The 134,129-nt window shown below is 48.8% G+C and overlaps 2 protein-coding genes across 3 annotated transcripts; both read left to right on the top strand.

Annotated features, from left to right (window-relative positions):
• The first annotated feature begins 20,658 nt into the window (after positions 1-20,658).
• Positions 20,659-60,713, top strand: RAB22A (RAB22A, member RAS oncogene family). Its single transcript, XM_024559166.4, has 7 exons — positions 20,659-20,722; positions 21,686-21,765; positions 45,603-45,684; positions 54,381-54,452; positions 54,540-54,646; positions 55,194-55,303; positions 59,636-60,713. Exons 1-7 carry the CDS (start codon positions 20,687-20,689, stop codon positions 59,731-59,733), a joined length of 585 nt encoding a protein of 194 aa, XP_024414934.1. The 5' UTR covers positions 20,659-20,686; the 3' UTR covers positions 59,734-60,713.
• An 18,292-nt stretch (positions 60,714-79,005) lies between these two features.
• On the top strand, positions 79,006-129,225 carry VAPB (VAMP associated protein B and C). Of its 2 annotated transcripts, XM_053926576.1 has the most exons (7): positions 79,088-79,168; positions 79,281-79,387; positions 108,388-108,540; positions 120,978-121,081; positions 124,075-124,155; positions 125,868-126,044; positions 128,764-129,225. In XM_053926576.1, the coding sequence occupies exons 2-7, from the start codon at positions 79,330-79,332 to the stop codon at positions 128,920-128,922; spliced, it is 732 nt and encodes a 243-aa protein (XP_053782551.1). In that variant the 5' UTR covers positions 79,088-79,168; positions 79,281-79,329; the 3' UTR covers positions 128,923-129,225. The 2 variants fall into 2 exon arrangements, with proteins under 2 accessions (XP_024415162.1, XP_053782551.1); XM_024559394.3 differs by having other exon boundaries at positions 79,006-79,387.
• The last annotated feature ends 4,904 nt before the right edge of the window (positions 129,226-134,129 follow it).

Below are 134,129 nucleotides of genomic sequence, written 5' to 3'. Positions count from 1 at the left end.
CCCCCGCAGCTGGCTGCCAGTGGGAGGAAGAGGCTCGGCCTCCCTCCCCACTGTGCTGCTTGGAGGTGGGGCACAGAACCTCCCAGGGCCCCGATGAGCGATGGGTGTGGAGAGGGAGCTCCCGGGGTCTGGGCCCTGCGGCAGCCTTACACCCACGCCTCGGGCACAGCATGAAACAGCACCAGTCACCTGCTGGCACGACAGCAGAGGACCCACCGGGCGGGTGGATAGGAGAACCACGACCCAGGCAAGGCCGTCAGCGTGAGGCTCACGCGAGACAGGCCTTAGTGCATGGGGCCGGCGTTTCTTCGGGCACCGACCAGTTTTTCTCAGAGGACTCTTGTAGGTCAGTAACGGCACCTACTGAAAGTTCACGTTTGTGCAACGGCCACTCACAGAAGGTTCAGGAAGGAGGGCGCATTTGTAGGAAGAGTGTGTGACACTCAAACGCGCTGTTTCTCCACAGGGAAAAACGCCCGTGGGGGTGGACAGGCCCCACCGGCCACAGCCAACCTGACCTCAGTCTCACCAGCAAGCCCGTCTGGACGCCTCGGGTGGGCCCGGGGGTGGGGTGACGTGCACCCTCTGCCTCAAGGGTGCTGCTGGGCACCGCAGACGCGCGTGGGAGGGGCTTTGAACCCTTAAGTGTTCCTGCGGCAGTTTCTGAACTCCGGGGTCGCGCGGAGCTGCGGGAGCGCAGGGTGTCCACCCACGGCCACCCAACTCCTCACTCAGCACCAGGGGCCTCAAAGGGTCCTGAAGCCAACCCACATCCATCACCGGTCAGCCCACCTGTGCACGTCCCAGGTTAAGAACTGCTGTTTTAATGTAACAGGAAACAGGCAGGCACTCTAAAAACTGTTTATCAGAGAACTAAAGAACTTACCAATTAGTCCCACAGAAGAGCAACTGTTATTGGAGAATATTAATGATTCTGCTACGTTAACTGTATAAAACTACACTAACTGTGTACACGGAAATAAGCCATAAAACGGCATAATCACTGCTCTTTATTGGCTGTGTCCTACATGGCAGGAGTTGCAGAGCTGTCTGAACAGCAGCGGCTCAGGGAACCCCGACAACAGCCCCGTAGCTCCCCATTTCTGCTGTGGGGGTTCAAGCCTCCGAAAGTGGTGGTGGGTTGCATAGCAACGCGAGAGTGGAGGTCAGAGCTGAGCTCGGAAAGACTCCAGGCGCTGCACTGCCCTGTGCCACGGAGAGGACGCCCTCGTTGTGAATTTTCCTCCAAGTCCTTCCCGCCGCCCGATGGAGCACCACGCCCAGTGGCCGCCTCGGCTCCTCACAGGCCCACAGCCCTTCCTTCGTGTCCATGTTTGTGCGCGGGCCATCCCACCACCCGGAGCGCAGATGACCCCTCCACTGCCCTGCCCTGCTCTCTCCCCCAGCTTGGGTGTCATGTCCAAAAGAGCCCCCAGGGCCCCGACCCTCGGGAGAGGGCTAGTCTCCGGCCCCAGCCCTCCTGGGGCCATGGGCTCTTCTGTCCCCACACTGCCCACTCAGGGGCTGGCACCAGCATCGCAGCCACTTCCCGTCCGTCCTCTGGCCGCTCTGTGAGCTCCACGAGGGTGCTGTGGCCCCAGCGCCCAGTATGGTGCATGACGTACAGTGCGTAGGTGCCCAGCAAAAAGCAGTGATGTGAGGGAATGATACCATGGACAGAAACTTAAATGAATGGAAACGAGTATCCAAAAAACTGAGTGTAAGAAGCAGGAAGGAGCCTGAAGACGGACCTCCGCAGCCCCTCCTTTCCCAGCCGGGGGAGCAGATGGGCCCCAAAGCCCCCGCAGAGCTGGGGCTCTGAGAACGTCACTGTCCTGCACTCCAGCCTGGTGTTCCTTCAAGGGCTGCGCGGGAAACTCCGCTAACATGAAGGCTAATAGAACAAAGAGCCGAAGGGAAGGGCTGCCATCCCAAGATGGCAGAAGACCCTCACGGTTCCCACAGCCAGGAAACCAGACAGGCCATCGGTGTGACCACACTTTCCAGGCAGGGAGGCCTGGCGGCACAGGCCTACCCGAGACAGGACACAAACAGGCAGGGGTCTGGGAGTGCGGCCCTGGCCCAACCACCAGGGGATCTCCAGCCACAGAGAAGGAAGGGTGAGCAGGCCGAGGGGACTGGGTTTGTGGGGAGGGAGCCGCAGGGCAGGCAGGGCAGCCCCGAAGCTGTTTCTGAGGACCCATCTGTACACCTGGGAGAAAAAACCCCAAGGCCAAGGCCAGAGAGGGAGCCAGCGGACAGGGGTGTCAGGCCCCTCCCAGGCTCCAGGCTGCCATGCAGGGCACGGAAAGCCTGCTCTGACCTGCCCCACAGGTGTCAATCAAGCCTCAGCAGAATCCAGCCCAATACGAGAGTGTTTTCTACACGTCTAACAAAATCCAACACCACCGGGTTTATACAATTTGCGCAGTAAAATCTAACATCCCCAAATTCTTAATGCCTGGCACCTACCCAATATTACCACACCTTAAAAGAAGCCAAGTAATACAATATAACCATAAGCAGGAAAAATGAATAAACAGAAATATTCCAAAAAATGTCAGACAGAAGGGAATTAACAGAAAATGATCCTCAAACAGCAATTAAAAGAATGCTCCATATATTCCAGAAAGGCATGCTGGTGTCCAGGAGAGGACAGAGATAAAAAGCACCTGAATGGTGCTGACAAGGCGCTGTCGAGTCCTCGCTCCCGACCAGCGGTCCCCAACCTTTTTGGCACCAGGGCCCAGTTTCGCTGAAGTCCATTTTCCCATGGACAGGGGATGGGGTGGTTTCAGGTGATTCAGGTACACACATTCAAGCAAGCTCACCCCCTGCTGTGCTGCCCCAGGGTCCCAACAGGCCGGACCGGTGCTGCTCCACCAGCCGGAGGTTGGGGCCCCTGCTCTAGACTTTGTCCGGTGGAAAGCCACGGACCTACCAACCTGGACAGCTTAGCCTTCTAGGCAAACAGGCACCCATAAGAACAAATAAACCGCCATTCCGATTCCTGCTCTAACGCCAGACCCCCTCTCCATCCCCATTACTCCTTCCCTGGCCCGGAGCAGGTTCCCAGAGGAGCAAGTGCTTCGTGCAACTATGTCTAACCTCCCCTGTCACTAGGGTTTCCAACAACTTATGGTGGGGCTGCAGGGGGAGGAAGCCCCTCCCAGCAAAACAACAAAACTCACCTAAATTTAGGTAAAATATTTTAGCCCTGACCAGCGTGGCTCAGTGGGTTGGGTGTTATCCCGCGAATCAGTAAAGGTCTCCAGTTCGACTCTGGTCAGGGCGCACGCCTGGGCTGCAGGCCAGGGCCCCAGTTAGGGGTGTGTAGGAGGCAGCTGATTGATGTTTCTGTCTCACATCTGTGTTTCTCTCCCTCTCTTTCTCCCTCTCTTCCCCTCACTCTAAAAATAAATAAAATCATTTAAAAACAGGCAAAACCTTTAAAATAAATGAATAAAATAAAGTATAATGTGTTAAAATAGAGGAAGGCAAAATGCCACCTCTGATGCGACAGACAGGCAGCTTGAGACCAAAGCGAAGGCGCTCCGCCGAAGCGCACACTCTATCATCAGTCTCTGAGGTCTCGGGCACCCGGCTTCTGAAGCGCACAAAGGATAAAGGGCATGAACTTGGAACGAGTCCCCAAGACAAAACAGTCGTGGGAAGGGGCCTTCTGTCATGATGGGAGTGGGGGGAGGGGGAGCCACTCCTGAAAAATCAAAATCCCAGGCCCGTGCGGCCTGCAACCGTAGCGTCCAGACTTACAGCACTGCCAAGTGCAGGACCCTCGCTGCGCCAGAGAGGGTCACCGTCTGGGTCCGCTCCCATTCCAGGCATGCCAGAAGAAGCAGAAAAGACGCTGTTCTCAGGAGACTGTCGCAACCCAATACGCATGCGATTTCATGAAACAATCCCTGCTGAAGATAATTAGGCAATAAAAATTTTCGCACTATACATGGTTACAAACCATCAAGAAGAGGAAGACTCAGCAGACACAACGAATGAGAATTTGCACCCCAAGACTGGAAATATTAGCAAATCTTAAATGGACTATCAAATAATTAATGCATAGAATGAGCAGGATACAAAAATAGACATCATAAAGAAAAAAGAGGAGAGTGAGGGGTGGGAGGAACAGGCACACTTGAGAAAGAACCAAGTAGAAATGAAAACTAGAGACAATTTAATTAAAAATTCAGTAGCTGGCTTAAATACCAGTTTAGATACAGCTCAAGAGGGAGTCGGTGAGCTGGAAGGCTGGTTTGACAACTCCCCCACAACACTGCTGGGAGAAGTACAGAGCTGGAAAACGCTCGACAGCAAGTCAGGCACGTGAAGAAGGGAGAGCTGAGGTCTCAAATAAACACAACAGGAATTACAGAGGAAGGATTAGCAAAAACAGAAGGAGGCAATAGGCAAAGAGATAATGGCTGACAATTTTCCTGGATGGAAAAAAAAAAGGATGAATATTCGGTTTGAAGAATTACAAATCCTGAACTGAATGATTAGCAATAAATTCATACTTGATTGTAGAACACCAATGACAAAAAAAAAGCATCTAAAGAAAACAGGAAAATGAAGGATTATATCCCAGATCTCCCACTAAAAAGACATTAGAGGCGGGACATCTAGTCAGCAGGCGTGTGGGATCTTGAGTCAGACACCTGATTGTGAACTCCAGCCCTGCCTCTAGGAAGGTATGCAAATTCCAGGTACGTACCTGCCCTCTCTGATGCTGTTTCCTCACCCTAAAACGGGTGCCCACCTCAGAGGACTGTAGAATACATAAAGTGACATTAGATAGACGGGCAGTCGCACAGACACAGTTACGCAGCACGTGGCACCCATAAGCCCTCTGCAAACGTCAGCTGCCAGTATTATCATTAAATCACTCACACGTTCTATTATTTCCAGTTCTCGGGCTTCTATCTCTAGTGTTCAGAGCAACCACAGATTCTAGAAAGTGTGAATGTATGGGGAAGGGAGAAGAAGGGGGACTTCTGGAAAGAAAAACGTCAGTAAGAGGGTGCCTCTCTATTAAACTGAGCCCAAACTCTGTCTTGCCCTAAACCATGATTCGGAGGCAAACTCCATGGCACAGCTCAGGCTAAGAGGACCGGACTGACATTTGGGATATTACCCACTAGAGGACAGACAGAGTGACAATTTAACCTCAATTTAGGGCCCGAATAAAACAAAGCAAATCAAGGCAATCAAAACTTTTTGAATGTATATAGCAGAATTCAGAGATTTCACAGCCCATAACGTTTCCGATATCCAGGTTACAATCGAAAATTACTCAAGAAATAAAGAACAAGAAAACAGGAACTAGTTAAAACAGAAAAAAATCCGGACACATTGAGTCTAAAAGATTTGAACCCAAATGTTGGAATAACAGAAAAGGATTTTAAATCAATTATTATAAAATGCTTATGGATGTAAAGGAAAATATGCCTATAATGAGTGAAAAGACAAGGACTCTCAGCAAAGAAATGCTAAAGACATTTCCATAAAAAGACACCAAATGAGAATTCTACAATTGAAACAATATCTGAAACTTAAAAATTAATTGCATGAGCTTAACAGAATGGAGATGACAAAATAATGGCCCCAAAGTCCCCAAATTTGGTGAAAGAAAGAAATGTGCAGAATCAAGGATCTCAGCAAACCCCAAGAAGGTAAACACACAGAAAAATCACACCTAGACACACCCTAGTCAAACTGCAGGAGGCCGCAGACGCTCATCTCGGAAGCAGTGGGGACAGGCGACCGCCACACTCGAGGAGCAATGACACGAAGGGCCTCCCACCCCTCCTGGCAGCGGTGGAGGCAGAAGGCCTTGGAAACACGTCTTCAAAAGATCGATCTGCAACTTCATAACGTGTGAAATATCCTTCTGGAATGAAGATGAAATAAAAACATGGTGAGAGCTAAAAAAAAAACCAAAACAAAACCCTAAGAATTTATTTTCACTACACCCTTTAAACACAGCCGGCCAACGGAGACTACAGAAATGCTAAAAGAAGCACTGCAGGCTGAAAAGGAACGTTACCATTTGGAAATGTTGTCTTCAAAAGGAACTGAGAGCATTGGCCATGCCAAATATGTGGGTAAATATTTTTTAAACTATTTTTGCTCTTAATTTCCTGAAAACACATACGCTGGTTTAAAGCAATACAAAGCAAAAATGATAACTTGGTACTGTGGAATTTACAACCTATGCAGATGAGCTATATGATAAAAACTGTACCACCAAGTAGGAGAGGAATGATTGGAACTACACAGTTGTCAGGTTTCAACGTTTTACATAAAGCGGCGCATTATTAACTCTGAGTAGACTGTTTCTATCTCCGCAGCTAAACCCGCCGGCCCTTTATACCCTGGGACTGTGTCATATAAAGACATTGATTTCTATAGAAATCAGTCTCCCGAGACTTTGATTACCAGGATTCAATTCATGAGAGTCTAGCAGCCCCTGAGAAAGCTGAGAAAATCTAGTTTCCACAAAAATGAGGTGCAGCAAGTGAGTAGCTTAAAGCTGCCTGGAGCTGCACCCACGTGAGTCAGAAAGCAACCAGGACATTAATTCATTCACTTCTGCTTGAAAAAATGAGAGCTCTTAGCTACAGAAAAGAGAGAAGGCAAGTCAAAAGCTATAATATCACTGCTAAAATAAAATAATGAATTCTAATAATCAATATAAAGTACATGACTTAATCAAAAATACTCAATCATCCCAAAGATGAATACAGTAGAATTAAATTTTGGTAATACATATTATGTATGGAAGGAGGAGGGGATAGAGGAAAGAGGTGGAAAATTCATCTGAAATAGCAAGAAATGTGAATTCTCGGGATTTGTTTTCTTTAGAGATGGAATTGCAGCTTTAGTCTCATCCAGAACAAAGAACCAGGCTATCTGACTGCTTCCGCCCCGGAGAGCTCTGCGGTGCCAGCCTGCGGGGGGCCACCCAGAGCCCAGGAGCCCCAGCCTCCATGCTGCCCCTGGTGGGCTCCACACATTCCGACCACAGCCCGGACCAGCCAGCCAGGCTGCGAATCCACATCCCGTCATCTGGCCTCCGAAGATGGGCAGCTGGGGACCGCACGTCCCCAAGGGTGACACATGGATGGCCCACTCGAGGTTGCTAAAGCACACAGCGGGAACATGACACCTGGCCTGGCCCCTGGCCAGGGCAGAGGAGGCCCCCTCCCGGGCCGCTGCATGGGCACTGCCTGCCGCTGGTGGCCGCCCCTTCCCTACGCAGCACAGCCGGGCCGGGCTAGATGGTGACTGTGCTCTTTTATTCATATTACGTCAAATGACTGGTACAAGTCTTCTTCAATGAGTTTAAATTAAAAAAGGTTATCTGAGATAAGGAAAAATCCAGGTGGTGTACCGATAAGGCAGAAACAGGAAATAGGAACCAGGGCACAAGCCACCAGCCTCTGAACCACCCCAGGAAGTGTTCCCATTAACCACATCACATCCACTGTGACCACAGTGCCTGTAGGCCAGGACCCAAGTCAATTTGGTTTTTTCTAATATGCAGGTGATATACGTGAATCACCATCCTAGCCCCTTTCAAAATTAGAAAACCCTACCTGAGTCCCATGAATAAGATTATCCGTAGGATTATTCCTACCTGCCTGTGTATGACACATGAGATTGTTTTGACTACTCGGTAAAAGCATCCATGTACTAACATGGGCACACAAGCAAGATCTGGGTCTCCTCCCCCGCTAAGCACACTCAGCAGCAGCGTCTATAAGTCAGTTCACCCTGGGCGCCGCGACCGACACCCTCTTCCCAAGACGTCGTCATGTTTCTCTTCTATGAAGCCTTCAAAGGCACAAAAAACCGGTCGGATGAACTGTGTAACAGCAGAGCAGGATGTCAGCCTCAGCACTACTGATGTGCCCACTTTCTGCGGCGGGGGCTGTGCACCGTGGGGTGTTGGGCTCCCTAGATGCCAAGGGCACCCACCCTCTCCCCAAGTGATGACGATTAAAAATGCTTTTAGAGAATTGCTGTGAAAGAGAAAGGTAGAACAGGTGTGGATACCTGAGCAAGCCCTGGGGAGTGGGTGGGCCCATCAGGGGACCGGTCTGACCACCTTGCCTCTCTGACCTCAGACCCCATGCCCCCTCCTCCAGCCAGGACCTCCAGTCACTTCCTTGGCTGAGGGCTGTTGAGCACCTGGCCCTCGCTGATAACTCCCTTCTCCTCTTGCAAATCTTCACCCACCCATTCTCTCAGTGAGACTGCCCCTGCCCCGCTTAGAGAGACACTGCAAGCCTCCCACCGACACCCCACCTGACCCCGACCGACCGTCTGTTTTTCCAGGGAGCTCCTCACCCTCTAACACACGCACATTTACTGCTGATGTTCACTGCTCACCGGCGGGTGGTTCCATGCCCTCTGCCCCTGCACCTGTGCCCAGGGCAGACCTCTGTGGCTGGCTCAGTGACAGGCCTGGCACACAACAGGCACTCCACCAAAGCTGCTGCCTGAATGAACGCATCAGTGAACGGGGAGCATCTGCCAAGCAAGCGTGTCGTGCCTCCTGATGGTGGCAGTAGCACATAAAATGACTCTGGCTCTCATAAAGAATTTTCTAGAATATACATTTGTAGCCACTAAGAGGGCATGTCATCTGACAACTCTTCACAAGAACCACGGCAATATCACAAGCAGTCGACTACTCACAGGCCCAGCAAGTCCAGGTCACCCAGAGGCATAGGAATCTTAAGTGTTCCCGTTAAAACGAAATATAAAGTAGCACATAAATAACTCCTCGTTCAAGGTTTTTCATTGTATTTCCTCACCTTAGAAAAAAAATAAGTTACTTACTCTGTTCATAAAAGCTTAACATCATGCAGAAAAGCAAAGCTGTCTTAAAAAAATAGTTTCTAATAATGCCTTCAAGCCCTCTTGGTCCCGTTTCAAATGCAACAACAGCAACACCGGCCGCATGGCTTCCAGCACTTCCTACACAGTGATGGACTTCTGTGCAGAAACTGCTAAGTTCCTGCCCCTGTTAGGTTCATTGGCAAGTTCACATAGGACAGCACTAACCCTTTTCCAAAAACGATGAATAATTTATAGCTACCAAAGACCAGCAGGAGAAGGGCTTGGAAGAACAGCCAGGCTGATGCACAGGGGGGAGGGGCGTCTCCCATCATACCTTGTGCTCAGCACCTGGTCCCCTGCCACACCCCCACATGCCACCACATCTCCCTGAACTGTATGGCCAACGTCCTGGCGACTCTGTTGCATCCCACTCAGCAGCTACGGCTGCCACCTGCCCTCCAGGGGACAGTCCAAGGTTAGAAACCCAGCTCACAAGCTAAGAGATACACAGCTCCCCTCCACCATCCAACCAAACACAGAGCAGCCCTGCAGCAGGCGCCTGGAGCTCGCACAGCCAGCCAAGACCAAACCCTCTTTGGGGACATCGCGGTCAGTGTGCAAAGAACAACGGGGTCTAGTGTCCTTTGACCGTGATGTGAGGTGACTAAGGAAAAACAAAAGGGACTGTTCCTTGATTAGAATTCTCTCCAGAAAACCAACTTCCGGAACCTACCTACAACTCGGGGGGGAAAAAATTGACCCTACTCCATGCTAACTAGTTACTCAAGGGTTATCTACTAAAAATAATGAACGGAATAAAATAGAAGTAATGAGCATTGTCAGTGTCTCCACCATTGAAAGCAGGCCGGGATGTAAAATAAACTGGACGAGGATGCTCCAGCGAAAACACGCAGCAGACCCGTGGGCCCTTGCCAGTGTGTCTACGGTTGTCACAAAGCACCAATCTGTCTCCAAACAGGCGAATATACACCTGCGTTAATGTTTTCAGTACAGGAATGTGTTTACAGCTTCACAGTACAGTAGATATAATCTCGTAAAAAGAGAGAAAGAAATGAAATTGTAGAGGGCATTTTGCATCAAGAAAAGGACTACAGGATCCAGTACTGGGTTGGCCAAAAAGTTCATTTGGTTTTTCCATACGATGGCTCTCGTGGTGCTTAGTTGTCTTTAACTGCATTCGAAACAATTTTGTTAGACTGCATTGTGACAGCTGTCCTATCAGCATGCATTTGAAAAACTTATTGAAATTGGTGGATTTGGGGGCAGCCATTTTAATATTGAAGATGGAAGAAGGTATGCAACATTTTTGGCGTATTATGCTTTGTTATTTCAAGGAAGGTGAAAATGCAACTGAAACACACAAAAAAGATTTGTGCAGTGCATGGAGAAGGTGCCGTGACTGATGGAACATGTCAAAAGTGGTTTGTTAAGTTTCTTGGCACTATTGACATTTTGGCCAAGTGTAATTCTTTGCTGTGGGGCTGTCTCCTGCACTGGACGATGTTTAGCAGCACCCCTGGCCTTGACTCACTAGAAGCCAGTTGCGGAAGACAGCTGAGATATTTAGAATATCCAAATCAATGAAGTTATTGGTGAAAATGAAAAATTGGTTGTTTATTTTTTTAAAGATTTTATTTATTTTTAGAAAGAGAGGAAGGGAGGGAAAAAGAGGGAAAGAAACATCAATGTGTGGTTGCCTCTCATGTCCCCCTCACTGGGGACCTGGCCTGCAACCCAGGCATGTGCCCTGACTGGGAATTGAACCAGCGACCTCTTGCTTCATAGGCCAGCGCTCAATCCACTGAACCACACCAGCCAGGGCTAGTTTACAGAAAAACCGTAATGGACTTTTTGGCCAACCCAACACAAAAACGGAAGGCTTGCCTATAGCAACCCCACCTCCAGCTCACTCTTCCCCCGACGTGGCTCAGTGCGGGGACAACAGTAAACCTCAGTCCAAAGCCAGCAGAGTGCTGCTGGTCAGAGATGAGAAGCACACAGTCCCTCGGCTCCAAAAGCCCCCAAGGGAACAAGGTCATCGTACACGCGACAACCCCTCCATCTCCAGCAGTGAGAGCCACCGTGTAAACAAGCTGGGAGGCCCCAGCTCCACTTGGGGAAGGAAGCAGGAGGTGGGAGATGGTTCCATGGAACAGAAGTGACATTTGAGTTGGGTTCTAAAGACCAAGTAGGAACCCACCACGTGGGAAGAGAGAGGATCTGGGACGAGGAGAAAGAACATTCTAGATGAAGGAGAGAACATGCAGGGGAAAGTGCACTGAGTGCCCACCTCCTTTCAGTGATACCAGGAAGTCAGAGGGTTCCCCTGAAGTCACCAAGCCCTGATTGAGCAGCCTCGCTAGAATCGGTTTTAAGTCAAAAGGGGAAAGAAAAGAAACACAATAAAACACACCCCATGAGAGAGGCTCATCGGCCCAGACACAAGCAGAGGTGGAGACAGAGGCAGACCATCACGGCGTGTCGCTCCCAGCAGCACGGTCCCTGAGAGCCCCTTCTCCAGGCGCTCCCATTCGGCATGCCCTGCTGTCATGGTAACTCCGAGTAAGGCATGCTGCCCTGCGCCAGCCCAGTTACCCACTCGCTCCGATGCTCTGTGTCTGACACAGCAAGAGGGACACTGGTTGGGAGAACATGACAGATGTGGCCCACTCCATCTAGGTGTCTCGAAGTGTTAGAAGGTGAGTGGGTCACCATGCAGAAGGAGGTTATTTAACCTATGTACCAAATTTGTACTTAAAGAAAAAAGGACATTTAATATAGAACTTACATAACTGATCGTTTTTTAGAGCTTCTCATTAGCCGTTCTTCAATGGACAACAACCAAGTCTGTTTGGCACAGGTGACAAACACAAGGCCCGCGGGCCGAATCCGGCCCTCTGCCTTGTTTTATCCGGCCGGGTGCCTTCTTTCTACGTGGCAGCAGCGCGGAGCTCTCGCTTAACAGTTTAGGAGTAGTTACATTTACACAGTCCTAACATTACATTTGGCCCTTTGAAGGTCACCGTGAGGCTGATGCAGCCCCCGGTGACGATGAGTCTGACACCCCTGCTGTACAGTCCTAAATGGCTTGGGGACAACTGGACTAAATCACCCATGAACCCATGAACGTGTTATTTACAGCGGTTTCATCGTCTTGCTGACGGGCTTATAGCTACAACTGCAGGGTCCTGCACTGGACTCTCCTGATAGCCAGAGCAGACGAGCCTGAGCCGTCTCAAAGAGGGGGACCACTCCAGACTGCTCACTGGCTGGTTTGTCCTCTTTTCTATCTGGCTCCTTTGACTCGTCGTGACGGTTGTGACGTTCGCCAGTGTCACCCCCTAGAGCTGTAGATCGTTCTCTCTTCCAGCTGCAGTTCCCCGTTGCGGAAGCAAGCCCACAGTGAACCATCCACTGTACTCAGGGTGAATGTCTGGGTGGGGTCCAGGTTTTGACTCTCAACAACAATGCTCCTCTGACTGTGCCTTTTTGGGAACCTATGTTCATGTTTTGTTGGACATAGAACCGGGGGTGGAACTACTGGGCCATTCTAATCCTTTTTTTTTTTTTTAAGATTCTCAGAGTAGGTATAAATAATGAAAACGTGTTCTGGGCTCTTTTATCCAAGAAGAAAAGCAGCTGCCACCCTTCCAGCCCCTCCAGTTGCTGCTTCTTGAGAAGCTGTTTCCCCACCAGGCCGTCAGCTCACCCCCTGTAGCAAACCCCAGGCCAGCCGGCGCCTGGAGCACAGGGGGTGGACGGAGCTCCTGGACGACAGGGGATGTTGCTCCGCCTCACAGTGCCCTCCCCACTCACTCAAGTCTGCCTTCCGGTCCTGGCTGCACCAGGGAAGTGCTCACTGAGGTCACCACCAAAGCCCAGGGACGCCCTTCAGCCCTCACCTTACCTGATCCCTCTGTCACAAGGGGAGTGCACAATCACCCCTGCCTCACGCTGCTGCCTCAGGACCTTTGCCCCTGCTATCCACTATGCCTGGATGCTTTCTCTGGCTCTTCATGGGAATAGCTCCACTCCGTAATTCAAATGTTGGCTCGAGAGCACTTCTCAAAACTCCAGAGAGGCCTTCTCTGGCCACTCCAGGTAAAGCAGCACCTCCATCCATCCAACAGCCCTGTTCTGGCACTTCTGTTCACACTCAGCTGTTATAGCATCCGTCACCACCCCTGCCACCCCTGCCACACCTGCCGCCCCTGCCGCACCCGAAGGGACCTCCCTCCTTATTGTGGCCTTTTTCGTGGCTGTCTCTGTTACTGAACCGAAAGCTCCGGTGGAGCAGCAATCAGGCGGTTTTTATTCACCGGGGTCCACAAGGCCTGGCGCAGGTGCCTCGGACTCGGTAAGCATTAACAAGCATTAGTCAGATGGATGGACGGACTGATGGCTGGCAACTCCTCCCAAGTACAGTGGCTAAGAGTGTAAATTCTGCAGCCAGGCTCCCTGGTTTGAGCTCCACCTCTGCCGCTCACTAGCTGTGTTGTTTGGGGCAAGTTACTTAGCCTTTCTGTACCCCACGTAGCCTTGCTTGGCAATAAAATGGGGTTAAAAATACCTGCCTCATTGGGTGTTCGTAGTTAAGTTAAAATACTAGAGGCCCTCACAACAGTGTTTGGCGCATTAATGTCAAATACATGGTAGTTTTTGTACCACTGCCTGGGTTGCTTCCTAAGACAGAAATCCCAGAAAAACATCCCAGGATGCCCTACTACCTCTCAGGTCAAGTACAAACCCAGTGGCTGCTGAGGTATTCTTCCCTGATGGTCCCTACCCCCACCTCCTCAGCCTCCGCCCACTCTTCCCCTCCAAGACCCGCCTTGCTCCCCAGTCTATGACCTTCTCCCTGTGGCCCTACCTCCCCTTGCCTAGAATGCCCATTGTCTTCCTTGGCCTCACCCCACTCAAAGGGCACCTGCCCTCCTACCCCTGGTGGAGGGCGTCACTGCTTTCTCAGTGCCCAGCTCTGCTGCCTGCACCATCTCTACACAGGCATGGCCCCTCCGGCCAGGAGCTCCACTGGATAGAGCCCAAGGTGCAGTCACCCTTCTACCCCCAGAGCTGGCACCTCGGAGCACCTGGGGAGCCACGCATCACCCAGATGACTCACTCTCCACGTGGAAAGCAGCCACCTGCCCTCATCTCTTGTCTTCCCCCATCATGGTTCAGACTAAGTGGCATGCTGAAGGTCTTTCATTAGCTGGGTTTTGCCGTAAATTTTCCGTTTAAAGATCTTAATTTGTGATGTAGAAAGCCGTTTTAAACTCTTTCCAAACAGAGACAATTTCAGGGAACGTCTGATCATGTTAGCCTCACAGGAAATGGAAAACACAGACAACCAAAGCAGACACATCAGGATTTACGGGAAGGGAAGCCAAAGTTGATTCTGCTTCTGCCACTCTGACTCTTCTGTCCCCCACCTCCCTCCTCCTGCTGGGAGCAAACAGGGCCACGTTTTTTATCCTCAGCACAGCATCGGGAAAAGTGAGACGTTAAGTCTGAGCGACTGGTCGAGGGTTATTCAACAAAGCAGAGGTTGCACTGGCAAAAAGCTCAGCTCATCCAACTGAATCTAGTGAGAGAGGCAGCCTGTTAGGCTAGCTCGGCTAATCGACAGACTTATGGGCTCTGTTAGGATGAAATCAGCTTGATTTAGAACAGTGGTTGGCAAACTACACCCCGTGGGCCATATCCAAGCCCCTTGCCTGTGCTTGTGAATAAAGTTTTATTAGGAAACAGCCAGGCCCATTTGTTTATATTATGGCAGTGGGGGCCTCCAGGCTATCTCGGCTTCAGTGGTGATGTCAGAACTTATGGCTCGAAAGGCCTAAAAATACAAGGGACAACCCCAAAAAAACCGGAATTTAGTTATTGGGCTAGCCAAAATGTCTGTTTCATTTTTTCCATAAAATAAAAGACACATTTTTCATTTTCACCAATAACTTCATTGATTTGGATATCCTATATATCTCACCTGTCTCCCGCTATTGGCTTCTAGTGAGTCAAGGCCAGGGGTGCTGCTAAACATCGTCCAGTGCAGGAGACAGCCCCACAGCAAAGAATTACACTTGGCCAAAATGTCAATAGTGCCAAGAAACTTAACAAACCACTTTTGACATGTTCCATCAGTCACGGCACCTTCTCCATGCACTGCACAAATCTTTTTTGTGTGTTTCAGTTGCATTTTCACCTTCCTTGAAATAACAAAGCATAATACGCCAAAAATGTTGCATACCTTCTTCCATCTTCAATATTAAAATGGCTGCCCCAAAATTCACCAATTTTGATGTTTTTTTTAATTAATGCATGCTGATAGGACAGCTGTCACAATGCAGTCTAACAAAATTGTTTCGAATGCAGTTAAAGACAACTAAGCACACTAGAACCATCGCACAGAAAAAATGTAAGGCACATTTTGCCCAACCCAATAGAAAAAATTGTGTATTTATTCTTACATGTTTGAACTTCAGTCACCTTCAACATACTCTGCATTTGATGCGATGCACTCATCGAGATGTTTATTCCACTGCTCAAAGCAGTTTTTGAACTTGTTGATTTCGATGCCTTTTAGCACTTCTGTTTTTTGTTTCACTTCTTCCACATCGGCAAAATGTTTCCCTTTGAGGACTTTTTTCATCCGGGGAAACAGAAAGTCTCTGGATGAGGTGGGATGAATAGAGAGGATGGGGCGTGGGGGTCATGCTGTTTTTGGTAAAAACTGCTGAACACTCCGTGCGGTGTGGGCAGCTGCGCTCATCAATCACCCATCACGGGAGGGGCAAACGCACTGAGTCTTCAACAAAAATTCACTGAAGCCGAACGCAGCCTCTCACAACAACGCTGACACAGGTGGGTTCCTAGGACACTCACGGGGGGGGGGGGGGGGGGGCGGGGAGCGTGTACTACAAGGGTCCACCCTTCAGAATATAACTGCACTTTTTTGAGGGCCCCCCCTTGTATTTACTATATCACCCTTTACAGGAAAAAAATTTGACCATCTTTGATTTAGAAAATAGTTTGATGTCTGGATTTTGTTCTATTTCCCAAGATTAACATACTTAAGTTCCTGTTCCTATTCAAACTATTTCACTTAACAGGGAGGTCTTTTTTTAAAAACTGACAATCTTTGATTCAAGTTTATAGGAGAGGAAAAGTTCAGTGGTTTGGTTTTAAGCTCAAATTAGTGTGGTTTCTCTGCTTTGGGGGCACCTGGCTTGGTCGGGGTCCTTGAGCAGAACATTTTTACAAACCTGGAAAAAAGTGGGGAGCTGAAATGGACCTCTTTTTGCTCTGGAGGTGTCTCCCATTAAAGCACGAACAAACACCGCTCCTTGCAGCATTAAGACTCAAAGGGTCTATTGACAGTCCTCTGACTTAGCTAGCCCTGTGGTCCACCAAGGTCCAGAGAACCTTGTTCGCACCTACTTCCAACTCTTTCACAGTAGCTCTTAAAATACAAAACATTTGAAAAGAAGCACAGTGGTCCCCAAAGAGTAATGCATTCCGAGTCTGTCTTCTGAAGCGGAATGCTTCTGACAACAACTTCGCAGCCAACTCCAGAATTGCTATCCAGCTTTCCAACTCTTTGTGCAGGTGTTTAACCCTACACCAGACTTTCATATCATGGTTTAATACTTTGTATTATGGAAATGTTCAAATGTATACAAAAACAGAACAGTACAATAAACCCCATATGTTCAGTAACCAGCCGCAAAATATCAGTTATTTGGCTATTTCCCCCCATTTATCCTTCCGACTTTTTGTTTAGTGTTTGTTGCCATATTTCAAGGCAGACCTCACACCCGTAAATGCGTGTTTGTTTCTGTTAGATAAGCCCTTTCTCCTTTGAACAAAACTGCAACGCCACAATCACATTCAATGAAATTTCTTAATGTAATCTAACACCCAGTCCAGGGAAGCTCAGTTTCCCTCAACTGGTTTGTTCAACTGCGGATCCAAATGTGACCACGTGCTGCGTTTTGTTGTCCGGTCTCTCAGGTCTCTTTGTATCTGTGATAGGTTCCCCTCATTTTCTGTCACCCGCCACTGACACACACTTAATTCTAACTGGCCAAGCAAACCTTATCAAGAGTAATACCGCTTCAGGCTCCACGTGCCAAGACTACCCAGTCATTCACAGGCCTTTAAACCCCTTGGGCAAAGATGCACACAGCTCACCTTCCATGTGCGATCCGCCAGCGGGACGGATGCACCAGGCCATCCACACACTTTCTGCTCTCGAGAGGAGGAAGTTAGATTGCTTCAGCAAGCTAATTCTCTAAAATTAAATCTTTTCTATGTGGCAATGGCCTGAAGACTTGGAATGATTTAAAGAAATAAGGCATTCATTCGTTAAGGCTTCTTTTTGAAGTTACCCAAATTTAATCAAGAATCACAAAGTAAATCAGGCAAGCCTTCTTCTAATCAGTTGTCACCAATAACAACATTAATTGAACACCTAGATCATGTAAACCATTGGGTTATAAAGAGGATGACCTGGGTCCCGGCCCAAAGCCACTAGTAGCCTAGATGGAGCATTTAGCACATCGTTTAGACAAAAAAATACACCCAAGGATGACAACAGCCTTAGAACAACCCAAACTAACACCCATGCCCCTGCCACTAGGTTAAAAATACCTTTGAGGTCTGCGTGGTGGATTGAAACAGAGTCAGAACAGCAGAATTCGCTGGCCAGTTCTATCATGTATGAATCGTGCCACACAGGACAACTTACTTAAAACCCGTCCCTCAGTTTCACCGCTGGTAGCATAGGAGTGACCCCACCCACTCCTGAGTAGCAGCTGCTGTCACAGAATCAGCAAATCTTATGCGGCAGCCCAGCAGTAATGATGATGATTAAAATAATAATAACAAAATCACTGAATATAATACTCATTATGCCAATCCCTGGGCTAAAATGTTTTATGTGTACTATCTCATCTACTCCTCCCATCAGCCTATGAGTCACCTCCGGTTCTCAGGTCACTTTCCAGAGGAAGAAACTGAACAGACTGAGTGAGTGATCTCCCCAAGCTCACACAGCTAAAGGCAGGAAGTGGGTCACAGCACCTCAGGGCTCCACTGTCAATCATGGCAAGACAATGCCTCCTAACACCACCACAGTAGAGTGTAAAGGTAGGCCAAGGGCAGCATAAATAACTGATGGCTGTTAGAGCAATTATGCTGTGTAAGGTCAGAAGGTACAGCACCCCACAGCCTCCACTCTGGAAGCTCCCAAAGCTGCCCTACCTGAGGCCTAGGTACGTTCAGAGCCACAGTGGAGGTTTCCTTCCTTACGGGTGGCAAGTCTTCAGCTGCCTGCTAAAGAGGCCATCTTTAAATACTCTTTAAAGTATTACAAGCCTCAAAACCCCACTATTTGCTGAAATAGGGCCAAAGTAAAATCATCATAATTTTTCCTATGAAATCTCTTACTTCCTTTTTGTATACACACTGTGTACAGAAAAGACTGAAGGAAGTTAGCTGCCAGGAAAGAGGTCCAATTGCCTGCCGCCTCCCCACCCTGAAAAGCACCCCCCCCACACACACACCCAGCTCAGTGAAAGAGGCCGGATGCCTGGCAGGTCTGCTGGACCACAGCCAGGGGAGTGCAGCCAGTGCAGAGCTTCTCACCTCCTCAGAGTTTACCTGGAACACATGAAGCTTCTGTATCACCCAGTCAACCGCTGCATGTTAGAATAATAAAATGCTTTTGGTTTAAGACACTACGTTTCAGGGTGGCTTGGTAGATAACAAAACGGCCAGAAATTGGCTTTTCCTGCCATAGATCTGACATTTATCAGATCTGTGAGTGAGAGGGGCCTTAACAGCAGCTCTCTGTCGTTTATCAATAGAAATGCTACATTCCGTCCATTCAAGGATGTCCATTGGCTGAAACATTCAGCTCCGTAAACCTGGGGCCTACACTGCACCTGGGTCACCAGTGTTAAGTAAATACGAGTAACAATCACATTAATAACAGTAATTATAGCAGGTAATATTTACCTAGTATTTCTTACGTGTAAGGCTTTGCACTAAACTGTTTATTAATTTAACCTTCACAAAAGTCTTTCTGGACCACTATTATACCCATTTTACAGATGAGGCCAGTGAGGCTCAGAGTGGAACAGGACTTCACCCTCTGACTCCGGGACCGTCATCGCCTGAGCTCCCAGCCATCGCCTTCAGCGATGGTCCTGAAGATGGGGGACCCTTTGGGGACCATTCTTTTACAAAAAGTTGCCTCCCCCTAAAAGAGATACCATCCATAAACAGTTTGAAACTATGCCTGGCCTGTTATGAGTTTTCAATAAACACCAACTCTTATGATTAGGAAACTTGTAGGTGGGGAAGGGAAGCGCACAGGGAGACGTCCATTCATGTGAGTTGGTTTGGTATTTTGTACAGGCGCCCTGCATTAGCGAGCATCCGGAATTAGGTAACTTTCTGCCTACAAGTCGGCCCTCCGCCTGGGTACTGAGCTCCCCGAGAGCTCGCCCTGATTCTGGTTCATCTGGGTGGGTCCAGAACAAATAGGTGTTCAAGAAACGTCCGTGGAATGGAAAGGAAAGCTTCATTCGCCACAAATGCGAATTTGCGCTCACAGGATGACATCTCCCTAAGCCATCCGCCCTTAAAGGGATTCCAAATGACAGGAAAGACCAGGTAAGGACATGTGAAGGAGACCCACTGAGAAATGTGGGCGCCAGTGAGCAGACTGGGACAAGAGAAGGCGTTGGGCTTGTGCCAGGGCACTGGGGAAGTCTGTGCTACTCTGTGGCCGGCCACACGGACAGCGGGACCTCTCCAACTCCCCAGCACTCGGAAAAGTGCAGACCCTGGGGGTCCCGACCCCGCCCCTCCCGGGCCGCCGCCGCTGGAGGAGAAGAGAAAGTGACAGCAAGTCATAAGTTTCACAGCAACCAAACTCCTAACCCCGGGAGGGGAGGGCTCCCCATCCTCCGCCGCCCCGCCCAGTGAGGAGGGACCGCCACCACCGCTTCAAGACAGTCGAGGGTCCCGCTCCTCTAGTTTTTAGATGGTTTTCATTCTTCCTGAAAAGCAGGAGAATGGGTCCCAAACCCTTCTCACACCCGTAGCACTCCACCCCGCGTTCCGTGCACCCCGGATTCTGAAAGACGCTCCCAGAGAGGGGCGGGGACGCCCCAACTGTTACTTACAATCCTCTAAGTCATCCTGCAAGTCCACAAAGTACAAGGAGATCTCTGAAAACCGAGAGACACAGGAGTTACGAGGGGGCTGCCGCAGTTGGGCTCGGCGGCGGGCGGGGGTCCCCGGGACTCGCTGGGCGGTCGCTGTTAAGAAGGAGGGGGCCGCAAGCGCGCCCCCGGAGCCGGACCCCACTTACCCGCCATCTTGGGACGGGCTTTGGGGCGTGGTCTGCGGCGGGGGGCGTGACATTGGGCTCCTAGCCCCGCCCACGGGCCCGCGCCTCCCCTGGTGCCGCGCGGCGCGGGCCGGCCCCGCCCTCGCCGCGAATGTGGCTGCCGAGGTGGGCGGGGAGGTCAGGTGACCCGGCCGGCGTCCCAAGATGGCGGCGGCGGAGGCGCTCAGGGGGCCGCGGCACCGTCCCGGGTGCTGAGACGGTCCCCGCGCGGCTGGCGGCTGACGGGCCGGGCCGAGAGCCGGCGAACAGGCGGTCGCCGCCTCTGCGCTCCCCGCGGCCGGGGCTGGGCCGTGCGGCGGCGGCATCGGGGAATGCCCGTACTGGGCCTGGCCTGTCCCTCCTCAACTTAGGGCGGCGGCGGGCCCGCGCCCAGGCTCCCGGGCCATGGCGCTAAGGGAGCTCAAAGTGTGTCTGCTGGGGGTGAGTGGCGGCGGGCCGGCCGGGAGGGCCGCGGGAGGCCGGGTGGGCCGGGATCCAGGCGTGTCCACGTCCCATCCGCCCCTGCCCCCAGCCGCTCGCTGGACGCCGCTTACCTGCCCGGGACCCGCCTTGCTGCCGTGGTGCTCAGGGTCCTGCGGGCCAGGGCGGGGGACCCTCTCCCTGTCTCTCCTGGAGCCGGAGGTCTCTTCCCACCCCCGAAGGGTAGCGAGCCCGCCCTGCCTCTCCCTTCCATCTGGGTTCAGAGCAGCTGTTACCGTAAGTTTCCTACCTGGGCACTACGTAGAGTTGGCCAAGTCTCCCAGAGTAGAACCCATAGCAGGTCCTTCGCTTCTTCAAGCAGCATGCATCTCCGTCCCCATCTGTTTGGTGTTTTTGAAGTTGTAAGTCTACCCTAACACTTCTGGCAGTTACTTTCCTGGGAGCGGAGGGAGGGAGGGGGGTGATTAAGTGAGGAAACCCCAAGACTGTGAAGCTGCCGCTTCCTGTCTGGTTCGGGCAGCGATGCCAGTGCAGAGCCTGCGTCCTGGGTTGCCCCCCTGCCCGCGATGCTGCACAGGGACCCAAGGGATCCTTATAACTAGTCTGTCCCCTTCCCAAGCAGGGTGGGGATGGAATCTGCCCGGGACTACCCAGAAGGAAATCAAGAGTCCATAGTTTACTTCATACAATTAAGAAGTAAATGAGTTTGTCGCTGTTCACGCAAAGCAGAGACTTTGAGTCTTTGGAAAGACTCAAACGTTTCTTAAAAATTTTGAAACCCCTCTCCCATACTACGTTCAAAATCTCATGACTCCCACTGAATCTTTATGGAAACCTCCTTTGTATCCCTTAACTTCTAAAATGTATCCAAGGTGAGTTTTCTAAAGTCCTGAACTTGTGGCAGGAGGTAGTTTTCAGGTCTGCAGGCAGATAAACCTCACTCACCACCTCATTCTCTTTCAGGATACAGGTGTGGGTAAATCAAGTATTGTGTGGCGGTTCGTGGAAGACAGTTTTGACCCGAACATCAACCCAACTATAGGGTAAGAGATTGTTTAATGGATATACGTCTCACGGTGTATTGAAAGGCCTTCCAAATAAAGAGTGTGTTACAGGGGTAGGCCTTGTGGTTGTGCACGACAGTGAATTCAGAGACACTGGTCCCCTTCCTTTCCGGAAGGTCTTGGAAGAGCAAGATGAGGATTGCTGTGTTTTAAGAAAATTCTCTTTTGATTTGTGAGGCCTGAAAACTTCAAAAGGAAAATACGAATTAAAATCCAAAACATACGAAGAACCTTCCATCTATACATCAATAGCAGTTACACGTGAAATAAGGCAAGTGAAATCAGGTCTGTGTTTTCAGGCATGTCAGCCAAAAGATGCTTAGATGGTTTTCGTTCTTCCTGAAAAGTGGCGGAATGGGCCCCAAGCCCTTCTCATGCTTTCCCGCTGCAGTAGTAATAATGAATTAATAAGTGAATGCTGAAATGTAAGATTTTTAGGGTGTCTGGTTCTTTGGATAAGTGACATTGACTGGTAGTAGGTTTCTGGTACACAAAAAAAACTTTTCAAGGTATTTGAATATCATAATATTAATACTTTCTCTGTGAGTTGTGTTTTAGAGGTTTTAATACTATGTTAGGCTGATAAAACCAAAGAGCTGTGATGGGATTTCTGTTGCACACCGCCAGTCGAGTGGTTTCTTCCATTTAAAGAGAAAGTCTGTTCCGCCTTAGAAGTGTCTCCCTGCACACACACACACAGTGGAAGGCCTGCAGATGACACCACCACTCACTTCCCAAAATGGAAGTGCCTGTCACTATCCTTCAAAAGAGAACTGAGTATGTTCACGTGTTTAAAGGGTGATCTCATCCTCTTCGGGGCCTACCTGTTGCTACCTGCTTGGGAAAGTGAAGGGACAGGAAGTGATAGCAGGTAGTGCCTGTGACTCAGTGAGTGACACACCAGACACCGTGTCAGAGCTGAAACCGCAGCTCCGAAGCCCCCAAGCGCTCCCTCAAAGAAGGGGAGAGAGACGGAGGTGTGTTTCCGGCACCCATGTGCCCGAAGCCCTGCCCTGGCGTCCACCCCCACGACCCCCCCCCCCCCCCGTTTGCCAGCCCTCCCAGTTTCCTGCATGCTGGGTTCCTGACCTTCTAAGTCTCGTCTCCTCGCCAGACGGTCTTGGCTCCCACTTCACAGGAAAGAGGAATTCAAAGCTCGCCCTTCATTTCCTTCCACCTTTCCTTATTCCCTCAGCCTCAGCCAGGTCTTCCTCCTTCATGGCCGATCCCCTCCCCCCACACCTGACCCCTGCAGCTCCCCTCTCATCAGCTCTCTGCTCTGTCCCCGGCCCTGCCTCTCTGTCGCAATGTGCAAAGGTGCTCCTGCTGCACCCACTCCGGGGAGACAGTACTGCTCCCCAAACCTGCCACCCACATTGTGGAGCCCTTGGAAGAGAAGTGACTACTTCCTCAACTGCTGCTCAGTCCTCAGACCCCCCGCCGTCCACTAAAACCAGCTTCCCTAAGCACCGGTTTCCCTCTAACTACCAAGACCAATGGCTTTTCTTCTCTTTCTTCATTCATTGCGTGCCTGCCACATATGCCAGATGCTCGACTGGCTGCCGGTGATTTAGACCCAGGGTGAACAAGCCATGGCCCTTGGGCCCACTTCCTATTTTTGTAAATAAAGCTTTATTGAAACGCAGTCACACCCGTTCGTTCACATATTGTCTCCACAGCTTTGGGGCTACGGTGAGTGGGAGAGTCCAAGAGTCATGACCGAGGCCTGCAAAGCTGAAAACATTTACTGTTTGGCCCTTTTCGGGAAAATGTGCCAACCCCTGATTTAGATAAACTCAGTTCCTGCCTTCATGGAGGAGAGACATAGTCTGTAACCTGTGTACAGGAAGTGATTTACGGGACCATTTTCTGTGCTAGAGAGAAGTGTAGAGAGCGTCTAAGGGTCCTTACCTAGGCTCCAGGGAATGACCGATTCTTAAGGGGAACATTAAAGGTATTGGGCACTTGAAAACCCGGCATTTAAATACTGAAAAATGAGTGGATTATACTTCAATAAAAAGTTTTAGGGGACGAAGTTCTTGAAGAACGGAAGTTGACTAGGTGGTGGTGTTGAGGGCGATGATGAGTGGTGGAGAGCAGAGCATGTTGGGGGTTGGCCAGGAGGCTGGAGAGGCAGCAGGCCCGGGCCCTAGAGGTCAGAGAATGCCCCTGGGACACAGGATGTCTGGGAATGGAACCCGTCTCTTCCCTAGTCCTCCTCTGCGTCGGTGGTCCTGCCTCCTCACCCTTTTCTCCTGCCTTTCCACCCATGCACTCCGGACTCGGCGGTCTCCCCCAGGCTGGTCTGCTCTCTCGCCCTCCCACAGCCCGTTTCCACCCATGTAGCCAGACTCCAGGTCACCTTTTCCAGCCTTTGTTCTTAGGGCGAGGCCCATATTTGCAACCCATGACCTGGACCTCGCTCCTCCCTCCTCCCCGTACTCATGGCCTTCCCTAATGGGCCCAGTGTGTCATGGGGGGAGGGCCCTGAAGAACCATCCTGCCAGGGCTTAAATCTGGGTATCGACCATGTGCCAGCCGGGAGAACTTCCAGGTGATTGAGCCTCCCTATTGCAGGTAGGGCGGTGGTAGTCGTGCCCACCTCCTGGGGCAGTTGGGAGAATTTGGTGGCACTGGGTCTGTACAGGAGGTGTGCAGTAAGTGTTGGTGGTTGTTAGCAGCAGTGTGACCAGGTGCCATTTGTCCTCACTCCTCTCCAGCCTCCCAGTCCACTTCCACAGGCCAGTTCTGCCCCCACCCCTCAGCCTGAAGCCCTCCTCCCGCCTTGCCCAGACCCTTGTGCCACCCACACACGTACTCCAGTCCGCGCTCACCTCTGTTTTCTGAGCGTCTTCAAAAACCAGTCTGATCTCCCTGCTTAGGACCAGGGCGGAGAGACCTGTCCCAGTGTGGGCCCCCCTCAGCTCACCTGCTGCCTCTGTGTTCTCCACCTCCACGCTCACAGCAGGTGATACCCTTCCTGCACCAGTGTGCTCCTCCTGTGCTGTTGAACCTGGAGGGCGGGGCGTTTCTCTGTCCCTTCCGTGAGCACTGTTTATTTGTTAAGATTCAAGTACTGCTTTTAGCCCCTCTAAAAGTTGGAAAATCCAGTGCCAACAGGTGCCTGACAGGGATGTAAATGAGGGAGGTGGCCCAGATGGAAGAGTTGGGGTTCTCAGGTGCAAACTGCCCCGATTTCCTACCTGCCCTGCACCAGACTCCCCTTATCTTCTCTCCTCCATGGGGACTTCCTTCAGCCGCCTCTGCTTCCTCACCCCATGGCCCTCCCTTTCTCTGTATACAGTCTCAGCTGGACCCCTCTGGCTTTATACTCTTGCTCGAGGCCCTTAGTCATTTGGCGGCCACAGGGTGCACCCACAGCAGGGATTTTCAAAGCCGAAGCCGTGTTCAGTGGTATATATGCCCATGGCCCCTCTCCCACAATACACACACGCCAGGCAGGACGCGGCCCCTGAAAGTCACCGCGGTGGTGAGCCACAGCCTCCCGTGGGGGCATGTCGGGTTCCTCGGGCTGCTGGGATGAAGCAGCATTTGAGGATCATTGAAAGTTTTACTTCCTCCTTTGCAGTGTGTATGCCTTTTATTTCTTCAACTTGTCTTATTACATTAGCCGGGACCTCTAGTACTTTGTTGAGAAGTGGGAAGAGAAGATACCTTACCGCATTTCCCATCTCAAGAGGGGAAGCACTCAGTCCAGTGTCACTGAGCAGGATGGCCAGGCTCTGGGTTTTCTATCGGCACCTACTGTTCGCTGGTGGGCGTACTTGTCTGGCCCTAAAACAACCAGATTTTTATCGTGAATTGTGTTGAATTCTGTTAGGTGGGTTTTTAAATGTCTTTTGAATTGTTCTTATGTTTTCTCTATTTTAGTCTTAAAATAATGAATTACAATAATCAGTATTAAAATAATGAATGAATGTTGTGTTCCTAGGATAAATCCCACTTGGTTATCATTATTTTAATACATTATTGGATTCAATGTGCTAAATTTTATGAAGGATTTTTGCCTTCGTATTCACGATGTATATGGAGCTGTAGTTTTCTGTATCTTCCTCTCGGTTTGGTGTCAGGGCCTCATGAAAGGTGGGAGGTGTTTCCTCCTCTCCTACTTTTTTGGAAGAGTTTATGTAGAATCAGTATCATTTCTCCCTTAAAGATTTGGTATAATTCACTAATGAAGCCATCTGAGCAAGGAGTTTTCTTGTCAGAAAAATTGTAACTACAGATTCAGTTTCTTCCATGGATACAGGCCTGTTCATTTCTTCCCAAGTGTGCTCTGGTAGTTTGTGTCTTTAAGAAATGTGCCCTTCGTATCTATTTTTTTAAATTATTGGAATAAAGCTGTTTATAATATTACTTTATTATCCTTTTAATGTCTTTAGCAACAGTTCAGCTATAAATATATTGATTTTAATGGTCTTCTCAGAGAGCCAGCTTTTTAATTTTATTAATATTTCTGTTTTCTACTTGGCTCAATTTGTTCTTTTTTTTTAAGCTGGAAATTTAGAATATTGATTTTTAAGGGCTTTTTTTTTCTTATGTGAGCATTTAGAACTATAAATTTCCCTTTAAGTACTGGTTTAAGTGAATTCCACAGATTTTCATATGTTGTGTTTTTATTTTCATTTAGTTCAAAGTATTTATTTCCCTTGTGACATGTTTGACTTGTGTTTTTAAAAATGTATTTTCTAACTTCCAGTTATTTGGGGATTTTCCAGAAATTTTTCAATTACTGGTTTCTAGTTTAAATCCGTTGTGGCCAGAAAATGTACTCACTCTTATTTCAGACCTCTTGCATTTGACACTTGTGTCCTAGAATGTGGTTTTGTAGACGTCTTGTGCACACCAGGGGCGAAGATGCCCTGCTGCCGTCCTGGGGCGTGTCTCTGAGTCTGAGCAAGCCCTCTCCACCGATGCAGCTTCAGCGTCTCTGTCCTTACAAAACCCTCTCGCTTGCGGTGAAAGAAGTGTATGAAATTCAGCCCTAATTGAGGATTTGTCTGTTTTTCTTTTGGGTTTAATAGATTTTGGCTCACGTGTTTTGACGCTGTTTTTGTGGAGTGTCTGCACACAGCTGGTGGTGGTGTTTTTCCTGGTAAGCGACCCCTCCCATCTCAGGGTGTCGCTTTCCCTCACAGTCCTGACTCTGAACTCTGCCTCGTGCCCACAGCAGTGCGGGCATCTTCGGCTCTCCGTTGACTGGTGGTTGCGCATCTGCCCGTCCATTTACATTTACCCTATTTGTATCTGTGTATTTAAAGCGGGTTCTATATAGACAGCATTAGGGGTCCTGCTTTGATACAATCTGACATCTCTGCCTTTTAATTGGAGTGTTTAGAAGACCGCTGCTCAGGTCGGTTGCTGACAGACACTTGTGGCTTCATGAAGTTTCAGTTAAAATTTAATGTTCATTCCTTCAGTCTCACTAGCTGCTTTTCAGAAAAGTGCTCATTGTGGAAAGCTCTGTTGTATAGTACTGGTTTAGGTCATTTTTGTTCATCATGACTATTGCTGTGGTTTGATTGACATCTGCCATCTTGCCGTATTTTTGATCGCTCCACATTACTGCTTCCATTTTGTCTCCACTGTCGGCTTGCTGGCACCGCGCCCTTGTCCTGCCGGGCTAGTGCCACACCAGAGCGTGCAGCGTGCTCCTTCACCAGTCTGCGTTCAGGTGCGCACAGAGGGCACGTGCGCTCTGATCCCCTGCTCTCCTCCTTCGTGCTGCCATTGTCCCGTTTTATTTCTGCATCTTGTAAAATCCGCAGAACACTCTCTGTTCCTCAGTCGGCGATCTTTTAGAGAGACTGTTCGTGGCTTTTCTCTGTCCTTGTAGCAGTGTCACGGCTTCCCGAGTTCTGTGTCTTCGTAATAAACCCTGACGACCCATGATGCGAGTCCCCCGTGCTATTCTTCAAGAAGGTCTTCACTGTTCTTGGTCCGTAACATTCCCCCCCACACACTTAAAATCCTCTCTGGTTGCCCACACACCAGCCACTCTTCCCCACTGAACGTTTGCTTGGCATTCCATGGAACCTACAGATTGGTTCCGACAGAAGTGACATCTTTATTACTGAGTCTCCTGTGTGCTCTCATTCATCAGACTGCTTCATTTTCTCTCGGTGCTGTTTTCTACTCTGTGTAGTGGACCTGCACATCTCTTGTTAGATTTACTCCAAGGGGTTTGACGTTTGTGCCGTATTTTTTACCTCTTACTTTATTGACTTTTTAAACTTTTTATTTCGTGTTTTATTGAATTGGGTATGATCTCCAGTACAGGGTTGAATAGAAATGGTGGCACTGGGTATTCTTACCTTAGTCTGCTCTTAGCAGGAACGCTTTCACTCTCATACCGTTAAATATGCGCGTTGTAGGTTTTTGTACCTACCCTTTACCATGCATGGTACAGGAAGTGCTCTTTTCATCATTTGCTGGAATATTTTTTACATGAGTAACGGTTTTATCAAAACAATTTTCTCCATCTATTGGGTTGAACACATCATTATTCTTTTTCATGCTGTTAATTTGGTAAATTACATTGTTGAATTTTCATGGGATAAATCCAGTGAGATCATGACATGTATTCCTTTTACATCGCTGGCTTCAGTTTGCTGTGATTTTTAGGGGTTTGGGGTATGTTGATGAGTGAGATTGTCGTGTACTACTCCTTTCCGTGATGTACACGGCAGGTCTCCTCTCTAAGTTCTGCTTGCCCCGTCACACCAGTCGGGAAGAGTTCGTGTAAAGCTGCGCCGACGTCCTCCGTCAGTGAGCAGTGGCGGAGGCAGCAGTGACGCCATCTGGGCGGTGAGCTGTCCGTGTGGTCGGGTTTATGCCGTCAGTTTCTTCGAGGGAGTTGTAGAGTATTCAAATTCAGATGTTCTCTTCTTGGACTGGTTTTGATTGTGGGCTTTTGTTTGTTTTTTAAGGAATTGTGACTTTCATATACATTTTCCTATTTATTGGCATAAAGATGTTGAGATTCCATACTGATAACCCTTTTACATTTCTTTTTTTAAAATATGTTTTGTTGATTATGCTATTACAAGTTGTCTTGGTTTTTTTTCTCCCTTTTTTCCCCTCTGCCCTTCCCCCCCCGCCCCCACCAGCAGTCCCCCACCTCAGTTCATGTCCATGGGTCACACATAAATTGTTTGGCTTCTCCATTTCCCTCACTATTCTTACCCTCCCGTCTGTTTTGTACCTACCATTTATGTATGCTTCTTATTCCCTGTACCTTTCCCCCCAGTCTCCCGCCTCCCCCCAGTAACCCTCCGTGTAATTCTGTGTAACCCGTGTAACCCTCCATTTCGTAATTCTGTTCCTGTTCTCATTGTTTGCTTAGTTTGTTTTTGTTTTTGTTTAGCTTCTGTTGTTGATAGTTGAGAGTTTGTTGTCATTTTACTGTTTATATTTTTGATCATCTTCTTTTTCTTAGATAGGTCCCTTTAACATTTCCTATAAGAAGGGCTGGGTGATGATGAACTCCTTTAACTTGACCTTATGCGAAGCACTTTATCTTCCCTTCCATTCTAAATGATAGCTTTGCTGGATAGAGTCATCCTGGATGTAGGTCCCTGCCTTTCATGACTTGGAATACTTCTTTCCAGCCCCTTCTTGCCTATAAGGTTTCTTTTGAGAAATCAGCTGACAGTCTTATGGGAACTCCTTTGTAGGTAACTGTGTCCTTTTCTCTTGCTGCTTTTAAGATTCTCTCCTTATCTTTAGTCTTGGGTAATGTAATTATGATGTGCCTTGGTACGTGCTTCCCTGAGTCCAACTTCTTTGGGACTCTCTGAGCTTCCTGGACTTGGAGGAAGTCTATTTCCTTCTCCAGATTAGGGAAGTTCTCTTCATTATGTTTCAAGTAAGTTTTCAATCTCTAGCTCTTCCTATTCTCCTTCTGGCACCCCTATGATTCGGATGTTGGAGTGTTTAAAGTTGTCCCAGAGGTTCCTAAGCTTCTCTTCAATTTTTTGAATGTTTGTCTCTTCATTCTGTTCAGCTTGAAAGCTTATTTCTTCCTTCTGCTCCAAATCGTTGATTTGAGTCCTGGTTTCCTTCCCATCACTGTTGGTTCCCTGTATATTTTCCTTTATAGCCTTCAGTTTTTCCTGTATTTTGTGACCATAGTCAACCATTTCTGTGAGCATCCTGATTACCAGTGTTTTGAACTCTGCATCTGATAGGTTGGCTAACTTTTCATTGCTTAATTGTATTTTTTCTGGAGCTTTGTTCTGTTCTTTCATTTGGGCCATATTTTTTTTGTCCCAGCATGCCTGTTATGTAGTAAGGGGTGGGGCCTTAGGTATTTATCTGGGCGGGGCAACCCACCTCACTGCTTTGTGGTGCGGTCTGGATGAATATTTCTTTTTTAGCTCCTTGGTTGTCAGACTTCCATATAGTTCAATTTTCTGGCAGTTCTGCTTGTTTTTTGTTTTTATGTTTGTTGTCCTTCTTTCGGTTGTGCGAGAAGGCAAAGTGTGTCTACCTACGCCTCCATCTTGGCCAGCAGTCCCTTCATTTCTGACACTAGTTTTGCCTCTGATCAACTGCAGGGCACATCCGCCCTCTATTTCACTAGTGTCTGCTCTGATTTACTGTTTTCTGTCCTGTTCTTTTTCTGACTTACTGATATACACGATTATGTCGTTGATTTTCGGTCTTTATTCTTTTCCGTTGTATGCCTTATATTTTAAAACTTTAACCATGGCTTTTGCTGGACCCAACAAGTTCTTATACATCATAGTTTCATTATCATTTAGTTCAGAATACTTTGTTTTCTAATGTGGTTTCATCTTTGATCCAAGTGTCATTTAGATGTTTGTTTCTCAAGTTTCAAATGTAGGGAAATTTTCTAGTTAACTTTGTTAATGATTATTGGCATAATATATTGACGTAGAGAACATAGTGATATGATTTAAATGCCTTAAAACTCGGCATTTATGTGGCCCAGCATATGCTGATTTTGGTAAATGTTCCATACGTGTTTTGGAAAGATTGTTTACTCGGCAACAATTAGGTGCCGTGTTCTATGAATGGAATTAAGTCAAGTTTGTTAAACATGTTGTTTACTTTTTCTGTTATCCTTGCTGGGGGTTTTTTGGTCTACCAGAATCCATCAGTTGCTAAGAGAAGTGGGTTAAAATCTCCCACTGTGGTTGTGTATTCGTCTGTTTATCCCTTTCATTCTCAGTTTTGCTTTGTTGATTTTGCAGCTACATTAAGTATCTACAACGTTAGAATTTTCTGTCTTCCTGACAATGCAAACCTTCTAACATTCTGGCATGTACCCTTCAGCGCTAGGGCCGCATTGTGCCTCGAAGCCTGATTTGTCGTGAATATAAAGTCATTGTTAACGTTGGTTGGTATTTGAGTGGTGCACCTTTTTCTCATCCTTTTATCCTTAACCTTTCTGTGTCTTCGTAATTTAGGTGGCTCTTGTAAGCAACCTAGGATCTGGTTTTGATAAAGTGTACTCCATCGAACCACTTCTAGAAACTTCGTCACCTCAGCAAGTTCCTTATGTGACCCCCCCCTCCCCATAAGCAGCTGCTGCGGTGACCTCGGTCCCAACAGATTAATTTGTTCTTGAATTTCACATAAATGAAATATTACAGAATGTACTCCTGGGTGTTCGGTTTCTTCTCCATAAAACAGTGTTTTGGCAATTCAGCCATGTGGTTGCAGTAGTATGGGCCTTTTAAAAGCAATTGGCGAATAATACTCTCCTCTATGAATAGGTAACAATTGGTTCAGCCATTCTCCTGGTTGTAGACATCCAGGTCATTTTCAGCTTTTGGCTGTTACAAATGTGGATACAGTGAAAATCGTTTTGCAACTCTTTCTGTAGACAGAGGCATTCATTTCATTAGAGTAAACGACTAGGAGTAGAATTTCTCGTTCATGGGGAAGGTGAATATATAAATAATTTAATAAGAAGTTGCCAAACAGTGCCCCAGTGGTCGTATCATTGTATACTCCGTCCCACCTTCAACCTATGGAATTCCAGTCGTTCTACGTCCTCACCCAAATCCGCCTGTCTTTCTCACTTTTGTTGTCCTGTTGGGTAGAAAGTAGTATCTCACTGGACTTTTAATCTGCGTTTCCCAGATGACTAATAATGTGAAGCATCTTTGCATGGGCCTGTTTGTCACTCACATATCTTTTGTGACGTCACTATTCAAGTCTTTTGCCCACTTGTATTTGGGGGTTTTGTCTTATATCTTACAGATTTGTAGAAATTCTTTATAACAAATACAACTCCTTTACCAGGTGCATTTATTGCAGATATTTTTGCAGGTATATTGCGTGTGAGCGTCTTCTTCTGCTCTACGTCTTGCCTTTTCTTTTTCTGAATGACACCTCCTGTTGAAGAGAAGCTTTCACTGTAACAAAATCCATGTTATCCATTCTGTCCTTTTTGATTTATACCTTTTTGGTCCTCTCTAAGCAAGTTCTGCCTGCCTTAAGGTCTCAGGGGTGTTCTACATGTTCTTCATAGTTTTAGCTTTGTGTTTCATTCTTTGAGCCGTCTCAAATTAATTTTTCTCTGCTGTGGTTTCCATGAGTAGCTGTCATCATCCTTAGTGTATGTGTAATGCATCTTTTTATTGTCTGGCTGCTTTTAAGATCCACTTTTTATCTTTGGTTTTCAGCGATTTACTGTAATACTGTAGGTGCATGATATACTCTTGGTTCGCCAAGTTTCTGTGATCAGAAATTATTATTTGAGGCATTGTCAGTTACTCTTTCTTAAAATAGCTTGTCTACCCCATTCTCTTGTTCCTCCTATGGGATTCCAATTTCACACTTGTTAGACTGTTAGATACCATCTCACAGGTGACTGAGACCTGGGCGCTGGGGTTTTCCATCTTTTTTCTCAGTTCTCTGGATCACATGATTTCTGTCGCTCTGTCTTCAGGCTCGGTTGCTCCCTTGTTCTGTCTGTTCCGCACATCTAGTGTGTTTTTCTCCTTCAGATGTTGTCTTTAATTCTAGCATTTACATTTGGTTCTTTTTTATATTTTATGCTTAGATTCCCCATCTGTTCACTCAATATGGCTCTTTTGCTGTAAGTCCTAATTATATTTATAAGAGGCACTTTTAAAGTACATTTCTGCCGATGCCAACATCTGGATCAGCTCCGGATCTGTTGCTATATACTCTTTTTTTTCTCTTGACCTTGGGTCACTTTTTTTGCATATTAGTAATTTTTTATTTATACAGTACAGTGTACTGCAGACAATACATTGCAGAGGTTAGATTCTCTTCTGCTGAAGAGTGTAGGGTTTTGTTTTAGTAGGAAGTCAAATTGTGGCTAGGCCAGTCACCTTGCAGTTGTGGAAGCTGGCTTTTACACTTTGTTAGGGTGGCTCTGTTGGAGCGTTGCCTTTAGCCTTTGGGTAAATCCTTGTTCTTGTCTTTATGTCTAAGGTAAGACCTATCGGTTTTCAGTCAATGGGCTCACTGGGGCCTTGTGAGCAGGGAGGATTCAAACCCCCCACTCTTCCTTTGCTGCCAGGGCAGCAGCTTAAATCTCCACCCAGCTCTTGTCAGCCTTCAGCTGTTGCCGTCCTTGGGGTCTGCCCGTTGTGTGTGGTTTAGGGGTGGCCGTGGGTCTGGAGGGAGTCTGGGGGGAGGTTTGCAGCCCCTCCTGTGCAGCACTGACCCTCCCAGGACCCCTCGCCAGCCCCGCTGGTGGCCCCAGGCCTCGTCCTGCAGCCAGGAGCGCTGGTTTCTCCTCAGAACGTCGACAAGGCTTCCACCACCATTACGGACTCATCCCCCCCCAGCTTTGACTTCTAATTTGAGATTGTAATTATTTTACTTTCAGTGTAGTGATGTATTTGTGTCTTAACCTGCCGTTTTCCACTTTGCTTTTTAATTGCCCGGTCTGTTCTGTGTTCTTTTGGATTGCACTTTGCTTTTTTAATCCCGTGTTTGCAAACCCCTTCATTACCTTGGTAATTATACATTCTTTTTTTTTTTAAGTGTTTACTCTAGAAATTGTCCTTTGTGTCCTTGACTTACTCAAGTCTAATAAAAGGTATCACTCTTACCGTGTTCCAACAATGGGAGGGTCTTACATCCAATACCTCCGCCTCCTGCCTTCTGTGCTGTTTCGGTGTATTGTAATTTTGTAACTTAGACCTCCCAGGACATTTGTTATTGTTATGCAGTCAACATTCTTGTCAATTTCCTCCGCATGTTTACTCTTCCTGTTGCTTTATATTCTGCCTGCATTTCTGACTTTTCATCTGGGATTATTTACTGTGTTTTGGAGAACACTGTTTTGTTTTTCTTTTAATATACTCTTCTGGTACTCAGTTATCTGTTTGAAAATGTCTTAATATCATCTTTTTTAATTCAGCTTTTATTTGCATATAATAAAAAGTTAGTTCAATGAATTTTCACCTTGTACTTGTTTAAGTATCTTCACAATAAAGAACATTTCCATTACTACTGAAAGTTCCCTTCCTAGTATACCCACCCTCACCTCCCCAACACACCCACCTTTCTGTAATTTTAAGCTTGATATAAATGAAACCATATGTACTCATTTATGCTGCTGCCTTTTCCTCAAAACACTGTTTTCGGGATTCAGCCACGTTTTGCATATATAGTCTGTCCCTTTTGATTGATGGGTGGTATTCTATTGTGTGCATATACCAGTTTGTTTCTCCAGTCTCCTATTGATGGACGTTTAAATGGAGTCCAGTTCTGACTGTCATGAATAAAGCTGCTATAAATATTTGTATACAGTTCTTTCTGTGGACACATATACATGTTACTCTTGAATATGTAGGGTGGAAATTCTGGTTAATAGGCATATTTAATTGTCTAACAGATCACCTTAAAACCGTGCAAACACGGATTATCTCACCCAGTTTTTGTAGGTCAGGAACTCAGGAGCAGCTCACCTGGGGTAAGGCTCTTGAGCGTCCTCTCAACCTGGGAGCCGTGTTCCTCCTACCGGGTAATCCAAGGGTGCCCCAGATGTAAGCTCAGCATCTTTATGACCACATTGGTCACTTCCCTTCTAGCCTGTTGGTTACAGCGGTCAGCCCGTCCACGGTGGCGGGGGAGACTGCACAAGGCCTCGAATACCAGGAGTGAGGACCCTTAGGGTCATCTTGGATGCTGGCTGCCACCGTAGGTTTAAAGGCGTGTTTAACTTTATAAGGAACTGGTTTCCAGAGTGGTTGTATGTACGTGTTTTTTATTCCCGCCAGCAGTACGTGAAAGGGCCATCCGTTCCACATCTGCACCAGCAGTTTTTAATTTTTGCTGTTCCGGCAGGTCATCATCGTTTTTGAGGTCTATTTCATTGGATATGGCATCCTTAATTTTCGGAGTTGTCTTTCAGACCTTTGAAACAGGTATCCCATTTCCTCCTGTCTCCATCTGTTTTTATTGAAGTCCTGTGTCAGCCATGTTGCTCTCCTAATATCGATGCCATTTTTTCCACTAAGTGCCTCGGAGCTCTCTTTGTCTTCGGATTCCGGCCTTCTCCGGTGTGTGCGGGCGAGGTTTTCGTCGGGTTTGTGCCGTTGGGCTCACAGCACTCCTTGAACCTGTGGTGCGATGTCTTTCGGGTTGGACAGTTCTCAGCCATCATCTCGTCGGCGTTGCCTCTGCTCCGGTTCTCCTCCTATTCTCAGTCTGTTAGTGCTTGCACTTCCGAATGGTTTCATTTCCTTGCCTGTCTCTCACGCTCTTTCCTGTATTTCCATCGTTCTTTCCCCATGCTTCAGTCTAGGTACTGTGTTCCAGCCCTTCATTTTTCCCAACTAATTTCCATCTGAGTGTAAACCTATCCATTAAGTTTTTGATTTCAGTTATTACTATTTTTCTAAAGTTCTAGAATACCCAATAGGTTTTATTTGCTTTGGTTTCTTTTTCTCTGCTGAAATTGTTAATATTAGTTTTTATTTTCTTAAACTTATTAGGCATAATTATTTTAAAGTTCACTTCTAATGACAAAAACAGAGTGGAAAGTGGATGATTATTGGAGTTGGATAATAGAGACTACGTTGTGTATAAGTGAAAAATTTCATAACAAAAGTTAGAAACAGCCCGGGCTGATGTGGCTCAGTGGAATGAGTGCCAGCCTGCGAACCGAGAGGTCGCCGGTTCAGTTCCCACCTGCACAATTCCCAGTGTACATGCCTGGGTTGCGGTGAGATCCCCGGGTGGGGGTGTGCGAGAAGCAGCCGATGGTGTGTCTCTTGCACATTAGTGTTTCTCTCTCTTTCTCCTTCCCCATCCCTCTCTCTAAAAAATAAAATGAAATATTTAAAAAGTAAAAATACCCATCTGAGAAATAATCCATTCCTTGGGTGACCTGTGTTTTTCTGCATTGTCTGTCTTGTGGCTTGACGGTCACATTGCCTGTTCCTTCGTCTGCATAGTTGGCGGTTGCTGTAGTCCACGTGTTTTTTATTGAAGCGTGTCACAAGTGACGGGCGGGAGGCTCTGGGTCAGGGCCAGAAAACCTGCAGCCCCAGGCCAGAGTTGGCCGTTCCAGCTGATTTACACGCTGCCTGTGGCCCTCGCGCTGCAGCAGCAAAGGTGACAGAGGCCAACCCCCACTCCACATGTGTTCCCAGACACACAGATCCAGCCCCACTACCACAGGCTCCTCCGTCGTGAGACAAAGCCTGAATTTCTCCTTAGTTTAGGTTTGTGTTCACCCCGGCGGTCTCTGCTGACACCTCTTGCTGCCTTTACCCCAAACCAGTGTTTACCATGTTTTTGCCTTTTTTTTTTTCCTTATTGTATTGGCTAGACCCTCCAGTACAGGGTGGAATAGAGTGGACATCCATACCTTGTTCTTAGAACATGGCTAAAATGAAATAATGACAACCAGAATGTTGGTGAGAATAGCACTTGATACATTTCCAGGGGCAGTATAAAATGGTGGACTGCTTCAGAGGCCTCTTCAAATCAAGTTAAACAGACATCTCTTCTGTGACCCAGCAATCCCTCCCTTAGGTGTTTGCCCAAGAGAGATGAAAATACATGTTTACAAGAAGACTTACGAAGAAGTGTGTACTCCAGCCTTATGCGTAATAACCAGAACTTAAAGCCAATCAGATACCCTCGCCAGAAGAACGGACGAAGTGTACAGTCACACAGTGGACTGCCACGCAGTCCCAAAAGAGAATTAACTGCCCAATGCCGGGGTGGGCAGAAGTGGTCTACAGTAGTGAGTATACAGAATGGCTTATTCCTGTGTCACTATTTATTATGGTATTATTTTCCATACAGACAACTGTAAACTTACTTTTGTCCACCCATGTATTCCTGGATTTCAAAAACATAGTTCAGTGGAAGAAGCTAGACACAATGGAATATATATTTTGTGATTTCACTTACATGAAATCCAGAGATAATGAAAACTGATCCATGAAGTAGAAGTCCAAAAGGTACACCCTGGCCAGTGTGGCTCAGTTGGTTGGAGCGCCACCTTGTAGACTGAAAGGTTGCAGGTTCAATTCCTGGTCAAGGCACATACCCAAGTTACAGGTTCGGTCTCCAGTCGGGGCACATACGAGAACGCAGCCAATCTTTCTTACGTTGATATTTCTCTCTCTCCCCCCTCCCCACCCGCCCCGTGTCTCTCTCCCCCCCTCCCCTTCCCCCATTCTTCTCTCTAAAAACAATGAAAAAAATGTTCTCTGGTTAAGATTTAAAAAGGGGTGGTTTATCTGGGGTAGGTATAAGAATTAGTTGGAAATGAGCACGAGGGAACTTTTAAGGGTTATAGAAATGTTCTTTATCTTGTTTTGGGCAGGAGTTACACAGGAATACGAAATGTCAAAACTTACTGAACTGAAAACTTTATTGCATGTTAATTACACTTGTAAAAATATGTACAATATTTTTAAAGCCCTATGTTGTAAGTATTGAAGTTACTCCTGGTTTTCAAGTGAGAGAATGGAGGCGAAGAGAGGTTAGTTGACTTGCGTGGTGACACACCGTCCACGGCAGAGCTCAGAAGCGGAGGCGGGCAGCCTGGCTCGAAGGCCCCGCCCCCTCAGCCTGCTCTGGCCTGGAGCCCAGCGACTCAGAAAGTCTGCCTCTCCAGCTTTATCGCACAGATCAGCTCACGTGAGTTCCAAATCACGAGGTTAATAATTGTACAAAGTTAACAACTGCAGCATGGTTGATTAGTAGGGCTCTGAGTCTATAAATTGTTGCGCAGTCCTTCCATATAAAATGATAAAGGCAAAAACAGCTTGAAAAAACTTTATATGCTTCTCTCGGATGATCTCCTGGGTGTAGTAGAGAGTGAAAAAAAGTCAGAGACATTAGTAAACGCTGCCATCTGTGTTAAAAATAAATAAAGGCGGGTGCAGGGGGAGCTGTGTACGTGCGCTTGTATGAACCTGAAGTGTTTCTGAAAGGAAGCCCACGGAATGCAACTGAAAAGGTCAGCCTCCAGGGTGAGGAACTGGATGGCTGTGGGAATGGTAGGAGGGAAGGCGTTTCAGCATGTACCCGTTTGGGGCCTTTCAGTAATGAGGCATGTTAATTATTACCTATTCAGAAAATTAACGAGTCCAGTTATGATTTGGAATCAACTGAAATAGCTCATGAGACACACAGTTGCCTGAGCAGACAGAGAGGCCTGCCTCAGACTTCCAGAACTCTCCATATCCTTACATCTGCCATACCCGTGACCTGAGTTCGTCAGGCCTGCCTCGTCCTTCCCCAGGACCCTCGTGGGGCCTCCCAGCGCACTTCCCTTCCTTTCTCCCTGTCCGGTCCCTGTCCTGCCGTCATGTCCATGCTCGTGCGGTCCTTAGAAGGCCCCAGTTTCTGCCTTTCTGCCTGTTTCCACTCCCACCCTGTCCTGTCCTTAGAAACGGAGACCCAGCCCTGGCCCCGTGGCTCATTGGGTTAGAGCGCTGTCCCGTGCACCAGAAGGTTGTGGGTTTGACTCTTGGTCAGGTCACCTACCTGGGTTGCGGGTTCGATCCCCAGTTGGGGCGCATATAGGAGGCAGCCGATCGATGTTTCTCACGTGGATTTGTCTCTCGCTCACTCGCCCTCTCTCCCTTCCTCTAAAATTAATAAACATATCTTCAGGTGAGAATTTAAAAAGAAAGAGATTCGTCTCACTCATGAATGGTTTGCTGAGGGCCTGGGATTTAGCAGAGGGGCCCTTAAGTTAAGGTCTGTTGCCTGCCTCCAGAATTCATCTCCAAAATAGGTGTGGTAACAGCCCCTTCCTTCCCCCGCACTCGCTCCCCTTTAGATGGTACACAGATGAACATTTTAAGTTTATGTTGCTAAGTATTTTATCGTCTGTTAGGAAAAATAAAACTAGTCCATGAAACCTGTGGGTCTTTAATTTTACCAGTGTTATCGCCTGGACAAGGCGAAGGTTTAAAAAGCATTTGTTGACACTATGCAGTAGTAAGTCCGTCATGGAACACGGATGTAGCAGACATGGTGGCGGTGGGGCCCTGGCCTTTGCAGAGATGCTGACTCACGGGAAGCAGGACCTCACAGAAAGTAGACACTTGTGGGAGTTGGAGTGCAGTGGTCCTTCCTCCGCTGTCTGTCCCTGGTCTGCCTGGGGCCTTTTCTGTGGTCACCTAACTGCACTCACCACCCCACCCCACCCAGGTCCTGTCCCCGTCTGTTCCTCCTCAACGTCTGGGTTTAGCTCAAACTTGACTTCTTCTCTGAAGTCCTCCCTAGTGTATTAGATCTATGTTGCTGCTGTAACAAATTACTGCAACACTTTCAGTGGCTCACGAGAATGCACACTTATTCTGATGTCTTTGTGGAAGTCAAGTCTGAAACCATTTCCACTGGCTTAAAGTCAAGGGCTTGGCAGAGCTGGTGCCTCCCAGAGGCTCTGAGGGGAGAATGTGTTCCTTGCCTCATCCAGCTCCTCCTGGCTGCCTCGGCTGGTGGCCTCGCACCTATCTTCAGGGCACACCCTTGCAGTCCCCGCTCCATCTTACCCCGCCTCCCTGGCTCCGACTGCTCCTGGTCCCTCCTCTGAGGACCCTTGTGGTTACACTGGGCCCACCTGGATAGTTCAGGCTCTCTCCCCGGTGCAAGACTCTCGGCCTGGTGACATCTGTGAGCTCCTGTTTGCCACAAAAGGCAGTGCACTCTGGGTCCTTGGGTCAGGCATGAGCATCCGTGAGGGGGCGCCATCATTCAGCCTCCTACACCTGCCATCACCACCCTTCTGGGGACTCGGACCTGGCCCCACCTGCATGCTCCCTCACCTCTGTGCACCCTTGGGCGTCTCCCTGAAGACCTACCTTGTCATGAGCTATCCACCGGCCAGTTCTCCCACCGGAGCCTCCTGGGGTCTGGGATGGATGGGGTGCTCCTCCTCTGGCCTGCCTGGCAGTGCTGTGGTCAGGTAGCAGGCCACGCGTTTGAGGGCATAGACCAACCAGTACAAAACGGTGATTGCTGGATGAGCAGCCACGCGCCACCGAGGCCCCAGGGAGGAGGCCCCGACAGCAGTGAGCACCCAGTTGGGGTGGCGGGTTTCCCGTCAGCACGGCTGGTTTTCTCGTGTACGCTGTGCGAGGTTGCATGTTACATTATTCTTGACAAACTTAGGAAAGAGGAGGCCAGATTCTTTGTTATTAAAGTTTATATTCAAAGAAATGTTTTTGTGGTATTAAATATTTTCCCGAAAGTTTTTACAATGACACAAATGTAGAAATGACTAAAGGATTTGCTTGGGGTGGCCCTGTGCCTGGGGAAGAAGCCATCTGTCGGGCACCCCTGGTGTGGGTGGGCAGCGACTGCCTAAAAGGGAGCACGAGGCAGAGTGACAGCTGAACCTGCCGCTCTTGTCAGCTTACACGATGGGGTCTTTAAAGGACGAGTTCAAGGTGCGCATGACCAGAAAGAACCCATGCAAGCGACTGGCCTTACCGACGCTTGTGAGGCTCCAGCTTTCTGAGGACAGACACACCCTCACGGTCAGCTGGTTCTCACGGAGCGCCTGACAGATGAGGCCCTGTGATGTGTCCACTAGAGGAACCATGAGCTTTTATATGATCTTTTTCACATCCCCAGGTTGGTGTGTTCAGTGGTGTTTTCTGTATATATCCTGGAAGTTCATGCATTGTTTGCGTGAGATCGAGAGTCATTGAGAAGTTTGGCGCTTTGTTAATTTTTTAGGTGTGCTGAGTTGTTTGTCCTTAAAAGGCACCATGCGTCATCATGGGGATGGCAGGCAGCTTCCCACGTGCCATTCCAAGAAAGGGGCTTGAAGTCAGAGAGGCACTAGGATGGGAGGGCAGGGCCCGCCTGGGTTCTGAGGGGGCGCAACAAGCCCCCGGGAGCTACAGGAAAGCCACTGCAGACCCTCATGGCCGGTGCTTTCACTGGGAGCACGCAGTCGGGCCCGGTCGTGACTGCTCGACGTGCGTGTCAGTCGTGTGTTCGGGGCGTTGTGAGAAGTGGAGAAGTCTGAGAAAGGCATCCTGGCGCTAGGAAATGGTGCGAATAGGGATTTTAGATTAAAGAGGTAATAAGATCTGCCTAGGCAGAGTGAAGAGAGATGGTTTACTTGTGAAAAATAAGGTTATCAGACAAGTAAATGGCAGGCTGGAAAATAAAAATGTATCATTTGGATGGCACAAAGCCACTGCAGTTTCTCAAAAAGCCAGGTACTGAAGTTATCACACCCTCCACATCACTCAGTTTGAACGGTGGAGGGGTGGTCCCAGAGCTCCAGGGACAGTGGGAGGTAGAACTGGCCCAGTCCCGGTCAGAGATCGGGGCCCGATTGCGGGCGGCCGTCAGGGGTCCGGGTGCCAGTGTAGATCAGACACGAGATGAAGGGCAAGGCAGCTCTACAGAATCGTGTGCGAGCAATGGAGGACGTGGACTTGGACTGCTGCAGGCCAGGCCTCTCCCCGCGCTGGGCACACCTCTGTTCTGACTGAGAACGTGCACTCTGGGGTTCTTGGGAGATGGGTGGGAGGAACTAAGTGAGCCCTGGCTTTCCCACGGTGAGTATGAGGTGGTGTTGAGGGTTCATATTGTATAGTTAAGCTAAAGTCCACCAGAGTTAGAATAATGTCCTCAGCAGATAAAAACGTGAAGCTATGGGAAGGAATTCATTCACACAAGTCATTCTGCCCCAGGGCTCCCCCGGGCACTAGTAGGAAGAGACAGCTGGGCAACACTGCATCTCGGGACAGATGTGACCCCACATCTGGTAGTTACCAGTACAGAGGCCAGCCGAGTCTGGATGCTAGGAAGGTTGAAATGGTTCTTGCCAAGATTTCAGACTCTCAAAAATCAATCAGGTGAGGTACCTATTGCTGTAAGGAGGCATTGGTGGGGCTCAGGAAGGACAAGGGAGGGGGGTGTGGCCACCTCACCAGAACCACCTAAGCTGGGACCTGGAGACAGAACCTGATTCCACATAGGGAACCACCAGCAAAGAGAACCCATCAAGTGGTGTGACCTCTTCCTTAGCAGGAACCCAGAGTCTTAGTGGGGGAGGGACTGGTACGTCTTCCCTGCTCCTCCCGGCTTCTACCTATTGCCTACAGTAACGGTTAGAGCTGGTGGCTCCACTGGCAGGAAGGACTTCCCTAGGTATAGCCAGCCAGAGGCCAGAGGCCACCCAGCCAGCTGCAGTCCGAGAGCTGGCATTGTGATCTCAGCTCCAAGGCACTTCATGGCCCCTGTCACTCCTCAGTGCTTTGGGAGGAGTGCTGCCAGGGCCCCCTGGAGTGGGTAGTGGAGACAGCAGCACAGCGAGCATTCCGTCAGAACTCTGGGGACAGCATGGAGGAGGGAGAGAGGGAGAGGGACAGCAGGGTCCCTGTTCTCCTGGAGCTTACATGTCTCCTGGGTAAGTGAGACCTTGAACATGTAAATTTAAAAAAAAAAAAAAACATAACTAAGCTGATGAGACAGATACTGTACAGACACGTAGTAGGTGCCCTGGACGCAAGACGGGATGATGTGTGTGTTGCAGAGTGAAGGTGGGGCAGGAAGCTGCCCCATTTAGGTGGGTCGCCCAGCTTCCTGTGATCTTGGGCAGTTGACCTAAGACCTAAAGAATGAGGAGCGTCGTACCACAGGAGAGCCAGTGAAGAGCATTCAGGAAATGGACAGGTGGGGCAAAGGCAGGAATGGGCTGTTGGAAGGGTTTGACACTTGAGAGGAGGTTGCCAGTTGATGGCTACTGCTGCCTGGGCTGCGTATACCGGCGTCTGGCCCAGGGGGGACGTGGTGGGCGGGTTAAAGAGAAGATGTGCCTGACTCAGCCAAAGGCAGGAGAGTGGACATCACAGTGAGTGCAAAGAGAAATCTGCTTCCTCTCAACTGAGGACCATGTTGGAGGACTTAGGGTTCCTAACCTCCGTTTCCTCTGCCAAGGCTGGAGTGCGCTGCTGCCCGGAAGGGAGGGTATCAGGAAGTGAGAGGGAGCTGGAAAGCAGGCGTAAGAATGTGGAATGATGCTGTGTGGGATGAGAGTCCGAAGAGGGGGTCCAGCTGAAATAGGACAGTCCTCGCACTGGCCCACAACAGTCGTCTGACTTCTCTCCAGCAAGGCAGCTGCCCGCCCCCCTCCCCAGGTTGAAGGAGCCTGTGGAGAGGCTGCTTGGGGCTTCTCTGGGTGGTTGAGTCAGAGGGACAGATGAGATTCCTAAAGAACTGGTGGTGTGGGCGAATGATGCTGGCGGTCACGAGACAAGAAGCCAACAGACAGAGACCCAAGAAGACCCAGGCACAGAACTCCGGACAAGAAGACCATGGTGTAGAAAGGAAGGGTGTGTTGAGGTGACCGTGGGGGAGAGCCAGAAGGAAGGATGGCCCAGGGTCAGAGACAGGAAGTCAGGTTTCATCCTTTGACATACTTCCATTACGTGGCAGCCGCCCTTCTGCCCCTCCCCTAAGCCAAGAACCTGTGTTCTTGTGGAAGGGGAAGTGGTTGGCAGGTAGGTGGGACCTCAGTGAATTCTAATCCTGTAATGAAACATTTCTCTTTAATTGTTACGGATGCCTTTCTCAGCTTTTTGTCTACTGCAAGAACATTTCTTCTCCCGTTCCGTGAGTGGCTGTAACGGATGTGTCGGACGCATGGGCCCTGCTAATAGGCCTCTATGGGACACCAGTTGTCACCCTGAAATGGAACACCACAGCCGTAATTGATGGAAAGTTGGGTTGCAAGCTTTTAGGACTAATTGTAAAGCCTAAACGAAAGCGTTTCCAGGAGCTGCCTCTAAATAATAATCATAACAACACCTTGTGTAGGTGTGGTGCTTTGCAGTACACAGAGCACCTTCCCGCCCGCCCGTCAGGCCGCTGAGTGCACGAGGCTGTTGGAGGGCTCAGATCTCTCCTGAGCAAGCGCTTGCTCTGTGCGTCCTGATTTAGTCTCGGTGAGCGGCCAGCAGTTCTCAGAACAGTAACCATTTATTGAGCACCTTCTATACATAAAGCACTATACTAAGGATACCAAGGGGTAAGTTTCCAGTAAATAAATATCCAGGAAACGGTACCTATCCAAAAATGTGGTCTTGCTTCCTAACTCACTTCCCTTCCCCATCACAGTCACTGTTTTGGAGGCTGCTTCTTAAACCATAAATTTATATAAATATGGCCAGGAATTCAATTGTAGCAGAATTTAGGTTTTTAAAACCAAGGATTCTGATACTTAGCTAAGCTCAGTGATTCTTGAGAGAGTCATTCTATCGATTTCAACTCACAGCGTCTTGAAGTTTATGGAGCTATTACATGAGTCTCAGAAGTGTCCCAGTCATCCAGCGCATTTGAAAGTGCCCAGCCCTGGAGCCCATTGTCCTGAGTTGGCTGCTCAGAGTACGGTCCCGAGAGGCAGCAGGGCCCTTGGCCTCACGGACTCAGCATCCAGTGGAAAGGGGGACACAGTCACTCCGGGCCATCGGAGCGCTGATGAACCGGGAGGCAGAGGACTCCCAGGAGGGCGCTCTGGGTGCAGTGAGGGGTAGAAGGTAGCAAAGGAGCCAGGCCCAGGCCGGACTGAACCTGCATCCAGGAGCTTCATGGTATCCAGGCACGTGCTCTGGGCGGCCATGGCTCCTCACAGATTGTCCAAAAACTATGAGACCCTCCAAATAATAGGGACCCCGACTTCAAAGGCCCCTGGGCAGAGTGGTCCCTCAGAATGAGCGGTATGAACGCACACCATCATCTGTTTCCCATCAAGGGCTGTGTCAGGCCCTGATGTGGCCCGTCAGGCACCTGAAGGGCTTTGTCACTGAGTTGGAGGTGGTCGGCAGGGGTTGCTTCTCTGGCCACCTCCCTTCTCCTCCAGTGATGCCTTGGTCTCACCAACGCCAGTGTGGCACTCGCCCTCACTCGGTGGTTTGCGTGGCCATGTGGTGTGGGGATGGGAGAGTGCAAATCCCAATGGCCTAGTGTTTTTTATTGGAGTACTCATTTCCTGTTCTAGAGTGTTCTTCCTTGGTGCCGTCTTTTAAAATAACTTCTGTATTTCACAAGGGATGGTAATGTCTGGATTACCAGATTATCTCTGGATTCTTCTGATATGGAGCGTAGGCAACCCCAAGTCAAAGAACTCCTGCTGCCCTGTGTTGGTCAGATGTGCCTCGTGCTTTACGTGACACAGCTGTGCAGCCAGTGCCTGCGAGTCTCACGAGTACTCCAGAGAGGACCGCAGTCAGGGCGGAGCGTGGCGAGGGAGGCGGTGTGTTAAGTCTAAGTGATGTTTCCAACTGGGGCTGGCAGCATGCTTTAAATGATTGTGTTCTGATCATCTAGGTCTCTCTTTGTAGGGCATCTTTTATGACCAAGACTGTCCAGTACCAAAATGAGCTACATAAATTCCTAATCTGGGATACGGCTGGACAAGAACGAGTAAGTCACTCTTTAATTTCCTACGTGTTTTTCCAAGGCCCAGATCAAGGCTCCAACTAAACCGTCCGGGTCGGTTCTCATTACTCACTCCTCTCCTGCGCGCCAGAGACACATCCGTTCCTGTTTGTGGAGGCCAGCCTGTTTCTTTTCTGTCAGAGCCGCCATGTCCGCTGTTGGAGAAAGCGATGGCAGGCACCGAGGGCGTTTTCATTCTGCGTAGATCTTAGTTAAAGCAAACGCTGGCTAACGGCCTGGCAGAGCCCCACTCAGAGTGGTGTGTGTAATTTGGGGCCCCATCCTCCAGCGGAGATAGAACGGAATTAGCAGTAGAGGGAGAGAGTTAAACACATCTCATTTATAGCCGCCTTTTAAAAGCTAAAGATGGAACTTCACAGCAAAGAAGTTTGAGATCTAAGTGAAATGGATGAGCTAACGCAGAGCCTTGCAATAGGTACTTAATAAATGCCTGATGAAAAAATTGTCTGAGATGGTTATCTGCTTAAGGAGCAGCCTGAGCCAGAAGTGGGAACTGGGCGGAGGCACCATGGTGCAGAGGGGGCTTAGGTAAAGCCCACTCAAATCAGATAGCAGTGGAGGGTGGTCAGGGGGAATGCCTGTCTGCTGCCTCATTTTCCCTCTGGGCTCTAAGTCTGATTTCCCTGTCGGGATGCATCTGGCAGCAACCCCATTATTCAGCTGCTGTTTAACTTTTTTTTCAAACAGTACTATCAGAACAGAACATCTGGTGGGTGCACAGTGCTATCGTGAGCTCTTGAAAGTAAACCAGAAGTAGCCAGGAGAAAGAGCCTGTCCTCACGGTGCCATCTGAGACAGCAGAGATGCTACACGTGGCAGGAAGCCTGCCGGACTGTCACAGGCAGATGGGGGGACATGAACAGGCCCGGACCATTGTCCTGGGCGTGGACACGGTGCACTTGCACAGATCTGATGTCCCGGGTCTGTTCTGTCTGGGCTTTCTTCTGTTTGCTCTGATGCTGGGCGTCATACCCTCTGTCCAGTCGCTCATCTGACATCCGTCTGCTTCGCCTCCCGTCCCCCTCCGACTTTGATTGTGCATCTGAATGGCGTATCCAGGACAGGTGGGCCTTTGTTTACCACCGCTCTTCCATCCTTCAGCGGTATTGCTTCCCACAGAGTTTTCCAGCACGTATCTGTAGGCACAGCTCCGTTGTCTGTCCTGTTGGCCAAGAACTCGTGTGGCTCTTCATACTAATAATACACATACCCTTTTGCCGAGTCCCAGGTTCCAGTCACCCTTCCCACATACTTGATGACACAGCAACACCCTCATCGTAAAGACTTGTGCTGTGATACAGATTTCCTGCTGTTGTGAGTCAGTATACACTGTGATATACATCTCTTTTTTCTAGACCATAAAAAAGAGTAACAGGAGTTCATGCCTCTCCCTTACTGCTACCATAATAGCAGGGTTTTATTAGGTTTTATAATTAGCTGGCTTGCCTGCCTCTTCTCCCCCCTGTTCCCATGATTGTGCACTAGGAATGGGTGCTCGAGGTGTAAAGCTGCCTCGCCCTTGCCTGAAGCGCCCTCTCGTAGCCAGCGGCTCACCAAGGGGGTGTAAACGAGGCAGGCAGGTAAGGGTCAAGAGAACTGGCTGCAGAACCACGCCAAGAGACCAGAGAAGAGCACCAACTGGTCAACATGTGCTCCAGCCAATTGCTGCCCAACCAGAGTGCCTGCTGAGGTTGCCAGGTCACCACGTTGAAGAAAAGCTAAGCATCTAACAGCTGATCACAAATTGTGTGAAGGGCTATGAGCATCGTCCAAGACACATCTGTGAGCTTGCTCTGACTACCAGTCTGTCCTGGGCACGGCCTCCAAGGCCCTGACTAGGCCAGCTGCGCCAGAGTCCCCGTCTGCACCGCCTCCCACCATTTGCCCCCTGGCCCAAACCCAGGTGCCCTACAGTTTCACACCTGCCCGCCCATGTACTGTGGTTCCCTCTGCTCAGAATACCCCTCCCACCTGTAGCTCAGAGAACTTACCTCTGATGTCGCCTCAAGGCAGGCTTTCCTACCTGTCCCTGCTATTCTCAGATAAGTACCCACAATGCTGCACGCCCACATTGCCCAGACCCAAATCTGAGGTGGTCTTTGACTCCTCCCTCCCCCTCAGCCCTCACCTTTGCGCCATCAGCGCACCCTCCACACATGTCTCAGCTCATTCACTGTACTCCATCTCCACTGCCAATGCCTTGCTCTCAGCCACCTGTAGCTCTCCACCCAGGTGTCCCTGCTGTCCCTCTTCCCAGCCCCACCATCCTATGTCATGTCTCCTCACAGGACCCAGAGGAGTTTTTTGAAACCATAAATCAGACCTATCATTTTCCTGCTTAAAACCCTTTAGGACCTTCCCATGGCTTCACTCCAGTAACCAGACCCGGACCTTGGCCTGCGGAGCCACACGGCCTGTTATGCCTGCTCCCCTCACTGCCCTCCGGGCCCAACCCACTCTGTCTCGCAGAGCGGCAGCCCACTGGCCTCCATGCAGTTCCCCAGACTCTGCCTGCCCAGCTCGACACACACCGAGTCTTCTGTTGGAACTGCCTCTTCCCTCCATGGGACGGTCTCCGGCTAGCGGGCACAGCCTCTGTGCTCACTGATCCACACCTGACCGCGCCCAGTTCGCTCTCCACCAGTGCCCCTACGTGTTTTCCTCAGGACCCTCGTCACAGGTTGTAGTTAGCTATCTGTCTCTCCCCGCAGACGGTGAGCTTTCAGAGCTGGGACCACCATGTCTCGTTCGCTCGCTGCTGTGTCTCGCTGCCTCGTGCAGTGCCTGACCTAGAGCTGATGCGCAGAGACCCGTGGGACCAATCGGCAAATGGCTCTTCAGCCTATTTCTTTGTATCCTGAGGAGTCGTTGGTTGCCCTCGTCCATGGGATCATCACGAGTCCCCTTCCTTGTCACCTTCCGCCAGACTGTGAGCTCCTTAGGGGCTAGGAACTTTTTTTTTAAGAGAAGGGAAGGGAGGGGGAAAGGGAGAGAAATAGTCATCGGTTGTCTCTTGAATGCCCCAACTGGGGACCTGGCCTGCCACCCAGGATGTGCCAGTGACTTCAGTTCGCAGGCCGGCACTCAGTCCACAGAACCAGCCAGCCAGGGCAGGGGCTGTCCTCACGTCCGTGCTCTGCACCCCGGCACACTGTGCGGATGCCAGTGGACCGTGCCATCGATTGTCGGCGCTGCCCTGGCACGGAGAGGCACAGAGTCTCTGGTTTTGCCCCGTGCCTCAAAAATAGGAGCTTCTGGTATTTGTGTATTATTCTGACCTTTTTAGTAACAAGATTCTTTGCGGAATGAAATGAAAACCCTTCTGGGTGAACCAACCATTGAAACAACCTCCCCACCTGGACCCTGCAACTGTTGCTGTACGGACTTTTGACGGTCCAGTTGCAGTGATTGCAAAGTGATTTCATGGAGTCGGTGCAAGTGCTTCAGGAGAACGCCGCAATGTCATGCAAAGCCACTGGTGTCGGGTCTTGTTGAATGGGGAGAGAAACATCAGGACGGTGATACAGTGCTTCAGATGGTGATGATTTGTGTTTCAAAAGGCTGAGAGGCCCACGGAAAACTAATGGAATCCTCAAATATTTCTATAAAAGTCACCTTTTTTAAGTAGGACCAGGAGAGGCAAAATGAAATGAAGGATATCACCTTGTACTGGCGTGGAGTTTTATCGGAAGAATCAGTCAGAGTATCAATCAACTTGGTTTCAGTGTTCATTCAGGAAACTAGCTCCTGGCTGCAACAATAAACCTAAGTTTTTTCAAATATCAGATAAAATGAAACTTGTTTTCATAATTTAAAATTTATTTTCTCAAGACAGAGCCTGTCAGGCCTTTTTATTCCTATTGTCTACCCTGAAGGAATTCATTCTAGGTGGCATTTCCTCATCGATCACCCTTCCCGAATGAGGGTTCGTGCAGTGGTGGGGAGCGCACACAAACGCGCTTCCACAGAGTCACCGTGGACGGAGCAGCATTTCCAATGCTTGTTGCCTGTGCTGGTGTAGAAGGAAGCTGCTTAACCAGAGTCCGGTGGAGACTGCATCCAGTGTCTGAGACTCAGGCTCCTGAACTGTGGTGCAGGTGTCCGGGTGCCTCCTGCCCAAGGCGAAGCACCAGGAAGGCGTGGCTCATGTTCCCGTAGTCACGTGAGGGCTTGCTCCTGAGTTCTAGGTCTAGAGCGAGAGCAGTAGCTCATTGTCGGCGAGAGCAGAGGTCTGTGGGCTCACCCCAGCCCGTTTCTGTAAAAGAGACTTTCAGGAGCGCAGCCACACGCTTGCTTCTTGCTTGTTTGCGTGCTGTCTGGTTACATTCACTTGTCTGTAGTACAGTGAAGTCCTTGTAACAAAGGCCCACAAAGCCTAAAATATGTAGTGTCTCTCTGTCCCTATCCAGAAAAAGTTTGTTGAGTCCTGGACTAGAGCCAGGTTTGGAGCAGAGATGTGCTGACGTCCTTTGAGTCTCTCGTTGGGCTCCCCACTTCCTTTACACACAAGACGTGGAGACAGTGGGATGGCTTGTGATGATGGAGCCGCACCTCCTAGACAGCAGTTGTGCAGGAAGTCCGTGTGGCATTACAGCACAGCTGTGAGGCCCTGCCGCTGAGCAGCCAAATGTAGGCAGGGACTCGAAGGGAACCCCACTGGCTGAGACCCACAGGTGTGTAGTTTTCCCCCGGGCACTCGAGCAGAAAGCCCATCTTAGGTTGCAGCATTTTGAGACAGAGTTTAAGGTGCAGCACAACCAACAAAAGAGTCAAAGTGCAGGAAGGCGGATCCACCACGGAGGGAAGCCCTGAAGCCTGAGTGTACGTTCTCTTTGTCTTTGCCTGACTCCAGATTGTGAGTGCACAGGGGAGACTGAGGCACCCCACAGAAAGCAACCGCTGGTGGGGCGACAAGACTGAGCAGAGAGTGGGCTGCTGCTCGTCGTAGGGAAAGGGGAGCTCGGGGCGCTGGTATCCAGTCCCCCCATTGTCAGAGGGCTTCCAATGAAGCTGCAGAGGGACCAGCCTCAGGGGTAGCCACTATGTCGTAGGACTAAAGGCAGGCCCAGGCAGGCCTACCCTAACCACAGGCAGAGCCAGTCTCACGGTGAGCAGTCAGCCATTGCACACTCCTCTGAGAAGGTCGAGAGAGTTCCGAGGTTAAAGGAAAAGTGGTCTTACTGCTTCATGCAGGTGGGAAGTCTGCACAGAATGGACACTAGTAATCCAATGGAAATTCTGAGACTGAGTCCTGGGACATCAGAAATGAGAACCCACTGCTTGGGAGACAGAAGCTGACCAGTCAGAGGAAAGGAGAAGGGGAAATAATGAACGTAGTCTCTACACCTCAGAGTCAAGTTCGCACTGCCCAACACTTGTAACTGAGACCCAGAAAGAGGTGGGGGTGAGGGGGCAGAAAAACGGTATTTTCAAGAAATAATGGCTGAAAATTTCCTAAACCTGGCAAAACAACAGCTCACAAATCCAAGAAGTTCAGCACACCTGGAAGTACAAAGAAAATCGCATCTGGGTGCATCATAGTCAAAGTGCTGAAAACCAGAGTTAGAAAAATCTTGAAAGTGGCCAGAGAAAATAGACACGTTGTGCAGAGGGACAACATGAGTGATGGCTGGCGTCCCACAGACACAGGCCAGAGGACCATGGAGCAATGTCTTTTGAGCGTTGAAAGCAAAAAAATAAAAAGTAAATGTGCTAGAATTATCTTTCAAACATGGAGTCAGAGTAAAGACAGTTTTAGAAAAATAAAAGCCAAGAGGCAGCAGCAGCCCCAGGTGTTTCAGGCTGAAAAGGGGGAGCCAGGTGGTAACTCCGGCCCATAGGAAGAAGTAGTGACAACTGGCAGTGGTAGATGTAAAATCCTTTTTTGTCCTGCAGCTTCTTTAAAATACTGCTGGCCATTTATTTATTTATTTTTATTCCTTACCCCAGGACATTTTTTCATTGCTTTTAGAAAAGGGGGAGGGAGAGAGACATCAGTGAGAGAGAGAAGCATCAGTTGGTTGCCACCCATATGCGCCCGGACTAGCAATTGCACACTTGCAGAAAGGGATTTGAACCTGCAACCTAGGCATATGCCCTGACCAGGAATCAAACCCACAGCCCTTCAGTTACTGGTCAAGGCTCCAACCAACGGAGCCACTCCAGGCAGGGCGCTACTAGCTATTAATGCAAAAATTATGACCCAAGATCGTGTAGTTTGCAGTGTATGTAGATTTGAAGGACTTGACAAAAGCAGCACACAAGATAGTGGGGTAAGAAGACGAAGGGTTTGCAAGGTGCTGGTCTTTTACATGGGGTGGTCTGTTCCAGACTAAGTCGGCTGTGGGCGGGGGGACTGTGTGTTGTAGTTACAAGAGTAGCCTCTTAGAAAGTAACTCAGGAAGGACGGTATAGCCAAAAAGCCAATGGGCAGATTAACATACTTAAATCAAATACTAAAAATACTCAGCTAACACAAAGGAGGGAAATAAAGGAAGAACAAGCTTTTTTTAATGGAACAAATATAAAACAAATAGTAAAAAGGAGACATAACGTGAGTCAGACCAGCGTATCAGGAAGTGCAGTGGACATAAAGGAGCTGCACACCCACTTAGAAGGAAGGCCAAGGTTGTCAGAGTGGGTGGGCAGGCAGGGTCAGCCCCATGCTGGTTGGGAAGAGGGCTGCCTCAAAACAGAGGTGGCTTGAAAATAAAAGAACGGGTAAGGATGATCTGTGCTGGTCACAAGCTAAGAAAACGGTTGTGGCTACCTCACGATGGGTCAGTATCAGTGATGGTACCAAGGGTGAGGAAGGGGCCTGAGTGGGGGCGTCGGGGAACTTGCTGTGTTGGTGGAAACGTTTTCTTTGTGGGCTGCTGTTTATGTGGGTGCGTGCATCCACACGTGTCATCAAAACTAAGGTCTTTTTTTTTTAATCAATTGATGAGAGAGAGAGACAGAGACACTGATTTGTCCTCACACTTACTGCCCCATTCCTTGGTGGCTTCCTGCCTGTGCCCTCCCTGGGGGTGGGGCCCACAGCCTTGGCACACCGGGGCGGCTCCCTGACCCCCCCTGAGCAGCCCGGCCAGGGCAAAGCCTAAGACCTCTTGTCATACTTAAGATTTTTGTGTTTCTCTATGTGAATTTTACCTTCCAAACTTGAAGGCAAAACAACCCCAAAACTTGTAAAGGATGGTGGTGGTAGGGTGAGTCAGAAATGAAAGCTGACACTGACCGCCGTCCCCCGTGTGCTCGCCCTGTGGGGCCAGCCTGTCTTTCCCACCCAGCGATGCAATTTCCTCTCCGTAGTGCTTTCTTGCTCACAACCTGTATTTTGGGGGTTTTCTCTGTGAAACACCGTATTGGAAGGTATCAGGCTTGCACCCAGAGGCAGGCTCCTTCTCCCAGACGCTAGTAAACCTTGTGCGTCTGCACGTCGGAATCTGCCTCTAGTCTGCTGTCACCCCACACTCAGCAGTTCTTGCCCATTTCCCCCCCCCCCCCCCAAGTCTGGCTTTTCAACAGTGTTGCGGCGCTGGGCCCCAGAGAGAAAACAGTGTAAGTAGACAGGCTGTCTTCCCTCATAGAGTTTGCCATTGTAATTTCACTTTCTTCTGTAAAACTCAGCATGCAAGTCTGAAAGCCAGGGGTTAAGCTCACTGGGTGAGAAGTTGCAGACTTTCATTCTGTATGTGAGTTGTGCTGAGCACCAGACGCCAACCTCTGGGGACAGCTCCTGCCGGTACTGAGGGGCTGGCCACCAGAGCAGAGGGCAGGGTCCGAGTACTGTGGCGCCCCATTCTACATGGGGTTGGGTTTCAGAGTCAAGGCGAAAGATGAAGATCAAGTACAGGCAAAATGTTCGTCTTTAAACGTTGGCATCACAGTCACTGAGTGGGATGCCCAGACCAGAATATCCACGTGCCCCAGGAGCCAGGGTTCGTGGGCACAGAGCTTCAGTTTAACACCTCACACCCTTCCAGAGAAACGGCCGGCTGAGTCAGCCTTGCCATTTGTTACTCCTCTCCCCTCCTTCCTTCCCTTCCCTCCCTGTTGCGTGTGGGGCAGGGAGGGGCGATGGGTGGAGGGGGCTGTGCACACAGAGTTAGAGTCATGTAAATGAAATCAGAATCCTCCCCACACGTGGGAATTGCCACCTGCTTGGAATTAGCCAAAAGTAGGGTTACAGACTCATGTGTCGAGGGTAAGTGTGTACCTGTTTCTGTGACACCGTCAGCATGCAGATGACGGGGTCTTCTTTATGACCCCCCTGTGTAGCCACTTCTCTGGAGAACTGTTTACAGTGCGGTTTTTATCTCCCTGATCGTTTGGGAAGCCCATGTTTAAAGGACTATTGAACAAATGAATTTGGGAATTATAACACTGAGTTCAATTAAAAAGCCTTTTTAGCTGAAACAATTGTTTATAGCACCATATTTAATTCTTATAAAACTGTATTCTAAACTATCTTCTGAGAGACATTTCGGTGTTACATTAAGAGTTGTTGCCTTTGGTGTAACTGGGTCATTGCTTTAAAGCATCGTGTCATCTGCTGGGGCTAAGAGAAAGATTACCTTTTGTGCAGGGATAATGGGCTTGAGAGTCGGTAGAAAACATATTAACCAGTTTTCCCAATTTTGTTGTTTCTTTCTCTGCAGTTCCGTGCCTTAGCACCCATGTACTACCGGGGGTCGGCTGCAGCTATAATTGTTTATGATATCACAAAAGAAGTAAGACGTATATTGTGTTCTTCAGACTATTTTGAAAACTCTGTTGGCTGCTTAGATCTCCAGTTGCTTTCCTCTTTTATGTTCCAGGAGACATTTTCCACATTAAAGAACTGGGTAAAAGAGCTGCGCCAGCACGGCCCACCTAATATTGTGGTTGCCATCGCAGGAAATAAGTGCGATCTTATCGATGTCAGGTAAGTTATTAGAACAGGAGATCGCAGTGCCGATCGTGTGTCCCTTCTCTCACTGGGCAGCACCCTGTATAAGAATCTTGCTTTTATTTTTATCTCTGACATTGAAAACACTTGTCTGTTCTGTGGTTGGAGTCTTGGAGTTTCAAAGTAAAATTAAGAGTTCAGGCACCGGGAGCTAATTAGATTTTGAATATAGACAGGCACGTAATTTGTCTAATGTTGATTGCATCAGGCTTGACCTGACCTGAGCTCAGCATATCCCCTGGCGCCCGTGATAGAGGGCCCTGGATCTCAGGGAAGCACGGGCATTCGAAGTCTCTGGGACCACTTCCGGGACCCCCACTGCGGGGCACTCCTGCTTCAGGGGAAGAGGCCCGCCTGCCGCCCTCTGACTGCCTCGCAGTGCGCACTGCTGGGAGCATGGTCTGTTTTGTTGTCCAGTAGGCGGGGGCCCTTGGTCATCGTGAGTCTGGTGAACTGCGGGGTAGGTGGGACACCGTGCAGCCTTGATGCATTACATTTCTGATTTGCATTCATTGCCTTCCAGAGAGGTCATGGAGAGGGACGCTAAGGACTACGCCGACTCCATCCATGCAATTTTTGTAGAAACCAGCGCCAAAAATGCGATAAACATCAATGAACTCTTTATAGAAATTAGTGAGTATCTCCATGCAGTGTGGGTTTCCCCTGTTCAGGACAACATAAAAGTTACCTGGCTGGGCAGAGTCCTCCCTGGTGCGGGGTGGTCTGGTCTCCGACACCGTTCCCAGTGGAGGGGAGTGGAGAGGGAAGAGCGACAGCCACTGTCCATGTGAGTGATTGCTGGAGAGCTGCCGCCTGGTGAGCGTGGCCCCTCTGTCGAGACTCTCACTCCTGAACAAACAACGCACAGGGCCCGGAGGGCCTGGACAGCATTGCCTCTCCCCCTTTCTCTCTCTCTGTGTTTCACTTAGTCGTCCAAAGTCACTGAAAATGAACAAAATCAGTAGGGCATGGGAAACACGTGTGGAATTCCACTGTAAGAAAATGCTCAGAAAGTAATGCTAGGAGAGTAAAGGTGAACCCTGTTTCCCTCCACCTTCCCCCCTTTCCAGAAGTGTTAGTGTGATGGCACTAGACGGGAGAGGCTGCTGCGCACCTGTGGGGCCTCTGCAGGCCCTGTCTGTGTTCATTCATTCACTTCATTCACATTCATCACAGTATTTATTGAGAACTTCCCCGGGCCCAGGGGAGACAACGGTGGACAGGGCAGGCGCGATGCGGCCTCTGCTCACCCAGAGCGCTGACCGCCCTGCAGGAGACAGGCAGTGAGCACAGAGAAAAAGCAAGATCCTTCCAAACGATAAGCAGTGGTGGCAAGAAAAGAATACAGGATGTGGCGAAAGAGCGTCTGCAGGTGATCCGGGAGAGGGCCGCTCCTGAGCAGGTGACACTGGCATGAGAGGTGACAGAGCAGGCCATGCCCAGACCTGAGTTTACATTACTGGAACGTGCCAGGCTCCAGATGTAGGACAGGAGACAGCCACCCGGGCACTGTGAGCTTCCTCTTCGCCATCCTCTGGGTGAGATCTGAGCCACCCTGTAAGGGCGAGGTGTGGACTCCAGGGGCAGCCCACCCGTCGGGCAGTCCTGGGGCCCCTATCGGCCATGGGGCCACACTGCAGTGTAAGCTTCTGGTTGCCAGTTGCTGGGGTTGTTTTTGTTGTTGTTTTTAGTTTTTGATGTTTTCCATTCGTTCAGAGCACCAGAGATCTGAATTTTATGTACCACATCTACTGTTCAGATTTGGCCACCAACTCGGCCATTTTCAGAGCGCCGTGCATCCTGCCAAGCCCAGCTGCCAGTGCACAGGGCCAGCGGACGGCTGGTTTGCAGCTTCCAGTCCAGCCCCTTCGTTTCACCATTGAACAGCCAGGATACTTACTGTCTTCCTCGATTGTGAATAGCAGTTATCCAGATGCATTCTTGAAAGGCACGTTGAGGCCAGTGAGAAATTCTTCACAGTTGAAGTCAAAATATCCAAGTGTGCGATGTCAGATGTGTGCTGAGGCTGTTACTCTTTTTAAGTGGCCTGTACTCTAGCAGCATTGACAGGACGGTAGTGAACTGTACCCACAATGAAAATCCTTAGATAGAAAGCAGCATGCACATACTCGTTTGAACTGTGAAAAGTAAAAAACATGCATGCTCACCACGGTGAGAAACGTACGGGGAGAGGTGGAGCGAGGTGATTGTAACCCAGCCTGCTCACTGTTGACTGTCGGTGCTCACGTCTGAAGTGTGACAGAGTGTCGGCGCTCACGGAACACTAACCCTGACCCTGACCCCGAGTGCAAAGTAACACTTGGGCACTTTGACAGGCGGAGGGCGCTCCTGGGATCCGCACCAAGCAGGGCCGGAGCTACCCCGGGAGCCCCTCCTGCCCCCAAGGGGACCACTGTCCTGATTCCTGACTCTTCTGATTGGTTTTGCCTGTTTTCGTATTCTACAACTTTTTTAAACACACTGAATTTACTCGTGTGTCTGGCTCTCTTATCTCTACACACACTTCTGGGTTCATCCATATCATTCAGGATCCCTTCTCATCACTGCGGTGCACCTGTCAGCAACAGAGTCGGCAGCGGGGGCCTGTCCGGGAGGTGGCTATCCATCCTGCTGATAGGCATCGGGGTGGCTGTTCCCAGTTCTGAGCTGTCACAGATCGTGCATCTCTGAACACCCCGCTTCGTGTCCAGCAGGCACACGACCTGCATCTCTGTGACAGTTACGAAGCTGGGCGCACTCCAGACACTCGTTTACCCTAGCACACTCTCAGGATGTCCTCTTTTGTGAGGTTTTGCCTGCTTTCCTGTTCAGCTCCCTGCCTTTTCCTGAGTGTGGGTGGTTCCCTTTGGATGGGGCTTCACTGTTGACTGTGTGCGCTGGGCAGACCTCTGCTCCATGGCCTGACTTCTATTTCTGAATTGGCTCCTGTGATGAACTGGAGTCCTTCATCCTAATGGAGTCCCATTGACCCTTGTTCTCCTTTATGGTTAGCACTTTGTAGCTCCAGTTTGAGAAGTCAGTGCCTATTCCCAGGTCAGGAAGATGTTCTCCTGTGCTTTCTTCTGAACCTGTCAGAGACGGCCCTCACTGTGTGGCGCAGGCAGCTGGGCATTGCCCCGCAAAGCGGAAGGTCACCAGTTCAGTTCCTGGTCAGGGCACATGCCCAGGTTGTAGGTTCGGTCCCCAGTTGGGGTGCATACACGTACGAGAGGCAACTGATTGATGTGTTTCTCCCTCTCTTTGTCCCTCCCTTCCCCTCTCTCTCTCCCACCCTTCTCCTCTCTCTAAAAATAAAGTCTTTAAAAATGTTTCAGAGATGACTGTGTGGTCCCAGCTGTATTTCCATTATCCATTTATTGAGAAATATGTAATGACAAGAAGCTTCAGTAAAGCTTTTAAATTAATTTGCAATTCATTCACAACAGTGTGTGTAGACATTTGAAAACTAGTGGTATGGCACACTGGGGGATGCTTTCTAGTTGCGTAGACACCGAGCTGGGTACCACCCCCCCCCCAGTTTTGCAGGCTGGAGGCTCCAGGCTTGGTGACCAAGGACCCAAGAGCCTGCAGCTTCCATCGCAGCCTATTCACACCCCAAATGCACACGCCAGTTCACAGTGTCAGATACCTCCGTGCCAGGTGCTGTGCTAAACGGCCCTGGAGACAAAAAGCGGAGGAACAGGACCTCTTCTTTCGGGGGGCTGAGGGTCCGATGTGAGGGAGATGGCTATGTAAACAGATATGTGACGTTGTGCACCCAACCCCTGGTGCGTGTTAGTGTCTGAGATGTCGAGGCGTTAGGAGGGGGGTGGGGGTCAGGAAAGCCTTATACAGGAAGCAGCTGGGAAGTTATCATCGAGGTAGGCGGATGGGTGATTGAGGTTTCCCTCAAAATTGACATTATGCTTCACAGAGCACTAAAGTGAAACCTGTTCATTCTCATATGTGGTTGGTAGCAGAACAAAGTGGCACAGCCTCTTCAGAGAGCAATTTGGCAGCATCTGTCAACATTTAAATTGCACGTCCTTCCTGCATCTGTGCTAGGCATATGCTGGGTTACAGGGGATGTGTCGGGTCAGTACCCAGGAGTGGAGCAGGGTGACCTGACTCTTCCACTCTGTTAGTTTGTCCAGCACATACGCTCAGGTTCACAGATATTTCTGCATCATTGTGGGTGGCATCAGAATGTCGCAAGCAAACTAAATACCCATGAACAAGGGAGTACTTACATCACGGCACATCTGTGCCCTGCAGCGTCACAGAGCCGTTGAATGGAAGGCGGCAGCTCCCCGAGCCCTGTGTAGGGACAGTCCCAGGGCACGTGGCAAACACAGTAGGGGACAGACATGCACACTGCTGGCTCCTCAGGGCTCAGGAAGGGGCAGGTGGAGGTGTGTGTACCGCGTGTGCCTGCGCCCTGTCCCTGGGTGGCGGGCGGGCCTGTTGTCGTTAATTCTTTTACCACGTGTGCGTGGTACCGACTCAGAACAGAATGCTTTTTAACAGAGAAAATTAAAGAAAATTAAAAATTAAATTAAAGAAAAAATTCTTTAATTTTTTTAAAGAGAATGTTACTAAATGCCATGCGATGCCCTCACGTGGTCCATGTCACAGGAACAGAACACTAGTGGAAGAACCGATGCCCTCCAAGAGAAGTCTGGAGTTCAGTTAACAGTGCTGTGCCCGTGTTGACTTCATCTCAACAAATGTCCCGTGGCAGCTTAGGGTGGTAACATTAGGGGAACGGGGCCAGGGCGCACAGCAGCTCTCTGGATTATCTTTGCAACTTATCTGTAAACCTAAAATCGTCCCAAAACTAAAAGTTTATTAAACTTTATTTTAATGAAACGTGTCAAATTGCACCTACAAAATTGTCGTGTCCGAGAATAAGCAGATTTGGAAAGTTAAAGCTCATTCTCCTCCTTCCTCTCCTCTCGGTTTCAGGTCGAAGAATTCCATCTACCGACTCCAGCCCTCCATGCGGTGGGAAGGGCTTCAAACTCCGAAGGCAGCCTTCAGAGCCAAAGCGAAGCTGCTGCTGACCGAGCCTCTGCCTCTCAGACTCGACGACGAAGTAGGTGGTCCTGAAAGCTAACACGAGGGCTGGGGGCCCACCACCAGGCTTCGCCGAGCCAGTCTGGGGTCTCCTTCATGCAAAAAAGAGGCGCAGAAATTGGTCATTCCTTTCCTCCAGGAAGACTGCGGCGGTGACATTCCAGTCTGCGGACCGGGTTGTGTAAAGGCTCTCTGGCTGCTGGGGGGCTTCATCACTGGCTTCTGACCTTGCAGAAAGGGACATGTAATTGTATGGATGGTAGGATCCAATTGTTGAGTAGTTTTGTAATCAAGATTTTATGTAACATTTTGTAAAGGGAAAATGAGCACTTTCGTGGTTCTTGAGGGAAAGAAGACCTCGTGGAGATTATAATTTCCTTGGTTTCCCATTACCACTCTTCTGGGGAGTTGCGTCATTTCAAGTGGGGTAAGGTACTGTTAAGTGGAGGGGTGGCGATTACTACCTGAAGGTAAATTGGGTTACTTATAGGACGGATAGACATGATCACACCTGCCATCTCCAGGGCACTTCCCATCTCGCACAGTCGCCCGATGCACACCGCCACTTACTGGGAACCAAGCTGCGGCTCCCTCTCCCTTGGTGTGCGCCCTGACTCTGTCGTGTGTGTGTGTGTGCGCGCGCGTGTGCGAGCGCGTCACCAGACTGATTTTTGGCACCTTTTGTCATAAGCTCTCGTGATCAGGATGGTGGTGGGGAGAAGCTGCCTGGAATAAACTGAATGGCATATGTTTAAACTGACCAACTGGTTTAGAAAGGAGGAAGAAGAAAGTAAAGAAGGTGACATAAATGCTGTCAATTTTTCATTTAACCCAAATATTCTGGTGGTGAGAACAATTATCTGTTGCTTAGCCTATGTAAAGTTACAGCCTATATTTATGAGACCATTGCTTAAAAAGTATAAATTATGTAAATACATGAATAAATTCTGTGTTTCATTCCATTTAATCTTGCCCGCCTTGCATACACCCACCCCTCTCGTGGCCTGTCCACAGGAGGCTCTGCGGGCACGTTGACATGTGAGAGTGCAGAGCCTGAGCTCACGTCTGCAGAGGTTTCTCTGCCTCCCCTTCCACCCAGCCCTCCCATCTGGAGGGCATAATGCAGACAGATGCCACTGTGACGAGGCTGGCCAGCCCTTCTTAGCCTTGGGGTAAAAAATTAAGCTCTGAGTTCAAGTCATTTACCTGGTCTTGGTATTAAGTTTCTTTTTGCTTTTACAGTGACCTCAGATCAACTGTTTGAAGAGAGCTTTCCTTGTTGACAACTTAGCTTATCTTTCCATCCCCCCCTCGCCCCCCCCCAACGCCTGTTAGTGGTTAACACTCTTTTCCCTGAGGGAGCCTAACGAGGTTTTTAATGTAATCTAAACATAAAGCACTGAAGTGAAGTTGGTGAAAATTTGTTCCTGGTCTAATTTGGCACCCTTCCAACCTGAGTATTGTAAGGGAAGGAAATTCACAAGATTAAATAGGAAATGAAACAGCTTGAATTTCAAGCTAAATTGTGTTTTCAGAGCTCTCCTTAAACTGAACAGTCGAAACTTTTAAAAATAATTGTTATTTCTTTGTGCACCCCACTTGATATGGATAGATTTTTAATGGGAAAATTATAACTCAGATGAAGTTAAAAAAAAAAAAAGCTCCTTACTCCCTGGTGAATCTCTTAAGCATTTGAAATTGTTTATTTTCTTATTGAAATCAGATGGAAGGAATGTAGTCAGTGAAAATTCTAACATGGTTTTGTTTAAAATACATGTGGATGCTATACCTCATAGCACCTTGCTTCCTTCTCAATGTGAGCTTTAAGAGAAGAAAAGTAATTCTAAGGACTGGGCTCCTTGCACTTGAAGGTGTCTTAACTTTATTTCCTATACATCCAGATGGAACCAGGCATCTGGCCACTGCCCAGTACGTCCCTCGCCTTCCTACTCTGGGCCTCTGTCTCCACGACAACAAAATAAAAACAGAGGTTGCGTGACTCGTGACTGAAGAGGCAATGCATGTGTGACCCTTTGTTTCCTGTTTTACCAAAAGATGACACAGGTCTGTGACCTTCCCAATGCTTCACCGTGTCTGGGCACACGGGGGAGCGAAATGCTTGTGCACCCCATCTCACTGATGAGGCGTGCGCACGCCTCTGACCCTGCCGTGGCATTGACTGTCTTTAGCCCAGACAGACCCGTCCCTGCAGTAGCCTGCAGCTGGTTTCTTGGCATTTCTCAGACATCTTCCAGTATGTAGAGAGCGATTCTCTCTGGTTGTAGCGCCCTGTTTATTAAGAGAATGGATGCCGAATGGCTCTGCAACCCCACTGTTCTTCCCGCATTGCTGGGGCCTCTCCTCCCCTCGTGGCCAGCAGTCCATCTCAGACAGTGACGCGATGCCGCTTCTCGTGTGATGTCTTTTTAATCCTTAACAACAGCAACAGATCGCCCCCACATCCATGATCCATGCACGGTGAAACAGCAGAGCACGTCTTTATTCTGTTTGCCTATGAGACGCAAAGACGAGTACTGAAGTGTCGGAAGCAGTGTTGCTCTTCGGGTGCACTTTGGGCGTCAGCCTGGCTGAGCCGCCGTCCAGCACACGGTCCGTGTGTGCTTGGTCCTCATCCCTCAGGGGAGGAGGCATCACCCGTCTACAAAAATCTTCTTTTGGTTCCCGTGTGACACAGGGCCATTTTTTTTTAATGTTAGGGACTGAAAAGAGGAACACCATTAATTAGGTAGCTATAAATGTATATTGATTCCTCTCAGAGACACTGAAATAAGCTCTTTGCAGGTGTCTAATCCTAGGAACTGTGGGCTTCCAGAAGTCTCTTTCCACACAAGTGTTTTTCTGATCCTCTGATAACTAATTAACTACCATTTGGTGATTAAAAGAACAAAGTAAGAGTGTGATCAAGTGTCCATTGTAGTCTGTCTTTAAGAAGTGATTGGGGAGGAGTACCGATATGCTGGCCCTTCCGGTTCCAAATGAACCTGTCCCCTGCCTTCCCTCCACAGTCAGGGCGCAGCCTTCAGGCAGCAACAAAAAGATGCATTCCTACAAAATGACATGCTTCTTTGTTGCCCATTTAAGATTTTGTTCGAAGCGCCTGCCCTCCCCCCACCCTTTGAAAGGATCCAGCCTTTTGTATGAGAGGCGTGATCTCCTCCCAGGGGCTGGTGTTGTCCTTGACGTTATCAATTTTCATTATTTTTAAATGCATAAAAAAGGGAAAGGAAAAAATCACGTGTCATTTCTCAGCATCTCTTTAAGTCTTGTCTTTGTTTCTTTTCTGTGCTCGAGAAGGAAAGTGGGCGTAGGAGGCGTCCTAAAGGAAAGCAGGAGAAGCAGTCATGGCCTTGCGTCCGCCCGCAGCGCCCGCCCCTGCAGAGGGGGCAGTGTGTCTGCACAGGGGCTCGCCTCAGGCCCCGCCGCGTCCGTGGCAGGTTGGCCTCAGAGCTCACAAAGGTGTTTATTCATGCGCATCTGCTATACCCTGAGAAAGAATCGCAACAAAGGTTAGATTAATTCCTGTAAGCGTTCCTCACTCATCGCTTCAAAACTGAAAATGTGACTGGTGGCCCCTCAGCATGTAAGATACCAGCGCAGAGCTGCCGTGTGCGTGGCACTTCCAGGTGTCCGCAAGACCCTGTAGCCGTGGTGAGAATCCGTTCCTTTGGGAGTGGAGAACAGTTCATGGAAGCCCCTTCACTCTGATCTGCACCAGGAGCCTGCCTTAGAACACTTGGGGGGACGAGGGCTCCCACAGTCCGGCAGGCTCCCCTCTCCAAACACACTGGGCGGTCCCCAGCGTTCCTCCTAACCTCCTAACAGTAAACCGGGCAGTGTGAACCTGTGAAAAAAAGCTTTTGTTGTTTAAATTTGTTTTAGAGGGACTAGCAGCACGAGTGCCATTTACCATTCACTTCAGGAGATAGTCTACCTCTGAACAGTTAATATTTTTTAAAGAAAGAAATGGAATGTACCTCCAAGGGTCAAGTTGTTACTGCATTCCTGCCTTCAATTAGCTGAGTCCATCAGAAATTTTCAAATGATTCAAGGTAATGTGTAGGAGCTAAATAATAGTCCAGGCAACAGTTTCTGCACTCGGTAGACATTATGCTGTGCAGTTTAAAAGGAGGGAGGTGGGGGTGGGGTTTAGCTCAGGACTGAAAGAAACAGCCTCTGCCAACTTGACAGTGGAGTTACTTGTCTTGACTTCCAGTAACAGAAATCCAGGCAATTGGGTTATCCGATTTGCAAGAAACATTGATGGAATTCTGGGGCATTTGTCCTGTTCTTTGTGCAAATGAAAGTCTGAAAAAATATTAGAAGGGTTACATTTTTTCAGGAGCCTCCATGTTTTCAGTTTGGGAGAATGATACATGAGAGGCTTGTTCTGATGAAGTTTCATTAGACATAATGAAGAAAGTGAATAAACAGAAGCAAGAATGTCCATATTTCTCAGTTTGTCTTTCAGGGCTCTCTTAGCATATAGGAAAATGATTTCCCAAATCGAGGACTTCCAGGAGAATAGATCTACCTTAATTCGATGGTCTGCACCATCAGGAATAACTGACATCTGTGTTCTTTCGTTTTAGAATAGAGTCAATTATGGATATGCTAGAATATTTGGGGCTTCAAAACAAAAAGATTCAGAGGTTTAATAAGAAGAAAAACCTGTATCTTCTCTTTCTATTAGGTTGAAAATTTTAGATGGTGAGGTTAGAGCGTGTCATTAGAGATACTGGAATATAAATCATGGAGCCTTAAATTTAACAACAAAAATGTTCAATTTATTGCCAGTTCATTTTCAGATGTGTACGGTGCCCAGCGCCTCATCAAAATGTTTCATGATTGAAACAAACAAAATTCTGGGTTGCTTTCCATGAACTGGAATTCAAGTGCCGAGAATTCAGCCAATTAATGGGAAGTCCTAAGACAGCAATGATTTTTTGAAAGAGCCTTCTTTAATTGGCAGTTTTGAACAGTAGACCTTAATGTTCTTAATCATGCAGAAGTAACAAAACATGCTGGTTTTGATGCCACTTCTTGATTCAGGAACTTCTCAGTGTTTCCAGAAGCAATTTGTTTAACATCAGTGCTACTTTGGAGAAAATTATTTTTAAAACAGCATTTTGTACCCAGGGCTGATCATCTTTACTCAGGACTGAAATTGTCCAGGAAACTCCCACGACGTCCTGACATGCAGTCGAAAAGGCCGAGGGGCGGGGGTGGGGGAAGCACACAGCCACTCGAGAACACGGTCGGCACGTGGCAGCTTGCGACCTCACTTTGGGGCTTAATCCTAGTCTCGTCTGTCCTTCCTGGGTGTTTTCACCAAATTTACTTGTGAATAATCAGCTTTACTCCTTAAACATTTTCAAAAGCAGAGCTTGAATTTGTGTGCCTCCTGTCACTTTACACATGCGGTTATTACATAACATGAAACTTTTCCTTGATATGGATCATGCACGTGATGTCACAGTGGCCGGTAGATTCACTGCAGGAAAACCAGCCTGCGGCCGGCTAGTCAGAGCAGCTGATTGGTGGCTCTGGCTTTTAAACCATTTGTTGTACTGTGCAGACAGAGCGTCCCTGCTCTGGAAAAGATGTTCTTCTTCACTCTCATCCCACCCTGTCTTTCCGTCATCACACTTTATGAGTCACTCCCACAACTGTCAGTCATGCCTCCGACCTTCTCGGGGAACTGACGTCCTGCCTTCTCAGTGATGGAAGCGACCTTGCGTTACTTCGCTTCTTCTCATCTTGCAGTGGGCTCTCCCTTAAAGGCCCAGGGCACCAGCCGCCTCCTTATTGCACGTGACATTTCTTGCACTGCCTTCTGTGCAGACAGCAGTAGGGTGTGCCCGCCGCATTCAATCAGGGAGGCGAGGCACTACCAAGGCCGTCAGAAAACATGGCTAATTTTGGGTGAAGAACTCCTGTATTTTGATAGAGGCAAGGGCAGCACTAACTAACAGTGGCAACGGGACCAAGTGACAAAATGCTTTCTACCATTGGTGATGAGATAGTGTGCCAGAAATTTGCTTGGTTTGTAACAGAGCAGTCTGTCAAAGGATGTAAGAAATCCGAGGCCATAGTCTTGGAGAGAAACAGCTATGGACTGTGGAAGTGAGCCTAGACATTAAATTAAAAAAAAAAAAAGTTAAGCCGTCATACCAGCAATTCTTATTTCTCCTAAGAATGTCCTGCCTTTTCAAGACCGGATGCAAGGGGTAAGATATTTGTGCCTTTTTATAATAGCGTCTGTTATGAAAAGAAGAAAACAAACTTGCTTCCAGGCCGCTTGGTAGCACTATAAACAGCCCAGATTTACAGCCGTGGCTTCCCTGCATGACGCCTCGCTTGATTACCTGTGATGAAATGTTGTGATGGTGGTCTGCCAAGCTTCTGTGGATGTTTAAAGACTTTATTTTTGCAGTCGTGACCTTGGGCTGGACCCGAGCCTACAGATCAACCCCACGATGTCTGTGCTGTTTGTAGATGCCAACCATGGAAAACCAGATCTTTGGACTTGCTTTGTAAGATTTTTCTGTTTTTACTTACGCTGGTGGTAGGTAGTTTGCCAGTGGCGGTCGGTTTGGTATACTTTAAAACTGTATTGTTTTAGCTGGAATATTCTGTCTTCAACTTTTATAGAGGATAACGTGCTAAATCACGACAAAATTTGTTGTGTTGTAAGCAGGGTGTAAATGTTTTGTTAATAAAATGCTATGTTTATAAGTATACAACACATTTGCCTTCCACATGGTCTCTGTGATGGTACGCATCACACGTTTTTCTTAACTAAATACTCTGAAGCCGTTTTAAAGAGATTTTTGGAAAGAGCAGAACTCTGATCGCCGCAATGTGCGGAGATCAGCGAGCTACACGCATGCGCCAATTCAGCCCCCCCCCCCTTCCTGCATCTTCATACACAAGCCCTCCCCCTCTCCGCCAGGTGTCCATCATCATTACAATGGGGCGGGGCGGGGCAGGGTGCTGGAGGCAGGGGGGGGAAATGCGGCACGGCAAGGCCCCTGGCTTGGTCCGTGGGAGAAAAGCTTTACGCCACCGTCTGTCCATTCCTGGGGAGTTTCATCAAAGGTGCCAGCAAGTGCCTCTCCTGGTGTGGACACCACCCCGGAGTCCGTCTGTGCCCTTCCCTGCTTACAGAGGGGCGTCACACTCATGTTCTCTGGGAGCTCCCTCTCAGAAGCACACCTGCCCACGTCCTGTGGTTGTGTTGAGAGGACCGACCTGTTCCAGTGAGGGACCCAGACAGGCATGGGGCTGGGTCTCAGCTCAGCCCCTTTCGAGGCTGTCTGGGTCTAAGCAAAGCCCTTGACCTGAGTTCGTTACCTTTCTAAAGCGGGAAGGGAAGAGAGCCTGCCACGTGTGGTGACATCATTTCACAGATATCTGTCCTTGTATACCGACGTTCAGCCCAGCAGAGATGAAACATAAGCACTCCCATAAAATTAGTTCTTAAAAGCCATCTCCCTGATAATCTGTATCTGATTCAGTTAAAATAACTGTGTCATGAGTTTGGCATTTTATTTGGTTTTGGCCCCCCCCCCCTTTTTTTTAAGTACAACGTACAGAAAGTGCCATAAATCTTGTGTCCACCTCAATAAATTTCCACAAAGGAGACATCTATGTAAACCATCGCTCGCATTGAAAAGCTGGATGTCACCCACATCCCAGAAGCTGTGCCTTGTGCCCCCTTCCAGTCACAACCCTGTTGTCTAACACCACAAATTAGCTTCGCCTGGTGGTGAACTTTACAGAGACACCAACCGTATGGACCCTCGGTACGTACTCGAGGGTCGGGCTTCTTTCATTCAACACGGCAGGGAGTACTCGTGCTCACCCCTGCTGCTACGCAGTGTTCCACTGTGAATGCACTGCCGCTTCCTTGTCCTTTCTAGGCATCGTCTCCAGGTCTGTGCTGTCGGGAAGGCACCACAGTGAGCACTTTTAGCACATCTTTGGCACAGGTCTCTGTTGGACATACACCTGGGAGTGGAGTTACTGTGTCATGCGAGATTGATAGACCTGTAGGTCTGTTTATTTGCACTTTCGTACATACAGTTTTCTAAAGTGGCCTCGCAGTAAATGCCCACCTGCAGTACGTGAGATTTCCAGTTGCTCAGCATCCTTGCCAACATCCAATGCTCGGTTTTAGCCATGCCGGCAGGTGGGCAGCGGTATCTTTTAGTGGGATGTGCGTTTTCCTATTCGATGGATGTTCTGCAGGGCTTTTAAATTGTGCCTGACAGAGAGTCTATTTCTCAGTACATCCCCTCTGGCATTCTGTATAGTACACACCCCCGAGGCTGGAGCTGCGTGTGGGGGAAGGTGCAGAGCCACGCCCGCCGGCCCTTCCTCAGGCTACATGACCAGAGAGCCCAGAAACAGCTGTAAATAAAGCGGAAAGGGGAGCCACTCCAGGGAGGGAGGACCTGTTCACCACCTTGGTAACGGAATGGATTCCCGTCTCCAAAGCGAAAAGAGCAACCCTCAGAAAGGGAACTGAAAGGACCCATGCCACGAAATGGCAATTCCTGAAATAGAAAATAGAGTAAATTAACAAATACAAGAGGCTAAAGCACATGAATGCCCATCCAAGCTACAGTGAACTGGTCTTTGGCCAGTTGGTGACCATGCAGGGACAGGAAGTGCCACCTGAAACCCCTCTGTTAGAGCACATCCAGCCATCTGGACGGGATGCCTCTCCTGACCCACTGCTAAAGACATCAGCCAGGGATGCGGTGGAAGAACTCCCACCCAGACAGCTGTGGTCGTGGTGGCCTTGCTGAGAACTGCTGGAAGAGGAACCTGAACTGTCCCAGACACACTTACACAGCAGCCAGCCCAACGTGTAGCGAAGTGAGAAAGGAAGGTAGCACTTGAGAGCGTGCAGAGTATGGTCCACTAGTAGAAAACACGTTACGCACACCCACGTAGGTATGTGTGCACACTCTCAAAATCGGGAATGCAGGGTCCGGCCCAAATAAGGCCCCTTTCTTACTACAAAATCATAAGCGTGGAATTCTGTAACAGAACAATATCACCCTCAAGCGCACCATAGGATATTTTAAGTGAAATGTTCACCTTAAAACTACACATTATCACACCCACATTATTACTCTACCAACCACACTCAAGCAGGTGTTACTTCTCCCGGACCCTGTACATTCTCCCAGCTGTTAGCAGTCGTTGTCTCAGCAAAGGGAGGCTTAGAGGACAGAACTATCACCTTTTCTCACTTTCTGTTCTTATATATGTATCTCTATGCTTTTAAAAGTTACCTTATTTTGATATTGGACACATTTCAAGCTGTCCTACCTCCTCTCAGAAGGGGGGAGTATAAATAAATACACGTCATGAAGGAGAATATTAGTTTAGAGCCTGTCCAGCAGCACTACGGTGGAAGCGGAGAGAAAGGATGACTCTACGCCCGGAAGGAAGAAACAAATTAGCACAAACAAGGATGTTTTAAATGCACACACAAAACAGCCCTGCTTTATTTTTATACAAGCCCCTGGCTGCCTGCCCTTAGAGCATAGAAAAGCTAAACAATGGGCCCAGGTTTCTAAGCAACCTGCTGCTTATGGCAGATTTTTTTTTTTTTTTCCATTAGGACTTAAGAACAAGAATTCCATTAAGACAGGAAATTGTGAAATAAAATGCAAGGCCTTTTAAAATGTTTAGTTGTTTGGCTTATAATAATACTAGCTGAAAATATAACTCTCCACTGAAAACATTGGTTGGGGAGTCAAGCATCCTCATCAGCCTTCTAGAATGTACCCACCGTGAGTAGGAAGTTGTCTCTTTCTGAGAACTGCTGCTGGAGGCTGCAAGACCAGCAGGAAAAAAGACTGTAGCTAATGCCTTGTTAAGCATGATTTTCCATCAGACTTCTGGTCATTTCAGTGTTTTATTTTCAGCACGACTTTCCAGCATCTTCCAAGAGACAATGCAAGAATGCAGAGGTAAAGAGGCAGGAAGCAGGGCCCCCAGAGGACCAGAATTCTCTAATGTAACCCTCAGTGTAGAATGGTACCTTCAGGCCTCTGTTAAATACAAGGCATGGAGAATTTCATGGGAAAGTTAGAAAGGCTCCACTCTATTAGAAACAGCGCATTTTTCGGGGGGGAAAGCAAAGTGCCGGGGTCTGGAGTGACATAAACGTGAGGTTAACGCCCAGCGTGGCGGCGCAGAACCCACGCAGTGGTATACTATCATCAACATTAGCATTTCCACCAGCCACGCCAGCAAGGGGGTCAGGTCATGTCTTCTTTGCGTAGAAACGAGAACACATCATAGGTTTTTGTTGGGGGGGGGGGGTTCCAATGAAAAAAAATAAATAAGCAGGCACTATAGCAATGGCATGGAGACGCTTTATCAACGGTGATAGTAGTCTGAGCCAGCCAGCTCGTATCCGGGCCCTCGCGTCATAAAATAGCCCACCGAGAATGCCATGCTTGAATTTATTTTTGTACTTCATATTCCCAGCGGGACAACCCCATGGGAGAGAAGCAGAATCCCAGCGGGGTTGCTTCCCTCCTTCTGAAGTTACTGCTCCCCGTGCAAACCTGAACGTAACAGGAGATGGGAACGTGGGTGGCCAAGCAGCAGTGTTCACAAATGGCCTGTTGACTCTGTGGGTGCTGAAAACACAGCAAGTTTTGAAGCCTCTTATAGGACAGCAAGTGGAGATGGTTATGGTGTGGGTCAGGTTTCCACCACCTCCCCTCCCCAAACAGCTCAGCCACCTGGAGGGGAAGGAGAATCCTGTCACCAGCCTGTAAAGGCTGGCTGGGCTGGTGTAGTGGTGGGGGACGGGGGGTGGGAGGGTGCTGGATTAAAATGCTGTGCAGGTTTCTGAGACCCAGAAATCTTCAAGAGAGCGTTTTAAGAAGCGGACGAACGTTGCGTTGATTTGGGATATGCTCTGAAATAGTGACTCGAGGCTCGGTTTTCAGAGGGGGTTCCAAGGGCAGCCAGAAGACACGTAGTAATTTTGCTGACTCAGTGGCTGTGCTTAACCTCTGGCTACCTCCTCTGCAAGTGGGGTGTGATTGTATTCGCTAAAAGGACAACGACACAGACTTTATGGGGCTACTGCGACTAGCTCAGGGTAACAAGTAGTCAAGCTCTATAAATCAATAGTGTTAATCCCACCAATAATGAGCGTGGAAATACCACGATTAGCCCTAGCAGGTAACACAACTACGCACATTGAGGGCCTGCTGTTTTCACCACGGGTCCGTCGGGGACTTTGTTGTTTCTCTGTTACGATAGAAGCATGTAAAAATTTGCCTTTAGCCTCGGCCAGGCAGCTCAGTTGGTTAGAGCGTTGTCCTGGTACACCAAGGTTGTGGGTTCAACCCCCACTCAAGGCATATACAAGAATCAACCAATAAATGGATAAATAAGTGGAACAACAAATTGATGTTTCTCTCCCTTTACACAGGAGCACAACGTGAGGGGGAGACAAGTGACTTCAATGGCAAAGTAAAATGAGAAAAAGACAAATTCCCTGCAGCCCTGGCTACGGGAGAGTAACAGGGTCAGAGGGCATGGGATGGGAGAAACTCTGAGGTCGGCGAGGGGAGAGAGGGGAAGGTGGAGACGGGCAGGACGGCTGAAGAGGCGGCGTGCCTGGACACAGCACAGCTCGGGGGCACTGCCACTGCCGCCACCTAAAGACAACCCCCCACCCCCGCTGGCCAGGTACCAGCTTCACGAGGCTGATCCACCACCCTTTGTCATTCACATTGTCAGAGGTTACACTCCTGCTGCTGCGAAGCCTGGTGTCTCCAACACAGAGAAATACATCAACGAAACACCTGGACTGTGTGATACACCCCCTCTCACACACCGGCCGTTACCACAGTACAAACAGACTAGGACCCCAGTTGGGGGCTGCTCTTCTGAGGGGTAAAGACAGGGGAGATACCTCTCCCATGGCAGGAAGTAACGGAAGGTGCCCACTCCATGTCCCTTGTTCTAATCTCTACAATTTTACAATCATTTGCTTTCACTTAAAACACGTAAAGAATGGGGACATGGGATGTCACTGAGTTACCGGTTCATGACAAAGAGCCTCTTGTGAATGCCCTCATTCCTGCGTGGGTTGCATTTGGGGTGAGGGGGACGCCACCACACGGTGGACTCACGACTTCTCTATGGGGTGAACTTACCTTGTGTTTGTTCATTGAATCCTCCCCAAATCTAAGAGATAGAAACCTTCATTATTCCCCACCTTACAGAAGAGGAAACTGGGGCACGGGCATTGAGAAGGAGCAAACAGGCCCTGGAGGCCAGGAGCTGGCCTGGCGCCCACAGCTGGCCTGGGGGGCGCCCTCCTTAAACATAAGAAACAATGCCACAGGATGCAAGGCCATGTCGCGACAATGGTGCATCAAGACAAAAACAAGACCCCTCTGTCACCAGTCTGAGCCCAGACCGAACAGCATTGTTCAGATCCCTGAGACTGACCGGACACTCCCTCTCCCAGCTGCTGTGCTCGAGGGCTAGGTGGCTGCTCCGCCGGGCGCAGCTGTGCGCTGGCTGTAGTCTGCCTGCCCTTTCTGGCCACCCAGTCACAGAATCACCCCTCCTGGCAGCCTGTATGTGCCTCCTCCCACCTCCCGCCTCCAGCCCGCCACTGAGAACCCCAGCTGGTTCAGCTCTAGGTGTGACCCTGGGAACCTCGCTTGGGCTGGAGGGCATCATTGCCAACAACTTAGTCACTTGCGCCATCCCCCCCACACACAGATTACATGTGCCCAGGCCACAGCAGTGTGACGTGGTGGGGCCACTGTAACGATGTATGTGGGTTTCTTAAAAACACTGCATTTGCTTACATCATATAATCGCTTGTTTTGGTTTTCCCCGGATAGAAGAGCAAAGTCATGGCAGTCACTGGAGCCTCTGTGGCCCTGAGTGTTCCTGGAAGTGGGAATAAACAAACTTGAAACCGCCTCCACCCATCCCACTTCTCCGTCCCTCCCTCCGAGGCTCAGCCTCTGAGCTCCAATGTCAGGCATCCAGGGATCTCCCTCTTCCGACACTGGCGACCCCGAGGTTGCCGCAGGGTTTCTGTTCTCAGGGGGCCCTGGCGGTTCGCCCGGCAGGTCAGACAGACAGCAGAGGTGGGAGGACTTGAAGCTGCAGTTGCAGAGCAAGCACAGGTTTTTTAAATTAGATCAATGAAACAGCAAAGCTTCCTACTGCTGCCTTTCCTCACTGGTTGCATAATCCGTTTTACTTTTAAAAATTTTTACCTACTATGTCATTTAGTTGCGGGGACTTGGGGAGAGACCAACACCCCCTGCCTCCAGCCACTCCCAGGCAGGGCCAATGGACTCTGTCTTGCTTTGCTTTGTCTCCTGGCTGGACAGGGACAGAGGGGGCTGTGTGTCTTTTGTGTCTTGGTCCCCAGGGCTCAGCCAGCGTGCCCTGTCTGTGAATGAAGGCCATACAGTGAAAAATCACTAGAGCTTGGGGGGAAGAGGTGTGCAAATTTTACCTATACACCCCCCTCCCTGCTCCCCCACCCCCAACACGCTGGGGTGATCTGTGGGGACCCCATAAACTCTCCCCATTTGCTCACTCTCTGCCTCATCAAACATTTACATGTAGGTCTGCCTCCCGCTGCCGTGGGGGAGCAATAAGGTAAATACGCTTGCCTTACCCTGAAGGAGTGCAGGATCTAATTATCTTCTAGAGATCCTTTGGGGATCTGCTTAATAAATCAATACCAATGATTTGTAATTAGAATATCAATTATTTGTATGCAAATATGGCCTTCTAGGTGCCTGGGGAGGGGTCCTAAGGATCCAGGACTCTCTCCCCTACTCCCCGACCCCTCAAATTTTTAATTACATTATTTCCTTCATTCATCAAACATTTATTGAGCACCTTTTACGTACCAGGCACAGAGACAGGGACCAAAAAAACCACCGTCAGGAGTAAAGAACTAAGGGAGTTGTGGTGTTGGGGGGACTTGCTTCTGGGGTGAAGGGGAAAGCATTGGTCTCCTGACCCAGTCCCGCAAAACCTCCCGATAAGCACCTCGCTCACTGGGACCCTCCACTGAGCAAGGGGCCCCTCCACGTTCTCTCGCCTGAGACCGAAGAGGCCCCTCTCTGGGCCAGGATTAGGCCACAGGGCTGTACCCCTCGTTGTGGGGGAGTGCCAACTCTACAAGCTTCCTACCCCCACCCATGCTAATTCTGAACTGCTGTGTCTGTGAGGGTTTTAACAAATCCTGTGTGCAAGCTAGTCCCGAAACACGAGGCCTGGTGACCCTGTGTCTCCCTCCCCGCCCTCCCTTCCTTCCTTCCTTCCCTCCTTCCCTCCCTTCCTTTTTTCCTTCCTTATTCATTTCTCTCCATTAATTACTGTGCTCCAGGGATGGATCACTTACAAAAGTTGCTTCCTAATGGAGAGACACAGAACAGATAAATTAAAAAAGAAGTAATTCCACCTTGGCAACGTGCTGGGAAGGCAACTGTGACGGACGTGGAGGCTGAGGCTGGACAGCAGCGTCAGGGAGCCTTCCAGAACAGCATCCAGCCCCGCTCCCTCGAATCCACGATCACCTCTTCATAGAACTCCCTTCCCGAGGTTAGTTTCTACCTGTGCAGAAGTACCTTGCATGCCCTGCCCCCCCCAGACGCAGCACCTAGCACGGTGCCTGACATGCATAGGCATCCAAGAAGTCATCCAGTGATTGTAGCGATATAAAGGCAGCCAAGGGAAGGGCACTGTAGGAGAGGGAACAGTGAGTGCAAAGGGCCTGAGGCAGGGCCACTCGGACTCTCCAGGGTGTCCTGCACACCCTCAGGCCCCCACCGTGGCCCCCACCATGGCCCCCACTTCTGAGAAATGTGTCCCTCCTGCCCCTGTGTTCTATTCCATCTCATTCTCCATCTGTAGTTGCTCTTAGGCAAGTTTCTTTCTTTTTTTTTATTTATTGATTTTAGAGACAGGAAGGGGGAGGGAGAGAGAAACATCCATTTGTTGTTCCACTTATTGATGCATTCATTGGTTGATTCTTGTATGTGCCCTGACCAGGGATTGAACCCATAAACTTGGCATATTGAGATGACACTCTAGCCAACTAGCTAGTCGGCCAGGGCCTTGGACAGGTTTCTAAACATCCCTGCGCTCCTTTCCTCCTCTGTAAACCAGAGACGAGCATGTTACCGCCTCGCTGTGATGAGAATGTGTGAGTGACACCCACGAGCCTGTGAGAACAGTGCCCGGCACGTGGCACTTGGTTACTGGTGGCTCGGCTGTTGTTACCAGTCCACCCTCCAGTCTGCTTTCCGAGAATCGCTGTGAAAAATGAATTTGCTACGTATGCAAAATGCAGTGTGGTGTCCTGGACTGGATCCTGGAACAGGAAAAGGGCATTATGGAAAAACTGGTGGCATGCAAAACAGTCTGCAGTTTAGTTTAGTTAATAATAATGTTCCAGGGTTGCTACCATGGTCACGAAAAATGAAGTAAAACGATCACCTTGGGGAAGCTGCATGAGGGGCCAGATGGAGCTCTGTCCAACCTTTGCCACTTCTCCGTAAGTCTCAAATCGTTGCAAAATAGTTTATTTAGAAATACATTTTTTAAATTTAAAAACAGAAAATGAATTTTAAAAGCAATACAGTTGGCCATGTTACTCCTCTGTATAAAAACGTTGGGACAGCCGAGGACATCCAAGGATAAAATCTAGACTCTGCGGCATAACAGAAAGCCCGTCCTCCGTTGGCCCTTGCTGGCTACATTTCTTAGGGCCTTGGTCTCTTCGTCCATAAAGTGGGGATAAGCCCTGGCTGGGTAGCTCAGTCAGTTAGAGCGTCATCCTCATACACCAAGGTCACAGGTTCAATACCCGGTCAGGGCACACACAAGAAACAACCAATGAATGCATAAATGAGTGGAACAACAAATCGATGTTTCTCTCTCTCTCTCTCTCTCTCTAAAATCAATGAATTTTTCAAAATTAAAGAAAAAGTTTTTAAAGTGGGGATAAATGATTCTTCTTGATGTTGTGAGAATTCAAAAGCTAACGGGACCAAAGCACTTGGTGCTGTATCTGGCCCACGGGCCCACGCCCAGTGGAATGGTGGTAGAGGTCCAAGAGAGAAGATGCTTGAAGAAGGTACACTGCTGGCTTTGAAGATGGAGGAAGGTGCCGTGAGTGAAGGAATATGACCTTCCTCCCGAAGCTGGAAAGGATGAGGAGCCTCCAGCCAGAGCGTGGATAGATCTTAGCCTCGTACAACCCAATTGCAGACTTCTAACCCCCAGAACTGTTGGTTAATGGACTTTGTGGTCATTTGTTACACCACCACAGGAAACTGACACACATTCTAATAGACTGCCTAATACAGAGCAGAAGCTAAGTAAATTTGAGAAACTATTCTTACTCCTTGCCTTTCCCAAGCAGGCCCTGGCAGGCCGTGGGCCACAGCCTTTCCATATGCTATTCTTCCACTTGGAGAACCCTTCCCTCTTTTCTGTCTGGCAAGATCTTTCTTACTATTTTCCCAAGACTATCATTCTCTAATACCTCTGAGCTTTTAGGTTTTCTCCCAGCCCCGAGAGTCAAGTTTATTGTCTCTCCATAGCTTTCTTGTCATCTATTTTAGCATTTACAACAGATTGTAATTATTTGGGGTTTTTTTTTTTTTCCTTTCAACTCTGCTCACTAGACAGTGAGGTTCTTTGTAGCTCAGGCTAAATGCATTCCCCTGCAGGTAGCTCAGGCAGGGGTACCTGCTTAGATGGGCAAATGAATGAGAGAATGAGTGAGTGAGGTCACGAAGGGTGGCTGGGATTTGGACAGCCAGGGGTGGTGGCACTTCCAGAGCTAGAAGTGGGGCGAGACAATGACACAAATCCCACAGAGCCGTCCGTTTCCTGACCATGGTTCCGCATCGCACCTGGTTACCGAAGGATTTGAGGACCAGAGAGTGACAGTCACAGCTTGTGCTGCAGAAAACACCAATATAGGAGGTTAAAAAGCCCATACAAATATTTTAAATGAACTTTTAATTGAGAATAGTTTGGGAGTCACAGAAAAGTTGCACGGACAGTAAACAGAGTTTGTGCATGTCCGGCACCCAGTTTCCCCCGCTGTGAACGTCTCACATTGATGACACGTTTGTCACAACTGACGAACCATCATTCACACATTACTATGCCATTTTTAACTGAAATCCGTATTTTATTGGCAGATTTTCTTGGTATTCCCCATGATGCCCTTTTTCTGTTCCAAGACCCTATTCAGAACAGCACACGACATCTAGTCTTCAGCTCTCTGGGCTGTGAGTTTCTCAGACTTTCCTTATTTTTGATGACCTTGACATTTGAGGAGTCCTGCTCAGCTATGTTGTAGGACGTCCTTCGGTTTGGGTTTTTGTGATGTTTTCCTTATAATTAGAGTGGGATTGTGAGCCTTTTGGGGGGAAATCCCCCAGAGATGAAGTGACCATCTTGTCACATCATAGCGAGGTCCACATTCTCAGCCTGAGTGTGGTCACCTGGCTGAGGTGCTGTTTGCCAGGTATCCCTTAGAGAGTTGTTATTTTTCTACTTCCCACACTGTGCTCTTTGACGGAATGTTACTAAGCACAGTCCTCACTGAAGGGGTAGGGAGTGACGTGCCACCTCTTTGAGGGAAGAATAGCTAATACAAACTATTTGGATTTTTTTCTGACTTTTCTAGCCTATTTATTTACTTAATTATTTATTTATATCAGTAGGTACTCATGGATGTTTATTTTCTACTTTGGGTCATAATCCAGTCGGATGTTATTTATCATCCTCACTCGAACTGTCCCAACTGTCCTCATTGAAATAGAATTTAAAGTGACCCTAGCTGTAAGGTCTGACATGCAAGAGGAAAAGATAAGCAGAGAAACTGGTAATTGCGTGTTTGAGTCTAAACTAACATTGACTGTCTAAAACAACTTAGTAATAATGCATGGGGTAAAAGAGGAAGAGATTAAACTTACAATACACCACAAGTAAAGCATATAATTGAGAGGAAGGGTGGTTAAAGTATCCCAGTCCTTGTATTTTGAGAAAACCAAGTCAAGGTATTTTAAAAACTGGACTTTGTAAGTAGCCATGGCAAAATTTCTAGGGTAATCACCACAACAACAGAAATAGAGTGTATGTCAAAAAGATGGAATGAAAAACAATCAGCCCTAAAGAAGCAAGAAAGGAGTGAGAAAAGAAAATAGGCATGACAAATAGGAAACACAAAATAAGATGGTAGAAATAAATTCAGTTATATCAGTAAATATAATAAGTGTAAATGGACCAAATGATCTAGTTAAAAAGACAAAGATTATCTTAAAACAACCAGTTTTTATTATGAAAAATTTCAAATATACAGAAAAGTGGGAAGAATAGTACAAAGAATGCATGCCCACCATACAGTGAGCATTGTTAACTATTTGCTGTTTGTTTCATCTATTATATACAGCAGACTGTTAACACACATTTTCTGCAGTACACATTGTATAATGAAGTACAATTTAGATAGCAGTAATCAGGTAGTGTTCACTTTTGAGGCCAAGTAGAACTGGGTTCCCAGTCACTTTTAATCACATAACTTATTTGTGTGGTTATTGATTCAAAGGCTGTTTCTCCAGTAGACTCTTGTGAGAGGGCAGGAACCAGATCGACTTTTCTGATCATTGCGTTTCTAAATATTTGTTGCATCTATTAGTAAAGGTTTCGGCACAGTGCTGGTTACATAGTCAACATGTAATGTAGCATAGCTTTTATTTTAGCGGTTGCTGTTGTTAGTGAAAGCGTTCACCAGAGTGGCACAAAATAAACAAGCAATAATTGGCAACTATTTATACTTACTGCTGTTCAAACTTCACAGTGCCTAGAACGCATAGTTCACCCATAAACATATTTATAATGAGAATAAATAGTACTTTCATTATTATTCAAAGTCTCTAACAGTGCCTGGCACCACATAAGCAGGGGAAAATTGGAAGTTTGTTATTAATTATTATTATTGAATAAAGCACTTAACACAACTGATGTTCCCCACGAGCGCTGGAAAAAAATCTTCACGGAGGATGCCCTCATTTCTGTGCTTCCTGGGCACGCCCCTCCTCCAGCTCAGCGCGACGCCCCGCCCCTCCCAGCCCCGCCCCCGAGGCCAAAGTCGCGCCTGCGCACTGCCCCAAGAGCAGTTCCGGGAGCGCAGCTTCCCGCCGCCGGATTGCGCGAAAGTCCCAGCCAGCCAGACTGCTGCGTGCGTGCGTGCGTGCGTGCGTCGGTGTGTGCGTCGCTGCGTGCGTGCCGTGCGTTCTCCGGGCACCGCGGCCTCGCCCTCGCCCTCCGCCCCTGCGCTTGCACCGCGTAGGCCACCCCCCCTTTCCGCGCGCACCCCGCAGCGACCCCCGCCCGCCCCCAGCCGGCCCCCCCTTTCCCAAATTTAAAGGGGGCGTACCATTAACTCCTCCCTCCTCAGGTGACCTCTCAGGGGTCTCCCCGCCAGAGGTGCCCCGCTGCTGAGAAACATGGCGAAGGTGGAGCAGGTCCTGAGCCTCGAGCCCCAGCACGAGCTCAAATTCCGAGGTAAGCCGGAGGCCGGTCGCCTTCGGCCGCGTGCCAGGCCCTGCCGTCCCGCGCTCCGGAGGGACCGGCCGGCGCGGCGGTGACGCCGGACCCCGCCGGGCCCGCGGCCCCCGCCCGACGGCGCGGGCGTCCCGCGCCCCCCAAAGTGGCGAGGGCCGCCTGCACCCAAAGGCCAGGCGTCCGGGTGCGGGAGGCGGCGCCACTCCTCCTTCCCAGAGCCTTCCCGGGCGCGCCTCGCCCTCCAGCCACTCGGCACAGTTGCCATTTTAACTTACTGTCGAGTTTGTGGGATTTCGCTCGTGAGTGTGAGCCTTGGTGACAGTCTTCGCCCGCGAGGTTCGTGGCTGCTGTCCGCGAGGTTGACCTCGTCACGTCTTAGGTCAGCTGTCACTTCCCTCCCAGAGGGGTCTGCTCTGAACGACCACCCCACGTGGACACGTGCAGTCATCCCGTTAGCTCGCGGTTCTGTGATCAGCATGCACTTCCCACCGCCCCAGAGGACCCTTTTACCCCTGTGTGCTGTGTTTCTGCACTAGAAGGGAAGCTCCATGAGGACAGGATCTGGCCTTTCTCTTGCAAAGGCCCAGCGCACATGGCGAGCCTAGTAGGTATCTGGGCCACCCGTGAAGGAAAGGTGCCTCCGCGGGAATCTGAAGGGACGTGGCCCCGCTTTTCTCGTGCCGTCTCCTCAGACTGTTGCCTATGTTTGTGCAAGTCCTGGGAAGCTGCCAGGGTGGGAGATGCCTTTCCTCCCCAGAGCGGCCTGGAGCCGAAGCCAGAAGAAGCCTAGTGCGCTGGGAGCGTTTGTGGCAAAAGCCAGGGCCCTTCCCTGTGGGAACCCGTTGGACACTGGTGGCAAACACCAGGCCCGCAGGCCAAATCCGGCCCTCCACCTTGTTTTATCTGCCTGGCACCTTGTTTCTACCCCACCACAGCGGCGAGCTCCCTGCCCCTAGTTAAGGAGTAGTTACGTTTACACAGTCCTAAAATTACATTCAGCCCTTCGAAGGCAACCAGGAGGCTGATGTGGCCCCTGGTGAAAATGAGTTTGACGCCCGTGCTGTAGGAGGTGTCCTACCTTTCCGCACCTCTGCGCCGCACTGGGAGAAGAGCTGGCTTGGACCAGACGTTAAATACACTGCACACGTGGTTGCAAAAAAACGTCATGACGCAAACTTACAATTTCGTGTTGGGTCGCGTTCACAGTCATCCTGAGGTGCATGCTGCGACGGGCTGCAGGTTGGACACCCCTGCATGATACTTTCCATGTTTCTTTCCCCGCTTACCTTCTCCAGCAAAATACAAGCGCCAGGGGACCATGGGGACCTAGCCCAATGTAGCCTTTCCTTCTTTTCACGTGTGCTGAGGCACTGGCGTGGCAACCAGTGGACCAGACAGATGAGGTCCGCGCTGCCACAGAGCTTACTGCTTAAATGAGGGAACACACACGGCAGGCGAGACTCTTTCCGACAGTGGCCCGTGCTGGGAGGGAAAGAACAGGCCGACGTGGTGAGCGTGGGCCGCAGATCGAAGGGCCAGGGCCTGCTCTGTTGCCGACACATGACCCCCGTAGGAGTTCAGGAGGTATTGGTGGACCGAATGCTGGCCACATACCCAGTTGGCAAAGGGCACATTTGAACCCAGACTTCGGAGCTCACTCATGCTCCTGACAAGGACGCTGTCTGTCCCCTGGGAAGCACTCTGCGATGGTAGCTGCCACTTTGCCTCCTAGGAGAGCAATTCAAGAGTGACTCCCAATGTATAGGGAACCAGAGGTTTTCCACTTAAAATGAAAATAAAGCAAAAACAAACAAAACTCACCACAAAACCTAACATGCATTATAATTCTATGAGGGTCCTTTAGTTTACGTGATGTTCTCCTGGCCTAGGTGAGCCGGGCTGGGACGGGAACCCAGGCAGCTGAAGGGAATGTGGAGGGAAGTCTGGCGTGGCTGCTGTTGGAATTAGCACATTCACCCCTGTTGCCCGCAGACACTGAGTGCCTGCTCCGTGTGTTAGGTGCCAGCAGAAGGTGAGTCCCATCACATCTATGCCCTGATTGTCCCTCAACCCCCACCTAGAGCTTAGGTCCAGGGAAGGGGACAGAAGACAGAATCAGCCTGGACGGTGCAGTGACGTAAGGTAATCCAGAGAGCTCTGAGAGCAATAAGGAGGTCAGCTCCTCAAAGAGGTGTCATTTGAGCTGAGTTTAAAGGTCAGGTGGAAGCAGCTAAAAGAAGAAACGGGTGGGGAGCATGTCAGATAGGGGAAGTGGCATGTAAAGGCTGAGCTGCCTGGGCTCCTTTGGGATGCCCCTAATAGTTCTAGAAGGACGGGCAAAGAGCATTTGATGGGGTCACGAGGTAAAGTAGAAGAGGCTGGCTGGTAGACGGGTCAGGTGTATGGCTTTCTGTACGCAGATGCCTCTGGTGTCCAAGGTCATGTTGTGATGCTTTTCCTTAGCTGGTCCTTCTTTGATTGATCCCCTGCAACCTCAGCCCCCTCCGCCTGCTCCCAGTATTGACCATGGGCTAGCCACTTCCCCCCCAAAGCCTGGGATCATTCCCTAGTGATGGGGATGGTGCTCATAGTTACCTTGCCTCCTATAAAGGATTTGTTATTGTTTAGAAGGCGTTGTAAATGCACAATATTATACAGAGATTGGTGCTTGTATTTAGACAATTGATTTCATCCTTTCAGCTTTTTTACTTAAAAGATATAGTGGAGAAGAGTGAACTGTCTGGCCCTGGGTTGGCCAAAGTAATGATGGCCAAAGTTACCGGGTGTTTTTGCTAGGAAACTGGTCCAAGAGAAGTTGTGGTGTCAAATTGTTGAAGGCTCTTGGCTCATGACTTCAGAAGAGGCATCTGCAGTCATGTGTAAACCACTCGATGAGATTGTTTGTTTTAAGCTGATCACTAAAACAATTGAGAGCAGAAGCTCAATACCCTGGCTTGCTGTATAGAGGCCATTCATTTCAGGATGAGAACTAGCTGGTCTCTTCCAGATTACTCAGAGTGATGACTCTGACTTTGGGCGGTTCACTTAGATGAGGACTCAAACTTGGACGCTAACTTCACCTAAGAAGGTAATAATTAAAATACTTGTCATCCAAAGGAAAAAATAATCAACTTTTAAGTGCAGCCTAAGATGATAGGGGATTGTTTATGTTGGGTTCCAGCTGATCTTGGGCGTTTTGTTGGATGAGGTCGAAGTTAAGGGTACGACGGGAGAGAGGAGAGCACAGACTTGCACGGCCCTGTTCACCGTGCTGGGCTCGGTGTCAGGAGGAAGACTGCTGGCACGACGCTGTGGCATCAGCCTTGGTGAAACGGAAGGATGCTCCTTTGGTCAGACAGGCGGCCTTTCTGGAAGCGCTAGGGATTTTATAAGCCTGTAGTACGCGTGCTCTGCACGGTCGCTCTTCCTGTTGGTCTCACTCCTCCCAAGGCCTCATGCTTTCCTTTCCATCCCCTCTCTCTGAGACTCCACTGGTTGCCCAGCCCGGAGAGAGCTTCCTGAAGGAGTCGCTTTCAGGGGTCTGTGCTTCTTTCTACTCTCCCTCCCCTCCCATCAGATTACATCCATGGTAAATAGTGTCTTTCCTGTCTCATCAGTTATTGTCTCGGCCTCTTCGGCCCCTCTTCACACCCTAGCCCAGCTCTTGCCCCTCCTACTGCCATGGCGCTCTCAGTGAGAATGACCTTTAGCCAGCCTTCTGAGCTGAGGGGTGAAGGTTTAAACCAACTGTGGACATGTTTTCCTTTGCTTTATTCTGAGACTAAACCAGTGGCCTTCAAGAAGTCTCAGATGGTTGTGCTGTTGGTCAGCGTGGATATCAGGCAGGATACTACCAATGGACTGGTGTGGCTGGGTGCCACCTTGGAGAGGAAACAGGTACTGTAGGTACTGCAGGTGGGACGTAGGTCGGAGATACTACCTTTTGTATAGGGAAAGCATGTGTGGAATCATGAGTTCACCCCTTATGTTAATGTGTAACTTAACATTGTTTAGGAAGCAGAATAACCCTGTACATATAGTCAGTTCAATGCAGTAATTATCTTTCAGATACTAAGTGCAGCATTAATTCTTCAGTTTCGGATAGCACTGATCCCTGTAACACTTCATGGCCCCGTAGAGCAGACCGTGTCTGACAGCACAGCAGAGTGTCCGCAGTGTGCTTGAGGTTCTTTATGGGAGTGGGTTAGATCTGCCCGGAATGATTGTCTTCATTTATTTCATTGTTAACCAGCTTGCTCATCAGAAGCAAATGGCATTAAACTTGCTAAACTTGAGTCAAACTTAAATCTTCATAGATCAGACTCTTTACTTAGGAGTTTTGTTCCTGGGAGAAAAAAAGAACTAGAAGTTAACTTTCTTTTAGCCACTTAACTTTTCTTGACGCTTACCTCCTTCAGGAAAAAACGTCTAGTTCCTGGCTGTGTGCTCACAGTGTTTGGGAGTGTGGGTGTCACGGGCATCGCAGTTATCTTCGTGATTACCTGCGAGTTCTGCATCCATGAGTGGATTTATTACAGTAATTAGTCTGAATTGATGCTTATTAAAGAGGTGAACTTTTAAACATTATTAAAGGTACCTTTTATTAAAATTATGTAGCATCTTTCCTTCCAGGGCTGAAGGCAAAACACTGAGAGCTTTGACCCTACAGTATTACTACTAAGTAGGTGAAAACGGAGGGAGGGGTCAAACACTACCCTCAGGCTCTGTTTTTAAAACCTGAAGCTTGAAGTTTTGGGTAAGGAATTATCTCCAAGATTGCCTCACACACCCTCCATTTGTCTTTGAAAAATTTGCCATCTGAAGGATGATGGTGATTGGGACAAATGAGCACCAGAAAGAGGAACACCAAGAGAGCTGAGTTCCATTAGTCAGGACAAGGGTGCCTTAGAGCATCTTTAATGCAGTACAATGAAAGCCTTCTGCACGGTGACTTTCCACAGTGGGTTGCGTTAGAAACAGAGCTGCCTTATGGTCTCCAGGCTCGCTCCCTCGTCTTCTGTCATTCCAGGCCCCTTTCAGGGAGTCCCCGGCGCAGCGGATCCAGGACGCCGTGGCCCTTGCTCTGTGCGTATGAGCATTCTTTGAAGTTTTTAGTTGACAGCCTACCTAGGCTGCCAGCTTTTTAAAAACAAGAGTTATTTAAAGATCTTTGTTATGGAAACAAAGTTACTGAACTTGACAGTCATTTTAAGATTATTTAAAGAAAGTCACTGAATTTGACAGTCATTTTAAGATTATTAAAAAAAAATAAGTCTGGCAAATAGTGTGTCTAGAATGTCTGTTTTTCGAAGTGTTAACTGTGTTGTTTGTACAGAAACTGTTGATGTCTAGAAACAGTGCCCTAATGCGCTTTAGGGTTCCCCCTTGCGTGGGAAAAAAATCATTCAGACTCTTGGGTAGTCCTGTGGGCAAAATTTTGATGGCTTTCTTTTAATAATGTTTTAGCATTAACTGCACAAAACAGTGACACTACAGGTAGAGCTTCACAGAGTTTTCCTTCATCCCTTCCATTTTTGTCCTTTGTCCTCGGCAGTTTGTGATGGGCAGGTTTCTCTTCATCTGTGTCAACTAGTGTGTTCAGCCAGGCTTTGGGGGTGTGTGTGGGCACCTGAGAGTTGCTGGTGGGCATGCACATACCAGTAATGTGTTTGAATTAGTGTGCAATTGGCATTTCATCACGCTCCTTCAACCTTAGCTTATTTGGCAAAAGGAGGTTAGGGATTTACAGGTGCTCCTCAGCTTACAGTGGGGTTGTGTTCTCATAAATCTATCATAAGCCGAAAGTGTTGTAAGTAGAAAATGCATTTAATACACCTAACCTGACCGAACATCATGGCTTAGCTTAGCACACCTTAAACGTGCCCAGAACGCGCACGTGAGTCCGCAGTTGGGCAAAGGCACCTCACTGCCCTGCACCATGAGAGAGTATCACGTTGCGTGTCGCTAGCCTGGGAAAAGATCAGAATTCAAAGCACGGTTTCTACTGAATGTGTGTCACTTTCACACCCTCAGAAAATCAAAAAATCTTGTCAAACCATGGTAAGTCAGGGGCCGTCTGTGGACATTTGGGGGGCAGAGAGATTGAGCGTGTCGAGCGTGTCTTTTGGATCCTACTTGAAGACCCGTGGGATGGATCCCCGGACCGTCTAATGCGGGTAGAATTGCTTGTGACGTGGCTCGGAGCTTTTGTGGCTCCTACGTTTCTGGGTTGTCCTTAAAGGCTGGAGGACATTCAGAGAGTGGAGAGGAAGAGAAAACGGTCTGGGGAGCTTGGCTCAGAGGCATACTTGTGGGGGGAGTGGTGGGCGCCGCAACCCCCCCCCCTTGCCCTCAGTGGGTTGGGCCTGGAGTTAAGAGCAGTGGCTAGAGTGGTGCTGGTGTTTACTTTGCAGAAAGGTGGGTGGGTGGGGAGAGGTAAGGGAACAGCGAACAGTGCTAGAAGATAAATGCTTAATTTCCGGAATACAGTCCACAGTGTCTAGGGTCTGTCGGAACTGCATTACATTCTTTGTCTCATTTGATCTGTCACTGTCCTGGGAGGCGGGTTGCTCAGTGGCTAGGTAGCTTGCCCGCGGGTGAGGCCACAGTGGTAAGTAGTGGTGCAGGTTTAACCCAGGTCTGTCCGTACTGAAGCCCATTCTTTCCAGTGTGTCCCTGCCAGCTCTTTCAGATGGACTCATTAAGGGGTTCATTCTTGGGGGAGGGAGCTGCAGAATTTAAAACTGTTGAGGAAGTGTTAGCAGCTGTCAGGGTGATTTATTAAGAGCATTACTTAATTAAGGATTAGTCTCTGTGGAATTTTTAAGAGCGATTTCTTCCCATGCTTTTAAAAAAGTTCATATGGATGACTCCAAGTCATTTTTTTATTTACCTTGTGAATATTCACTTTTTAAAAAATCAGATTTTGATGGTGTTTAATGGCTGTATTTATAAAACATTAGCCTTAGAGTAATTTTTGCAGTTCTGCTACTGTGTTTGGGAGGTAGGGCGGACCTCGCATGTTATAAAGATTTCGGCAGGTTTGCAGATTTGTAAAGTGGGAAGTGAAGATGTTTGAAAGGGTACTTATTGTGATAAGGATGTCTAAAATCAGTGACCTCTATAGGTGCCATCTTAAACTGTGCAAGCCTTTAGGTTCACATGCTCCCGACAGGTCCCTACCTTAGGCAGAGAAACAAATACAGGTGAGTTATATATGGTCAGAGATTTCTCTGATGCTGAAAGAGATAAACTCAAGGTGAATAACAAAAGGTGCTGTTTTATTCTGTGTGAGATATTCTTCGGGAAGTCATTTCCCTGAAAGCTGACATTCAAGACGTGGGCTTGGGGAGGGTAGAGACATGCACGGATAGAGTGGCTGTGTGCATGGTCCATGACTGTCCAGTGGGAATGTTTCAGGTTTGTACCCTTTTAACAGCTGCTTCTTTGAGGGTTTCTTTATGGACTGGTGGCCCCACCTTGCCTGGGAGAATATAACATGGCTGTGATGCAGGGTTGACTTGGTCACCATTTATTGAAAGCTTGACTGGTGTGGGGGAGAGAATGTGGAGGCAGCCCCCCATTAGAGCTTAGAAAAAGCTGTGTTAGTTCCACTTCCTGGTTTGGCTCTCACAGGGAAGGTGACCTTGGAGATGTGCGATAGGGCAAGCTTATGCTGTGTGCTAGGCACTTTTCTATAAATGCTCGTCTGATTCTACAACAAGCTGGGAAGTGGATACAGCTGTGATCCTTGGATTCATAATTTGTGCACCCGAACTAGAGGTGGAGCTGGGATTTGAACCAAGATCTGTTTTGAGCATAAAGCCCATGTTCTTTATCATTATGTTGGCCATATTTCTTCCCTTAAAAGATGAATGGGAATGTGATTGACTAGGAAGGCTCTCAGTTTTTTTATTTATTCTGTTGTTAGGAAGATGAAAGGCCTGGACTGGAGATAGGACCTTGGGAATGGAGAAAGGATTGAAAAAGAAATGAATAGAAGAAGAAGGGAACTTAGTGTAATTGTAATCTAGTAATGGCCCTCTTGGCACTGCCTACATGAAGTACAGAGTTGTTCTGGGACATTAGAGAGACCGAAACATTTTTGTACTGTCAGGATGGGCGGGGTAGGACAAAATGGCAGCCGAACTACAACCCGGAAGAGTCGGCTGACGTCAAACCAGGGAACCACCGATGATAGATTGCCACCTGGTTCAAAGAGACCAATCCCTAGCCCCCACGAGGAGCCAACCAGAATTTGGTGCATAAAACCCCGCCATATTCCCTGCTTGGGCGCAACTTCCCAGCCCCGCTCTGAAGACCAGGGAACCTCGCCCGGGTGCGCAAACCCCAATAAAGCTCTGTACTGCCCAATTTTGTGGCTGATTGGCATTTCTTCCTCGGGTAGCCTAAGAAAACCTTTCATGTACCACTTCTGTTTTCCCCTAAGCCCTTGTGTCCTAACTTGATCATGTCCAATTGTGTCATTTATTTGTATTGAAAATTGTGTTCTAATATTAACACTGTACCTTTCCTTGTACCGCCCCACTCCCTACTTGAAGTCCTTTATTTTCCCAGTGTCTGCCATCGAGACCATGTGGGGCAGTTGGGGACAGTCAGCCTTTTAGTTACAGCACTCAGCACTTACAGTGCAGTAGGAAAAGGGGATGGAAAGGAGCGGAACCTACTTGAGAACTCAGTATTACCATCTCCATTTGAGAAATGAGAGCACTGCCCAGGCTCAGTTTGTTGGAGCCACCTCTGGATAGCGGGAGCTGGGGGGCGGGTTCCTGACCAGGGCATACACAGAAACCACCAGTGAATGCGTCAGTAAGTGGAGCAATGAATCGATGTTTCTCTCTCTCTCTCTCCTCCCCGCTCTCCTCCCCTCCCTCCTCTATCTCCCTTCCTCTCTCTCTAAAATCAATAAATTAAAGAGTGAGAGAGAGAGAGAACCTAGGACCAGGACTTGGCAAAATGTGTTAATTTGCACCTTCATCTGGCAGTTTCTAAAGCTTGTGTACTTTGCATTACAAAGGAGGCTTAGGTTCCTGCCCTTGCGTAGGGGCACTCAGCTGACCTCCTCAGCTTTGATTTTCTCTTCTGTTGGATGGGGAGGCTTGAACTCAGTGCATCTTGTTTTTTCTTCCAGCCCTCACTTTGAGAGGTTCAAGTTTATTTTAGCTGAAGGAGAAAGATGGAAACCCTCTTGGGACTGAATCTGGAGCTTGCATTTCCTGTAGTACCTACCAGCGCTTTGCACAGTGGGCTTGCACATATTTAATTAACTTGTTCCTGTTTAGAAGCTCACTATTCCTTTAACCTTTCCTGAGTATTCTTGGAGAGATTCTCGTCCAGTTTTTTCTGCATTGCCTCGTGTTTTACAGATTGCGTATCTGGATTGCGTATCAGACGTGCGAATTTTGTTCCCGTCTTCCTCTCGGGGGCTTCGTTGACTCGGTGCTTTGTCTTCCCTGCTAGAATGCAAGCTCTGACAGACTTTGTTTCTTTAGTTTTAACCAGCAGAGACTAACAGAGTATGTTTTGTTCTTGTCACTGTTTCCTTCTCAGAGTAACCCCAAAGAAGGAGCTATAACCCTGACTTGGCCATCTTTTCGGTGTTTGGTACGACCATGTGAAATAGAGTCTAGACAAGAATAAAAAGAGGGGTTTGCTGGAAAACCAAAGGTCTCTCCTTGCGGAGGCTTATTTGAATTCTCATTCTGTTGGTTGGATTGATTTGTTGGCATGTAAATGTATCGTGATGGACTGCTCTGAAAATCTAACTCCGTGCTTTTTGACCTTTTTAAAGTCAGACACTGCTTTACTAATTGGATGAAGGAAAGCAATGAATCACTCCTTGGAGAATCTGCAGATGCGCTCACTCAAAACTTTCCGTGTAATTGAGGAATGGGAGGGTCACAGCTGACTGGGGGTGGGGGTGGGGGCCTGGCTGACCTCTAATTTTGCTCAGAGAATGGGCAGAGGTGGAAGAACATGAAGAGTCACCCAGAGGAGTCCAGGGAGAACTGGGCCAGTTCGTGTGGGCCTCCTACTTTATTTCATCATTATTTTTAAACAAATGTCTTCGTTGTCTTTTCCTTTCAGAGCAAGATTTGTTCCTTCTTTCCATTATATACCTAATGTGAGCACAGTGCTTGGCGACCAGTCCTTTTCGGTAAACTCTGAGCATTGTCTCTTCCACCTTAAAAAAGAATAACCGCTTTCTCAGTTGTGTTTGCTACTGCTGATGTAGCAAAATTCCGGCAACAGTAGTCTTAATCCCCATGTTCTCCCTCCCCACTGGGTCCTGGAGTCGTTGCCTGGGAGCTTAACTTGAGCTTCGTCAGCACGTCTGCTGCTACGCTTCTGTTCTTCACCTCCTGTACGTGCTCCGTAGTGCGGACACCTGTTGCCATCCTGCTCCTCGACACTCTTCCCCTCCCCTCCCTCACTGCTCTCTCGTGACCACGTTGGCCCACTCCTCATGGAGTCCTGTTAGTAGTGTGGAGGGTTACAGGTTTCCCTTCTGCCCCTCTTCTTACTCTCTGTCTTTCTCCCAGTTTCCCTGCTTCCCTGTCTTCCTTTTTCCCCTTTGTGGAGCTCTTCTGCCAGTACCCTTGGCCTTTGCCATCACTTAGGGGTGATCCCAGGCCCGACCCAAGCCCACATACAGGAGGACCACAGGTATTTCAAATGCAGCATGGCCCAAACGTACCCCTTGTCATCCCGTTTTCCTTTTTTTCTCTAAACCTCCTTTCCCTCCGTGTATCTCATTGAGTGCTGCCCACATCTACACAGTTGATGAACTCAGAGAGCCCGTGATTCAGATCTGCCCCTTCTTTCTTGCTTCCCCTCTGTGGCTGCCTCATTCCCCCTGATGACTGTGATGGCCTCTTAATTGGTCTTCCTGTCTGAGCCCTCCTCTCCACGCTGATGGCACTTTCAAATGTGCAGATCTGAGCTTATCTCTTGCTTGATTAAAATCATTAAATGTCTGCCCAGTGCCAAACGAATAACGTTTAAACTCTTTAACGAGACCTAGAAAATCGTGGGTGCCTGTCACCCTTGCTCTTTTTTCATGCTCTCACTCCAGCCTCTTGTTCTTCCTGGTCATGGACTTTGGCATAAGTGTTTCGAGCACTCAGGATGATGAGTTCGTTCCCCCTGTTTAACTGCTCCCTCCCACGCCAAGGCTCAGCCCAGCTTCTCTTCTTTGAGGTCACTTTGTTGACACTCTCCACGTGGGATGCGCCTCTCCCCTGTGCCTCTCCCCACTCATCGTAGTGAGTGAATTGGGTGGCTTCCTTCGCCATTAATCAACAAGACCTTTGCCTTTTTTGGACTGTGTCTTCTATGCCCAGACTCCAGCGCCTAGCACAGTGCATGGCACACGACAGATGCTCAGGGAGTTAATGGCGTCTGGGCCCCAGCACATGGAGAAGAGGAGGAGAGAGCTTGCCGTGGTGCAGGATGGTCAGGCCTGCTGTGGGCACGGCGCAGTTCACAGAGAAAGTATGTGAAGACTTTGCTGCTGTGTGCCGGCCATGTTTCTCTCTCCTACAGACTTACGTTTTCATGCCTCCTCCCCTGTGACTTCAGAGTCAGCACCGTGTCCTCACGCCCTGTTCCTTACTCAGACCTTCCCATCATTCATGGCGTCTTGCTCCGTGTGTCAGACTCTGTGTCTGGTGCCTTGAGTTTCTCTTCTACTTATTCCTCCCCAGTGCCTATAAACATGTTTAAGTGTTGCGTTTCCGAAAAGAAATCACGTTCCTCCAGATTGTTCCCCCACTTACGCAAATGCCCTGTCTTCGTCGTGCAATAACTAAATTTTTCTAAACGGCGAATCTCAGGTGTTTGTTTATGTTGTCACTTTCCTTTCAATTCTGAGACTTTACCCCTCCACGACCCTTGGCTTTGACTTTTCCGGCTAACTGCCCATGTCTTTATCATCTTACTGGCTGTTGACGGGTCCCAGGCTCCTCTGTGTGTTGTCTCATCGGTCCTGCCTTCAGCTCTGAGTGCGCACAGAAACTGCCACGTCTGGACCCTCGCGCCTGCCTGCTTAGTGCGCACCCCTGCCCGCCTACTTGTTGCAAGAGCACTACAAGCTTAATGTTCTCCACTCTGCAGTAGCAACTGGCCTTCTTGTTACCATCAAATGTGTCTTCCATGTCTTGGGAATGGCCCTGGCACTCCATTGGGTGAGCCAGAAATCCTGAACTCACATCCCTTTTCCACTCCTCTCCCATCTGCTGCGTCCGTTGTCGTCAGCACCATCTCCAATGCCCTTTGCTGCCTGTCCTCTGTCCACCATGTCCTGAGTGTAGGCCCTCTGCTGCCCAGAGTGTTGCCCCCTCCCAGCCTTCTGCCTCTAACTCCTCGCTGCTTCCCTCCCCCTTCATACTGTCCTGTGTACAGTCTTCAGAGTTATTCTTTGAAAATTGAGATTTGATCATGTCATTTCTTTATTTTAAAATATTCCTTAACTTCCTAGTTCTTACGGGTTAGTGCTCAAAACTCTTAGGCTGTATCAAAGCCTTTCAAAATCAGGCCATGCTCTAGGGGGAAAATCCCAGCTGATGTTTTCTCTTCTAAACAACTGCAGTATTTACAAACTGTCTAGAGTAACAAACACTCAGACACACACACAGACACACTATGTGTATGTGTATTTTTAACCTCTGGTTCACACTGGATGCTGGTGGAGGCAACGAGGACTTCTTCTAGAGCCCGTGATCCAAAAAGGAAAGCCCGTTATCCTTCCTCACACTTACCTTCCTAGAACCACTTGTAATGTTTTTCCTTCCACTTCCTCATGTAGAGCTCGTTGCCAGACTTGGGTAGGGTTAAGGTAGCTTTCACAATTTAGCTTTACTTAAACTATGCGTGTGCTTTTAAAAGCATAAGAAGATATCCTCCCCCCGCCCCGTTTCTCAGCTTCATTAGCCTCCCTTGATCCCCTTTTACTCTGACCACACGGCATCCCCTTTCAGGGCCCTTGGCACTTTGACCACACTCCCCAGGCCTTTCCTGTAGTCAGAGTGGGTGTGTGTTCACCCTCCTGTGTTTGCAGAGAATGTCATCTGTTACCTTTCATCCACTATTCAGTGCACTGAGGGCTGTATCCACCCCCGCGGTTAAGGGTGTAAATTCTGGGGCCGAACCGCTTGGGTGTGAATCTCGGATCTGCCATGTGGAAGTCCCATGTCTTTGGACCAAATATTTACCTTCTCTGTGCCTCCGAGTCTCCACCATGGGGCATTTTAGGGGGGTTACATGAGTTGACACATGTATAGTGCTTCAAACAGACCTGGCACTGTTAAATGGTCACTGCTACCACTACTATTTGATGGTTTTGTCAAGATACATCATTCCAGAGCCCCAGCCCCAGAGACTTGTCCTCATTAGGTCTGGTGGGCCCCGGAAAGGCCCTCCAGGCCCGTTTCCTGTCTTCCTGGGGTTCCGGGCAGGGGCAGCAGGTGTGTCCCAGCTTGAGGCCCAGCGCAGTACCTGGCACTTTGCTCGTCCGTGACTGGGTGCCTATGGTGTGCCAGGTGCTTTCTTGAAACCTGACACACCGAGATGAGGCCTTCCCTCTGGGGAAGGTGGGCACTGAACGAAAGGGGCATGGAACCAAGGTGCTGCAGAGTTGAGGGGTGCTGAACAAGGGAGCTGCAGGGTAAAGGGGCTTGCTTGAGAGTGGGTTATGTCCTAAAGAGGGTGCTTGGGTGGGCCGTGCCTCTGAGAAGGCGACCTCTGAACCGAGAGACCCTATATAAAATGAGTGTGCAAGTCATGCGCACGTTTGGGGGAACAGCCGTCCAGACAGATGGAAAGGCAAGTGCAAGGCCCCAACATGGTGGTGAGCCTGGTGTATTCTAGGGACAACAAGGTCGTTGTTCCCGCTGTGGAGTGATGGAGTGACACGGAGGGGTGGGCTCCGAGAGGAAGGAGGGGTGTTGCTGACCAGCAGGCTGCAGGGAGGACTGTGGATCTTGCTGGGAGATGGGAAGCCATGGAGGACTGTGAGTAGGGGTTTGTTTTTTAGAGAACATGGCTGGTGTGGGGAGAGGTCTGGGAGGTGGGAGCCGCTGTGTGTGGAAGCCCTAGGCACAGCAGTAATCCAGGCAAGTGCGACAGAGACTCTGGCTGGGACCAGCGTGGTGGCAGTGGAGAGCAGGTGATAAGAAGTGCTTCGATTCCTGAGGTGGAGCCAGCAGAACTTGCTGTTGGTTAAGTGTGGGGCGGGAGAGGAAGGGAGAAGACCAGGGTAACTGCTGGTGGCCGAGCATTTTGGTGAATGGCAGCTTCTTTTCCTGAGTTGGGAAGCAGCGGGATTGGGCGAGGGGGTGGGACGTGGTGAGAGTGCAGTTTGGCCACTGTGTACCCGGAGGCGTGGTCCGCCTGCAGGTCGAGGTCAGGCAGGAGGGCTGGTCAGCTGCCCGTTGTTAGAGCATGGGGCAAGAAGGGGCTGTTTTTTCTGACTGAGGGGTTAGGTACGCCTTTTCAAAAGAGAAGTCATTTGAGCAAAACTTTGGGGAATGAGTATGATTTCTGAAGGAGAAGGTAGGGAAGGTAAAAAATGCTTCCCGGGCCCCTGTTGAATAGGCTTAAGGAGCTGCAGGCCTAGCTGGTCACGACTCTCACTGCGTAGCTGTGTAGGTTCTCCCCTGAAAGGGAAGCCAGGACGATCACATGCTGACCGACCAGCCCCATTCTGCCGGTCCCCCTTGCTCACAAATAGAAAACTCAAGCTGCACCCTGGAGGCGCGGATCCCGTGCGTGGTTTGCCTCACTGTGTGCCTGCTGCGCATTGGGATGCGCTGGTGCTGGTGTGAGCGTTTTCCTGTGCTCTCTGTCATCTCCACTGAGGATCAGACATTTGGGGGAAGTTTTTGCCTCCACTGATATCGACTTTATGTGCTTGGCTCAAACTGTTAATTTATAACTCAGTCAAGCTAAAACCACAACTACAACCTTGAGAAATTGGGACCTCTTTCTCCCTCATCACTCATATCCCTCACTGACGTCCGTGTTGGCTCCTGCTTCGTCTGAACAAAATGACTCATGCTTTGCCACTCTCCGATTTAGGTGGGATTTTATTTGGAGTGGAATATTGCTTATCTTATTGTTTATTTTCATGTTCGCTGTAATCACAAATTTTGGTCTTCTAAATAGAGAAAAATGACTAGATGTTTGTTAGTGGGGTAAAGATTGTGCATGGAAAACATTCAGTTTATTAAATAGTCTAAGATCCTTTTAGAAATGATATATAAAATTCATACAAGTCAGGTATGCTATTATTTTAAAATAACCTTCAGGTGTGCACTATAATCTGTTTCACCGCTGGGTGTAGACAGGATGTGTGAGACTTTAGTCCTTACATAATACTTGTAGCTGTTTTTCTATTTAGAAAAAATGTTGCATTATAGAAAAATAGTCATAGTATTTATCTATAGGTGGGTAAAGGTTTTTAGTCTTCGAAGTTCTTATAATAGATTCGGTAAAAATTTTAGGTTTGTGTTTGTCCTGAAGTAAGGAGACTGCTGCTCCGCACTCGGTGCAGGCCCCTTGTTCTCCAGCAGCCCCTCGGTCCAGGGCCAGCCTTTTGTGCGGATGAGGCACTCTGGGTGAGCAGCTTCCCTAGAAAGAGCACTGTTTGGGTCTTATGTGTAGTACAGGTAGCTCTTTTTACATGGAAAAGATTTAAGTACCAAAAAACACAGATAATATAATAAACAACACCTGAATTCAGAATAACTCTTAGTAACTTGTTATACTTGTTTAAATTTTTCTCTAGTAAATAAACTTCACTGAGACCTAAAGCCTTGTCTGACATCCACGTCTGCCCCTTCGTGCCCCTCTCTTTTTCTGCCCACCAGGAATCTAGTGTGAACGGTTGCTGTTGTGTTGTTTCTGTTGATTTAATGCAGTGCCGTGGCACATGTCACTTAGCGTGTTCGTGAGACTCATCTGTTGTTGAATATAGATGTAGTTCTTTCTTTTTCGTTGTATAGTACTTCATAAGGATTTAGCACCTTTTTTTTGTACCTGATGATGAAAACCTTTATTTTGTGTCAAGGTATTTGGAAATTGAAGCTGCATTTGGGTCACATTACAAATGAGGAGTGATCCATAGGCAGTGAGTACAAACTCAGTTACAGGATTATTTCCTAGCTACCACCAGCTACTCCATTACCAATGCTTCACTGAAAGTAAAACATGATTTGCCACACTAGAAGGCTGGAAGTGAAATACGACAGAATTTAAACCAGCAGATATAAATGTAGCAGCTATGTGTATTTAAAAAAAACGCATGCCAGCAAGTAGTGGAAGAATCAGATGTGGAGGAAGAGCTGTGCCCATGAGCGCACCCCCCAGAAACCGCCCGGAAGGCCAGCCCACAATTTTTTTAAAGCAATTTACTGTTTGAAAAAAAAAAAAAATTAGGAATGCTAGGTGAATTCACTGACAAAAAGGGCATTTTGGGGGTTTAGCACATTTATTATTAACAAAGTTCTCTATATATTCTGAATGATAATTGTCTTATCTGTTAACATGAGCTACAGGTATCTTTCAGTTTCCTTGGCTAAAGTTCTTCGTGGTCCAGCGGTGTGTCCTTTTTGGGGTTGCTTTCCTGAGTTTGATCTTAGATCTTCCATACTGCTTTCTCACCCGCGGGGTCTTTACACCAACTTTCCGACGCACGCGGCAGACCAGGCTTTATTTCCTGCTGCTCAGAGGAGTCAGGAGCCTGGCACACCGGAGAGCGGTCTGCAAGGCCGGCATCGTCCACTTCAATCAGGCCGGCTTCCAGTGCGCCTGTAATGGCATCGTTAGTGAGCATTCTTGGTGCTGGTCTCTCTTGCTGTAATAATGGGCGTGATGCTTCTCAGTTGCTAGCTGTCTCCTGAGGACATCAAGGAGGTTACTTCATTAATTTAGAACATGTTGCAGTCCAAGATGTCTTCAGGAAAGTCCTATCTCTGTGAGGGTTCTTTATGTGTGGTTATTTCAAAATAAGAGCTACATAGTTAGGCTTTCTGCTGAAATACTGGAATCCAATGTCTGCCATTAAAAACACATCGGTTGCAAAGCTTTATTTGTTTCTAAAGCATTGATTTAATGTGTGAGCTAACAATTCAATCAAGAAAATAGATTTAAAAAAAAACTCCTCCCAGTGTCCTTACTCTTGAATTCATGGCTATTTAAGAGCTTGCCCTCTCTGAATATCTGTTACTATGACTTCTTTTCCCATTTTTTAGAGGGGGCAACTTTAAACAAAGCTATGGTAGCATAGTAATGATAAAAGCATTGCTGACACAAGTGAGCATTCTCACTACCTTCCGCCTGTAATGAGCAGCACGGATTCGTCATGACTTTGGGCACGGAGTAGGCACCGTTGCAGGAAGCGTGCCAGAATCAGAGCCCAGCCGCCCCTCAGGGAGGCTGGGGTTCTTTCACACGTGCACATTTGTGGAGCCTTGTGTTATGGACCAGTTGCACTGTTCTAGGCTCAGGGCGTCCAGGGGTGAGTGGGACAGAAAAAGTCTCACATGGAAGTTTGCTCTAGATGGGGACAAATGGAATGTGAGTTGCTCCTCGGTCCTGTGCTGAAGATGAAAAGGGTGATAATGCTGGAGAGGGAGCAACGGCAGCATCAGTGGCCACTCACCCAGCACCTGGTTGTGCATGCAGGAGGATGCGTGCAGGGAGAGGGAACTTTGGCTCAAAATAGATAGAAGTGCGTCAGGGCCGGTCATACATTCAGCCAATTTACTGAGCATCTGCTCTGTGTTTGGAAGTGTTCTGGATGCCGATTATCAGTAGTGAACAAGAGGGACAGAAAAGTCTCTGTTCATGGAGCTTATGTTCTGGAAGGACAAAGACTTACATAAACAAGAAAAGAAATAATGTGAGGGTTGGTGCATTGCAGATGAGTGGAGAAGCAGGAAGCAGGAGGACACACTGAATGAAAGTAGGTGGCCAAAGGGTGGATTTGAAAGACGTTTGTAAGATGTCCAAGAGGTTTTACTTTATACTGTCCGTTACCCCCCATTTTAATGTAGTTTTCCCATGCACAGAGGATACTGTACTGAGACCCCAAGCATGATTTTACTGTCTTAACAAAGCCCATCACCAGCCCTAGGCTTCTGGGGACAGATTCTTCCCTTCCCAGGAGGTAATCTTTCCAGGGTTGAAGTGAAATACGGTAACTTGTTTTTTGGAATGGTTGAAGAAAGGAGAGATATTGTACCTAAATTGTGTTTGCAAGAGTATAAAATACAGCTCTTTTTATGCACAGTGAAAAAGAAAACTGTTGTGGAGCTAATAACTAAGTTTATATGTGGAAAGCTGAGACCTGATAGATTATATATCAAATTGGTATGTATAACTTACTTGATAACACACAATTTGAGTTTCAGAGTATTGTAGCTGCATCAGGAGACATAATACAAAGGAAGAATACATATTTCTAACACCAGAATTTCATGAACTCTAGAAAAAGGAAAGGAAAGCAATCTCTTTGCAAAAGAAAGCATTTTCCTCATTTACATATTTTATTTATTCATTTATATACATGCATATTTGAAAATATCAATAATATTTAATACCGGAAATGTTGGGGGTGCTACCAAAAGTGAATTAATATGAAGGCCTGATACTTTTTTCTTCCTCTTAAAAAAAGGAGGGGTGGTGTTTAGAGCAGTTTAGGGTTCATAGCAAGATCCAGTAGAAGGTACAGAGAGGTCTTATAGGCCCCGTACCCAACACATGCTGACCCTTCACTATCAGCATCTAGCACGAGCCTGATACGTTTGCTACAGTTGATGAACCCACACTGACACATCACTGTAACCCAATGTTCCTAGTATACATGAGGGTTCAACATTGCTGTTGTGCACTCTGTGGAGTTTGACAAATGTGCAATATGTATTCACCGTTACGGTATCGTACAGAATAGACTCACTCTCCGTCTATTTATCCCTTCTTTCCCCTTAACCCTGGTAACCACTGATCTTTTCCTTTTCCAGAATGTTAGGTAATTGGAATCATACAGTATGTAGCCTTTTCAGATTGGCTGCTTTAATTTAGTAATACGCATGTAAGATTCCTCATGTCTGAGCATGATAGCTCATTGTAGTACTGAATGACGTCCCCTTGGATGGACCACGGTTTGGCCATTTGTCTACTGAAGGACATCTTGGTTGCCTCCAAGTTTTGGCCGTGTGAATAAATACCAAGGAGTGAGATTGATTGCTGGATTGTATGGTAAGCGGGTTTTTTCGTTTGTTTGTTTGTTTTTTAAAGGAACGGCCAAACTGTCTCCCAGAGTGCCCGTGTCATTTTGTACGCCCATCAGCAGTGAACGAGCGCTCCTGTTGTTCCACATCTTTGCCAGCGTTTAATGTTCAGTGTTTTAGATTTGGGCCATTCTTTTTTTTTTTAGATTTTATTTATTTATTTTTAGAGAGAGGGGGAAGGGAGGGGGAGAAACATCAATGTATGACAAATAGATGGACCTATTGCCTCTCCTAGGCCAGCGCTCAACGCTCAATCCACTGAGCCACACCAGCCAGGGCAGATTTTGGCTATTCTGTCTAATAAGTGTTTACTGGTATTTTATTGTTTCATTGCTGTTATAATTTGCAGCTTCCTAATGACATGTTCCACATCTTTTATTTGTATATTTTCCATCTGTGTGTTTTACTTTCCATCTGTGTGTCTCTGGTGAGGTGTCTCTTCAGATCACTGGCCCAGTTTTAGATTAGGCTGATTGGTTTTTTTTATTGTTGTGTTTTAAGAGTTCTTTGTATATTTTAGATGACAGTCCTTTATCACATGTGGGTTTCTTTTTCCAAATATGTCTTTTGCATATATCTTCTCCCAGTCTGTGGCTTGCTTGTCTTTTTCTTTTTTTTTCTTAGGTTTTATTTATATTTAGAGAGAGGGAAAGGGAGGAAGAGAGGATGCGAAACGTCAGTGTTGGAGAGAAGCACGGGTTTGGCGCCACTCGCACGCACCCCAACCCCCAGGCGTGTGCCCGGACCAGGAGCTGAGCCCCCAGTCTTCACTTTGCGGGATGGTGTCCAACCCACTGAGCCATACTGGTCAGGGCTTCTTGCTTTTCTTCTTATTTTCTTGATAGTATCCATTGTAGAGCAAATGTTTTTAATTTTAATGAAGTAGAGCTCACCAATGATTTCTTTCATGGAGTGTACCTTTGGTGTTGTATCTGAAAAACCATCACCAAATTCAAGGTTATTTAGAAATTTTTTTGTTTGTTAACTTCTAGGAGTTCTGTGGTTTTGTGTTTCATATATATATATATACACATGAGAGTGTGGGTGTGTGAGTGGGGGTGTGTGGTCTGTTCAGAAAGTATCCAGCCAGGTAATATGCAAAATAGGGACATTTATTGAAGAAGGTACAAGAAACACTGTACATAGGACAATGACACCTCACTCCCCTTCATAGTAGGCACCTTGGAACCTCACACAGTTCCACTCGTGATCAGCTGCCCTGGCATATTTTCCTGAATCTCACTGATGGTCTGAAATCTCTTCCCTTTCAAAGGTGATTATAGTTTTGGGAAAAGCCAGAAGTTGCAGAGTGTCAAATCTGGGCTGTAGGGGGCTGAGTCACCTGGATGATTTGATGTTTCGCCAGAAAACTCGGCACGAGACGTGATGCATGAGCGGTACGTTGTCGTGATGAAGCTGCCAGTCACCAGTTGCCCATAGCTGCAGCCTTCTGAATCATCCAAATACTTTCTGGGGAGGAATGTTCAAGCTTAATGCAAAATTTGATGCAGATTCATTGCTCTACTCAGTCAGCCATTTTGAATGCGATGGCCACACAGTACACATGCTCACTCAATGGTTCTACTGCCCCCCACTGACCAGTACAGTGAAGTCGTCATTGTTCACACATGCTCACGCCAGTCCACTCTCCTTGACTGCCGGGTTACATGGTTGTCGTGCAGATGGTTCTCATTGTATTAACAGTGGCTGGACTTTTGCTGGACAGATACATATATGTGGGTGTGTGTATATAAATATATATAATCTTTCCAGTTGAATTGTTGAGTAAAAATTAAATTATATATTTACCCTTAAAAAAATTCTGTTATGCTCTGGCTGATGTAGCTCAGTGGACTGAGCATGGGCTGCCAACCAAATGGTTACTCGTTCTATTCCCGGTCAGGGCATGTGTCTGGGTTGCCAGCCGGGTCCCTGGTGGGGGGGCGTTTGAGAGGCAACCACACATTGATGCTTCTCTCCCTCTCTTTCTCCTTCCCTTCCCCTCTCTCTAAAAATAAATAAATTCTTTAAAAAAGATTCTGTTCTATTTTTTCTTTAAAATTTTTTATTTTTTAATATATTTTATTGATTATGTTATTATAGTTGTCTCATATTTTCTCCCCTTTATTCTCCTCTGCCCTGTACCCCACTCCTACCGTCATTCCCCCACCTTAGTTTATGTCCATGGGTCGTACATGTAAGTTCTTTGGCTTCTCCATTTCCCATACTCTTCTTAACCTCCCCCTGTCTGTTTTGTACCTACCATTTATGTATGCTTCTTATTCCCTGTATCTTTTCCCCCATTCTCCCCGCTCTCCCTTGCAGCTGATTACCCTCCATGTGATCTCCATTTCTGTGATTCTGTTCCTGTTCTACTTGTTTACTTAGTTTTTGTTTTTGTTTTAGGTTCAGTTGTTGATAGTTGTGAGTTTATTATCATTTTACTGTTCATAGTTTTGATCATCATCTTTGTCTTAGGTACTTCCCTTTAACATTTCATATAATAAGGGCTTGATGATGATGAACTCCTCTAGCTTTACCTTGTCTGAGAAGCACTTTATCTGCCCTTCCATTCTAAATGACAGCTTTGCTGGATAGAGTGATCTTGGATGTAGATCCTTGCCTTTCATGACTTGGAATACTACTTTCCAGCACCTTCTTGCTCACAAGGTTTCTTTTGAGAAATCAGCTGATAGTCTTATGGGAACTCCTTTGTGGGTAACTGTCTCTTTTTCTCGCGCGGCTTTTAAGATTCTCTCCTTATCGTTAGTCTTAGGTAATGTAATTATGATGTGCCTTGGTGTGTGCTTCCTTGGGTCCAACTTCTTTGGGACTCTCTGAGCTCCCTGGACTTCCTGAAAGTCTATTTCCTTCTCCAGACTGGGGAAGTTCTCCTTTGTTTTGTTTCAAATAAGTTTTCAATTTCTTGCTCTTCTTCTCCTCTGGCATCCCTATGATTTGGATGTTGGAACATTTAAAGTTGTCCCAGAGGTTCCTAAGCCTCTCCTCATTTTTTTGAAATCTTGTTTCATCATTCTGTTCTGGTTGAATGTTTATTTCTTACTTCTGGTCCAAATCGTTGATATGAGTCCTGATTACCTTCTCATCACTGTTGGTTCCCTGTACATTTTCGTTTATTTCACTTTTCATAGCCTTCACTTTTTCCTTTATTTTGTGACCATACTCAACCATTCGGTGAGTATCCTGATTACCAGTGTTTTGAACTCTGCATCTGATGAGTTGGCTATCTCTTCATTGCTTAGTTCTATTTTGGAGCTTTGATCTGTTCTTTCATTTGGGCCATACTTTTTTTGTCTCTGTGCCCTTTAGGTAGTAAGGGGCGGAGCCTTAGGTATTCACTTGGGTGGGGCAACCCATATTTCTGGGTTGTGGTTCTGTCTTAGGAGAGGGGTCTGAGGATACAATGCCTTGCTTGGCACTTCGCCAACTTTCAGTCACTTCCCCCTATACCCACAAGCAAATTGGTCCCTTCTTGTGCTAATTCCCGAGTGGGTGGTTTTGTGTAAGTTCTAGGACCCTGTGGGTCTCCCCAGTGAACTCTCCTGTGAGGCTGGGAGTTTCTCCTGCCTCTGCAAACCTCACAGGGTTTTTCAATCAGAGAGGTTTGAGGCTTTATTTTCCTGCACTGGAACCCTGGGTTTCTGGGTCTGTCTGGCTCCCCAGTTGTTCCTCTCGGTTATCCGCACTCGAATGTGGGACCGCCCTCTCCACCAGCCACCGCCTTGCTGCATGTTCTCTTGCCCAGGCTGCCCATCTCTGCCACTCCTACCAGTCTGGATGAATGTTTAACTCCTTAGTGGTTGGACTTCCATACAGTTCTATTTTATGGCAGTTCTGGTTATTTTTTGGTTTTAAATTTTGTGTTTTCCTTTTGGTTGTGGGAGGAGGCACAGTGTATCTGCCTGTACCTCCATCTTGGCTGCAAGTCTCTCAAAGTTCTGTTCTGCTGTGTACAGATGTGATGTGATATGCTTGAGGGCACACAGGTGATAAGGCCAAGACTGAGTTTTGCATTCACTTGGAGTTTTCACTAGTGCCTTTTACAGTTTGGGGACCTGAACCCAAGAGCTTTGTCATAGTCTTTTCTTGCATGGGTCTCTGAATGAATGATTACAGAGAAGTATTTCCCCATGCATAGATCGGTAAAACATTGAAAGATCTGATGGAATGCTTTTTCCACACATCGCTCTCATGTTTTCTGGTTGATAAGTTTATCCAGCCATTTTCAATGAACTTGTCACTACCTGGAACCTGAACTCTTGAGAAGTTTGCTGGATTGTCACCTTCTTCCTGACCTTTAAGCCAGCACTTTGTAACTCTAAGTCTCCATTTTTGTAAGACTGAGAAATGGACTGTTTCTCTTTTCGTTATTAATGCTGTGCATATTTGTGCTGGCATTGTATTTGCTTTCTAAGTTTCATTCTAGATCTCTGTACTGTCTTAAAATACTTTAAAATGATAAGCCTGGGTTAGGCTTAGGAAATACAGTAAGTCGAAAGGTTTTGTGACTTGAAGAAAAATGATGTATAGTGACCAGTGTTACCGTAGGCCAGCTGACACAAACGAGAGCCCAGTGCTTGGGCATCTGTCAGCGCTGTGACCCAGCAGTGCCGCTGGAGGGCCCGCTGTGGCTTGTGCTCTGCGCAGCATTGTCTGAATATCTTTTAGACTATGTCGAGGAATTCACCCTCGAGGTAGTTGATGGTGTTCACGAGCATCTGGCTCACAGGAATGCTTCACGGGGGTGTACGCGTCATGCAGGCCATAGTGAACATTGGGCCAGTTGTTCAAAGGCAGAAAATATAAAATTTATATAGTAGTCCAAATTCCTTCCAGAATCACGTTGCTTCATTTTTTGACCTCCCGTTTCACATTTTAGATGCTTAGTTCCTAATTTTATATAAACACCTGAAATCAGAATAGAAGATTAGAAAGAAAAATTATTAAAAGTATGTCCTGTGGTTCTAGAGATACCTAATCATCTTTTCATCTATTAAAAGAAAAAAAGTCTAACTTTAGAAGGAGATTTCACTTGTAAAATTGACTCTGCACTTTATAAGCACTGTTTAAATTCACTGGTGATAAATATGCATGTTGGTATAGTAAAACCCCATTTTTTACACAATGCTTTAATGGAAATGGCAGTTTTATGGAATGAAAGTGACTAGTAAAAGTCTGAATGATGCTCATAAGCCCTTACATCATTTTTATTGAGGTTTTTGTATATTCTACTTCATTAATACAGGGGAAAAGGAGAAGACTAACATGGTTTATTTCCTATAATTACTCAAATTGAATAGAATTTATTTTCAATAAAAGTCTTAGAGTAAATTGCCAGGGGTGGGGAGAGAAGGGTGGGCCTGTTTTTATAAAATGTCTTGATTTTTACTCATGAGACTTTGCTGTTTTGTCAGTCACATTCACTTGCATATATAGGGTCTGGTACAAATAAAATCCTTTTTAATCACAAAATCTTTCATCACAAAATCATAAGCATGCAATTCTGTAACATAACAATGTCACACTCAAGCACAGCATAATGTTTTAGGTGAAGTGTTCAAATTAAAACTGAATTATTACATCCATATTGTGACCCTGCCAGCCACACTCACGCAGGCGTTACTTCTGCCGGACCCTGCGTGAAATATACTGTATTTTCAGTATATTTCCCTCCAGATTTTTACAAATTAAAACCAATGAAAGCCCAAGAAATCCTTAATACTTAAAGGTCCATGATTGATTGTTCAGGAGAAATCGGGGATATTTATTTTTTCTTGCTTATTACTATAAATATTGTCTTCTAATAATTTAGATTACTTTTTATGTGATTCATGTAGGTTGAAACAGTATTTAGATTGCTGTATAATAGATTAACTGGGGGAGTTTCCAAAAACAGCTTAGTCTTTACAGTTAAATTTGGTTTCCTTTTTTATGGAGTACCTGGAAGAAAAGGTCAATGTTAAGGGATAAACAGATACAGCAGCTCCTCAGTTAATGTCGTTTTGTTCAAGGTAGTTTCACTATAATGCTGATGAGATGCCATAGGAACTGACCTTTTGTTTATATCAATTAGCCTGTGGCAAAATTGGTTTCTTTACATGTCATTTTTCTTAAAGTCGCAGGACCTATCTATGATGTTAAGGACTTGCCTGTATTTTAAAAATTCAGGCTTCCCCAGCTTCATGAGGTGTGGTGGGAGGAAGAGACGCTGGAGACCGAGCTGGAAACCAGTATTCTCAGTTTCATCAGAGGCCACTCTTGCTGGCATCCCTGTGTCGTGCCCTTGCTATACTTCAGACCCAGAGAAATCTGGTTTATTGGGTTTTTTTAATGTTTGTGGGTAATTTTAAATTGTTGGCATTTTGATCTGAAGATGCTTCCATGTTCTTGAGGCGGAATTTTGTTGAAACTAGTAACTTCAAGCTTACGTTGGGAAAGCTTGAAGACCCGATAGTTTATAAATCTTCACATTGTCGGTGAGTACCTCCTTTATCCCCAGGCTTTATATCTGAAAGCCCACCCCTTTCTAGGTGAGTCTGTGTAAAAGACACACATTTTTGTCTGTTTCTTTCCGCAGCGTCGTGGGGCTCTTTGACCAGGAGCAAGGCCTACGTAGAGTTCTTGTGACGGGTGGTTTGTACGTGAGGACCAGGGAGTGTCGTGCAGGTGGTGATGGTGTCTGTGGGGTGTGTGTTGTTTGGATGAGTGTGTCTCTGTGTTTGACCCCTGAAAACTAGAGTTGTGTGTTCTCTCTCTGCTGCTGCTGTGATCTCCACCCAAAGCAGCCAAGGCTCTGCGGGAGCCAGCCTTTCTCCCTCTTCGTGCAGAGACGGGCTGCGTGCCTGGAGGGTGCGGCAGGGTGGCTGTACCCCCCAAACCCTGCCTCAGCACCAGGCGTCCTGTTTCTCCTTTGGTGCGAGGAATGTGACCCCAGGAGGAAGTGTGGTCAGCATCTGGCTTTCCCTCATGGTGGCTGAGAATCCTCTTGGGACACAGGGTACCTGCCCTCTTGTGTAAACTTGTAGTTCTCAATGAGGGGAGGACGCAGGGTATAGAGAAAGGGTGGTTTGTGCTGGAGTCAGTAGGTGATGCACTACCAAAGGCTCCACCTTTCCCCACATCTGGCCACAACCGCACCTACGCAGTGCCTCCCTCTCAAGGCTCCCAACCAGCTCCCACAAGGAGGACCAAAGGCAGGACTTACTGGAAAGGTAAACTGACAACTACTTTTTAGGCATTTCATTCTTGAAGGTATCGTTGCTCACGAAGTGAGAATAGGTTTCAGCACGTAACCCCCAAACAACAGATGATCCACTGATATAGTTGGTTCCGTTTTAATGTGACATATGCATTCCTAAAAATGATCATTCTGTATAAAACAGCGCATAAAACCCACAGGACTTAGAGGAGGAAATGAAGTTCGGTGCACTGAGAAACTTTGGCCCTGACTGGTGTGGTTGGGCATTGTCCACAAAGTGAGAGGTCGCTGGCTCAGTTCCTGGACAGGGCATGTGCCTGCGTGGGGGGTCTGGGCCCCAGTCAGGCGCGTACAAGAGGCAACCAGTTGTTGCTTCACTCTTACCTCTGTGCTTCTCTTCCTCGCGTTCTCCCTTTCCCTCACATACATACATACTACATACATGCATGCTTAAACTTTGTTGGACGCGTGCGCACACACACAAAGACGGGAAACCAATAAAAGCAGTAGCACAATTTTGCACACATTATATGGGTAGGAAATACACAAACACTACAGTTGAGCCTGGCACTTGATCCACCTCAGAAGACCTGATCTTTGCCTGTGGAAGTGCGCGTGAGAAGCAGGAGGAGGGTCACCTGCAATAGAAGGGAGTGTGAGAACGCCAGGTGCGGCGGGTGTGGCCCTGACCCACAGGGAAAACCAGAGGTGTGCGTTTCTGTGCGGCACGGCCCAGCGGTTTTCTGGGTCCACCTGGTGTTTCTGGTAGACAGACGCACATGAGCAGACCTGAGACTTGTCTTGTGCCCAGATTGCCCCTAATATGCACATCAGTCACATTGGAACAAAGTCACGGCTTCAAAGTCAGCTTCCTAGTGGTTTACACTCATTCATTTGATTTTGGAATGGAGCTTCTTTTTCGTTTGTCCTTTCTACCATTATTGATTTCTTAATTTATATTTAAGTTAAACCCATATCACATTGATTTTTCATCACCTGAGCACCTCTGGAGGAGAGAGAGCAGCCTGAGATTTTAATTTAGCCAGTGGTAATCTATGAGGTAGTTTCCTCCTTGGTGCATGCATCTCTGTGTATATCTGTCTCCGTATAGACACACACACACACACACACGCACACACACCCCTTTCCTAGATGCCATGTACAGCACCAGAGATACAGGAACCCGGAAAGTACCACCCTTGTCCTCGGGGGCTTTAAGAGTCTCATTGAAAAGTGTTCAGGTTATGGATTCGATGTCTACATCGGCCGGGTTTCCTAGGGAGCATGCGGTGAAGCAGCACTATGTAATTTTTAGTTGGTGAACACACCCACACACACCTTACCACCCCTCCTCCTCCTTCCTTGTAAATGTAAAGAGCTTCTGGAAAACAAGGTCTCATTGATTGACACAGTGAAAAGATAGAAATTTGAAAAGGACCTAAGAGGTCTTGTAGTTCACACTTCCCACCTGACTCCTTAATGAACCCAGTGGTCGAGTGTTCGCAGTAGATTGGGAAGCGGGGAAAAAGCAGGTTTCAGAGTGTTGTGAACAGTGAGGTCCTGTTTTGTCAGCGCCCCCGGCCCCCCGCGCACACATGCATGTACCCCCTGTGCGTGTGAGCCCAGACAGTGTGGAAAATCCCCCATATTGTTACCTCAGGGGGCAAGGGAGAGCTTATTAACTTCCTCTTTATACATCTTTTATTGTTTGGTTTGTTGTAAGAAGCATGTTTTACTTTTTTAATTAAAAAATCTAATAAAGTAGAAAATGAATAAATAATAATAAAATATACCCTGAGGGCACTGAGCTCTGTTTCAATCTTCCCAGCAGCCTGGGTGGTTAAAACTGCATGTGACGTTTCAGGTGTGGGCTGCCCGGCAGGACTGCGAATGCTTGGTAGCCTAAGATGTTATTAACTCTTCTGGCAATAACAGTATGTTGTTGGGGGTTCCGTGTGTGCAGACCATTAACACCACAAAGCCTTTCTTACATCTGCCGCTGTCCGCGCACACTCTGCCATCGGTCGCCATTACACACCCAGGTCTGGCCCTGTGCACTCTCCCCGTTAGCTTTCCTCTTGTCGTTGTGGATGTCGTCGTTCAGCACAGGCTAAGGACTGGCCTTGGAGTCAGAGCCTGGCGGCCACTACTAGTCTGGACGCACAGACCCGTAACAAGCTCCCCGAGGCCCTGCTCCCTTGTCTGTAACCCGTAACCCTTCAGCTGTGGGGCATGTGAGATGAAACTCCTGCTCGGTGCCCGGTGGTGTGGCGGGGACGCGGCCAGTTTCAGCCTTTGCTGCTAGTGTGCCAGCCTCAGCTCGTCTCTGTTACTTCCGGTGGTGAGAGCGCTTTGGGCTTTGAGTCCTCTCTTAACCAAGGCCCATATTCCACCCAGCCGCAGGCTGTACGTCAGTCCTACAAACTCCCCTCACCAGGTTCCCCAGTCAGTCTCTGTCTCTCATACCGTAGGTCCCTTCACTGATGTTGTTACCACCAACCTGAAGCTTGGCAACCCGACAGACCGAAATGTGTGTTTCAAAGTGAAGACCACAGCACCACGTAGGTACTGCGTGAGGCCCAACAGTGGGATCATCGACGCAGGAGCCGCGATTAACGTATCTGGTAAGTCCTGAGGCTGGAGGCTGGAAGGGTAGGCTACAGAGGCCCCAGGAGCCAGTGGGATTTCTTAAAGCTTCTGTTTGCGATGTAGCAAAACAGGATGGTAGACTTCTCTCCCCAGCCCTCCTTGCTTAGTGGGCCCCGCTCTCACCTGTTGTTTTCCATAGTTCGTGCTTCTTTGGCTTGATGCTCATAGCCTTTGTGCCTCAGTGGTTAGAGCAAAATTAAAGTGGTAACTTCAGACTTCAGAATCAGTTTGGTTTTCACTCCCTTGAAATTAAATCTCCCCTTTGGCAATAAATAAAAAAGAGCTAAACAAACTTAATTTTACTTTGTGGGAGAAAACTAAATGGAGTTATTTTCTTATTTAAGCTAAATGATTTCTGACATTAAGCTCATGTCATTTCCAATGATTGGTAACTGCACTTCACTGCTCGTGAAAAGCTAAGGGAGATGAGGGCTGAGGAAATTGGAATATATTCAAGGGTGTGAGTTTTGTGAATGTCTGATGGGTTTTTCCCCTTCTGTCTGAGAGTGCATGTAGTTTCCAAAGTCAAACTTCTGAAAAGATGCTGGTAAAGTGCCCAAATTGAGAATTGGATTTCAGAATTAAGGAGATATAAGTGATGGGTTTGAGTTTAATGTATTTTAGAAATGGAATAAACTTTTAGCTTATTAGAACTTCTGGGTCCAAGAATGCTTTTGTGTTTGTGAAGGAGCTATGGGGGCGTGTGTTTACCCCTTAAGTATCAGGAGACTTTGTCACAGTGGGTTCTGTATCATTAGAAGCTACTACTCATTCGAAATGGGTACCTGGCTGGCTTTTTCCATGACAGATTTTGATTGTGATACATTTGGCTATTCACTTGACACCTAAAAGAAAATGACTCACTTCTTTGGAAGGATAGGAGGTGTTTCATTATCTGATCGCTCTGCAAACTCTCGTTCTCTGCATTTGTTGGTCTTTTTCGTTATGGCACACCTACACCAGCTGTCCCCCTTTGTGCTTCTCTCTGAGGCTGTGAGATCTGATCTGGACTCTTGAATTGATTTATCTAGGCGAGGTTAGGAGCCCGTAATTACTGAGGGTCTCCAGCGTGCTGGGCCAGTATATATATTCTCTCCTGTAATTTTTGCTGTCTGCCCTGGGAGGAGGGCACTGTTACTCCACCACACTAAGGAGGGTACCGGCGGCAGTGGGCTCAAGAAACAGACTTGGGATCTCAGGATGTGGGTTACTCTGCCTGGCTCTGAAGGCTAGGCTCTTTGAGCAGGACTGGGAGTGCGGTGCAAGACCGAAGGGAGGGGCCCGGGCTGTCAGCACTTCTCTGCCCTTCAGTTCCATAGGTTTAAAAACCACATGGTGCCCTGGCTGGTGTGGCTTAGTGGATTGAGTGCTGACCTGCAAACCAAAGGGTCACTGGTTCTATTCCCAGTCAGGGCACATACCTGGGTTGCTGGCCAGGTCCCCTTGGGGGGCATGCGAGAGGCAACCACACATTGATGTTTCTCTCCTTCTCCCTCCCTTCCCCTCTCTCTAAAAAATATAAATAAAATCTTTAAAAATAAATAAACAAAAACCCACATGGGTTTCCATTTTTCTGTTGAAATAAAGGGCAGCCTCATCTTTCATTCCCTTCTTCTGTTGGCCCCTCAACTTCCTTGCCCATAGCACATTTGAGCAAAGGTTGTCAGCAGATGAGAAGGACCAATTTTCCCAGTAAATATGGGAGCAGCAACATGGCTTTCTGGATAAAATGATCTCAACAGGCAGTTGTACAGTGTAGTTGTGCTTTCTGATGTTCTAAGTGTGTGTTCTAGAAAGATCTATCCCTCTCCATCACAGAAATGCTTTTTAAAGTAATAACTAACCCTGGGCATTTATTTTGATTTATGATTACCTACTGAAGGAAGACCAAGACACTGTGGGTGTGGCCTCTTGGGGCAGATGAAAACGGAAGGTCCAGAGAGTAGGCGTGGTCATCTGGAGTCCCTGGATGATGAGTGGCAGAGTTGATGTTAGAAGCCAGGTGTTCTAGCTCCTGATCCAGTGGCTCTAAGCTGCCTCAGCAGTGTTAGGGAAAGGCTCCGCTTACAAATACCAGACACCAAGAGTGCCCCTGGCTCTCGGCACGGATTGGACTTGGGGAAAAGCAGTTGAGTCATAAAATACCTATGTGTCTACGGGCCTTCCTCCTAGATGAGACAGGAGATGTTTGCATGTGGACAAGGGTTCCTTAGCTTTTATTCGGTGTGTGTTCACTTAAGTGCTCAAGATGCACATGGGAGAGGCCAGATGTCTTTGCAGTTCCAGGACAGCCTCGCCCGTAGGCACAGGAAGCCAGCCCCCATGTGCTGCGGTTTCACTGTGTCATTTATTAGATGTTCATATCTTGGGGTGAAAAGCACTGCACTTTTCCAGTGGTCCTCCTAAATGCAGTTACAGGATGCCATCTTGGCGAACACGCAGTATACCTGGTTTCTTTGGGAAAGCGACCGTCCTCAGGAGGCCAGCCGTGCAGATTGTCCAAAGACCAGCCTTCCCTTCTTCCCAGGTGCGCTTGTGGCCAAGCGTGGTCTCACCCACTCAACTCAAAGGTCACCAGATTCGGCGTCACCAGAAACCTGACCAGGAAGCCCAGCTCTGCTGTTTAACTTGCTGGCTGATCTTTGACCAATCTATCAACCTTTCTAGGCTGTAGTTTTCTCATCTGTAACCGGGAGAGTGGTATCGGCCTCCTAGAATGTTTGCCATGCTCCGTTAGCTGGAGGCCTGTTACAGAGGAGGGCTTCCGCCAGCTTTGACATGAACTGGCTAGTTTGTTGTGGGAGGTGGAGTGTACGTATTTGAACTGCCTTTTCAGAAATACACTAGTTGCGTACATTTCAGTAATTTATGGACTTTTTCTAATTTTAAGAAGAAATCTGTTTTTTTTCTTTCTATATTCTACATTTGTTTTATAGTGCAAAGCCGCTAGTAAATTTTCAGATATAATCTATGGAAAGGTGGCCATGAGATCAACCTCAGAAGCTACCAGCATGGTGCTCCCCATGACACACAGCCACCCCCACCTGCCTGCAGAGGACAGGACTCGTACGCTGTTTCTCCAATTTCTGAACCCCCTCCGGGTGCACAGCTGTTAGGGAAGGTTGTGCATCATTGTGGAGAGGCGAGGGGCCGGAGAGAAAGAGAAGGGAGGGGGAATGGTGGGGGGATGGTACCCACCCATCGACTACGGGAGCTAACCGGAGGGACTGAGGCTGTGACTCGAGAGTGAGAACTTCTAGCTGTCAGATGTCTGTCTTTGAAGACCTACACTGTGAAACTCTTACATTTATTTTTTTGTCAAAAGTCCAGATTCTGACCTTTCATGCGATTTTCTTCAGAAGACGGCACATCACTTACTGGTTTCTTAAAAAACAACAACAACAACTCCTGTGTTTTATAAACTTCAGTGTTTTGGAGCTGGTCCGTGATTTGAGTTCTTCCTTGTTCTTTACTGAGGGGTTCATCTCCCCTCCTTCCACCAGGAGTTCCTTCTGGGCCCCCAGGTGAGGCTCTGCGTGGGAGGGGTGTGGGTGCTTCCGCTTCCAGCAGGTGGACTGCAAGGCCGTGGTTTTGGCCTTGCACCTGATACACATGTCTACCAGAGACAGTTTTGAGTCAGTCAGGTCTGGACCTCAGCAAAATCGGCACACGTAAATGGAGAGCGGAGAAAAGGAGATTTGGTTTTCTTCCCCCTGAGACTTTAAATGCAAGGAAAACAGAACTCTTGGAATTAATGAGTTGTTTGAAACAGTGGGAGGTCTCCCCATTTGTTCTAGCTTTACAAAATTAAATCTATTTTCTGAACTGTCTAGTTGGAAAATATTTTTAAGGTAGATAATTTCTGAAAATGTCTTTGTGGTAAGCTGTTAGTGGTTGTGGACCATTTTTTTTTTAATACTGCGGTTGAATAATGAGGGAGTTTTCCATTAATATTCCAAACCATGTTTGCCAGCAGATACAGCAGGTGAAGTGGTAAAATTATGGGCCCATCAAAAATACTTAGGCTTCCTGTAATACGATATTAAGTTTAATATTTTTATAACCTTCACTGAATTCTAATTTCACTAATGTAGCAAGCATGCTTCCATTTGCAGTGCAATTATGCACATTGGTTGCCTGTGTACCAAGCAAATTAGAAATGCAAAATATCTCTGTAATGGGAGGGGCATTGGAAAGCATCATTAAAGATACCAATATTTAGGTACAGATACACTTTACTAAGTGTACCCTGGGAATTGGAAATGGTTAGAGACAAGCAAACACAAATCTTCTAGTGTCTGAACCTGTATTTTAAATTAAAATTCAAAGAATTAAGGAGCAGTATTCATTCTTGACATACAGTCCTTTCTGGCACTTATTTCAATCACATTTCAGGCGTAAAGTTCTTCCAGTAAAATCCCGAGGACAGACAATGAATATCAGCAACTCTTCTTGGATGGAAACACTGGTCAATTCATGTAAATTGGGTAGTATTGCAATTGGTGATTAATCCTTTCAAGGTTTTGCTGATGTGGTTTAGTGGAGCTGCTGCCCACTCTGGGCCAGCCAGCCTGGGGCCGCGGCGTCCAGGCGATTCACACCAGAGTGGAAACGCACTGCCCGCAGAGAGAGGGCAGGCATCCGCCCACCCAGTGCTGGCCGGACAGAGACGCGGTGGGCATCCTCACAGCACCCTTCTGTTCCTTTGATCGTTTGCTTTGGAACTGACATCTCTGATTAGAGAAACATTTCACAAGCTTCCATGAACCAAGTTCGTTACTCTCAGGTAAGAACAACTCACATTCACCCTTAACAGGGATCTCTAATCTTTTTCACCACATGAAATTCTGGTTTTATAAAAAAAGGAACTTAACAACAAAAAATAAGCTTAATTATTACTTTTAAATATTTTTTTGAAGTTTACTGTAATATTTAAGTTTAAGAAAAACTCTGCTTCACTTTTTCTGAGTGTGACACAGTCGATGTAGTCTGTCCGTTTTTGAAGGGCAGCAGGGCTCCCTGGGGCGTGCAGTGCCCCGTACTTAGCTGGGGGTGGCTTCAGTGGCACAGCTGCGGAGCAGACACTTGGCAGAACTGCAGGGCGCACAAAGTCATGTTCTCTTCACTCATTACACTTCTTTGCACATTGATACACTTGACCCATCGCACACCAGAATGACAGGAAGGCACAGCAGAGGCGGCCGCAGTGGGGACCAGACAGGAGCCTACAGAGAACAAGTAGTGAGAGCTCAGAAATAACAGGAGGGGCCTGCAGTGACCACAGCCACGGCACAGATGTTCTCTGTGTTTCAGCTGCTCGGTTTTGAGACACCTGGTTTGTAGGCCTCACTGAGGGGGCGGTGCAGTGGGCGTTCGTGCTCACACATGAGGGGGACCCTGAAAAGGCTGCATTGTTTCCATTATAAAGTGGGAGACAGGAGGTATGCGGAGCTGTGGGAGAGATGTATATTTTTTAAGATGTTTATAAAAAAAGAGGCAGCGAGCCTTGTCTTCCGACCAGAGCCTGCACGTGGCACGCCCCGTCCTTCAGTGACGCTGGCACGCGTGTGCGTGTCTGCACAGACGGGCTCATCAGCCCATGAGGGGTCGGCGCTCCAGGGGGGCTTTACCGACCTGGGGAAGACACAGAGAGTTCAATGTTAACTTATTTATAAAGAGGTAAAGTTAATTATTTACCTGCTAGACTTACAGTTCCATCCATGGGTCCCTGAAGAGGCAGAGGTCCAGGAGGGTAGTGATGTTTTCACTGCTCTGAGAACCCTAAAGGGAATAATAAATTTACTCACGGTGAGGGTGCGCAGTGTGAGCACATGCTGAGCTGCTTCGCTCTAGGCTGGAATTACACTGCCTCGTTGTGTCAGCGCTGGTCGTCCTAGCCTGGTCCCGAGCCCCGGGTTGCTTTGGGTTAGTGTAAAACAGTGGCGCGGTGGCTTCTTTGTTACACCAAAAATGCGGTTTGGTAGAGCAGCCTTTGATACACAGACTGTAGGAGAAGAAAGAGAAAGGACAGCTGTGACCAGAGGACTGAAACCATGTCTTAAACTGCGGGCGGGACAGCGAGTGGCTCCAGGCAGTCGGAGAGAGAAGCCAGCTGGTTGAAGGTCAGAGACGGTTCCTCTCTTTGTGCTTCTCCAAGGAGATTTCTAGAGGGGGAGCATGAATGTTGGAAGGGAAGAGGGTATACATCATCAACCAGTGAAAAAGTGCAGGTTAGTACCCAGGATGTGAGATATCAGGACATGAGGCCCTGGTCTTGGTCTCTGGGGTGGAAAAGGCGTGAGGAGTTTAGGAGTGTGTGGAGCCAGGCCCACTGCTAGAACAAGGTCCCCTGGTGCGAGTGAGGGTGTGAAATGGCCCTCCAGCAGGGGCCCCGGGACCAGGGACACAGTGCAGCGTGTGTGGTCCAGGATGGCGTCTGCTGGGGACGTGTTAGCTGTGCGTGTCCTCAGCCCCGCCCGCTCCAGACCTGCCAACAAGTGCTGCAGGAGCTCTCAGTCGAAAGTAAGTGAAACCCCGACACGTGGGGTTCACTGAGATGTGAGTAGGAAACCCCAAGGGGAGCATGCCAGGTAGGGTCAACGTGGTAAGGGGAGACTTTGGGAAGGACAGGATCCCTGGGTGTGGGGTGGAGCCAGTGCCGGGCACACACCTGTGGGACCCACAGGGGGCTGTGGTCAGGTCATGTTCTGGGAGACCTGCCCAAGAGCCAGGCTGTGCAGACTTGGGCTGGTGAGCTTCACCTGCAAAGTAGGCGGGGTTTGATCTCAAGAGCGTCCCAGTGACAAGGCTGTGCAGGTGGAGGCCACGTCTGTAGGGCTTATAGGGGTTCAAGAACGAGGTGACCTGGCTGCGAGAGAAACGGGAAAGATCTGAGCTGAAGAACCCAGATGTCTGTGGAGGCCTGAGCTGAGGTTGGTCACATAAAACAAGGAGAGACATTTTGAAGATAAGATGTGAGATAAAATAATAATAATAAAGCACGTGCCGTGGTGCTTGTTAGACTCTTATTCATTACCTCTGTTCCCGTTATGACGCAGATGAAAATGGTGTGTGACTTTGTCGGATTCTCATAGGAAGCTTCTACGCTGCATTTAATCAAGTCATCATTTCTCTAAAGTGTGTGTGAGGGAGAGAGTGTGTGTTAAGGACCATGTAGTCTGCGTTTCTTCTCTTTTGAAGAAAGTCTGGTCTTTTCGATCCAGTGTTTTATGGCCCCCAAGCCCTGTCTTGCCAGGACCCCGCTTTCGCAGCCTGTCGTGCAGCAGGCATCACATCACAAAGTGTTAATGCTGGCGAGTGGCACCCGGGTCTCTAGGCTGTCTCCTGGTAACAGGCTTCTTTTTAATGTAGTATCAGCAGATACATTTTAAAAGCAGGATAGATGGTTCATTTAAGAGGGCTTTATCATCAATGTCTCTGGTATTCAAGTGACATAAATTAAGTTAATGGGAAGCTCTTTTATAGCCTGTCATGGAAAAAGTACATAATTTCTGTCACAATTTGCATGTACGGAGCCGACAGAACAAACGATTAACAGCATTTATTCTGTCGTGATCTCATAAAGCTCCAGCTAATAGGGTAGAGCCCGTCGACTCTGACGTGAGGTGACAGTGGCTGAGACAGACAGACTTCCGGGCGCTCTGGGGGCCCTGCGGCCCAGCAGGGGTTTAGGAAGTTGTGCGAAGTCTGCGTGGCGGCTTGACCTCCTCGCTCTTGCTTGCTGACTTGGGAGCCCAGAAGGAAAGGGGAGCTGGTAGGTGGCCACCGCCTTCGTGCTACTCAAGGCGGGAGGAGAGTCATTTTTGTGGGGGAGGGGCCGAACACCCACCTTACCCCCAGCGTCCTGGTGGTTCACCAACAGCTCAGTTTTCCACTCCCGCCAGCCTCCCTGCTGCGCGGGACACCCGTGTTCACATCTCACGAGTAACCACCTTTGCAGAAGGGATAGATATATTTTTTAAGATTTCACTGATTTTTAGAGAGGGGGAAGGGAGAGATAAAGGAGGAGAGAAACATCAATCAGTTGTGTCTCCTATGCGCCTGACCAACTGGGGACCAAACCCACAACCGGGGCAATGGGCCCTGATTGGGAATCGAACCAGCTACCTTTCACTTGGTGAGCCACACTAGTCAAGGCCAGAAAGGATATTCGACGTGTCACCTTGTCTGTCTCCAGTGCTCCCTTAAGGTGGTGAATATTGGTCATCACCGTTACCCAGGTACTTACATTTCTGTTTAACACGGAGGTCTGAGTGCAGGTGACTCCCAGGCTCCAGGTGTACACTGTGGTGACCGGGCACTGTGGGGGGGTCTCAGCGCCCTCTGTGGAGGCGGAGCAGGCAGCTGCAGGGTGGTATGGTTAGAGTAGCACAGGAACCCTGTCCCCTCCCTGTGAGGGACACGTGTGTTTCCCATGCCACCAAGTGCTGATCCCTACCAGAACTCAAGGTCGGGTTTGTGTGAAACCGCTTTCTCTCTTAACTGCCGTTTCTCTTGAGCGGGGTGCCCCTCTCTAGAACCAGGTCACCAGGATGGTTCCCTCCTGCAGGCCTCCCTGGGCAGTGGCCCCGTGGGGAGCGAGGGCGCTCAGTCTCTCCGGCCCAGGGCCTGTGCGCTCTCAAAGGCTGGCGGCCCAAGGACATCTCTGTTTGTGGGTTGTTTCCATATTTATCGTACTGCCAATTAAACTGAGAAATATAAAAAGTACTAACTCATTTTATAATCACATTAGTAAATCAATTACATCCAAAAAGTGTAGCGAGAAGATGGATGCTGTTTAACATGGTTTGCCAGCCTCTTCAACGTCGTCAGCCCGCCGGGGTGCAGTCTGTGTGTTGTGATGTGTCGCTCTTCTGGGTGCGCAGGAGGAAGGCACTCTTACCACAGAACGTGCGGGCAGAGGAGGGAGAGGGCCTTACTAGCCTTTGCAGATAATTACGGGCGTTGCTCTTTGATACTACACCAACACTTGACAAGTGGCACTTCCTTAAGCTTCAGTGCACTGTGGAACCGGAAGCCGTGGCTGTGAGCTGTTTGAACTTGGTTCTCTGAGATGCATTGGTCTCTCACACTTTTGATTGGATTGTGTAATATTATGTTAGCTGAATTACACAGGCCTTCCGATGTTGACATATTTCATTATGTAACAAAAAAATCACATTCGTTACTATTTCCACTGACCTCATTGGAAAAGTCTTTAAGTACTTGGGAAACTGTGAAGCTCTTGGTGACAGACACAGGTTTTCCAAGGTTGCCTGTCAGCCTGGGTTTTATCACTGGCCCCAACGACCGTAAGTTGTTTTCTTCGAGTAGAGACACTCACTGCACTCGTGCCCGAGCACACATCTGCCCATACGCAGGTCGGAGTCACGTGACTCTCAAGTCCACGAGGCAGCGTCTGGCTCGGCCCCCAGCCAGGCAGCTGCCCAGGAGCCTCCCAGACGGCAGCCCGGCTTTCTGGGCAGAGGGTGACCGTGTGCCACCAGATGTGGTCAGGGAGTGCCATTATTTCACGGCTCCGTCAGGGGTGTTCCTAAGGGAAAGCAGCCTTCTTTGGAGGAGCCCTGCGTGTGTGGCCGTGCCTGGCACGAGGATGCCGGCATGGCAGGTGCTCGCTGTCTGCTCCCTGCTCTCAGTTCACCCGGCACTTGTGCGCCGACACTGCTGAGTGTCAGCACGGATGAAAAGTCTCATGACACCTTGATGTTTTCACAAGCACAGTTTTGACTTAATGGGTCTCCCAGTGGGGGGGCCCTCAGGGTCCACGGATGACTTCCGCTGGGAGACCCAGCGGTATGGAAGTCTGACTCTGGAGGCAGAGCCAGGTGGAGTGCTGACCGGCTCAGTCACTAATACACTGGGGTGGGACCCGAGTGAGGCCGTGTAGCCTTTCTGAGTCCTTGTCCGCTCATCTGGAAAATGAGGACACAGGCCACCTCAATGGAGTGTCGTGAGCATTAGATGGGACAACTGTGAAGTAGGCCTGGGCCTGTATGGGGCCTCGTGCGTGGCAGGCACTGGTGAGGGTTCCTCTCCTTCCCTCCTTGGCACAGCGGTCTGGCCAGGCAGAGGCCCCTTGGCTGTTCTCTCTCACTTGCATGGCCTCGAGGAGGGCAGGCAGAGCCTCCTGGGCTGTGCGTGTGGGGAGGCCGTAGGCTCTCTGGGCCCAGCAGTTCTGTGTGTGACCAGTGTGGTTTGAGCTGAAGGGCCGACTTCTGAAAGTCAGCGGTGCTGTCCTGTCACGCCCATCTTCCGGGCGGGACGCTTTATGCGTAACCCTGGTTCAGCCTGGGCGCCCTCCAGAGCAGAGGGCAGGGGCTGCTGCAGGGGCTGTGCCCTGCTGAGCCTTGGAGTGTCTGTGGGACAGAGTTTGCTTGTTCCCACCCAGAAAAGTGCTGGAGTGTGATGTTGTCGCAACCAAGCAAAACCCAAAATTCTCAAACCCAGTTCACTGTAATTTTAAAAAAATGAACATTGATGTGACCGTGGTTTAAAGACTGTGACCCAGCTCCAAACAAGGTTGACATTTCCCATCCAAGGAAGACCCCATTGACTCCTTGGGTTATCACATGTCATCTTCTTTGCCATACTGGAGGGTGGAGGGCCACTGTGGGAAGGTAGCTTCCAGAAGAGTGCTTGGTTTTGACCTTCTGCTGGGTCACAATGCCCCAGGTCTGTCTGGAAGAGCTCTCACCAGCTCAGGGGAGCAGGGCCCAGAGCTGCCGGCAAGGGCGGCTCTTCCTGGGGAAAGCACGCTGCTGCACCTGCCTCCTATTTGAAGTGGCCTTCGTTCTCTCTGTGGACGGTCGCACTTTGGGCCTTGGGTACTCAGGCTGAACACCCTTATTTTAGTCATCTTTATTGGTAGCGAGACTCGGTGCCATGTGTATACAAGCCCCGAGTTTTGAAAGGGCTGCTCATTTATTTATTTTTGTCCTGAAGAAGTCTCCCAGCAAGGCCCCCTGTAGCTCAGAGCACCCTGATGGGGTGTGGGCCACAGAGCTGCCCAGCTGCCTGTGCACACTGAAGCACCCACATCGCTGCATCGTTGGGGTTTAACAGACCCTCTCTGTCCCCAAGATAGAAAGGGCCCCTGCACCCCCCGGGTAGATGGGGGGGTCTTTCCATTTCTGTTCTCCATCATACGGGTTCTGTACGGTATGTGGGCCTGGGGTGCAGGATGGGAACCCGTGTCCAGTTGAGAGACCCTTGTGGCAGAAGGGGCACTGGGCTGCACGTGGCTCTTTGTCTTCCTGACGTTGTGGCCTGGAGCAAGTCAGCTCACTTCGCTGGGCTCCAGCATCTTCCTGTGTGCACTCCGTCTTAGGGCATGGCCCTTCACCTGCTGCAGGGCGCGGCCGACTGGTAGGCTTTGGAGGAAGGACCTGGGACGCTCTAAGATGGGGTGTAAAGGAAAGAGAGCCCCAACGAGTACCCAGAGAAAGGGTGTGGAAGCCCCACCAGGGGAGAAGGGCAGAGCGTGACCTCTCTGTGCTTCGGTTGTGTCATCCAAGAATAGGTGTCAGGATCATCTCCTCGACGGCCTGCCTGCAAGGGTTCAGTGGGTGGTGACAGCCTGGAGCATGGAGCCTGGTCGCTGACAGTGGGAAAGGCTCCGTCCACATTAGCACCTGGCACGGGCGGGACCACAGTGGGCCTTTCCCACGTGGGAAAGTGTTGTGTTTCAGAGACTTTACCTAGATGTGTGGCTGGGCAAAGCCTTGTAGCGAATACCGTATTTTAAAGTGACCGTCCGTTAATGCACAGGGGTGTGTGCTAAGGAAGCTGGTCAGAGCAGGGGCCCCTCCCTCAGTGCGGGGGTTGTAACCCTCTGAGGGAGCCTTTAGGTGAGACCCTTCTAGGTCCAGCAGGAGAAAAGGGGTGTGAGCATGAGTGTGCTGCTTGTGAAAATGTTAACAGCATTTATGGGCAGGATTACATTTCAGCGATTACCTTGATGGCCTTGCTTTGGGAAATAGGACAAACACCATTCCTTACACGTCTTGGATGATTCTGCTTAGTTCGTAAAGAGATTGCTTGGGTATGTTTTCTTGAGCAAAGCAGGCCTGTGGTGTTTCTACCTGGCTCATCTCTCCGTGAGGGCTGTGGGGACACTGTCAGGTGTGTGGTCAGCGGACTGGGATTCAGGGGACCTGGGTCCCAGTTCCGCCACCTCCTGCTTTCGACCTCAGCAAGTCACCTAGCTTTGCAGGGCCTTGGGTTTGAGACCCAAGCAGTGGGGAAGATGCTGGTCCTCGGGCCCGCTTACTCCCCTGGGGCACTGTGGGGCCCAGGGGATGGGGTAAATCACTTTACAGCCAGCACACAGGTACTGACAGCTGGCTGCTGGCAACCAAGTCTGACCCCCCTAATGAACTGCTTTCTTTCTCAGTGATGCTGCAGCCTTTCGATTATGACCCCAATGAGAAAAGTAAACACAAGTTTATGGTTCAGTCTATGTTTGCGCCAACTGACACTTCTGATATGGAAGCAGTAGTAAGTACGGAACGCTTCTTTCTTTTTCCGTGGTTCAGTGTTAGGTGCGGAGTTGCGGGTGCATGCACTTCCAGTGTGTCAGAGCTGTCTTTCAGGGGGGTAGGGTTTCTGGGGGTGGGGGTTGTACTTTGTCTTTATGGTTTTTCTAAAATTTTGATTTTAACATTTTATGTAACTCTGAAGAATACTATTCTTTTCTGACTTTTCTACCTCAGTTTCCCCTAGCACTTCCTCGTTCTGATGGGTTGTGTCTTGGATGGTTTGAGGGTTCTCTCCCTTTTCCCCATCCTGGGCCCCACAGGAAAGGGCTCCGTCCGGTGCCAGAGCCCAGAAGGGTGTGAGTTCGAAACAAAATGTCCTCTGCCATTTCTCTCTCTCTCTCTCTTTCCTTCTTCCTTCCTTCCTTCCTTTATTTATTTATTGCTTGGTTCTGGTAAGCATGATTCTTTTTCTTTTCTTTTTCTTTAGATTTCTTCATTTTTTTCCTGCTTAAATACATGTTTAACTCTAATTTTGTTAAAAACAAGATGACTTCATTTTCATAAAATAAATCAATAATGCTACATTACTAGATTTTTCTAGGGGAAGGAGTATAGTGGAAATTCCAGGGTCGGCCCATGGCACAGCTGAGTAAGGAGGAGGTGCTCCTGTGCTAGGAGCGGGTGGCCGGCCCCACACCCGCCCGGACACACTGCTGGCCCTCCCAGTTGGGAGAGGAAGGCAGGGTTGCCTCGGCGTTTCCGCCACTTCCCACCTGCCAGCCCACGCCAGGGGACTGGCGTCAGGGAGGAGGGCCTGTGAACTCTCGTGGGCTGGGACTCACACTCGTCCTCTGAGGATTTGATACCAGGGACTGTTTCAGGCACAGCCCCTCATGTCCCAGCGCCAGCATGCGGCCTTTTCCGCGTGTCTGGGAAGAGGAGGCTGCCGGCTCCATGGTCGGGGCTGCCAGGCAGCGCACGAAGGATGGGCCCCCGGTGGGGGTCTGAAGGGACGGGTCGCGGGCCGTCCTCTTCCTTTTCATGAGAGTGTCGCTGAGGTGCTCCCTGCTTCCCTGTTAGGTCCTACAACACGGGGCACCCTTCCATGTAAGCCTGGGCGATCGAGGCGCTGTGGGGCACGCACGGCCTGCAGACTGCCTGAGACGCATCCTGTTGGCTTGCGCTGCATGGCTCATGCGGAGGGCACGGGCTTGGGTGTCCGGACGCGCTGAGGTCTGCCTCCACTCACACTGTGGCCCGGGGGGCTCCCGCTCCTCTCCGGAGGGTCGACCAGCTGGGTGCGTGGGCGCTGTGATGGTGCTCTGCGTGAAGTGGCCAGCGGGGTACGCAGGAGAGGGGTGCTCGCTTCCTGTGTGCTCGCCTTTCCAGCAGTTTGAGAGATGTTTGTGCGAAGTGCACATTGTAAGATTTTGGAAATACCAAAACGAAAAGTTCCCTTGTTTACCCTTAACCTAACCACTGTATGTGAAGGAGAGCCTTGTGCTACTGCTTTATTTTAGAATTTTTTTCTTCTTTTGAAATACAGAAAAAACGGCAACCACTCATACCACCTTTACCGACACTCACTGTCTGACAGGTTGCCACATCCGCTCCCTTTCTGTCACACACTTTCTTCCACACTGAGTGTAGGACACACACTCGCCCCTCCATGTGCTGCAGAACGAGGACGGCCTCCACACAGGCGGGCACCATTAGCACGGCCCGGGAAGTGACCGTTGTAATGCGATCTCAGAGGAGCCCACACCACAGCGCTTTTCTGGGGGTCCCCAGGTGGCCTATGGCTCCTGTTCTGGCAGAGCAGCCTCAGCCTTGTTTGTTTTCCATGGCTTTGAAAGTCTTAGCATCCAGGCCAGGGACCTGGAGAACACCCCAGATTCTGGGTCTGTCCAGTTCCTTCCTCGTGATTAAACTCAGGTTAAATGTTGTGTGGCAAGAATAGTCGCTAGGTGAAGACACGTATGCACATCAGATGGCATTTAGTGCTGACCGACCCTCTCAGGTGACACTACGTTGAATTACTTGGTTAAGATGGGGACAGCCAGCTCTCTCCAGTGTCAGGGCACCTTTGCCCAGCTGGTTCTTCATAGGGAGCCGGCACCCATGAGCGTCCTGCTGGCTGGCAATCTTTCTCCTGGTGGCTTCAGAGTCCGGGTACAGCCCTTGCCTGGCCCTCTCAGACACGCGCGTGCGCGCAGGAACAGACTCCAAGCTCGTTTGCGGTGCCTTCCCTGACTGCTCCTCGGACTTGCCCCACATCTCGAGCACTCTCCGGTGCCCTTTGATGGCACGCTGTTCCGCTTCGGGGTCGGCCAGGACTTCTTGGCAGCACCTGTTTCCCCCGAGTTTGGCTCCTGGTGCCTGTGTTGCTCTGGCTGCCTCCTGCATGGCCCTGGGGCAGGGATGGGAGAGCTGTCCCTTTTCTGTGCGGTAACCTTCCTGCTGGTCTGCAGTTGTCAGAACACCTGAAGTCCCACCGTCCACTTCCAGAGGAGGGGAGCGCTGTCCACACAGACAGAACACAGGGGGTGAGCCACGGAGAGGCACGCGCTAGCTAACGGGCTCTGCTGGGTGTTGGTGGCGTGGTTCCGGAACCACTCCCAGATGGGATGCTCCTCCTCTGGGCAGCAAGTGCCTGTAGAGCAGATGTGTCGTCTTCTGAAGAACCAGAGTCAGCACTGGCCCCTGACGCCGGCAGTGGGACTCCCTGTCCCACATCCACCCAAGGATGGGCGGCAGGAAGGGCGCTAGCTGGCTTCCAGGGGTCAGGCGGCGACTTTGGGGTCTGTGGTGTGTACTACATACTCAGGAAAGCTAGTGTATTTAATCTTATCATGTCGGAGATACTAAAATCTCAACAGACTTGGTTCTTTATTTGACATACATCAGGGCTTTCTCATTAAGAGTATTTTTCTGAAATTGTCAGTTATAGGAAGAAAATTATTCTTCCAACAGCTTTATAATATCCTGATTATTAAATTTAAATTGTTTTAGTGGAAGGAGGCAAAACCGGAAGACCTTATGGATTCAAAACTTAGATGTGTGTTTGAATTGCCAGCAGAAAATGATAAACCAGTAAGTATGTTTATAGTTAACAATAATTGAATGTTGCAACCTGATACTTATTTGCATACAATCTCCTGCAAAACCAAGATTTAAGTTGGCAAATTATTTTCCTCTGTCTGATGTATGAAGGAAAAAAAAAAAAGCTGAAGTCGACAAATAAGTGGGCCCTCATGAAATCAGCCTTCGAAAGACTTACAGAAAGACAACTAATTGAAACAATTTTTCCCCTCGCAAAGTGCAGCCTGTTGGCTGTTGAAATGTTACAAAGCCCAAAGAGTGTCTGTGACCCAGTCTGTGACCCAGCAGAGTTACTGGTCGCTGCTAAATGGGGTAAGACTCAGACAGGGAGTAATTTGCCATTTGTCGTGAGGCTGACGGACAGGTGGTGAACACGCAGGGCCTGCCGTTGTACAGAGTCCACTTGCAGGGGCCCAGCCTGCTCGGCTCCTCAGTGGCTCCTCAGCGCCGCCTCTCCGCCTCTGTTGTGGGGCTGACCTGGGCCTTGTTGGGTGCCTGGCCTCTACCCTCTAGCCGCTGGTAGCGCCCCTAGCTGTGACAATTAAAAACATCTCTTGACATTGCCATGTGTGCTCTGAGGGGCACGGTTGCCCCCATTGAGAGTCTCCTGGGCTGCCAGAAGGGTGAGTCGCTGGAGCAGCTTCCCCCGGGCCGCCTTTCCCTTTCTCTTTGTGAAAAACCGAGGGGCGGCCAGCTGAAGAGAGAATACTGAAGTGCTAATATGGACTCCCTTCAGAGTAGTCAGAGAAACTTCAGTTGCATTGAAAATACAACTGGAAGTCTCCGCAGAGTATCAGGTGCTCTTGACTGCTCCTGGCTGGCCTCGGGTGGTGGAAGTGCTGAGACCGTCTGCGAACGTTACCCCTGACAGCCTCCAGGGGTGCCGCGGGCCTGCGCTCGCTGCCCAGGCATTAGCACGCTTTGTAATGCTGGGCCTTTGCGTGGAACAGTGTGTCGTGTGGAGGGGGCTTTGGAAACTGTGGGACCTGTGTTCCGGTCCTTGCCCTGTGGTGTGTTAGTTTTGCAGATGGGACCTCACATTCCCAGTCGCCACTTAGAAATTACAGGGTGGCGCTAGGTGAGTTGTTCTCAGTTACTTTATTTCCCCCCCAGCACACCCGAGCCTCCACACTCCCCCTCCCCACCTTACTGACACATCCCTAGTCAGTCTCAAAACGGTGCCCTCACATGGGAAGCAAGGGGGCATATGTGCATCCTCAGACCGAAACACTGTGGGTACTGCCCGCTTCCCCTCATCCCAGCTTCCAGGCACCATGTTCACGTAATAAACCACCCTCCGGGCCCTCTCTGGCCTCCCGCCCCTGCCCAGCTGGTCCTGGGGATGTTCCCATCTTCATGGTGGCAGTAATTTGTGGCTAATAATTCCTGTGCTTGAACAATTACTGTATGCTAATTTTTGCATGGCAGGAATTGGGTAGCACAGTACACAGAGCCCGTTTCTCTTCAAAGTATCAGTCTCAGCCGAACTTCATTATGTACCCTGGGGGTAAGTTCCTGGGGTCAGCTGCTTCAGGTTATTAAGATACTAGATAAAGTGATCCATTTTGAAAGTAAGTGTGGCATTGTCCAGTGTCAGTGAAATGCTGCCCCGTGTGCTGTTTGCTGAGAGCTGCTTTACTTTGCGTAAAAGGTCCTTTAGTACCTAGTTGGTGACACTTGGGCTTTCATTTATTTCTGAACAGCATGATATAGAAATAAATAAGATTATGTCCACAACTGCACCAAAGACAGAAACGCCAATGGCGTCTAAATCTCCGAGCTCTCCTTTGGACGACACTGAAGTTAAGAAGCTGATGGAAGAGTGTAAGAGGCTGCAAGGTGAAGTGCAGAGGCTGCGGGAAGAGAACAGACAGTTCAAGGTAACAACACTTCCTTTTCTGATAGTCTGCAGAGAACGGGGCTTCTTCACTAAGATCTGGGGTATGGCCCTGGTCGGTGTGGCTCAGTGGACTGAACGCCGGCCTGCGAACCAAAGGGTCACTGGTTCGATTCCTAGTCAGGCCACATGCCTGGGTTGTGGGCCAAGTTCCCCAGTAGGAGGCACATGAGAGGCAACCACACGTTGATGTTTCTCTCCCTCTCTCTCGCCCTCCCTTCCCCTCTCTCTCAAAATACATAAAATCTTTAAAAAGAAAAAAAGATCTGGGATAGGGAAGTTGATGAACCCCTGAATTTGTAGAGTTGTTTGTGTTTGCACATTTTTCTCCCAGGGGGAAAAATTCCATAGCTTTCATCCGGTTCTCAAAGGGTCCTGGAACACCTTCTCCCCTCTCCCCCTCAAGAACCTGAAGTTTCTCAACTATTTCAACTCTTACCCCTTGTTAAAAAAAACAAAAACAAAACCTCCCACCCTCAATTCGTGTAAATTAAAAGTAAGATTTGAGACCACAAATAAAACAGTAATGGTTATTGGAATTCACATTTTCATACCCCACTCCATCCCCACTGAGTGAGATTCTCTTGAAGGGGGTCGATTCTAACCTCTACTCCACTTTAACACAGGTACAGTTCTGACTTGTGGAGAGTCTAACAGGTCTGAGCAAAAGGCCCTCGTCAAACTGTGGCCCCACTGTCAAGCTTGGAGGTGGGATGTTGTCAGAGCAGCCAGGTGGAGATGGGGGAGGAGCGGGGTCAGGCTGCATGGGGGCAGGAGTCTCGTGCAGCTGTGGAAATGACTGGTGAGACTTGAACTGGCCCCGAGTCTGTCACAGCATCTCCCAGAACACCATTGTCCAGATGCCTCTGCAGCTCCTTCAGCTGTGAAAGTGCATCTGTTTTAGACTTGGTCTTGAAGAGACCGGTTCCGATCTTCTGATCATAGGGACTTTGTTGCAGCTTTCATTTTGAGGCAGGTCTATTCCCCCCCTGCCCCACCCCCCCCACCATTCCCCCACACACGTAATAAAACACCAGGTTTCGCTCTTTAACCCCGCAGCTCCAGGTTCTCGGCACACACTCACTTCGTTTGGCATCCCTTCCCTCCCTCTGATGCGGTGGTCGGCCTGGAGCCGTGGGCCTGGGAAGCAGCTCTGCGCCCATCCTCCACAGAAGTCCTCATAGGCTCCTTCAGTAACAACTTTCAGTGGGAAGGTTGTGGTGCTGGCACTTTACTTTTGGGCTAAAAATCTAAGATACACTTAAAGCCTCTTCTTGAGTGTATTTCTTTTCAGAAACAGTTCTATGCCATTTGAAGTGATAAATAGGTAGAAATAGCTTCTATATCAACCCAATAAAATAAACGCTGTATTTTGCTGTGCCCGTTTTTTTTTTTTTTTTTTTGAAGTTACTCGAATAACACTGGTCATTTATCACTGTGCAGTGTTACTGGCTGTGCCCACTAGCAGGAGCCTTTAAAATACTACCAGACCGTTCTTGACATTAGAAGATTCTCCTACCAAACACTGACTTTCTGTTTTGTGGTTTTTCATTCTTTTATTTGGTCAACAAATTCCCTGAGGCCTTGTGCCCAGCACTGTGGGCACAGACGGGAGCAGTCCCATGCTGGAGGGGCTCCCTGTTAACTGTGGGGCCAGGGGCGTGGACCCAGGCACTGCCTTAGATGGGCGGCCACGGCGAAGAGCGCGGCCACCCAGGCCTGGAGAGTCCGCTTGGTAGGCTGGCTGCCAGTGTCTCCAGGACCTGCTGGGCACCTACTGGTAGGCGTGAAGGAATAGAAGGAAAAGGGGGAAGGAGAGTGCAGCTGGTGTGTGGGTTCCGGGAGGAGTAGATGGCCTCGGGAGCCAGCCTTGCAGCTGCTGGGCACGGCTGTGCCCAATGCAGAGGCCCAGGTGCGTGCTCCTGTCGCATGTCCCGGACAGGAGCGCAGGGCTGGTCGTGCGCTAGGGAAAGAGGAGGGCAGCTCTGCTCCTTGCTCCTCTGTGGGGCACGGGGAGTGTGGCCAAGCGTCTTTATAGGTAGGAAAACCCACGTGCCCTCTTTGAGAAATCCGTGCACTGCATAGAAAATGTTTGAGATGCACGTATCAAGTTTAGTCACATTTTAATATTCCAAAAATTGTGTTATATGAATAGCGAAAATCCAGGAGTCTCCATGTAACTCATCGAATACCCACTGTGTACACAGCTTTCCATTGGAAAGCTTTCAGGTCCCTCCTCGGAAGTACTTTGTGGTTTTTATATTCGTGCCTGGAGAGACGCGCATCAGTTCAGATAAGTGACTTGATGGGGGACGCCTGTTCATAGAGGGAGGGAGGACGGGGGTTCGGGTTGGCTGTAGGTGAAGAGGAATAGCTGGGACACCCGGCCAAAAAGGTGGGTGGGCCTAGGCTGGACCGACCCTCTTTAGAGCTCTTTTCTATAAACGGAGGGAGCCAAGGAGCGCCCTGCTTCGATTTGTGTTGTGGAAGGGTGAGTGGCAGCAGCATGCGGGGTGGATGGAAGCAAAGGGGGGTGCTATTTTGTTGCAGCCTCAAGCCAGTCCCCCCACAGGCTTCCCAGTGAGGAGAGTGGACCACACCATGGGGTCCGAGTCTGGGTGTGAGCTCACTGTGCTTGGCTGCACGCTTGACTCCTGCTTCCGGTGCGAGGGCTGTCTTGAAGTGTGCCTTTGCTCCCGTAGGAAGAAGATGGACTTCGGAAGAGGAAGACAGTGCAGAGCAACAGCCCGGGCCCCATGCGCCCCGCGCCAGGGAAGGAGGAGGGCCTCAGCGCCCGGCTGCTCGCGCTGGTGGTCTTGTTCTTCATCGTCGGGGTCATCATAGGGAAGATCGCCTTGTAGAGGCAGCAGGCGAGGGTGGTCGATGGGATCGGTGGGCCCACCATGTCATGGGATTTAAATTTACCATAACCGTGTATAAAAAGAAATTAATGTATGATGACATCTCACAGGTCTTGCCTTTAAATTACCCCTCCCTGCGCGTGCGAGTGCACACACACACAAATGTAACATAATATAACGATCTTTTAGAAAGTTAAAAATGTAGAGTACATGATTGGGGAGAAGAATGATCTTTGTTAATGACAAGGGAAACAGTGATTAAACGACAATGGCATGTTGTAAATGTCATTTTAAACATTTGTAGCCTTGGTCCGTGTTGCTGGATTGCCTCTGAAAACACGACACTTCCTCTCCTGGTGGTGCTGGCCCTCGGGGAGTCAGAGCCCAGCGTGGTGGCAGTGCCATCCCCTCCACAGCCGCCCCACGCTGCTCACGCACTCCCCAGGCTGCTTGTCCACGTGCCACCCAGGCCATCAGTTCCTGGGGACTGATGCTCAGAGCCAGACGCCGAGGAGACTTGCGCTGCGGCAGCAGCAGCAGCCAGACTTGCTGGGCAGGGGAAGGGGGCGCGAGCGGGGACGGGCTGGCCCAGCACTTTGGAAAGGAGGGTCAGTGCTTCGTTCTCTGAAAGGGACCAAGCTAATTACTGTTGGTTCGTGTAGTGAGATTGAGCTGTTATTCAGAGACATTTAATGCGTATTTAACTTATTTAATGTATTTCATCTCATGTTTTCTTATTGTCACAAGATTATAAAGAATGCTGTAGCCTAAGACCAGCTGTGCTACCTAAGGCTGGGGGCTGAAGCCAGCACTGTTGCGAGCAGGCCAGGGGCCCCTGCTTCTGGAGGCTCTGGGCTCTGCATACGTGTAGATGGGCACGGGGTCTGTTTGAAGGCTGGGGAACAGCAGCCGGGAAGTATTTCTCTGTATACATGATTAACAACTGGCACGCGGCGGGGGGGGGGGGGGGGGGGGGGGGGGCGGGGGGCGGGGTTCACAGCAGCGACAGCCAAGTCTGCACCGCCCTCTCCCGTGGAGGGGCAGCGGGCCCCCACACTGCTCTGTCACTCAGCCCGCAGTGCTCACCCCCAGCACGCGGCCCGGGCTAGGGAGCAAGGTCAGGGAGCGGGTGGGATGCTGAGGCGGCGGGGGTTAGGAGAAGGAGCCAGCGGTCTGGGTGTGGAGGGGCGCACAAGGAGCCCTTCCGGTGGTCCATCCGTCCGTCACGTGGTAACGGGGAGTTTGGCTGTGGGGTCATGCTGCAAAGACCACTCCACTTCTGTTTGACTATGTAGCATCTTAAAAAGAAAAAAATTAAAATAAAGCCCCCAAATTAAGAATTCTTTTGTCATTTTGTCACATTTGCTGCATGGGAGGATTTGTTACTTTTATCATTATCATTATTTTGTCATTAGGTTGATTTTAAAGTGCACCGTACTCGTGAGAAAATATGTACGAGGTCTGTCCAGAAGGTCTGCAATCACGTACTGTGAAAAATAGAGACACTCATTGAAGAAGGTACAAGCAACACTGTCCGTGGGACAGTGACGCCTCAGTCCCCTTCCTAGGAGGCACCTCGGGACCTCTCACCGTTCTCCCACTCGCCATCAGCTGCCCTGTCGTATTTTCCTGAATCTCACCGATGGTCTGAAATCTCTTCCCTTTCAAAGGTGATTATAGTTTGGGGAAAAGCCAGAAGTCACAGGGCACCAAATCTGGGCTGTAGGGGGCTGAGTCACCTGGGTGATTTGATGTTTCGCCAGAAAACTCGGCAGGAGACGTGGTGCAAGAGTGGGTGTGTTGTGGTGAAGCTGCCAGTCACCAGCTGCCCACAGCTGCGGCCTCCTGAGTCTGAATGGTTTCTGCAGAGGAATGTTCAAGCTTAACGCACAATCTGTTGCAGGTTCATTGTCATTTCGAATGTGACAGCCACACAGTACACATGCTCACTCAATGGCGTCTACCACCCCCACTGACTAGTGCAGCGAAGTCATCATTGTTCACGCATGCGCCTGCCAGTCCACTCTCCTTGGCTGCCAGGTTACATGGATGCCATGCAAACCGTTCTCATATTAACAGTGGCTGGGCTTTTTCTGGACAGACCTTGTATGTTCAGTTATTTATATGTATGTATATAATTATATATATAAACGCACAAGGTCTGTCCTTATGTGTATGTGTATAAACACACACACACACACACACACACACACACGGGAGGGGGTAGCTTAAACTGAGTATAAAACTAAACTGCTGAACGTCGTAAGCAGCCAGTCGGTCACCCTTGCCTTTCCCTCACTTGGCCCTCAGTGAAAAGAAGCCTTCCCTCTGGGTTAAGAAGTCGTGCGGAAGAGACTCGTGGAAGGTATGCTGAGCACAGCTGCAGTGGGCAGGTGGGTTTCAGAGGACAAATTCAACACCAGGAAGACTCTTCTTTAGAAGTCACACACCCTGAGTCACTTTCCTGCAAGTCTGGTGGGGGTGGGGAGCAGGCAAGGTGGCCTGAGGTTCTGTCCCCAGTGTTCCCAGGACCTAGAGAGAGGCACGACCGTGGGACACGCTGGCTGGCCATTTGGTAACTTCCCGTCTTCACAATAAGTGGTTCACTCTGCATCCCAAGTTCTTGCCCCACACCTCTTGTTCAAATTGCACTCAGCTCACAGACAGGGAAGGCTGCCCAGTTATAAATCAGTCTCTGGTGTTTCCGGTGTTTTTTCCACATGGGTCAAGGGAGCAAAGGGACCGAGCGGTGAGGCTTGTGCCTTCTGCCATCAGTTTTCTGTAAACGGACTAGAATTTGCCCAAGTGTGGGAGCTGCCGCAGAGTGATGTTTCCGTAGCCTCCAGGAGCTCCCAGCCTTGACAGGAGTGATCGGAAGGGCCGCTCACGGTCTGGTTCCCTGGGGCAGGGGTCTGCAGGCTGGGTGCAAAAGGACACGGTTGTGCGTGTTCCGATAAAGCTCCATTTGCCACAATGGCCGGCAGGGTTTGGCCTGAGGCTGGTGCCTCCCTAGCATGAGTGCCCTTGGAGTGCCTGGGGAACAACTTCTGCTTTGCGTTTTTGAATGTGACTTAGCGTTTTATGGACACCTGGAACAGGTGGATGTGTGCATTTTGTTTGCAGCCAAACATTAATATTTAAAATCCAAACTTGTCTGTTTTTTAACTCAACCTCCTGTAAAGTCTCTTTCCCCATTAGGGGTTCGGACTTGGTGAACACATTCGTTTGTGGGGCGTTCTGGCTGAGCGGGATGAGGGAGCTCCCCAGGGAGGGTAGCGGTGGAGGCTGGGGGTGGCATGGGCCCTTCTCTGAGTCGTCCCGGGCAGTCAAGAGTGTGTCAAAGAGGATATGTGAAGAGCCAGATCTACTGAGGGTCAGGGGTCTCTTGAAGAGCTGAAACACTCAAGGGCTTGACCCCAGGGAAGCAGACACCTTTTGAGGGTCTTTTCTGGAAGGAGGCAAAAACAAGAGTAAGGCAAAGGGGGGTACATATGGTCCTATCACATGGTCCGTTCTCCCCCAAGAGGGTGAGAGATCTTGGAATTAACCAGCTTAGAACAAGGCCGTCGCTGGGTAGGGCACTGGCCAGGAGCTGAGCTGGGCGGCTGCAGGCAGGGAGGTCGCTGCTGGTTTTGCAGCGACCCTGAGCGTGGTGCCCTTGTTTTAGAAATGCCCCACACCCAGCTCGTGAGTACTGAGAGACATACGTGATAACAGAGTCCCATACATTTTTATTGATTGCGTTTTTAAATGGATAATTTAAGTTCCCTCGGCACGATACAAAACACCTCTTAAAGAGAGCAGGGGCTGTATTAATTGTAGGCGTGAATGCCCAGCTTTAATTTTTTCTCTCCTAGTTTGCGTGTTTTTCCTCTTTAATCCTTCTAAACTGCTGGCACCAGCAGTAATAAATACTGATAAAATCAGAATTGATTTTTACCAGTGGACAGTTTATGCCTAGAGAGATGGCTTATACTTCCAGAACAAAAGGAGGGGCGGGGGGAGTGGGCACGAGGAACTTCTAGTGATCGGTGAAAACCTGAAGGCTTTCGAACCAACCCCACACACACAACTGCTGTTGAAAGATACCAGTGCCGGATGCGAGGGCTGTGAGGAGTCAGGTACAACTGAATGCAGTGATAGCTTGGAGCGAAATGGCCTTTCCAATTAATTTGAAAACAAGGTGTGTGTGTGTGTGTGTGTGTGTGTGTGTGTGTGTGTGTGTGTGTGTGTGTGTGTGTGTGTGTGTGTGTGTGTGTGTGTGTGTGTGTGTGTGTGTGTGTGTGTGTGTGTGTGTGTGTGTGTGTGTGTGTGTGTGTAGCAGATGTACCCCATGTAAGTAGCTCCCCGTTTTTCCAGTGGTGCCTGTATTTTTTGCACAGTGATCTCTATGTGCAAACTCAGAATCCACGCCAACACAATGCCGTTTGTCATTTTCGGTTCCTTCTCTAGAGATCTGGCCCCTTGACAAGTTTTTGGTACTGGCGTGTTTGTGACATCCTTGGTTTACAAGAAAGAAAAGACAGAGAGAAAAGGGACTAGGCTGCAAAGTCACCTTGAGCGCACGAATGATATGGACGTCCGGGGTGCTGCTTCCTGTGCTAGTGGGGGCTGGTCACCTCAGTCCCAGAGTGGCCTCGCCTGCCCCTCCCTGTGGAGCCCACATAGCCAGAGGAGGAGTGGAGAGAGCTAAGTAAAGTTACAGAAGGAATACAAGTCAGCACCGACGAGTCCCCGCGCCCCCCCCTCCCGCCCCCAGCAGGAAGCCTGGGCCCTGTTGCTCTTGCTGAAATGGTATTTGATTTCTTCCCCAGAGAGTAGTGGGGTCTCCAGTATACGGGACGCAGAGCTAACCAGGCCTGCAGGGCCTCTGTGTGTCCCACAGGACGTGAGGGCCCATACCCTGATTGCATTTGCAGGCAGCCTTTCCTTTTAAACCTTCCTCAGGCAGAGCTGCTGTGCAAAGACCTTTTGGAGAAGTTGCCATTGCGACACCCTCCCTACCCTGTGCATTTCCGGAACATTCGCTCATCGAACTTCACCCTCAAGGTGACGGTAGCCAAGGGGACACGTCTCTGTCTGTTTTGCAGAGGAGGAAATGAAGCCTCGAGTGGATGAAATTGGTATCTTTTTAGAACCTCTGGTTCGGAACGACGTCCGCCTCTGTGAAGCCTGTGGCAGGCCCTGAGTCACTGAGTGAGACACGG

Source organism: Desmodus rotundus, chromosome 6, assembly GCF_022682495.2.
Source record: "Desmodus rotundus isolate HL8 chromosome 6, HLdesRot8A.1, whole genome shotgun sequence".
Lineage (NCBI taxonomy): Eukaryota > Metazoa > Chordata > Mammalia > Chiroptera > Phyllostomidae > Desmodus > Desmodus rotundus.
The sequence above is the reverse complement of the archived record's forward strand: the minus strand, read 5'-3'. Positions and strand labels throughout refer to the sequence as shown.

Excerpts from the sequence above, each read along its gene's own strand:
- VAPB (XM_024559394.3), top strand. The coding sequence starts at position 79,330 with ATGGCGAAGGTGGAGCAGGTCCTGAGCCTCGAGCCCCAGCACGAGCTC. Across the intron at positions 108,541-120,977 it reads AGCCGCGATTAACGTATCTG|TGATGCTGCAGCCTTTCGAT; the intron begins GTAAGTCCTGAG and ends TTTCTTTCTCAG. Across the intron at positions 121,082-124,074 it reads CTTCTGATATGGAAGCAGTA|TGGAAGGAGGCAAAACCGGA; the intron begins GTAAGTACGGAA and ends AAATTGTTTTAG.
- RAB22A (XM_024559166.4), top strand. The coding sequence starts at position 20,687 with ATGGCGCTAAGGGAGCTCAAAGTGTGTCTGCTGGGG. Across the intron at positions 20,723-21,685 it reads TCAAAGTGTGTCTGCTGGGG|GATACAGGTGTGGGTAAATC; the intron begins GTGAGTGGCGGC and ends ATTCTCTTTCAG. Across the intron at positions 21,766-45,602 it reads AACATCAACCCAACTATAGG|GGCATCTTTTATGACCAAGA; the intron begins GTAAGAGATTGT and ends CTCTCTTTGTAG.